General features: G+C 44.1%; 6 protein-coding genes across 16 annotated transcripts; 2 read left to right on the top strand and 4 right to left on the bottom strand.

The window, feature by feature from the left end:
- Window positions 1-7,871: 7,871 nt before the first annotated feature.
- On the bottom strand, window positions 7,872-29,085 carry CDPF1 (cysteine rich DPF motif domain containing 1). 8 transcript variants are annotated; one of them, XM_062007040.1, is made up of 5 exons: window positions 28,999-29,085; window positions 28,525-28,672; window positions 16,860-16,980; window positions 14,590-14,701; window positions 7,872-8,749 (listed from the first exon to the last, which is right to left on the bottom strand). In XM_062007040.1, exons 3-5 carry the CDS (start codon window positions 16,970-16,972, stop codon window positions 8,600-8,602), a joined length of 375 nt encoding a protein of 124 aa, XP_061863024.1. In that variant the 5' UTR covers window positions 16,973-16,980; window positions 28,525-28,672; window positions 28,999-29,085; the 3' UTR covers window positions 7,872-8,599. The 8 variants fall into 8 exon arrangements, with proteins under 8 accessions (XP_061863024.1, XP_061863068.1, XP_061863043.1 ...); XM_062007084.1 differs by having other exon boundaries at window positions 28,525-28,669; window positions 28,999-29,069; XM_062007059.1 differs by having other exon boundaries at window positions 28,525-28,716; window positions 28,999-29,053.
- Window positions 29,086-29,443: 358 nt separating this feature from the next.
- On the bottom strand, window positions 29,444-39,140 carry LOC104562786 (polycystin family receptor for egg jelly-like). Its single transcript, XM_062009718.1, is given in 2 exon segments — window positions 29,444-29,560; window positions 31,149-39,140. Coding segments are annotated over 2 exon segments (8,109 nt in total).
- Window positions 39,141-39,289: 149 nt separating this feature from the next.
- On the top strand, window positions 39,290-50,525 carry LOC133627024 (tetratricopeptide repeat protein 38-like). Its single transcript, XM_062009836.1, has 4 exons — window positions 39,290-39,336; window positions 49,384-49,461; window positions 49,915-49,996; window positions 50,350-50,525. Exons 1-4 carry the CDS (start codon window positions 39,313-39,315, stop codon window positions 50,523-50,525), a joined length of 360 nt encoding a protein of 119 aa, XP_061865820.1. The 5' UTR covers window positions 39,290-39,312.
- A 1,673-nt stretch (window positions 50,526-52,198) lies between these two features.
- LOC133627037 (polycystin family receptor for egg jelly-like) lies at window positions 52,199-60,638 on the bottom strand. Its single transcript, XM_062009961.1, is given in 4 exon segments — window positions 52,199-52,305; window positions 52,652-53,453; window positions 53,455-59,784; window positions 59,787-60,638. Coding segments are annotated over 4 exon segments (8,091 nt in total).
- A 137-nt stretch (window positions 60,639-60,775) lies between these two features.
- On the top strand, window positions 60,776-82,598 carry TTC38 (tetratricopeptide repeat domain 38). The gene is made up of 14 exons (XM_061988796.1): window positions 60,776-60,834; window positions 64,189-64,266; window positions 64,720-64,801; window positions 65,155-65,326; window positions 66,684-66,857; window positions 68,666-68,741; window positions 69,806-69,925; window positions 73,103-73,162; window positions 74,281-74,319; window positions 75,159-75,240; window positions 76,266-76,431; window positions 79,625-79,784; window positions 80,068-80,141; window positions 80,972-82,598. The coding sequence occupies exons 1-14, from the start codon at window positions 60,811-60,813 to the stop codon at window positions 81,063-81,065; spliced, it is 1,401 nt and encodes a 466-aa protein (XP_061844780.1). The 5' UTR covers window positions 60,776-60,810; the 3' UTR covers window positions 81,066-82,598.
- A 1,866-nt stretch (window positions 82,599-84,464) lies between these two features.
- On the bottom strand, window positions 84,465-116,846 carry LOC104550835 (zinc finger CCCH-type antiviral protein 1). 4 transcript variants are annotated; one of them, XM_062007098.1, is made up of 15 exons: window positions 116,482-116,843; window positions 112,192-112,324; window positions 104,226-104,478; window positions 104,000-104,119; window positions 103,883-103,903; window positions 103,577-103,651; window positions 100,995-101,093; window positions 98,626-98,749; window positions 97,251-97,416; window positions 94,859-94,979; window positions 94,284-94,380; window positions 93,827-93,905; window positions 89,605-89,735; window positions 87,233-87,384; window positions 84,465-86,636 (listed from the first exon to the last, which is right to left on the bottom strand). In XM_062007098.1, the coding sequence occupies exons 1-15, from the start codon at window positions 116,766-116,768 to the stop codon at window positions 86,353-86,355; spliced, it is 2,142 nt and encodes a 713-aa protein (XP_061863082.1). In that variant the 5' UTR covers window positions 116,769-116,843; the 3' UTR covers window positions 84,465-86,352. The 4 variants fall into 4 exon arrangements, with proteins under 4 accessions (XP_061863082.1, XP_061863091.1, XP_061863101.1 ...); XM_062007107.1 differs by lacking the exon at window positions 103,883-103,903 and having other exon boundaries at window positions 116,482-116,842; XM_062007117.1 differs by lacking the exons at window positions 84,465-86,636; window positions 89,605-89,735 and having other exon boundaries at window positions 87,261-87,384; window positions 116,482-116,846.
- Between the last annotated feature and the right edge of the window lie 4,738 nt (window positions 116,847-121,584).

Here is a 121,584-nt window from a genome sequence, read left to right on the forward strand (position 1 = left end):
GCAGCAATATGAACAACATGTTAACATAGCCTAAAATTCTGGATAGATTCCACTGCCCAGGCTGCTGCGCTGTGCAGTCTCTCCAAAGAATGATGCAGGGCAGACAGTTCACTTCCCGAGTGTTAATTAGGTGAAAGAAGTTCTTCATTTCTACATTGCACTTAACAAAGTACATTAGCCACTTCAGTAGGTAACTGCAGCAAGGCTTGTGCCAATCAGATTTCAAAATTACTCAATTTGTGTTTGTTTTTTTGGAGTCTCTAGTTTGAGGTGTGTTACTGAGGAGCCTTCGACATCTCCACCTCGTGCAGATCCTGTAGTATTTTTAAATACCCATTCTACGGAGGGAAATAAAGTGACCACATTTTAGAATTAAAAAAAAAGAAGATTAGACATTTACTGGCTTGTTAGGTATAGTTTTGATCTGATTCTTACCCACATAACTTATTTTACTGTTATAGCACTGAAGAACTCTGGTTAGCAACCAGGTACCCCCAAACAGCCTGAGACAAGACACAACAGATAGACAGAGAAAAATCCTAGGAAACAGTGGTATGACGTAAGTTTTCAAAAAATCTACAGCTTATTATATTTTGAGGATTGTTTGGGGTTTTTTTAATTTATCTATTGGGATGCCCTAGGTATTTTGACAAAGGGGAAGAAAAAAAAGAAAAGGTTTTTTGTTAGGGAAATCTGATGCTCATTTTTATCTTTCTCAAACATTTTCTTTAAAGAAACAGTCTTCAGTATAACAGCACGCAGCTCCCATTTAAAAAAAAACATCAGTTACTGTGAACCTTTTCAAGGTTTAGAATCCCACTTGTCTGTCATACTGCTTTTAAAAGAAAATAGGCAAGAATGTTTTCCACTTACTGAAACTGACTCTTTCTTTGCATTTAAAGAATTTATTTTTTTAAAAAATTATTATTTAATTGCCATTTCCACGTGCCTTTGTGCTTTGGTTCTAGCCAGCCGCTAGAAAGCTGAAGTGTTGCCAAAGAGCAGACTTTTGCATTACCTCTGGCTCGCACAGATTTAGGAAATAGCAGCAGTTGCACTAAGTCCGTTCTCATGAGAGAGCTAGCACATGTTTGCAAATCAAAGAGCTTATAGTAAGCATCTAAATGTTTGTTTGTTTGTTCAAACTGCTAAAACTTGGGGAAATTTATTAGTCACGAAAGCTGGGTCACAGACTATTAAATTTTAATTTCCTCCTTATTTCTAATGGAAAACCTGGACAACTCGGGCACCTTCTCAGACAAAGCAGTTGGAAAAGATTCCACTGTAGCTGCCTACACTGTGTCTGAAGAGGAACAATTACAGCTCTGTCTCCCTTAAAAGCCTCCCTGTAACTTAGTCAAAAATCTGAAACTACACTTACCAAACGCATTTGCAGCTGTTGTGACATTGCTTAAGCATAAGGTCTTACAGGTAATGGTCCTTCCTTGAAAACCCTAATTAATCCCTTAGTAAGTGTTGAAATGTAAGGTGTAGTGTGTATCTGGTGCTTGCTTGTATCTCAAGTGCTTTCTTGATAATCAGTTGCATATATATATTTTTTTTAATCTGAGTGTAATCAGCTTTATTATCCTTCTTTGACTAGAGATTTAAATTATATGTGATATGTAAGGTTATTGATATTGTTATGTATTGTGGGGTTTTTTAATTTAATATAATACCATTTCTTCATGTTTCAATTTGTAAAATACAAGAATATAATTGCAAGGTATAAAATTTCACTAAATTGTATTACAGAGGTGCTTTAAGAAAACTATGTAAATTATTTAATTTAAGTATTTGTTTCATACTATATCTTGTGAACCCTTTTGTACAGTGAGGAAAGATGAAAGGTTTGCTTTTGTGGGGCAAGGATGATGGGCCCCAAGGCAAAGACAAACTGCTATTTATTCCCCTCTGGTCTTTATTCCTGTATCATTTCTGAAGAAATAGCACAAGTTCTGCAAGCACCCAGTGTTTGGTATTGACAACAGTAACAAAATGTGAAAATATATTTTTACATAGAACACGGACTTCTTTTTATTTCATTCTAATAAAAATAAGTCTGGGCGAGGAAGAGCTGCATTCCCAAAATAACTACTATTTTACCATTTTTAACTCAAGTTCACCAAGAGGGAATATAAACCAGCACAGTAGTTCCTTTTCCTTAAAAGTCTGAAAAGAGAGCCAAAAAGAGTTAGTACTCCGTTACTGGTATAGCTGACTTTGGCTTACTAGAAATAATGACGTGTAATCAGGATTAACTCCTGCTACCTGCACTGCAGTTGATCTGCAGTTTTCATAGATTTATTTTAAAATAAGCAATTCTACAGGGCAAACCAAAACACTGAAATGCCATTATTGCTTCTTCTTTAGGAGTGTTCTGTTCATGACTTGAAGCAAAGATGAATTCAGATTCTTTTCGTAGGGATTCGGTGTCCTGTGATTCAGGTGTGACAATCTGTGCCTACAGCATTCCTGCTAACCAATCCTGATACAGGGACAAGGTTACCTTTTAAAGCTATACTTCTTACTTTGCTGTAGTCAAACTGTAGCATCTAGTACAAACACGGTGTATTACGTATGTTCCAGCAATGATTGATACTTACTGCATTTTGTTTGTTGATTTCACTTCCCTAAATGACTGCAACTTGAAATTTTCACTGATCACTGTCACCACGCAAGAGTATTGCCTGCTAAGATGTTTGTGTCGGATTTGTAAAAGCTTTCTTACGGTAACCTACAGTTACTTCTATTCTCACTGTGACAGGCAGCAATGAAAAAAGAAAACTGTAAAAAAGTACTAACAGATTTGTCACTTTATGCTGTAAATACCTGACACAAATTCGTTGTTAACTAAACCCATCCTCTCTTTTTCTCTCATGTGTTTACAGGCTGTTTGTTTTTTAATCTGAAGCCCTTTGGGGTTTGTTTTGTTGTGGGGCTGTTGGGGTTTTTTTTCTTGAATTCCTTTATTGTGTCAGTTATCTTGACAGATTCCATTGCAAGGGTGTCTAGAAACAGAATTCCTATTGCAAGGACTTCCACTTCAGTTGAGTTGCCTCTGCCCAAGGCACAGGCTACAGGTACAAAAGAGATTAATCTGGTTATAGGCTGGGCCTTAAATAAGGACTACAAGATCAAGTATAAAGTACTTAGAAATGTTTTTAAATACTTTGGTATATTTTCTCAGGTTAGATATGCAGGTACAGTAAAACCTATTGTGAAAAAGACAACAGCCTTAGGATCAATGCAAGAAGTTTCACGGCATTTTTTACACGTGAAAGAGAAAAAGTGGTATGGGAAAATACCAACCAACTGCATCCTGGCAGCAAGCAAGCATTGCCTTCTACTCCTACTGCCTAGGAGCGCAGCAGCAGCCTTCAAAATCTGTTCCTGATGTGTAACAGGAACTGCAAGAAGGTTCACAAATCTTCTGGTGGATGACTTGCGTGCCAACAGCCATGCAGAGTGTTGGGCACATCCATGCTTCACCCGCACTGTCACCTTCAGGTACTCCTGGTGCCTTTTGCCAGGCAGTAGTGCAGGGCTGCCTTCATGGGCCCACGCTGCCTTCGCCCTGCCACCTGGCACAGGTAGCCACACGTGGGCCCTGGCCTGCAACACCGTGGGCAACCCCTTCCCAAGCATGCTGCTCTGGCTCTTCTGTCTGCGCAGAGAGAGGGAGGGAGCTGCTGCTCCTATCAAACCATCCATCCCTCACCCTTGAGAAACGAATCCTGAGGGACAGCAGAAACCACAGCTGCATCACAGTAGCCACACATAACTGGTTTCAGAAGTGGAAGAACATTTATGGCTTTAGTTATTTCTCTAGTAATAACAAGTCTAATCAACATTTTAACCAGAACACACCTCCTACTGACAAATCCTGTTTGATCAGTTTTTATCTGCTGCTTCTATTTCACACCTTTTCACAAGCAACTGCTGGGAATTTGCTTTAGGAATGTAACACAACAGTTTAATTACATCATGATGTTAAAACCCTTTATCATGTCTTACATTGTCTATTATCTGGTATGACACCAAAAAAGCACATTGTTTTTCCTGCTCACAAACCCTAATCACTGGAGCTATCGAGGTTTTAATTAAATCAAGATATCAATGCTAAAGAGGACAAAGAAAATCCCCACATTATTGTTTCCAGTTGCCTGTGTTTTTGGGAGGTTTTGGGTACATCTTATTAGGGTAAATACAGAACTTACAAAGGGCAGACATTTCTTGTGAGGAGCAGTCAAACCTAATTCTCATGGAATGCATGTTTCCCAGTAAAATACCACTAATTCAAGCCAAGCTCCTGAGTTTCTTTCTCTCAGAACAATGCAAATGACATTTTCAAGAAGGAATGGAAGCCCCATCTCACAGGGATTTATAAGGAAAGACAAAGTCTCTTGCACTTACGAATGTAAAAATGACATATGTAGCTATATAAGATGATGCATTCTTAAATGTTACCAGCCTACTGATCTAGGATGAAAAAACTTGAACTAAACATTTTTTCTTCTTTTTTACATTCTGATTTTTTTTTTCCCCATCTCCTTTAGAAATAAGAGGTTGAATTCATAATAGTTTGTATAGAGACTGGTAGGAACTTACGTGCTTTAAAGAAGAAAAAACAAAGCCCCCCCCTAAGACTGACTGTAAACACTGTTAATTTGAAATATGGTTTTGCCTTAATGGTTTTAAAAAAAATAAACTATTTTTAAAAGTGAATTTAGTGACTTGTGCTGATCTTTTCTTTCCAGGAAAATTATCCATTGTAATGTCATGGTTTTGAGACAGGCTTGTTCCCCTCTACTGGCTGCCCCTTGTATGTTATCCAGAGCAGCTGCCAAGTCTTAACCGAGTCCCTCATTCAGTGAGGGCGCAAGCATGAGTAGCGTTCACAGCTGCGGGAGCGGTTCTGTCCTGTGCTCCTGCACAGCCACTTCTTAACTTAGGATCTCAACTGGTAGCCTGTGCAAATGTTTGCTGCAGCAGGACCCGGGGAAGGTGACACCCTGTGTTTCTTCTGCTGTGGTACCTGGGCGTGAACCTGTGATTTTTGCTGCTCTGAGCAGTTGAATGAGTTTGCCTTAACCTGACTTGCCTTAGTCTGGTATACACAGCCCTGCTTCAGAAAACACTTAGCTGCTTAACTTTCTACCAGGGAATAATTATGCTGATTTTTAGTAGTGAACAAGAACAGATAATCAAGTTTTGATGGGATTAGTGCCCAGATTTTTTTGGGTTGGCATCAAATACCTGTTAACGAATTACATTGTGTACTACACAATAAGATGCCTGTATTGCAAGGACATTTTAAAGGCAGAATGATATCTGAGGCATCTTTAAAGGCTTACAGATGCTTACAGATTTACTGTCAGAAACATCTTTTAAATTAGGAATGTATGTGTAACATATATATATATATATATACACATTGCACACACAATATATATTTTTGTATCTATCTTCTCGGTGATGTCTAATGTAGGACAAGGGGCAATGGGTACAAGCTGGAACACAAGAGATTCCAAAAAAATACAAGAGTTTCTTCAGTGTGAGGGTGATGGAGCATTGGAACAGGCTGCCCAGATGGGTTGTTGAGTCTCCTTCTCTGGGGACATTCAAAACCCACCTGGACAAGTTCCAGAGAGTAGTGACCTACTCTAGGTGGCCCTGCTCTGGCAGGGTGGTTGAACTGGATGATTTTTCGAGGTCCCTTCCAACCCTTGAAATTCTGTGATTTCATCTGTTTGTCTGCTGACCTACTATCCTGCTGTGTCCTTCCATTCTCATTGCCTGTGTGACCTCCTCGAGACCTCTGTTGAATTCAACAAGCACTGACTGCACTTCCATGTGAAGCATGGCATGCTAATTGAATGAGAATGGCTTCAATTAAATCAGCTGGGAAGATATGGCACAGAAAATAGCTTTCCTTCAAGAATCTGGGGATTTATTAAGCTGCTAAAAGAGTGCTGAAGCACAAAAATTACAGCAGAGGCGGAAGAACCACATTTCTTCAGCAGCTGTGCTCGGGAGCATCGAAGGCCTGACTGAGCAGCAGAGAGTGTTCCGAGAACATGATGAAACTAAACCCTAAGGGCTGTGCACATCTGGGAGAGTAGGCCACGTGGCCGCTACATTTGGGCATGATGGCATTGGATCTATGAAATCACAGAGGCGACAAAACATTATGATACAGAGACTATGGTGCTCATGTTCAGTGGCAATATGAGAGTGTGGAATAGATAAATTTTAACAGCTGGGCACAGACAACAATCCTTTGTCATTCCAGGAAATACTAAAATTGCAGGGAGGTCACCTGCCTTTCCCTAAAGCGTGGACTGCAGATGACAGAACAGCCTTGGGCTGCCGAACGACTTTGTGGTGCTTTCTGGAACAATGCTTTTCTTCACCTAAAAAGCTATGCATAGCCAGGTAACTGTGAAGCAGGGGTATCCTTAATTTGTCTCTTTCTGTTGTACCCCAGACAGATAAATGAGCTATACTGGGCCAGTTAAAAATCCTGTAGTTACAGATACTGCTTCCTTTTAACACCAAGTCTACTCCCCCTCTGGTTCAACTTAATGAGTACTTAAAGGTGGGATCATTTCTGAGGGCTTTAAATGATTCTTTTATCATATGATGATAAAGATAATGAGTATATGAGTTCACTGCCTTTTTCTTAAAGGGCACAGAGGAAACTGAACAGAAGGGAAAATAGCTCAGAGACACTAGATCCCTCCCAGCACATTAGTGGGTGCATGTCCCAGTCCCAAGACAGACGCGCTCATCATACAACAGAAAGGCACACTCTCATTTAGACGGGAACTGCACTAACAAGGCTTTAAAAACCTACTTTCAAGCTAAGAGTTAAGATACCACTGGTTGCAAATGTTGTGAAATGCAAGGAGTTGTTTCATAAATTTGCTGTTCTAAACATGTCATGTGGTCTCACATAACGTGCCTTTTGTCACTTTGTAAGACTACAATTTTAAGATGGAAAAGTGCCATGCTTCTCTTTCTAGCATCTCTCATTCTCCGTACAGTTGTGGTTTTAGCATAGGATATGTCTCTGTTATTTGTACAGAGCAGACAGATACAACTTTTAAAGTTGGTGTGTCTAACAACGTGAAACTGAAATCGAATACCACCCATTTTAAATAAGCTTAATATCACTTTCTTTGAAAGCATAGTCTCTAGTTACTGAAAAAAAAAAGCCTAAATGTTGACTTCTAACATGTATCTTTTTTCCACAATTAAAGATTTATATTTATTTTATGTCTTAGAGCACCTAGAGCTTGAAAATGGTACTAACAGGTCCATTATCGCTCCTCTAGTGACCACAAGAAATTCCAGTCCTCAACAGAGGACACTAATATGTTTGTTTTAGGAAAAATAACAAATTAGGACTCTCAAACATCCCAAAGAACTAAAAATAGCTCATTGATATAATACTCATTTCTTTTAACAGGCACACGGTTCATTCTACTAAAGTGATTTGAGTTTACATGTTGACATGTGACCAATGACATGGATGGAAGAGTTGAGAAAGAAGAGATGTTAACCACTAAGGCATTAACAGGTTCTGAACCAATGACCAACAAAAGCTTAAGTAAAGAACGTGACTTGGTGATTAGGGAGCATTCTATACATATCCTTAAGAGGTATGACTAAGTGGTTTTACATAAACGCTACCAAAATCTTCCTTCTAATTAAGACAAAGTCAGCACATATCATTGAGAAGTTAATTTTTGAGCTAAACAAACTGCTGTTTCCCTAACAATTTTCTACTTTTTGACTGAAACAATGTTTCTGAAATCCCTACTCTAGCAGCCCACTTTAATTGCCCACTTCAGGAAGAAATCGAGTTTACTTGCTAAACTCTTTTATTTCCAGATTAACTGATGCAGAAGTGAGGACATTTGCACTTGTAAAACATAAACTAGATAAACACAAACTAGTCCTCTCCTATTGCTGTGTTGACATAACTGGAAGAAGGAGTGGAAGTGCAAATGACATGTAAGTATCTTCTTTTTTTTTTAAATTATATCAGCATTTTATTATAAGAGCCTCCTCCTTCAGAAGTTTTAATGCTGTCATAGTATTCTCTGTGACATGTTCTCCTAAGTTTTATTTTAGACAAAGTTTTGAATCCTTTCCACTGTAATCTTAACCAGGACAGCACTGACAGGTTAACAAGTGATGTACACTGAATTAAACCAGATAAATCTGTCTCAGATTTTACAATACTGTAGGGCAGTCAAGGACCACAAAAAAGATTAATATAACAAATGAGAAAATTTGGACACAGTTCTTGTGTTATAAGCTGTTTAGTTTTTCAGTGCACGTGTTTTACATGGTGACAGCAGGCTTGTCTGCCTTTCTTCCTGGCTGTTAACACTTTCAGGGCCACACTGCTGGCACTGCAGTCACTGCATGGTGATGTCTGAAGCCAAACCAATTGTAAGGAAATGTGCTACTGTGCTCTGTAGTAGTGAGCCCATGAAGGTCATTTCTTTCAAGGGAGCAACATGATAGTCTCCAACAGGAGAGAGTAGAAACCTCAGCCACAGAGCTGTCTTGGATCCTTCAGCATTTATGTTCTTTTATCCCTTTTTTTACAGGAGAAGGATTTTTGCTGGGGCTTCCTTTTATTCATATCTTCTTGTATTTCCAAAGGAAAGGCCTTTAAGTTTTCTTTCACACAGGGGAGGCAAAACCTTTTGGAGTAGAACAGACTACATTCCTGTAAAGAAAACAAGATTATTAGCAGGATACACAAAATGGAATTACTTAAGTTCCAGTCTCATTAAACCACATCTATATTTAGAATTCTTCTAAATTAAATCCTTCTTCTAGGTTAAAATACTCCAGCAATTTTGCTTCTTCCTATCCAATAATTCTAACATCTGGTTAGAGCTAAATAAAAGCAGGGTCTGTAACAATCACTAATCAAACAGACTACCATGTTGCTCCTTTTAAAGAAGTGACCTTCATCAGCTCACTGCCACACAGAACAGTAACACATCTCCTTACAACTGGCGTGTCCTCCAAGCATCGTTCATGGTTCTCCTGGCATGATCGCTAAATTCCAAGCAGGATTTAACTGGTATACTGGGGCTGGTGTTGCCGATGGATTCCTGGGGAGTTAAACATGAATAAAGGCAATAGTACAGATGGATCAGAACATCTTTCTGAGGGTAATGGATTCCATGGGTTTTACCTGACTGGCAAAGCTTTTATCTAAAGCTAAATCTTAGCTTACGAAGATTTCTCACTCCTGGGAGGATCTTCCAAGTTCCTGCCCTGGTATGTGACACCTGAAGCCTCAGAACACCCTTTCTCACCAATCTCCACAAAAATGGCCTAAAGGGCCAACACAGGTACACAGAAAGTAAGGCAGGGACTGTAGACTCTCACAGACTTTACCTGCATCTTCTTCCAAAACTCCACCAAAACCTACCACTCTTTCCATTCATCTGTGTGCTTGTATTGCTCTACGCTAAAAGCACTAAAACTTATCAACTGATACAAATTTAATTACCCACCTTTACGTTAAAGAAAGGTACTTGCCGATTAAAAACTAAAAGCACACACGGTTCTATAACTTGAGCTGATGTCTCTTCTCTGAATTCTTGATGGCAAAGTACATAAAAGCTGTTGTGCTCAAGGAAGGTATTTTCCCTGCCCTTGAAACGGGATGACACTATGATCTGACATGTTTCATTCACAGTTGTTTTGGCTAGTGAGTGTTACAAACCCAGTACTTCTTTTTCAACCAGTTAGCTCTATCCAGATGTTAGTTATTGAACAGGAAGAAGCAAAACTGATGGAATATTTTAATCCATTTGCAGTACAGACTTTGGACAACTGGAAGAGATGCTTATTAATGTATTTATTATTTCTTTGCCCTGCAGCAAGACTGAAGTCCATGGTTCTCCTGACATGCTGATCACTAAATTCCAAATAGGATTTAATGGGTAAGCTGGAGCTAGTGTTGCTGATGGATTATTCCTGGGGATTTAAGCGTGAATAAAGACATCAGTTTAGATGGATCAGGACATCTTTTGGGGAGAAATGGATTCGGTGCATTTTTCCCAAATAGCAAAGTCTGCCTCTTGCCATGGTCATTTGTGACCTTTCTCTAAGGGCTTGGCTTGGGTACTTATGTCTTTCCCTTCTTGCTTTTGTTTCCCATGTCACTATCTGGACTTGCAGACTCAGCAGATGATTACATCAAAATCACAATCAGCCTGCTCCTGTGTGACTTTCAAGCCTGAGGAACAACTTCCCTTCATCTATTGTCCTTTCCTGCACTGACAGCCAGGTGCCTTCATATTCAGAGCCAGTGTGAGACCTTGGTCTCTGAAAAACCCTGAAACTGGATTTCAGTTGCACAACCTCCAGAGCCTATTGTTTTTTGTCTCTTGGTATCCTTAATACTTTAAGCTGCCAATTAAAAAGGGAAGATTAGAGTTTACGTTGGCCTTGCTGTTCTTGTTTGTATTGCAAAATGGCACACAGCTCCCCTCCACCTCCAGGTTAACTCACAGCTCCGCAGTGACGGACACTGCACCGCTGGGCAACGGCAAGAGAAGAAAGGCTCTTTCCCGCATTCTGCAGATGGAGGATTCTGATGTTAAGGCACAGCTCCTCCAAGACAGACAGGTACTCAATTTGCATTCTTTTAGCTGAAATGAATTGCCAGCTTTTGCTGATTTTGGCCAAGGAGACTTCGGCAAATCAGAAATGTGAACCACTGCACATCTGGGCACTCAGTCCACTTACCCTTAGTGTTCCTCTCTCAGCCATGGGATTTCAGCCTAGCTGTTGTTTTAGAGCCCTAGGAATTACACTTACTATGTACAATCAAGCCCCTGTTTGACCTTTACCCTGCCATGCTTCTGTGTTTAACTGGGTAATTCTTTAATATGTTTCTGACCAACACAGGAGGGAGCCATTTCAATTTCAAGTCCAATTCAGGCAAAACTGAGCTGCCAAAGCATGCTGCCAGAGTTTATTTCTGTTTTGACACAGACCATATCTGAAAGCAATATATAGAGGAACAGTATCTTCACCACACTTGTAAAGGAAACTCTGTGTAAAGGGAAGGTTCTGCTTAACCATGTCCAGGACTGACCCCACACAACTGGAAGTCAAGTGGAAAGTAGCTGCTGTATTACTTTTATCACTTAATACCTACAATGACGTCCAAGGTCAGTGTTTAGTCACCTTCTGCTAAGGTGAGCTATACAGGATGAAACTTGCTCCCCTTTCCTCCTTTCTTCTCCAAAAGCTACCTTTCTCCCTTCCCTACGTTGAGTAAGTGTTGCAATAAAAAAGAGATAAGAGTTTTAAATGACTAACATAGTTGGATTATATCATTTCCTCTCTCCTCTTCTGAAAGGGAAACAGGAAAAAGGGCACTCAACCTTCCTAAGAGCTTTTAAAAGCACTTTTATAATCTTCTTTTTTGTAAGGTTTCTATCATGTTTTAAGACATTACAGATAATCATCAGAGTTATTTCCAGTTGGAGTGGAAATAATGGCACTTACCAATAAACAGTGCTAAAGATCAGTTTGGTAGAGTGATGTACATTGCAAGCTGACTGCAGTAAATCGGCTGACACTGAAGAGAATATCTGAAGAAGTGAGTTTATCAGCATTAGAACAGTTGCTAAGTCTTGATTTTCACTGACACAGCAACTGTAAGGAAAGATGCTTCAGCTAGCATGGGTTGTCTCATAAAAAGCCTAAAATCTGATCTGTAAGCCTCCTTAGACACAAAAGCTAGAAAATTATGTCCAGTTCCTTTGCCAAATCTAAGGTCAGAAAACTTAATTTTGCCAGAGGTTAGTCTAGTACTATTTTAAATAAACATAAAAATGAAAGCTACCTGTCACTGAAAATTTTCCATCAAATTGGTCCAGCCTCTTTTCTAAAGAGGCCCAAAACAGCGTGATTTTCTTCAGCTTCAATTCTTACACGGCAACATTATGGAAACATTCAGTGCAGGGCTGTGTTGATCTACCTGGGTCAAGCAAACGCAGGAATCCATACTAGTCCAGAGAGATATTATCCTAACTTTGTCTCTCTCCGCTGCCTTGGATAAGTTTTTACTTCTTTGGACTTCTTTTAATTTTCCCTACATGAAGAGGAATAGTATGTGTTTACTTACTTTGTGGTGTGGGTGTTTAAAGCACTAATTATCATTTCTGCAGATGTCTTTCAATGTTACCTAAGCAGTATTGCTAAATACATTTTGAAATCATGGTCGTATGTGTGATTCACTTTCTGGCCTGGCCAGTTTGGTAAGAAATGTATTCTCCATTAGTTACAATCAAGGTTTTGCTTTGAGTGATACCATCAGGACAATCTTGAAGACACAGATAACGAGAAGCAAATGATTGACATTTTCCCACAATCGGAAGGAATGTCAAAAAGATTAGAAGACGCTTCTACTGGCTCACTGCTAATATCCTCTATACATTGCCATGCCCTAGATTAACTAAAACAATTAATAAAACTTTTAAAAGAAAAAGGCTCACCTTCATTCAGAAAGGCATGCTGTGCAGAAAGATACTGAGAGGCTGAGCTGGGTTTCTGATAGATTTAACTGCCAGACTTGGAAATACCCATTGAATACTTCATACATTCAAGTAATTTCATTTGGGAATGAAAATAGCTAAATGTGCTCAAGACTGCCCAAAATATGTCTGAGTTGCTAATCCTCTGCTATTAAAAATGAGGGATAAGCCTGACATGTCAGGGCAGGAATCGAGCTCATGAGCCCCAACTATCTGACTGGCTGCACTTGCTTCTTCCTCTGGTTGTGCATGGGAGTGAGTCAACTACCAGCCAAGACAGGGACATTGTCCCTAGGGAGACACGTGAGCTCTGCCTCCACAGGACTGCCTTGAGCTACTTGGCTCTGGAAAGTTGAGCCCAGCTATCAAAGGCACAACCAGAGAGTACTGGCACTTCATCTTACTCCTACACACCCCTCAGGTAGTTCCAGAAAGGAAAAAAAACTCCTCTCAGCTACAATCTCTAGTCGGACCTTCTGGTGGTTTTCATTCATTTGAATGACAGAAGAGATTTCAGAAGCAGGAAACAAACCTAATCTGGAGAAAGGTGCTATTGCACGATCCTCTTAGGACAGTGGACCATACCCATCTCTGGTACTAGCCCCACGCATGTCAGCATAGGAGCTAAACTTGTCCAACTATGATGATTTTCTTCTCTCTCTGTCTGTCCAGCCCTCTACATTTTGTCAGTGTAATCTGACCCTTTCCTTTGCTCCAGAGAAGTCCCAGCACAGAAACTCCCTGGCATTGGCATGTGAGCTGTCTCAGTTGCCCAGACTATTTCAGCTTATGCTCTGAGGAGGCCAGAGATGTTGCTTTGTCCCACCAGAATTCTAACTAGCCATCAAACGGGAAAAAGAAATTCTGCATCTTCACAAAATCTTTAGGATGTCTGTTCTAAAACTCCCCACTACTAGCTACAGGGAGTAAGGATCACGTCCCTGGAGCTGGCCCCTGACTACTGCCATTACAGAATGGGTTCTAATGGTTGAATTTGAACATTGCTACACCTGACATTAAGACCACAGTGTGCTCTTGCTAATAACTCATGCTATTAGCTGTGCCTTAGGTTTAAGCCATTTACTCTAGGAGAGCAAACTGAAAGAGAAGGCCAGGTTTTCGCTGCTGTTAGGGCAATGGTGTCTGGTGTAAGAAATACATGCCACTGTCTCTGTAAACAACCAGGTGGCGTTTCCTCACGGGTCAAGTCATGCATGAGTCCTGACTACTGCATGAGTCCTCACACTCCTTCAACCACAGAACTGGGCTTGTCAATAGAGGGAGTAGAACCTGAAGGGAGCGTTCATTCATTGTACTGCCTCAAAGAAGCTCAGCACAGCCTCCAGACACTTGTTTGTAATAACTTGTCTTCATTTTTGCTTTGAACTGACAGCAAACAAAGGGGCCCATTCTGCACTGAGGACAAGGAATTAAGACAACTGTAACTGCACTCAGACTTCATAGCTTTAAGGCTGCCTATGACCTGCTACTGAAATTTATTCTTCTTCAAAGAGCTATCATGGCATTGCACAACTCTCCTCTCTGCCTGCTTTTCTACATTAGTTGCAAATAGGACAGCAGCCCTGTGCTGTGGATGCAAACCCAACAATCCATGGACAGTCACATTCCTTACGTAACTACACATTGTATATGCACTATATGCACTACACACTGTTGGTATAGTACAACCTACTGAACCTTAAAGGTCTTGTAGTGGTACATGATCTCCCTTGCCTTTCCTTGTTCTAGGAAAGTGGAAAAGAGCCACCTTCTCCTTGACTTTTTGTAAGGCTGGACTGTGCTTACCTGTAAAAAGAACATTTAAAAGTTGCTGATCATTTAATACAAGGAGCTTTATCTGGGGGAATCCAGAACATACAATTAACTTGCTTTAAAAATAGGCCATTTGGGGTTTTGCTCTTTGGTTTTTCTCTTAACAGGTCAGCAGAACTAAAACAAAAAGAAATGACTGAAGAGTCTTGTTTTGCTTGTTACTTACTGCACCAACGCACACCGATCTGCTACACAAACTGCAGTGAGACCCAAGGATGAGGAATTTGTCCTTGTCAGGGGTGAAAGGATCCTTCATGACATAGGCGTCTTCCAAAAGCCTATGAAAGAGTAATTTCAGGCTTTTAAGGGTATATTTCTCAGTAAGGGAGAGTTGAAATGGGGGAACTGTGGAAGCTGAAAAGTTATCAGCCCTCTCTACTTGATTTGCTCAGCCTGGTGTTGTACATGAGGCAATGCAACAGCTATGCAACTCCCTTCCTCTTCAAAACCCAAAACTGTGGCTCCATTCAGTCCTTTCTATGTGTCTTACAAAATTAGGGCAATTGGTGATCCTCTCAACATTATGTTACTAGGTTTTCCTCAGTGCTCTACCTTAAAGTATATTTTTACCTTCCATTTTTATGACAGGCACTCCTTAGGCCTGGCCAACTTCAGTACTGAGTCAAGTTATTATTTCAATTGCACAGCTTTTCATTAGGAGTTCTCTTCCAAAGCTGTGTGCCTCTGAGTATAAAATAAAGTTTTTACTGCTCTTAGTTACATCACTGCTGTAAAAATAAGGTTTCCACCCCTTGAAAGCAGGAGCTACTGGCCCAGAGTATTGCAATGACCTGAAATACGATCACTTTTTTGTTACAGACTGTACTATTTGCACCCAAGTGTTAAGGGAGTGCATTTATTAATAATTTGGCAGGCTGCTTGGGAAAGACTAAGGCCTTATTCTTCCTGGGAGCTCCAGGCAAAACTACAGACGTAAGCTAGGTGTCTGTCTGCACAAGGCACCCTGCAAGGCTGGCTTATTCTTGGACTTAAATCAAACTTGGACTCTGTAGTAATATGGAGTATAGTATATATTTAAAAGGCATTTTTTAACTCACAACTGCCTTCTTCTTCACTATATACACACACGTGTGCACCTGTGAGCATATTCCTTTTTGCTTTTCCTCTCTGCTCAAACAAAAAAGGGTATGGCTCAAGTCTTCCACTGTTAGGAAAGATCAGGCTTGTCAACAAGTCTCCTAGTGTGCAAAGACTGGATTACTTTTGCAAAGCTCCCCTTGCAAGACTCGTAGTCTTAATGTAGTCATCATCAGTGCAGGGACCTGGCCATCATAAAAGCCTTCATGGCTGGCATATGTCTCCTGCAGCATTACATTTAGAACACGTGAGCAGGCCAGTAAACAAGGCAATAAAGACATGTAGAGCTATTTCTTATATCCACATACAGAAGTGTTATGCTTTAGCATTATTCTTTGCTTTCTGAATCTCTGTAATCCAAATAAAGTTGAGATGTTAACAATGAGTTTGCGTAACCTAAAGTTAAGGTTCATGTTCAGCTTTGACTCAGACTCTTTAGAAATGGATCTGATCAAAGGTGGGCCATTGCTCTGCTGAGCAGAAGAGGGGAAACTAGCAGCACCATGGGATTTGGAATGATAAAAATACAGCTGCCAAGGAAAACAGCCCAAGCAGGTGGTGATCAACAGCTGTTTCCATTTTACAAGAAACTGAGCAGTCTTAGTAGTGTGAAATGCTGAGTACATGCCTGGCTTTCAGTTTCAGTGAGTTCCTGACCACATTTGCCTGATGGGTTCCTTGATTGGGATAAACTCAACAGAGCTACCCACGCATTTGAACCTACGTGCTTTGTTTTATGGGGAGTTTAATGTCTGCAGACAAAGTCATACTGCATAGTTTCTGGTCAGGCTACCCCTAGTTAGCAGACATGGAAAAGGCTTTACTCTCCTAAAATGTAAATACCTACGAAATTTCCTCACATACTGTCATACAGTGTGATAAAGAATTGCCCAATCCATGCAAAAAAAGGCGTTGCTATTCAAAACTCCACATTATGTCAAACAGCTCTTAAAAAGTGGGTTTACTTCATGCTTTGTTTAAGTGTTGCCCAGTTGTGAGGAAAGGGCTATTTCCAGAAATGCTAGGCTGAAACTCAACATTATTGTAGTAAGAAAATAATGGTGCAGCTAAATACTAAGGTGGTCCATGGGGTTAGGAAATAGGTTAAATACAAAGCTTTGCAAGGTATTGAAGCAGGACAGGAAGGTTGATTTTTGTCTTTGCTATTAATGCTAACAATTTTCAACATTTCTTCCCTTTGGAAAAAGGTCACTTTAAGTACCAAAACTCATATTTGGGGGCAATGTGGCATGTTATTGGGTGCCCTTTGTTCCACAATATAAGGCTTCTAATGCTCAGAGCATAAATGAAGTCTGTAACATGAAAGACTGTACTTACACAATGGAACCTTTGTTGGGTGGCTTGTGCCCATAGTACGTGTATGGAGCTGTTAAGCCACACAGCTGACATGTGAAGTCTCCTGTAGGCTGAATTTCTTTGGGAGCATCCATCTAGCTACCTACAAGAAACAAAAATGTTTAGCTCCAAAATACAATACTGGCACACACCTGCAAGATGATGAAACTGATGTGGTACATGTGGCTATGCAAATTAAAATCCAATGGAAAACTTGACTATTGCAAACCTTGATTAGTAAATCTTTTCTCCTAAATCAAGTTGGTTTCTCATGTCCCAGCTGAATTTCCAAATTCCTTAGATAGGTTGAGAAATTGCAGCCTAGGAGCTGCAGTAACTTCACCTACAAACTATAAACTTCACCTACGAATATGGAATTTAGGTAATGAAGCACATAGCTGTGATCTGGAAAACCTTTTGCTCTACTGAGGCCTACACTCCCTAAGCGCTTCTTAGGAAGGATGTGACTCCCCACCTGCTGTGCAGAATCCCTGTCCAGTTCTGCAGTACCTGCCTCCTCCCACAAACTGTAAATGGAGCCATGAAAGGGTCTGGGACCCTGCTTGGGAGGCAGGTACCAGAAAGGCACGTGTTGCAATGATTTACTACATCTTTTTCTTTGCTTCTCGTTCACCTTCAAATAGAGTTTTGGAACCCAATCTCCCTGTTCTTATCTGGTTTCCTATGGAAATGAGGCTGATGTAATCACCCTGTGCCTAGACAAGTGTTGGCCCATTCAAGCCACACAAGACAAAGGAGGAGGCACCTTTAACAAAGTTTAGGTCCCATAACTTTTATGCAAATAGGCAGAAGGGGGAGACTATACCTTATCCTCATGGAGGATACCCATATATTTCTATATATCAGAGAATCAGCACATCGGAAGGCTACCGTCCACCTGTCTGAAAGACTTCAGACACCCATTACAAAGCCGTAGCTATTGGTCACGAGATGCAAAACACAGGAAGCCATGCTTCAGCAGCTTTGGTGCTCACAAGATGACTTGTTTAAAATCTTGACCATTGACTTACATTTGGGAGCTTTACCCTTCACTAATACCACTTTAGTCACACCCCGAGTTTCTCAAAAAGCACGGTGCAGCAAGTGTGCTTTTAGGGCCGATTTTGCCATGTGTGCACAATCAGATCAAATACAGCCAACCATGTACATTCCCCAAAATTGCACCAATCCATGAACGAAGTGTGAGCGCTTGTTTGCAAAATGAGCATCACCTGCACCGTCACCTTGAACAGACACATTCACCTTGCAGTTAGCAAGAAAACTCAAGCTTTTATCTAAAAGCCCTCACACTTTTGGTGGCATGCAGTTTTCTGCTATAAAAACCTGACAGGTTTTTTAAGTGAAGTGGAGCTGCCCTCGAGGTGTTAGGAAAGTAAGCACTAAGAACTTGGATTTGAGCAGTATCTCTGCAGTTAGGTTGCATGTGCTCACAGCAGAGAAGATACACAGCCTGCCAAAGGTTTCCCAGTCTTGCAGCTTTGCAGCCATACCCCTTCCCTGCAAAGATTCAGATCACTAAGGCCATGTCTCTATGTTTTAGCTCAGCTCAGGGGTTTTCTTTGGGAACAAATTGCCTGTCCCTGCTTACCACACTTGGCTTGCATCATGGGGCAGTCTTAAAGCACATAAACCAGACAGTTTCAGATGAAGCTAAACTGAATGATTTGCTCCAGAACACACCTAATACACTCCAACCTGAATGCCCAACAAAATGCCATGCAGTCTGCAGGCTGGGTCCAGAAGTAATCTAAAACATCCCAAAACACACATTGCACAGCTGGTAGCCAACATCAAACACCTTGGTCTATGGTTTTACTGCATCACACTAGTTATAAAGTAGTAACAAAAGAAATAACTAACTTTTTTTCTTTTTCCTTATAAAGTCTTGTTTTAGGGAGCTGAACTGGCTTGCAGAGGAATATAACAACTACCAGTAGAACAAGGTAAGAGACAAAACTGCACTGCCAAGTGAAAGGGAGGGCTGAGATGAAGGACCTGTATTTCCCTCTTTCAGTGACAGTAAGCTGCTATTTCTGCCCACTGTATGTGGTGAAACTGAATCCTTAGAGACATATGCTGCTGCTGCTGCTGCTGCTGCTGAGGTTAATCAGGGGCAAGGTGAAGCAGAATTGTGATGACTTGTCATCTAATGTTCCAGAAGAACAGAGAGCCCCAAAGTCCTCAGAAGTTATAGAGGAGTTACTCAGTTCAGAAAGCTCTAGACTGTCACATCCTGAAACTTAAGAATCTCCCTTAGCCCATCATTCCTTCACCACCATTCCTGCCATTCCTTCACCTTCTACTGCCATTCCTGCCATTTTGGTAGTACAGGGAGTTGTTCAAATATAACACAAATGGGGCTGGATACTGGTTTAATAAATAAATCCAATACCTTAGGCAATTACAGTTTTTTCCAAAGTGATGTAACCCTTGGATATCATGTATTTTCCCTACCCCACAGGGATGCTTGAGAGATTTCATTAACTGAAGTGCGTTCTAATTTTTCAGTTAGATACAAGGCATGTAACATTACCTATTTCTCTCTGTATAATAAACCTGAGATTCTTAAAACTATACTCAAACTTAACTAAGAAGTCTGCTTTTTGAACCCTGCATTTTAGGATTACCATGTAAGTCTCCCAATTGCACCTAAATTTACCTTTTCTGTCTTGTCTGAACAAGGTTCAGTCCAGAACATTGTATGTCTTTTTTTGTAATCAATTGTTATTTAAAAGAAGAAATAATTAACCCCACAAAAGTTGGGTACAGAAAGTCATTTGAATCAAACAGAGGAGACTATCATGATGATCTTTTCTTCAAAATAATGCAAAACACTAAGAACAACAACAACAAAAAGGAGTATTTATGGCAGTGAGGATCATAGACTTTGGAATGAATGCGTCCTGATTCCAAGTCAAAATAACAGCTCTGGGTTCAGAGCTGAAGTACGTTAGATATAGAAACACCTGCTCTCTTATGGACCATTGGCATGTAGAACAGAATCTGTTCAGTGACTACCACTGGGAAGGAATGATATCTATGTCCAAACAGATTTTTGGCCATGCCAGTTGAAAAGCATATGATCCTGACTGCAAGGCACAGATGAATTTATGTTTTCCATTTTACTCCCAGCTTACAAGTCACTGGTATCAGCTGTGCAAGTTTCATTTCACTAGGAACATCATTTGTCCTGAGAGCCGTCCCGAGAGCTGTCCTGCTGCTGCTTGTCTACGCAGCAGACCTTGGGGAAGTTAAGGTCACTAACTCAAGGTGTGAAGCTAATGAACATACAGATTTCAGAGCGAATGCTCCCGTTCAGAAGCAATTTTGCTATATAACCAAGTAAAAGCATTTTCCTCCTAAAGAAAGAAATTTAATGGCCAACACCATTTTAGTTTATGAATGTGTTTCACACCTTTGCTCTAAATCACCAAGCAGACAAGTCCCACGATGCCCTCTCTCACAAAGCTTCTACTACTTCCAAAAAGCCTGTATGCAACCGGACAAACTATAAGTTAGATAGCAAATGCAGACAAACAATTCTTGGATAAAACCAATACTGAGACAGACATTCATTTATCATAGAGCAAGCTCCCTGGTTTGGCCCTATACATCATCTTAGCAAGGTGTCTGACAGCTAGGACAAGGTATCTGCCCACCCTCCAAGCAGATATGTGAAGCTTAAGTGAGAACTCGTTTCTCTCTAGCATACCAACAACAGGATGAAGGATCTCTTGAAGAGATAAAAGTATAGGGCACTAATTCCCTCATAAAACATGACAGGCAAATTTATGACCTCAAGTGACTCAAAACATCACCAGTGCTACCACTGCCTTTTTTTTTTCTTTCTTTTCCTTGAAGATTTTTGAAGCAGCAGCACATCCCAGTAGTGTGTCAAATAGCTGGCTGGCTGCTGTGTACTGAAGAAGTCTTTCAGAACAGCTTGTTTAGAACCAAATTCTGCCCAAGTGTTCGGCATTCTGGCCACAAGCTGCAAGGTACTTAAATACAGCCTCACTTTGAGCACATGCAGCGCTCTTCTGAAAAGAACACGGCTACCCACACACGCTGGATTACCAAGCGGATGCTGAACTAGCACGCTCGGCAGGAACCTGCCAAGTCAAGCCCAGGCTGCTGCAGGACGTGTGTGAGGTTGGCCCACGTGTCACAGCACAGGGGAAAGCAGGCAGATTCCAATGCCACACTAAGGAAAGAATTGCAGCAAAAGAAAGGCACAGGTTAGATAGCACCAGAAAAGTATTTCTCCACGTTGCTTGTGATTGATAAGTGATATGGATGTGGGGAAATGGCCCTCCAGTGAAGTTCTCTAGGGACTCCTAAAAACTTCAGGGCAGTTCTGCTCACAGCATTCTGCTAACAGGCCTGCGAGGCATGCCAGAAACAATAAATCACCATTAAATTGTCAGGGTCAGTGGCAAAGCAGTGGCACAGATAAGTAATCTGATTTTCTTTGCTTCAAACCTCATTAGCACAAGTCTTTACAATGCATAGGTTAAGCCCCTCTTAATACTCCACAAGAGACTCATGTATTTGAGTCACTGATAAACTAGAGAAACCACACAAGAAACAAACTGCCTACAAATAGACTTTGATTTGAAAAGCTGTCAGATAAAACCAACACTGACACACCTTTAATACTTTCCAGTTGAATCCTTGTTTCTTTCAACTGCCAAGACTTTCCTGCAGTATCCACTGCTGATGACAATGAGCTACTAAAATAGTCACAGCTTGATTTTCTGCGGGAAGAAGTGCTCTCTAACAGAAGGGTAGGAGCCACTGAGTTCATAGCCTGGTAAATGCCAAGCTATTTAGCAGTGTATTTAAATACACTTTGGTACCAGGAATGCACTCACCTTCTTCAGAAATATGATCTGTTGCCTAATTGCTCAGGTAATAGATGAAATAGCAGAACCTTCTTACTTACTAGTTAATCCCCAGGTGAACAACTCTCTCCCTCCAGTTCCTTCATGTCATCGCCCTGAAGGCATGTTTAGGTCACCTGTTGGCTGCCTCTCTGCTCTTCCTTTGAGGTGACTTATGTGGGTTCAGCATAGCAAATTAGCCCAGAAATGCAGCTTCACTAAGTGTGGTCATTTGGAACTCTTTCCTTCATTATCTCTCCACAAGATGACTTGATTGAATTAAACCTTGCCTTGTGCAGCAACTTCTTCCTTCAGGTCAGGGGGATTGTGTTAGTGTTGCTATTCTCTCTCTGAGAGAAGGACTGCAATACACAGGCTTCCCTCTAGGTATGGGTCACATTGCAGGCCCCAAGTCCTGCTTTGTAACAACAGCTTATGCGGATTCCCCACGGCAGCAGGATAAACAGCCTAGCTGGCCACAGATGTGAAAGCAAGCATGTTTTCTGAACAGCTGTAGGCAATATTTGAACAGGGCATGTCAGAAGACAGAAAGGAGTAACACAGACAAACAAATCAAAACCCTTCCTTCAGCCAAGAGGCTTTATGAACACAAGACGAATCTCGAACAGGCGTCTGTTGGTAAGATACATGATTTAACAACGCTGAGAACACAACACTTCAAAAAAAATCGATCTCAGGTTCTCCTGACGTGAATACGGCAGCCGGCCACCTACGAATTAGACAGCATTTAACACAGAAGAATCTCAAATTAGGTGAGAATTTAACAGCCTGACGCAGGAATGCTGGAACAAGGCATTAACCGGTATTATACCACTGTCCTCTAGTGGACACACTGGACCTCTGCAGCCCCGCTAACTGGCAGCAGCACTGGCGCTGGCTGCAAGGAATTCTTTCAGCACCTCAGCTGCCTAGAGTGACCCAGTCGTAACAGCTCAGCTAAGTGCAACTCACCGTAAGAGTGAAGGACAGAATAAAATCAAAGCAAGCTGCTCAAGCGTGCCTGCTTGAAGCCATCTCCATGCCTGGCTGCAGAGGCACAGAAAACGCTGGACCTCTTTACTGTGTAACAGGCTTAACAGAGGAGGGAGAACTACAATGTCATTGATTCTTCCTTTCCTTCCTCCCCCAAATTAATATATGTTCATCTCTGGTTTTTGCTTGATCCCACTCATTCCACTTCCTCCTCCTTCTTAGCCTTTCCTAAGCAAAGTAAAAAGCTTATCATATCATCATCCATGATGCCATTCTAACATTCTATATGTAAAACAGCCTAGAAATTAACGGCGGAAGGCATTGCAAGCTCATTAAGAGTTCTTCTCACAGCACAGTTCTAAGGACTTACTGAAGAGAAGGAAACAAAGGAGATCCAAACACTGAAGTGAACACTGGATTGAATTTATTCCTTGACAAAACAGGGAAACCAGACCTGAGGTCTGATTTCATTAGACCTGCCCTCTAGTACAGCCCCAATAAATAAGCATGCTAAGCCACAGGTTACTCCCTGAACTCATCTTGTCTTCCGTCCAAACTGCAGCTCCCTGTTAAAGCTTTGACAGACTAATAAGCATAGTGGGGAAGAGTAAGATGGTGAGGCTCTATTAATACATAAGCGATGATGATACCTTTTAACTTGTCCTTTAAGAAAAGTTATGGAGGGCTACGCACAAACCATTGCAAGCATCAGCTTGGTTAAGCACAATCTAAACTTAGTGCAACACTTTCCAAGAGCCTAAAAATAGGAACACCGAGATTTTGTGGAAATACATGAGGAGAGGCTAATACAGTGCTTTGGGAAATAAGACACTGCAACCTCACATAATCCTGAAAGAAATAAATATAGCTTCAGTGATTTATCTCCCTACAGAAAGCAAAGTTGGTACTGTATGGAAATACTCAGCCTCCACTACATGGGGTTGCAGGTCACAATGTCCTTGCTGTGACAGCCAGTGCACACTTTCCCCTGTGACCAGAGAGATATTCAGCATTAGTATATTTGGGGAAGAGAATTTCTTCCAGGAAAATGCACCTGAGGCTCTCAGTTTGTTAGGACTGAGCTCCAGTTGAGGACTGTGTAACGAAGTAAAGCAAAACCTTCTAGAAGAAAACACAAAACTACTGGAGGTCTGGGATGTCTGGGGTAAAGAGCTTCTAGGAAGACTGAGAATAAAGAAAGACCTGCACCTACTGTATGTTTAGCTTTCTCATGCCCATAGCCACATACACACCTACCTATAGGCATGCCCCTTTCCTCTGAGAGACGTGTTCCTCAAGTTTTGTTATCCCAACTTCTGTGAACAGCAAGCATGAGAAAACATCAAGGAGAGAGATTTCCAGCATTCCTGACAAAAGTCCACTGTCACTCAACCCTTACAAAGTTTTCTTTTCCAAGGCACTTGCTGTCAGCTCTGTCATGAGAATTTACAGATAAGTGCCTTGTTTCACACTTTCACCCAGAGGTCATTCGGGTTTCATCCCTTTGATTACAGCTCACAGTGGAAATCAGTCCTTCAGGCAGGGGCCAGTGGCTCCTAGACTTCCTGACTTGCACATACAGTAAGTTGCTATTTTCTACCCATGTAGAAATATGAAATAACATTAATTCAGACAGGCACAAACACCGTGTCTTTTTAGCACGTTTTCAGGTTAGTCTGCTTACTCTTCTCAGAAAAACTTTGCTTCCCAACCAGTACTTAGATTACTTGTCCTGAAAAATATGCAGGTGCTAAGGCAGCACTTAGCTCTTTCAACACCTTAAGCTCTCATCAAATAGGCATCAAGGTACATACACAAGAACCAGTTCCATAAACTTCTGTAGGACACAGAGACGTGATACTTGTTCTTAGACTGCTGGAGACATATTTTACCACAGACAGCCAAGCCATTACTTTCATTCATGCTCTGAGGTTTGCACAGCTTGTTCTCCAGAGCATGTCCGCTTAGACTCCTTCCTTCCAGAAGTTCTTTCGACAAATGTACTGCTTTGTTCATCACAGGTAAAACAGGAGGAAGGTGGGTTTTTCAGATATGACAAATTTAACCATGGATGGAGAGGTGTGGATCCTGGAATTCACTATAACCGAAGTGAATTGCTCCTGTGCTAGGAGGGCTGACAGGTAAAATCAGTTTTGTCTTTCTGCCCAAGAAGCTCAAAAGCAATTAATTAACAGCATCCTCAATGTGTTGCAGATATTTAAGTAATCTTCCTTTGGCTTCAGATCTCCATCTGTTCAGCTAGCATAGATGGGTCTAAGATTTCACTGAGGTCTAAGAGGAAAGTATGAACAGGAGAATGGAGCTAATTAAGCAGCAGAGTTGACGGGATCTCGACAGAAATGTTATGTGCCGTGTGTTTACATTAAGAGATTTTAAATCTACTGGCTATAGTTGCAGATATACAAGCTTCAGAATGGTGTGATGCTTGTTACAGTTTTAAATGCATGCTTCCTTTTGGCACATATGCATACCTCTAAGTGTGGTTCATTGCTAACAACTTTACTCAGTGTTAGGAAAGTTATGACAAAATAAATGAACAGGTGGGAAAGAGAGCTTAGTAGGAAATTATTATAATATGTCATTAAAAAGGAGACTTTATAGGTGGCAGCACGGTTCATGTGTTAGCTGGCCAGTAAAAAATGAAACAGAAAAAGCAGTCACATAGATAACCAATTTCTTAATCCAAATCTCAAGTTTGTGCTTATCTATTGGGAATCTTGTAAGTTTACATCTTTTCTGGTTTATTGATTTTTGAGTCAGTAAAAGCACTGCTTTAGCAAAAAGGACAGTGGAAACATAAGGTACAGGACAGAAAGTTTAGCATCTCAACAAGCCTGGAGACTAAACCTTTATTCCAATTCTGGTTAACAGGGGAATCTAAATATTTTCCTACGATTATCATCAAAAAAACCCATTCTTTGGTCAGAACACCTCCAGGCAACTGCAGATTGCTGTACCTGCACAGAGTAAAACTTTCAGGGGATTCTTCAGTTTTTGATGTACCTTTGTTACGTTCGTGGAGGCCACAGATTTACTTCTTGACTGTACTTGAGGCAATACATAAAGTGAGAAAAGACACAAAGTAATATTCTTGTTATAAAAGCTGCTTTGTCTGGCAAATGTCTCCCTTTAGATGGGAAACTAACGCATGAGGAAAATACCCATGGCATGGGATCCAAAAGCATGAAGGTCTTAAATTTGTTTACACAAACCACACCACTTTAAGGATATAGTTAAATAGCCTAACATGTTCATGTTACAATTAGTTCTGATGACAAAAAGGAGCTGACATCAATACAACTTGTTAATTACACCAATTAAGCGAAATGAATGAGCCTATGGTACTTTTGCACTGGCATACTTCTAGAGGTCCCTCCAAGGTTGTATCTTGGTAACACTGCAGCACGGGAAAATCCTAACTGAAAAAAAACCCATGTAACCAATGCACAAAATCCTGAGTACTGGTGTAACTAACCACTAGTACATAAATCCTATTCATTGATTCATAGATGCCTAGAGTTGCAAGACAGCTCAAGTGATTATTTAGTCCCTCACAACCTGATTCTTTCAATGATACCTGAACAGGCTAGAGAGTTGGGTGAGAAGAAATCTAATGAAATTCAGCAAGGGCAAGTGCAGAGTCTTGCATCTGGGAAAGAATAACCCCATGTACCAGTACAGGCTGGGGAATGAACTTTTACAGAGTAGTGTAGGAGAAAAGGACCTGGAGGTGCTGGTGGACAGCAGGATGAGCATGAGCCAGAAACGCACCCTCGTGGCCAAGAAGGCCAATGGCATCCTGCGGTGTATTAGAAGGGCTGTGGGCAGTAGGTTTAGAGAGGTTCTCCTCCCCCTCTACTCTGCCCTTGTGAGACCACATCTGGAATATTGTGTCCAGTTCTGGGCTCCTCAGTTCAAGAAAGACAGGGAGCTTCTCGAGAGAGTTCAGCCACAAAGATGGTTAAGGGAGTGGAGCATCTCCCTTACGATGAAATGCTGAGGGAGCTAGGGCTCTTCAGCTTGGAGGAGACTGAGGGATGATCTCATTAATGTTTACAAAGATGAAAAGGAAAGGTGTCAGGAGGATGGAGCCAGGCTGTTCTCAATGATGTTCAATGACAGGACAAGGGGCAATGGGTATAGGCTGGAACATAAAGGGGTTCCAAAGAAACACAAGGAAGAATTTCTTCACTATGAGAGCGAGGGAGCACTGGAACAGGCTGCCCAGATGAGCTGTGGAGTCTCCTTCTCTGGGGACATTCAAAACCCACCTGGATGAGTTCCTGTGTGACCTACTCTAGGTGATCCTGCTCTGCCAGGGGGGTTGGCCTAGATGATCTTTTGAGGTCCCTTCCAGCCCTTGAGATGCTGTGATGCTATGGTCCTCTCAGTCCCAAACTGTAATCTCAATACCACCTTATGCAACCTCATATTTAAAATGTCTACATATGACAAAAAACAAGGGTTTCCCCTAATTCCCTGGACTCCTTAAAGCTCCTTCTTTGTGTACATCCAAAAGCAGCATCCTCAAACAGCTCTGAACTTTCCTGCAATCCTCTCTGTGATCTCCTTCAAGGCTGCATCCTCCTGTAGCTCCAACCTCAACTTGCAAAGCTCCTTAGAAAAAGCAAACTGTGGCCCTTACATTTGACTAATCAAAGACTGTAGTTTGTATTAAAACCCTTGCACAGAAAAAAACCTCAGAATCAAGCTTTGGCTCTAGAGCCAGAATCGTGAGTGTCTCCTGTTAAGCAAACATCCTGGTTAGCAGGCTGCTTTCGGGAGGTCCATATCTTGACCTAGATACTTCTCACACAAACCTGTTCAGGCTGAAGGGGAGCGTCCCACTGATAATGTAAAAGCCAACCTCAGTAAACTCTCTAATACTCAGTCTGGAGTCTTAGAAAGCAGACTTTTATTCAGTGCTGAAGCAATGGAGACACACAGGAGTATTTCCTCAGTGTGTCTGTTTTATCACACTGAGACAGCTATCTTTATGGTGATTTACATATTCATTGTATACACAGGCATGTATACATGCACTGTCATTTTAGTTCCCAGTAATTATTTACATACTGCCCACCCATTGGACATACTCCATGACTTGGGCCTTTGGGGGGTCTCTGGTGATTGGAGTATCTGCTGTTTGACCCTGAGATAATTTATCCACATGGTTCACCTTAAAAGGAGTTGTTTTTCAGGAAGACTTTGTTAGCTGCTGATATATATTTTTCCAAGTTATATATTATCTCCTGTCCTTATCTCCCCTTCCTTCTGTTGAGCTCTGGCACAGGCTGCCCAGGAAGGGTGTGGAGTCTCCTTCCTTGGAGGTCTTCAAGACCTGCCTGGACGTGTTCCTATGTGATCTGATCTAGGTGGCCCTGCTTCTGCAGGGGGGCTTGGACTAGATGATCTCTAAAGGTCCCTTCCAACCCCTACCATTCTATGATTTTATGATTCTGCCTTCTGGGTTTGCTTGGTAGTACTTATTTATGTCTTCCTATTGACGACAAGGTCTCTACCATCCACACCTGTGCACACTAGCTAAGTGTCTTGCCTCAGTTTCTCATAACTCCAGGCTTACATAACATTTTTTACTGTTTAATTCCTCCGTCACCTCCTTTCGGCTTAATGTGTTCTACTGAGTCAGGCACTCTGGGGCTGGGAAGTGCAGATTGCAAACCTTTCCACCTCAAAATGAAGCAAGGCTTTGAACACTACTCTCTCACCTCTGCTGCACGGCTTGGTCTGCTCGTGGTCTCCCGTGACGGAGAAACCCTGTGTTGTGTTCTGCTTCGGCAGCAACAGACGAGCCGGTCTGGGTCCTGTCCTAAGGAGGGCTGTCACCATCCGTCTTCCGGAGAGAGATCCCGGCTGCTATGAAGTAAAGCAGCAGCTTTTTCAGACCCCAGGAGGGCAGCCTGCTGAAGAGACACTGAAAAGCCATTCCTCCTCTGTCCTAACGACACTCCCGGTTAGCGGCCCCTGTTCTCGGGGAGCTCGGGTTTCCGGCGTAGCCTGGGCCCTGCGGCCCGGCTGCTGGAAAGGGCCGGGCCCCCCGGCGACGCGGGGAAAAGCCGCAGCCCGGCTCAGCCACGGCCGCCCCGGTTTCTGCCCACCCACCCTGTGCGGCACCCACCCGGGCTGCGACCCACGCGCGTGGCGAGCGGCGGGTGGCCACCGGGCGCCCCCAGGCCACTCACCCACGCTCACGCTGCGGCGCCACGGGCCAGGGCCGCAGGACGCCAGCGGCCGAGAGCCGCGCCGCGCGCCGCCAGCAGGTGGCGCTGTGCGCCCGCACGCCGCGTCGCGCCCGGCGCTGCGGCGAGGGAGGGGTCGGCTCGGCGGGCGCCGCTGGGCTGCTGAGGGGCCGTCCCGTTACGCCGCGAGCCCGCGCTGTGAGGGCTCGACCCGGTGGGGCTGCGATGCCAGGGCCTCCCCGGGCAGCTGCCTGTCACCGGGCCCGACTGGCTCGCCCCGCCTCGGCCCGCCTCGTCCCGCCCCGCACCGCCTTCCGCCCCCATCCCGAAAGCCCGCGGAGTTCAAGCAGGGGAAAGCGGTTGGGCTTTGGAGACGGCGGCCCGCGTCAGGCCGCGCTCGCTGCGGCGAGGAGCAAGTGAGTGTGGGCCGGTGAGCGATACCGTCCCGTCAGCCGTAACACTCCCCGTAAACTCGCTGCATTGCGAGCAGCATGTGAGATTTCGTTCTAAAAAGATATTCTGTGCTCTTGCCTTCAGAAGTGAACAGCCTGGAGGGGGCGCCCGGCTTTATTGAGAGGAAAAAGGGCTTTGGGCAGAGTTGGCCAGTCTTCCCAGTTGACTTAGGCCGCCTTCCCTTGCAGCAGGTTACACGGGGACCAGCGTGCAGGTACGGTTTTACAATGTGAAAATCTATGAAACCACACTGTCCCCATGGCTTTATAATGGAGTTTAGTAGTCCACGCTTATTGTCTTCCAAAGGCACACTGTAACTAAGACTTCAGCATGCAAAGGCAGTGCGGTGTATGGACGGTTTATTTTTAATTGCCAAATCATACTCTGCTAACTTGTTCTGTCTGTCTTTATTCCTTATGCTCTAAGCAGGATTCATCTGTGTTTTCAGATCATAGAATCATAGAGTGGTAGGTGTTGGAAGAGACCTTTAGAGATCATCTGGTCCAACCTCCCTGCAGAAGCAGTTCCACCTAGATTAGGTCCCATAGGAATGTGTCCAGGCGGGTCCTGAAGACCTCCAAGGAAGGAGACTCCACACCCTCCCTGGGCAGCCTGTGCCACTGCTCCCTCACCCTCACGGTAAAATAGCTTTTTCTTATGTTTAAATGGATTTTTTTGAGTTCCAGCTTCCTCCCACTACCTCTCGTCCTGTTGTTAGATACCATCAAAAAAAGGGATGTTCCAACCTCCTGACACCCACCATTTATATATTTGTAAATATTAATAAGATCCCCCCTCAGTCTCCTCTTTTCTACACTAAACAGCCCCAGTTCCCGCAGCCTTTCCTCATGTGGACACAGGACTCCAGATGAGGCCTCACCAGGGCTGAGTAGTGGGGGAGCAGAACCTCCCTTGACCTGGCCACACTCTTCTTGATGCATCCCAGGATGCCATTGGCCTTCTTGGCCACGAGGGCACACTGCTGGCACATGTTCAGTTTATTATCAACCAGGACTCCCAGGTGTCTCTCTGCATAGCTGCTCCCTAGCAGGTCAATCCCCAGCCTGTACTGGCCATTTTTGCTGTTACATGGGTGTGTGCTCAGACAGACAAGAGTCCTGTTCAGACTCCTGAGCCTACTGCTCAGTGAAACAGGTACCAGTTCCCATGTGTGCCAGCTCTGGCTGACATGGAGTTAGTAATGCCATGAGATATAAGTTCCTGCTTAGCAGGAAAACCGGGGTAAGGGAAGTTTTCTGAAAGTAACTTTTACTCAGAGACTGGCTGGGCATGTGTCTGCAGGTGGTGAGTGACTGCTTTTGCATCAACGTGTGCTTTTGATTTGTCACTCTCTTTTCTCCTTAAGCTGTCTTTATCTGAGGCCACAAGGGGGTTTTTTTATCCCTTTTTGCATTTTGATCCTCTGCCCATGGTACTGGGAGTGGAGTAAGTGAGCAGCTGGGTGGGGGCTTCGCTGACAGCTGGGGTCCACCCACCACAGTCAAGGCAAGCACCACCATGACAGTTGAGTACCACCACAATTGATGCACAGTGGAGAAAACCTGAGGACGCTCACTAGTAAGAAGATGAATGTTAAAAAGTTCTTAAAAGTAAATAATTTAATTTTGAACATATATTGTAATACAATACATATATTGCAAGATAAGACAATTACAGAATATTAAAATACAAAACATTACAAGACAGAGGTGGTCTTGAGTACAAATGCTTTCCTTGCTCATACGACTAGATAAACCCTTTTTTTTCCCATTTATGTTTCTGTTCTTGAGCCCTAAGTGTCAATGATGTCCTCTCTGAGGTTGCTAATAGAGTGCACTGTGACAAAGATCAGGCTCACCGTGTTGGGCTGTTTTACGGATTGGAAGATAAAATATCCTCCTGAGCCCCTGCAATATAAAAGCACCTACTTGTGCTTCATCAGATGGCTCTTCATGTGCGTGCTGTTTCATAGCTCTATGCGCAGACAGAAAAACAGTTTGGAAGAGATTAGTCAACACGCAGATCATCACCAACATGAAAGAGGCTAGAAAGAGGCCACCCAGCAACCTGTTGGATGCAAATGTGGTATCTCTGAAAGCTGATACACTGTAAGAGAGTATGGTTTGAGCTGAGTGAATCATGGTATTGTAATTCCATTCATGCTGCCCAAAGACAAGGTAGCCAAGAGCCATGAATGCAAAGAAGTGCACCACCACTATGAAGGCCACTGAGGAGAGTCCAGGAAGGGCTGCCAGGATGGCCCTTTGTGCCAGGCGCACCTCATAAAGGAATCGAGAATATTTTAGAGTTTTCAAATCTATGAAGAATGCTAAAACACCCATAGTAATCCTTAAAATCTTATCCAAGTGGGAAACTGTATGGAAAGGAGTGAAATCATTTGGGTGGAGTAAGTAAAACTTGACAATATCTTCTCCTACCTTAAACTTTATGACCTTTAAGAGAACAAAAAGAAAAAAGGATAATTTTAAGCAAAAGTTTGTTAGATCGGAAAAGTTTTTGATATAATCTTTTTTTTTTTGGGCTAGGATGCGAAGCTCACCTGTGACATAAGTGATCAGAAAGGCAACAACAACTACACAGACAAACATTTGTGTTTTGGTTTGCTGAAGAAAGATGGGGATTGCGAAAGAGTGGACTGACAGACTTGGTTTTATGACCCCCAAATGAGACATTTCGAATATGACCGAGATGGTGCAAAAGAGACCCGCATCTGAGCTAAATGTTGTGAGTTCAAAGATCACAGCCCATGTTTTTTCATCAAGCCAGTTGCTCTGCTGTAGAGCATCCAGCCTTGTAGTTGAATTAGATCTCCCTTCTTGGGGGAAAAAGTAAAACGTGTATCCTGCTGGTCCATATGTGTGCAGGTCTCCATAGGAGTAATATGTCCACGGAGTCTGGTTTGGCTGGTAGGTGAACCCACTGTAAGTGCTGGCGTCCTTGGAGACAGACTGGTTTGCCAACTTTGTCCAAGTGCCAGCATAGTCACCCTTCTCTAGGACGTCCCTGCCATACCTGTGAAGACAGTGGCTTTTGCTGATCACAAGGTTACTCACAAAGCTGTGAGGCCGGAAACATTTTTTCTCAGTACCTTTAGCTCGTACTTGCCTCATCCTGGGCAAGCCAATGATTTTGGACGAGCTCTCAGGAAGAAAGGTCGGGTGAACATCGTTGTGGATCAAAGGCAGGAACAAGTCTTTCGCCCACACGTAGATATGTTCCAGCTTATCTAAGCGGGAGAGTTGTGAAGAGAATTGGTTCTGGATGAATCGGTTATAGTGGAAACAGTTGGCTTTCTCGGTGGAGTAGGCAAAATGCAGTATCAGTGTTAAAAAGATAAGGTGACTGATGAAACCTGTTGTGAAAGTAAATGCCTTGGCTTTAAGTTTTTTCTTTTTCAGCATGTTTGCAATTTCGGCAGCTTCTAAAGGCCTATATTGCTTGGTGCTTCTGATTTTAATGAGTTGCAAGTGCCTCTCTCTCATCTCCTGAGCACTCGGCATTTCTCGAAATGGCTTCATCTCAGAATACTTCTCCTGAGCTAACCATGTGATGTTTTCACAGTACCTTGAAGGAATTGTACTCACGGCTGAGAAAAAGGCGATTTTCAGAATTGAAATAAGAAAGACGTTCTCAAGAAAGGAGGTTGCAGATGCTAAAAGCCACTCTAGTGAGGTCTGATAGCCGTAAGACAAACCGTATAACACAATGAAAAATGACGCTATGCTGGCAACAACTATAACCAGTGCCCATGAGACATAGACATACCACCAAGAGAGAACGATGTGTGGTCTTTTCCGAAAGGGCATGGTGATAGTGCTTCGTAGTTTCCTTTCTTTCTGAAAGGTGCCCCCTTCTTCGGCATTGTTACCTACACTGGAAGTTGACGGTGGCCTTCTCTGGCAGGCCTTAGCTGTTGTGAGGGAATCCAGGGTTATCATCTCTTGCTCTGTTACAATCAGATTTGCTTCTCTTTCAGAAACGATGCAGTTCCTCCAGCTTTGGGGAGCTCCCTCACTTCCTGTCCTCCTGAAACATGGTGGCCTCTGTGAGTTGCTGTGGCCAGGAAGGTTCTCCAGGGTACTAATACTCCTCGATTGTGCTGAAGTTTTTGAATGGAACAATTTTTGCAAAAGTTCCTTTGGGTTCGTAAGATTTCCAGACAGGAGAGATGTTCTTGCTTTTGGGTCCATCTGAGCCACAGCACAAGGAGAAGGTTCCTCCTGGGAGTACTTAAAGAAGGCAATTGTAATCATTTCCACAGGTACCGTAATCAAGGCGCATTGGATTCCCACCATTATTGATCTCAGATACCTCAAGTGTGCTGGAAATTCTTCATTCTTGCCCGCATTAAAGAACATAATGTTAACAAGTAAATTTAACAATAATATTGTTAAACATGACGACAACCTTTGGAGCCTAGTGAAAGGGCCAGTGAGAGCCTGAGCAAAAATGGAAAACCAGAGGTGGCCCTCTGTCAGCCTGCTGGCAAGCTGAATTAAAAAATAGTCAGTTCTAGGCAGAGGTGTCTTGGGGCTTGTGACAGGAAAGGTCCTCTCCAGTACCTGATCACCCTTGTTGAGGGAAAGCCACTTCCTGCACAGGAAGAACCAAGTCTTCCCGGTGGACATATTCTCAACTATGGCTCTGCTTAAGTACCAGCTTGGAGACGGGCCCTTATTATTGTGCCAGACTCTGAAGGCGCAAACATCTCCCAAGTCTGTCTTAGTGGTTAATAGAAAGCAGTCAATGCTTCCTCGTTGGAAAGATGGAATCTGTGGCTGCCGTAAACAATGGATGTCACTTGTGCCATTTTGGCCAATGAGCTGAAGGAAGACATCGGCTTTGGTCCCTGCTCCCCAGCGACTGCCTGTGTATAAAGTGACCAGAAAGCTCACTTTGTCAAAAGGGTCATTGTCTGACAGAACTATAATCTTTCCTTTGCTGTCCCTGTCAGACCTGTCTTTTCTTACAGCCCAGAAGGCCATAAGGAAGTAGGTGGCAAAAATAAAGAGCACTGCTAAGAGTGTCACGGGGTTTTTCGGGATATCTGCTATCAGGTCTTTCCTCAGATCAACTCTGTTGGGGGCAACTATTACTTTGGCTGCCAGGAACCTGATGTTGAAGGCGGTCACATTTGACACAGCACGAACCAACAGACTTCTGTGGCTCTGCTTTGTATTGCAGACACAGTGTACCCTCTGCCAGTCAGTCAGGGAGCCGAGTCTGCATGTGTCTTCTCTCCACAGGCTTTGAACCCCATCCAGAAATAAGCACTGGTCACTGAAAATGTGTATGCTCACCAGTCTTTGTGTTGGATACCTTACGACATGGGGTGTCAGCAAGACAATGGAGATGTTGTGAGTGTCTGTACTGTTTTCTTGAACCATGGCTGCCAGCAGTGACTCTGGGAGACAGATAACATAGGGAGCCTTGATGTTACAGTCAGTGCTGGCCATCTCGTTTTGCCTTCTGACAGTTGGCCGGTCGTGAAAAGCAGTGAACGAGGCTATGGGATCAGCATGAGTGATGTTGGTACCTGTAAATACCTGCACCTCGAAGGTCACTGTTAATTTTGTCAGAATCTGGATGTATGTACTCTTGGTGTTTCTGTTGACTTCAAAGCTGAATCCTCCAGTTGTGTAAGCTTGTGTTTTATGGGGTCCTATTGCTAATGGAAAAGCTGAGGATCCCTTATCTTTCCTGGCAATAGTAATTTCTGCTTCTTCAGGCACGATCTCTAGGAGCTCCCCATTAGGCTTGCTTTCTGCCATTTTGAACCCGAAGATGGCTGTTTCAATTTCTGATGTGTACCCTAACCAAGGGAAGGGGTTCTCCTTGAACTCAAAAAGGGCAGTGGAAATCACAGCATCCTGGGGCAGTCCTGAGTCATTTCCCCTTTTCAGTGATGGATAAAAGCAAGTCCTGCAGGCATTTCTGGCGGAGAAATCATTTGCAATGTTCCAGGTTTCATCTTTCGTCAGAGTGATGTTCCAGTGTTTTGTTTCCATCAGAGTTTCTGTTGCTCCCGGGACTTTGCCTTGGAAAATTATCTCCGTCAAATGTTCCATGATGGAGACGACTTGTTGAACTCCGTTTACATTGACATCGGTGTGGCGCAGAAGAGCAGCTCTCAGGATGTTGGACAAGCACTTTAGTATTCCGCTGGTCTGGATTTCCGCTTCCTCAGACCAGAGGCTCTCATTCCTCACTGTCTTCAGCGCTCCCGTGATTTCAGCCAGTTTCTTGACAGCGAGGTCCTGTGATGCGACATTCACTTCCTCAGCTTCCTCTGTGACTTGTGAAAGTGATGCAACTACTTGGTTGATTTCTGTTATGCTGTCAACTGAGATACTCAGGGCAGTGTTAATCAGGTGTGCCCGAAACTGAGCCTTAGGAAGCTGGAGAGTTGATGCAGCTTTAAAAAGGTTTAAAACTGAGGCCGAGAGATAGGCCAAGTAACCTGCATTCAAATAATCTCCAGACTGGAGATAAGATGTCATTGGTGCATTTAAGCCGCTCACGGAGGCCTGCAGTTCCTGGAACACAACAGCGAGTGGTCGACTGTTCAGTGGGTTCCGTACACGGACATATAAACTCAGCTGGGTGAAGGCCCCAAGGGAATTGCGGACCTGAACGTAAAGTGTCAAGGTGTACTTCTGAGACGGCACTCCGACTGGGAGAAAGGACGGAGGGGTTTTCGGCTGGTAACCAAAGTACAGAATTGGGCCGAAAGTATTTTCCTCCACAGAGGTTACTTGGATGGTCTGGGGTACGTTGGAAGCCACAATCACTTTGTATGTCAGAGGCAAATGGCTGTCAGAAAATCCACTGCACTGAACAACAAACTTTGTCAGAAAGGCTGTACCCCAGGGTGGGTCGATGGTACATTTGCCAGCCCTGGGCGGAGTATTGACGTTAAACGAGTGCCTGTAGATTGAGGACCTGTTATTCCAGGTAGTGACTTTTAACAGAAGGATATAGGACTGAAGTGCAGTCTTTGTAAAAGTCAGAGCATGGATAGACAGGTAAGCCCCGTGCCTTCCCGTTGAGGTTCTGGAAGCCCAGTCGAAGGCAATTTCTGTAGAGTTTTCTGAAAGAAGGGACCAGTAGTAGGCTGGCTGGCTGCTCGTTCTACAGTTTAGACATTTTCCAGACAAGCTGAATCTCTCTGTCGGTATTAGAGTGGTACCACAGTTTTCGAGGCACGTCACATGCAGAAGAGGTGGGGAGCCAGGCTGCACATTTACCGTCTGGTCGGCATAACCGGTCCTGCTGTCCTTCTGGATCACTAGACGGAAATAGTATACGGCGTTTCCTGGGAGGGATTCTGGTGTCACTGCGTGAACTGGACCAGAGGGTGTTAACCATTTCAAATCCCTCTGAGACGGGTGGCATTTCTTTCCCGAGCTCAGGCTCATGTTGGTATAGTCTGACACGTCTTTAGTGCAGTACCAGGTGAATGTGATTCCCGTTAGTCTGTCAGGCAAGTCAGGATCGTAGGATGCAGAGCCATCGAGAGTCCAACCATCATGAAAGCCCACTGTGCGGAACGTGCCTCCCGCAATATTTGCCACTAGATCGTCTCTCTCAATCAGAACGTAAACACTGTCTGAACCATTGAGGATGATTCTGGTCCCAATTGGGGTTATCTCAACAGTGAAATAAAAGAGATACAACCCATAATCCAAAGCAAAACTAGGAACAGTTAAGCGTATCATATCTACACCAAACATCATAGAAGAATTCATGGGGTTTCCCCAGTCTGGAGCAGTGGTTGTGTTGTGAACAGGGTATATTCGCCACAAGGGCTTGATAGAGATACCAACGTTGCACTCTACCAGCAACTTAACAAAGAAGAAAAAAGACATACCCCTTTTGTAGCGCAGGACAGAGGCTTGAGGAGGTCTCTGAATCCTCGTGCCTGCTATGTAGCAGGCTTCTTTCTGGCAAGACACTGGCACCTCTATGGCTTTTGCAGCGTAGTTGTTGACTCTGACTCTTAAAAGAGCTAGGGAACGCACTGTCCTAGTACAGTTCACTTTTGCCACAAACCCTGTGTATTTTTCTGGATCAAAGGGCAAAGCAGAGCGACGGACAAAGCGCGTGGCATTTCTTATGTGGTCATTGTACGTGTAGGTGGTGTTCAGGAGAAGGCCATCTTGTTGCGTTCCAAAAAGCTGCAGGTTGAAGGTCCACTCGCATTGTAGCATCGGATGTTGTGCGGGGATAAACCACACCAAGTAGGTAAAGTTCTGCAGAAAGGAAAGATGGCCGCTGCTGAAAACATGGACTTCGAGGTCTCTTTCTGCCAGAGGCCTGAGTAAAGCCCTGTTTTGATTCATGTAAAGGTACATATTGAACTTGTACCACCGGAGGGCCACAAACTCTATAGAGAATAAGTAGGTGAGCTCATCGTGTTGGTAGAACACTGTGTGTGTGTTAGGGCCACCTGTGGAAATAGGGCTGTTGTTTTCTTTGGTGGTGTAAAATGTTCCATGGCTGTACCTGAGCACATAAGTGCTACTGTTGCTTGTCCCTGGATGGAGGCTGATGTGGATTAGATTTTCTCTGCCCACAGTCAGGCTCAGGGTACCATTGAGTACATGTATTTCTCCCATCAGTTCCTTAAACTTCTTTCCATCAGTGTGAAAGTAAATACTGGCCACCACCATTTCACTCATGCTCTGAGGTGTGGGAACTGTGCAGAAGGTGCTCTGCAGGGCCAGGGAACTGTAGGAACGTATCCAGCCTCCCGTGGACTGTGTGTCCACCAGTCTGTAGGCCAGTGTGGTCAGAGTAAAGGGCTGAAGCCTCCAGGAGAGGCTGAGAGGCTGTTGGGGAACACTGAGGAGCTTGGACCTGACACTGAGGACATGCTGCAAGTCAGGCTCTACCTTGAGAGAGAGGCTGAGGCTTATCTGAGGCAACTGCACAATGCTGACTGAAGCGACATGGAGTCCGTGGTGCCCATAGCGCACGGTCACATGGTAGCTGTAGTAGGTGGCACAGGTGCGTTGCAGCTCAGTTGTTGGGTAGATGGCAGGCGAGGGCACATCTTGGTGCTCGCTGCTGGTAAGGAGGAGGGTCGAGGGGCTGCCTCCCTGGGTGCTGAAGCGGTACTGCCACCTGTCACTCTTGAGGCGTGCGCACCAGCCCAGCTGTACAGGCTGAAACACATGGATCAGTTGTGTCTGTGGCCAAAGCACAAACAGACGCACATCCTGCCCACGTATCTCAATACTCACGTTGTGGTACAAGCAGTCGGGTGCCACGCAGGAGGCAGATGAGCACTGCACCGTGAGGAGGCCAGAGGCTGCAGGTGGAGGCAGGAGGCCCGTCTGCAGCATCACCTGGCCCGACCAGCGCAAGGTGATCTTCACCCGGGCTGAGTTCAGGTACCAGCGGCAGCGAGGTGGGCTCGGTGCCCACCCCTCTGCCCTCCCCGCCTCTAGGTTTGCTCCTGGGGCGGGCTGGTAATGCAGGGTCACGGTGCTGTTCCACAGGCATGAGACCTGGCGCTCATTGTCCTGCCGTTGAGAGACTTGTCCGTGAGGGTCCGCGCAGGTGACCTGGAGCGGGGGTGGCAGGAGCCGGGGAGCAAGTGGGCTGCCCGAAGCGGCCGGCAGGCAGCAGCCGAGCAGCAGAAGGAGTAGAAAAGAGAGCGCTGCCATCGCGGCGTGAGGCGGCGGAGTGGAGACCGTGTAGCCTATGGCTCTAGCGGTGTAAAACACCGGCGGTTGACAGTTTTGGAGTTGCCGGTCCCGTGCCGCCCCCGGCTGCGGCTCCGCCTCCTGCGGGGGCGGGAGCTGCGGAGCCAGCGGCGGGTGGCAGCAGAGCTGCGTGATGGCGCCGCTGAGGGACTGCAAGGTGAGGGTGGGCTTAAGGAGGAGCGAGACGGCTCTCCTTGCGGCCCCTGCTTTTACCAGCTGCCCAGGGTCGGCAGGTGTGCGCCCGGAAGGCAGGTAATGTCGTCCAGTGCCGGTCTCGGGGAGGCCCCGGGAAGCACAGGGGAGAGCGGGGCTGCCGGCGGGCGCCGGGCTTTTGACGGGAGGGAAGCTGAGCTGGCCGTCGTCCGAGGGAAGCCGACGGACGAGGGGACGCGGACAGCCAGCTGTAGTGTGCCGAGGCCTGTGTTGATCTCGTCTCCTCTAGCAACCGGGGCGTGGTTCGGGTAGGGCGAGGCAGCCACGACACACGTGCGAACCACTTCGGGGTCTCAACATGCAGGTGTCTAACTGCACCCTTCCCTCCCAGGGGGGCAACAGACCCTGCCTGGACACCTCTGGGACTTGTTTGTCATGCAGCCGAGTCCTGCAGGCACTCACCTGCCCTTTCCGTGGGCCTTGAAAGCCTCCTCTTTTTCCCACTTGAAAGCAGCTTCGTGTCCAGGGGTTCAGAAGCTGTCTGCAGGAGCTAGTTAGCAATTGGTCATTTACTTGTTTTTTTCCTTACGAAGGGCACTCTCTGTCGCTCCTTTTGTTGTTTTTTTTTGTTTTGTTTAATTAGGCAGAGGAAGATAAGAAGTCTTGAAGATTTTATGAGTGTCATAGTATTGTAGCAGAGCTTTGAGAGCTGCTGCTTGAGTAATAGAATCATAGAATCATTATGGTTGGAAAAGACTTTCAAGGTTATTGAGTCCAACCACTAACTTCACACTGCCGATCCCATCACTAAACTAAACCACATCCCTCAGCACTTCATCTAGGTGTCTTTTGAATATCTCTAGGGCTGGTGACACTACCACCTCCTTGGGCATAGTGGATGTGCTAACAGCAACTGGCAAAGCAGGTTTCTCAGAAGCAGCTGGGAGTCTAGCAGGGAGAAAAACAGAAATATAGTCACTAGATGCTATAACTAAACTCTTATCATAAGCAGGAGAAAAGGCGAGGCTTTGGTCTCTCCAAGAAGCAGTAAGAATTGCTAAGGCCATTTGTGGTAGTTTGAGCCTGGCTGGATGCCAGGTGCCCACCTCACCGCTTTATCCCCCACCTCCTCAGCAAGCCAGGGAAGGGGAGAAAATAAGATGGGAGTCTCGTGGGTTGAGATAAAAGCAGTTTAATAAATAAGCAGCAAAGCCGCACGCGCGGGAAGCAAAGCAAAAGGAGATAAGCTGTTACTCTCTACTTCCCATCAGCAGCGATGTCCGGCCACCTCCCGAGAAGCAGGGCTGCAGTACGCGTAGCGGTTGCTTTGGGAAGGCCAGAAATGAATCTCGCCTCCCCTTCCTGCTCCTCTCCCCCAGTTTATATTACTGAGCTGACGTCATATGGTATGGAATATCTCCTTGGTCAGCCTGGGTCAGCTGTCCTGGCCATAGTCCCTCCCAAGATCATGCCCACCCACAGCTATTGGTGAAGGTGGGGAAAGGAATGCTGGAGGGACAGCCCCGATGTTGTGCAAGCGGTAGTCATAATATTGATATCAACAGTAAGCACAGCACTGCAGGAGCTGCTGTGGAAAATCACTACCATCCCAGACCCACTACAGTCTCCACCCCTTATTCCATACCATTTATGTCATGCTCAGACAAACCATCTTAACAACACATATACATTCTTATATACTCTCATTAACCAGTCCCCCCAGTCTTCAACAGACAAACATCATTCTTGTATTCCCTCTTGCATCTTGCATCAAACAAACAAACAACATTCTTGTATCTTTCATCCTCTGTAGATGTTCACTGGAGCAGGCCATAACTTCTGTCTCATCCGTCAAGATGGATATCCAGGCCAGGGGAAACAGTATGTTCAGTGTTGGGCACCAGCACCGGCTTGGTTTGTCCACTTGTCCGGTTTTTCTTGCAAAGTTCATCTACAACAGATAACTCACATAACAGGTTATTTTTCCCCCAAGGTTAAGTCTCCTTGAGGTACACATTGAGTTTCCCCATCCTTTCTCATCACCCACCAAGTACACCCAGGCCCTTGAGCAAAGACAATCCCACGAATGGGTTTGCCCTTTCCCATGGGAGGTGCAACCCATACTGCCTTCCCCAGCCATTTCCCTGGGTGCACTACAGGGACCTTATCTCCTCCCACAGTATGTAGTGGTTTTGTTTGGGCAGGACCAGGACGGTTAGTTGAACCTCTGCTATTGACCAGCCAAGTGGCTTCTGCTAAATTTTTATCCCACTGCTTCCATGCCCCATTGCCCAGTGCTCTCAACATGGTCTTTAGTAATCCATTATATCTCTCAATCTTTCCAGAGGCTTGTGGGTGATAGGGGATGTGGTATATCCACTCAATGCCATGTTTCTTTGCCCAGGAGTTTATGAGATTATTTCGAAAATGAGTTCCATTATCTGATTCAATTCTTTCTGGAGTGCCGTGTCGCCACAAAACTTGCCTTTCAAGGCCCAAGACGGTATTTCGGGCATTGGCGTGGTTTACAGGGTATGTTTCCAACCAACCGGTAGTTGCTTCCACCATGGTGAGTATATAACGCTTGCCTTGATGTGTTCGTGGTAGTGGTCCAACATAGTCAATTTGCCAGGCCTCACCATATTGAAAACCCAGCCATCGGCCTCTGTTCCAGGGAGACTTGATTCGTGTGGCTCGCTTGATTGCGGCACACGTTTCACATTCATGGGTGACCTGTGTAATGGCTTCCATGGTCAAGTCCACCCCTCGATCACGAGCCCATCTATATGTTGCATCTCTTCCCAGATGTCCTGATGTTTCATGGGCCCATCGAGCTATAAGTAGCTCACCTTTACGCTCCCAGTCTAGATCTACCTGAGCTACTTCAATTTTGGCAGCTTTATCTACCTGTTGGTTGTTCCATTGTTCTTCATTGGCACGGCTTTTTGGCACGTGAGCATCTACATGGCGTACTTTCAGAGTCATATTTTCCACCCGAGCAGCAATGTCTTGCCATAATGCAGCAGCCCAGATGGGTTTACCCTTGCGCTGCCAGTTGGTCTTCTTCCATTGCTGTAGCCATCCCCATAGAGCGTTAGCCACCATCCAGGAGTCAGTATAAAGATAGAGTACTGGCCACTTCTCTCGTTCTGCAATCTTTAGAGCTAGTTGGATAGCCTTCACTTCAGCAAACTGACTTGACTCACCTTCTCCTTCAGTGGCCTCAACAACTCGTCGTGTGGGACTCCACACAGCAGCTTTCCACTTACGATGATTTCCTACCACGCGGCAGGATCCATCAGTAAACAAAGCATAATGCCTCTCATCTTCTGACAATTCATTATATGGTGGTGCCTCTTGGGCGCGAGCTACTTCCTCAGGCAATGCTCCAAAATCTCTGCCTTCTGGCCAGTCCATGATTTCTTCCAGGATTCCTGGGCTATTAGATTTCCCCAGCCGAGATCGTTGTGTAATCAACGCCATCCACTTACTCCATGTAGCGCTGGTTGCATGATGTATAGAAGGGGTTTTCCCTTTGAACATCCAGTGTAACACAGGCAGACGTGGTGCCAAGAGGAGATGAGCTTCTGTGCCAATGACTTCTGAAGCAGCTCGAAGTCCCTCATATGCTGCTAGTATTTCTTTTTCAGTTGGGGTGTAGTGGGCTTCCGATCCTCGATATCCTCGGCTCCAAAACCCTAATGGTGGACCTCAGGTTTCTCCAGATGTTTTCTGCCAGAGGCTCCAGGTGAGACCATGCTCTCCAGCGGCAGTGTAGAGGATATTCTGCACATCTGATCCTGTACGGATGGGCCCAAGGGCGACTGCACGAGCTCTTTGCTGTTTAATTTGTTGAAAAGCTTGTTGTTGCTCAAGGCCCCACTCAAAACAGTTCTTCTTTCTGGTTACTCTAAAGAGAGGGCTCACAAGCTGACTATAACCTGGGATATGCATCCTCCAGAATCCCACAAGGCCCAGGAAAGCTTGTGTTTCTTTCTTTTTAGTCGGTTGAGACATAGTTGCTATTTTATTCACAACATCCATAGGCACATGCCGACGCCCATCTTGCCATTTTATGCCCAAAACCTGTATCTCTTGTGCAGGTCCCTTTACTTTGCTTCTTTTTATAGCAAAACCAGCTTTTAGGAGAATCTGTATTATTCTTTTCCCTTTCTCAAACACTTCTTCTGCCTTGTTGCCCCATACAATTATGTCATCAATGTACTGTAAATGTTCAGGGGCATCACCCATTTCCAGCACAGTTTGGATTAGACCATGGCAAATAGTAGGACTATGTTTCCACCCCTGGGGCAATCGATTCCAGGTATATTGGACATCTCTCCATGTGAAGGCAAATTGTGGCCTGCACTCTGCTGCCAATGGAATTGAGAAGAATGCATTAGCGATGTCAATCGTAGCATACCACTTGGCTGCTTTTGACTCCAGTTCATACTGGAGCTCTAACATATCTGGTACACCAGCACTCAGTGGTGGTGTCACTTCGTTCAGGCCACAATAGTCTACTGTTAACCTCCACCCTCCATCAGATTTTTTCACAGGCCATATGGGACTATTAAATGAGGAATGAGTTTTGCTAATTACTCCTTGAGCCTCCAGTTGATGAATCAACTCACGGATGGGAGTCAGGGAGTCTCGGTTCGTGCGATGTTGCCTCCGGTGCACTGTCCTGGTAGCAATTGGTACCTGTTGCTCTTGAACTTGCAGCAATCCCACAACAAAAGGGTCTTCTGAGAGGCCAGGTAAATTAGAGAGTTGTTTGATTTTCTCTGTATCTACAGTGGCTATACCAAAAGCCCATCGATACCCCTTGGGGTCTTTGAAGTACCCTCTCCTGAGGTAATCTATGCCAAGAATACAAGGGGCCTCTGGACCAGTCACAATGGGGTGTTTTTTCCATTTGTCCCCTGTTAAGCTCACTTCAGCCCCTAATACAGATAATTCTTCACATCCCCCTGTCACTCCAGAGATCCAGACAGAATCTGTGCCTCTATACCTTGATGGCATCAATGTACACTGTGCCCCTGTGTCTACTAAGGCTTTATACCTTTGTGGGTTTGATATGCCAGGCCATCGAACCCACACAGTCCAGTAGATTCGGTCATCCCTTTCCTCCTCCTGGCTGGAGGCAGGGACCCTCTATTTCTGTTCTTCATCAGAGTATTCGCTATCTGATCCTTGCAATTTTAGACCTGAAGTCTCCTCATTGGCATCGAAGGAAGTAGTTGCAGTTCTTCTATGTCTTGGAGATTGTTGATTGTCCTCTTTTGTTTTGGCAGCCACTATGCTGACAGCCTTCTTGGGTGGTCCTTTTCTAACAGCTGTCTTCCCCCTTAGTTCACGTACACGCGCTTCCAGCTTAAAAGTGGGTTCACCATCCCACTTCCTCATATTCTCTCCTTGGCCACGCAAAAAGAGCCAGAGTTCATTTTGCGGTGTACTCCTGCGTCTGGGACTTCCTTTTCCCCTGGTCGGGACAGTGGATGACTGAATTCTTGAGGCAGATCTGACAGTCAGGCCATCATCCCACACTGATGAGGAGGTGCAGAGGCTCTCTTCATAGTTCTGTAACCAAGAAGATACCCTCTCCACTGTTGGTATGTCCATGTCTGGATGATACACCATTGCCAGGATATTACAATATGTAGCTGGGGCACTCTGAATCACTTTTCTCAACATGGCCCGTGTACACTGGACATCGTCTGGATCTGTGGAGGCCTCGGCATTATCTAGATCACCATAGATGACTTCCAACACAGCTAATTCCCTTAGATATTGGATCCCTTCATCAGCTCTAGTCCACTTTCCTCGGGCATTTACAAGGTCTTCCTTGAATGGGTATCTTGCCCGTACACTTGAGAGGAGTCGTTTCCAGAGACTACAAACTGAGGTTTTCTTTCCAATGCCTCTATCAATTCCCCGGTCCCTAGCAAGAGATCCCAGCTGTTGGGCTTCTCTGCCTTCCAATTGCTGACTGTCAGCCCCGTTATCCCAACATCAGAGCAGCCAGGCACCAATCCGCTCACCTGGCTAGCGACTGTAATCTTTTCGCATATCTCTAAGTTCTGTCGAGGTGAGGGACTGAGTAGTTTCCATTTCCTTTTCGATTTCTTTCACTCCTTCTCCTGATCTCCTTACCGAAGGACCAGTTTCTTCTTCTAGCCTTTCCTCTTCCTCCTCTTCTGCCCTTACTAATCGATGATATGGACTTGACCTCCTTATCCACTGCTTCTTTTTCACTACTGGGGCAACCACTGTGGTTGTTGTTTGGTTCCCTGACTCAACCATGGTAGTCTCAGGTATAGTTTGAATTTCCACCTCGGCCATAGTTCTCTGAGAGGACTGGACTGCGACTGACTCAACTATGTTGGCCTCAGGTACCGTTTGAGTTTCCACTTCAATCATAGTTCTCTGAGAGGACTGGAATGCAGCTCGGTAGGCAGAGGCTAGGCCCCAGTATAGTGCCTGAACCTGATGGGCCTCATTAGGGTAGGTAAGACACCCTTCTATCAGGTAGCGTGTCAGTAAAGCAGGGTTTTTTATCTGTTCAGATGTAAAATCCCAGGTTACAGGAGGTGATAACCGTCCTAGGAATTTGCCTAAATTCATCCACACACCCTGCCACCCAGGGACTGGCCGCTTCAGGGGGCATTTTAGCATGTTTCCATCGCAAATTTGTCCTCTCTGATACCCAGATGAGTCCAGATTCCACAAGATATATAATATACCAACCATGTTAATTAGTAATATTAAAACTCTCGTATAAGGGTGACTAAGGACCTGGGAAGTCTGTATAACAAAATTGTCTAGATCAGTCCGAGCTGAGGAGAAAGAGGTGCTTTGCCCCATGGCCTCCACAAGATAGCTCCCACAGCACACTAAATTCATCAGTAACAGAATGAGACTTGCTATTATTATTTGGGCCATCATGTTCCCAGGCCCTTTCATCCTTTTCACAAAATTATATAGCCAGCTTAGCAAAGCTATTAAGGTTAAAGCACAGAAGAGAGTCAATGTTAGTAGCATCATGTTCCCAAACATTAGAAAGTGTAAGATAAGCTGCATAACAGCAAGGCTCCGTGACCAGCACAGGAACTTTGCACTCATTGGCCTACTGTAATTGCAATGGAGTTAATGTAAATCTGCTATTATCTCGCCCCACGTTGGGCGCCAAAAGGGCTGTGGTAGTTTGAGCCTGGCTGGATGCCAGGTGCCCACCACACCGCTTTATCCCCCACCTCCTCAGCAAGCCAGGGAAGGGGAGAAAATAAGATGGGAGTCTCGTGGGTTGAGATAAAAGCAGTTTAATAAATAAGCAGCAAAGCCGCGCGCGCGGGAAGCAAAGCAAAAGCAGATAAAGCTGTTACTCTCTACTTCCCATCAGCAGCAATGTCCGGCCACCTCCCGAGAAGCAGGGCTTCAGTACGCGTAGCGGTTGCTTTGGGAAGGCCAGAAATGAATCTCGCCTCCCCTTCCTGCTCCTCTCCCCCAGTTTATATTACTGAGCTGACATCATATGGTATGGAATATCTCCTTGGTCAGCCTGGGTCAGCTGTCCTGGCCATAGTCCCTCCCAAGATCATGCCCACCCACAGCTATTGGTGAAGGTGGGGAAAGGAATGCTGGAGGGACAGCCCTGATGTTGTGCAAGCGGTAGTCATAATATTGATATCAACAGTAAGCACAGCACTGCAAGAGCTGCTGTGGAAAATCACTACCGTCCCAGACCCACTACACCATTTCACTCTTATCCAAGAGACATTGTAGGGAAGAGTCTCTTCTGGAGTTTGAGAGGAAGATTGTGGGAAATTAGTGTAAGTACATCCAAAGCCCCTGTGGGAAGGGAAGGTGATAGTTGTTTGACAGAATCTCCAACCTGATTTTTACCCACTTGCACTCCTTCTCTCATGGATTTCTTCAGTCACAGTCTGATACCTGAGTATAGACAAGCTCCGAGATGTGAGTGTTGTAAGTAGGCTGGACAGGGCCACTTGTGTATGACCCAGAAGACAAGGGGTGCGGGCTCTTCTGTGCTCCCACTGGCTTCTTGCTCGACAACAGCAGATTAGGTTTGGAGCAGATCTTTTCTGTTGCTTAGGAGTCAGCAGCTGTTACAAGGTGATTCTTCCCTGCAGCCCATTGCCCTGGTGCATTAACAGGAAGGGTAGTGGCACACGTCATGCGATGCAGCCTTGCTGCCATCCTCCTGCTGCTGGAGTGGAAGTCTTCCACTGAGGGCCGAATTGTGTGATCTGTAGTGTTAGCAGAGCAGAGGCTTTCTAGAGTGGATAGACATAGCATGTACCTCAGCTAGATCAGCAATGTCCTTGGTGATGGATGCAGGCCATACTACCCCTTGTTCTGCTTGGTTTTCTGCTGCTTAGGCACAGATGTTTTCTTTCCTGTGGATCTTAGCTTTCACAGATCTTCTCAAAATGAGATGATATTTTCTACTTGGCAAGTACCTCGAGCTGTTGTGCAAAATGGACAGTGGCAAAGAGCCTCTTCAAACAGAGCTGGTGATGAAAGTGGTGTCTGGCCTATTTTGCAGGGCACCTTGAAAGGCAGCCTGTAAGTGGCAGGCCTAACCTTGCTACCTTCTTGACTTTTCTCTTTACACTGTTTCTGGATATTGTATGAATTGTAAAGAAAATTTGTGATTTTATATTCAAGTCTAGTCTTTCAGGCTTGTAATTTGATCACTCACATGCTTGAGCTTTGCAGTGTGAGCCTTTAATCCAATCACAGTGGGAAAGCTTTAGGATATATTAGCAAAGATGTCTTTGCCTAGTTACGTAAAGTTTTTTACTTTAGAGCCTGGAAGTACATTAAAGTGTGAAATAAGACAAGCTGAGTTCCATGAGGATTAATCCTCTGTTAGGATGAGTCTGGATTGGCTTGCCCCAGGTCCATTTTTATGTCTATCTGCATCCTGCCTACTGGAATACAAGCCATGCTCAAGTGATGGGAGCAACTTCTGAAAAGTCTGTATGCTTAAAGAGGAACGTATATGGTCTGCTGAAGCTAAGTCTGTGCTTGAGAAGCTTACAGTCTCAGAGGCAATGATGGGTACAATATAGTAATTCTGAATAGCAGAAATAAACTCAAATGTTATTAAAAAGCTCTGAATAGGTTTCCAAGGGAAGCAAGTCAGCTTGTGAGCTGACAGGCTTTGTGGCTGCGTGGCCATCCCCTGTGGGAAAAGAGGCCCACAGGCAACTAGCAATTACGTGCCTATTTGCTGTAGACATTCACATGAAGAAGTTAGACATTTTGAAATGGGCACTGGATTTTTCATTTTGTTGCCTGAGTTTCTGAAGAGAGCAGTCATTTTGACGACTGTGAAACACAGTGCTGCAGGTTAATTCTACCATCGAGTCAATTGCACATCTGCCTGATGAGCTCTTTTCCTTCTCCAGCACTTAGCCAGGAGATGTTAATAGCTCAGTCAGTGTTACACAGGAAAAAGTTGTTAGGAAACTATAGCAGCCCAATTCTGTTTTGAGTTTTAGCTTTATTGAGTGCCCACGTTCCTCTTTTTTGTCCGTGGTCCAAATTCTTTGCAGGTTTAACTCCAGGGACTTGGTGGATTTGCTCTCCCAGGCTGTTTGGCTTGCAAGTTGCTTAAGGTGTCAATTTCAATTGTAAAAGAACTGAGGTTTATTTTACTATATCTCAACACAAGGTGTGTTTGCAGCAGAAAGACCAGCCAAAAGATGAGTTGCAACAAATTCAGAATGTGTCATCTCATTATGAGTTGTGTAACCTATCAAGATCTTCTGTTATGCTGTGTAATTTGTTATCTCCTTATTCCCACTGCTAGCCCCAACTAATTTGAGTCTTCAGATGTAACTATGACTGAACAAAAGGTTTGTGTATCTGCTCACAATGTCCTTCCATCTTTTCTTTCTTCTTCTTCAAAAAAGCATAGTTGACAAAAATATTAGAATGCCATCACTTTGAAAATCTGTTGACATAGTCTAGAAGATGAGCATGTAAAATGAGCAAGTTTGTATTTGTGTTTTGTGTGCAGGCCTGGCAGGATACTGGACTTGCCCTGTCCACAACTAGCAATGAAGCCTGTAAGCTATTTGATGCTGTGCTGACACAGGTATGACCAAGAAGTGTAAGAATGTGGTTTGAAGGGACTCATGTATGAAACCATCTTTGCTGTAGTTGATATTTAAATTTCTTGTCAGCTGGGAGAGCCTCAAAATGGGGCTGCCATGGGAGTTCAGCCATTAGCAGGGAGCAGAAAACCCTTGTAGCAGGGAGCTATGGTGGGTGCTGCAGCTGTGAGGAAAATCACAGCTGGCTTGCTCATCTTACTTGACAATGGAGAATCGACCACATAGAAGTCCAGGGTTGTTTGTTCTCGTGGCCCAGATATCTTAAAGAAAACAGTTTTTGTGTTTTCCTACTATGCTAACCCTAGCTGAATGCAATGTTTTTCTTTTAGTCATTTTGCTTGCTTACTTTTAAATTTTAAATGCCTGGGAGAATGAAAGGAAGCCAAATATCTTCAGGGATTCCTCGGTGCTCTCTCTCTGTGTGTCTCTTACAGTATGCAACCTGGTCTGATAATGAGAGCCTTGGAGGTATTGAGGGATGTCTCTCCAAGTTAAAAGAAGCAGATCCAAATTTCAGTGAGTATAACTTTTAATTCTTAGCATGGGAAGTGCTGGATAGTAGCTGGTGTCTTGGTGTTTACCTTACTTTGGTACACAAGGGGAAGGTGGTGGCTTGTAGAATTCTGTAAAGCTTCTTCAGAATCTAGGGCAAGCTAGGATGGTTTTGTGTGATTTGTTTCTTTCCATTTTGAGTCATTTTTAATGGCTCTCATGAAAAGCCTCTAAGGACTTTAGACTCTCAAGATTCTCTAGACCTCTATGACTACAAGTCAGTTTTGTTTAAAACAAACAATGTCCCCTTGTGTGTATGTTTGAGATGAAGGAAACGCTGTAGCACAATTCAGGTTGCAATCTCCTGTTTCCTCTAGCAATGGGACATGTCATTGCAAATGGCTTGGAGCTGATTGGCACTGGAAGTTCAGTGAGGCTCAACAAAAAGCTGGAGGGTGCAATGAGAACGATGCTGATGCTTTCAAAGTCACAGCCACTGACTGAGAGGGAGAAGCTTCATGTGTTAGCGCTGGAGGTGTTTGCCAGGGGGTAAGTCCATTGTCATCCTGTTTAAAGGACTGTGAAGGGTTTTAGCTAAGTTGGTAGTAGTGTTCTCTGACATTAGCTGACATCTCACAAAGGATCAAGATGAGAGGTCAGTGGTTGTTCTTGAATGCATCTCTCCAAACGTTAAGTGCCATGACCAGTTAGTGAGCAGTACTGTAGAAGGGGAAGTGCTTTATTGCTACCAGTTTGTATCATGAAGCACTCCATGTTTAAAATCTGTCATAGGACAATGAGTGGAATTTCTGGTTTAGAACTATTAAACTGTTTGACTACAATAAGATCCAATTTAATATAGCACAGACTTGGATCCACAGCAGAAAAGCTGCAAATAGACTTCTCTGTCGTCTCCCTGTGTCAAAACCTGTCCTATATAAAAGAAGGAGACAGCAGTGTGTCAGAAGTTCCATAGAGGGCCTCACTGTTCCATTCAGTACGATTAATTTCTGCGCACTGCAGAAAGAACGGGCTAATGATTCACCTTGATTGCTTGTTTGTCAGATGACCAGGTGACCATGAATTTCCCTCCCATGCTTCTTAGCACAGGTAAAGGGGAAGCTACTGAGGCCTTTTTTACTATGGGTTTGATTCCTGCTAGGGGAGAGGGAAGATGTCTTTGTGCAGGTGATTTTAGATTAATTATGGTCGGGCTCAGTAAAAACTATTCAGCACTGTAGGAAAATCTTTAGATTTATGGTTGTCGTGGTTTGACATGATAGCCTTTTCTGTTAAAGGGGAAGGGGCTGTAAAGATGGCTCCTGTAAGAAGCATACGCTGCTAACTTGTTCTGTCTGTCTTTATTCCTTATGCTCTAAGCAGGATTCATCTGTGTTTTCAGATCATAGAATCATAGAGTGGTAGGGGTTGGAAGAGACCTTTAGAGATCATCTGGTCCAACTCCCCTGTAGAAGCAGTTCCACTTAGATTAGGTCCCATAGGAATGCATCCAGGCGGGTCCTGAAGACCTCCAAGGAAGGAGACTCCACACCCTCCCTGGGCAGCCTGTGCCACTGCTCCCTCACCCTCACGGTAAAATAGCTTTTTCTTATGTTTAAATGGATTTTTTTGAGTTCCAGCTTCCTCCCACTACCTCTTGTCCTGTTGTTAGATACCATCAAAAAAAGGGATGTTCCAACCTCCTGACACCCACCATTTATATATTTGTAAATATTAATAAGATCCCCCCTCAGTCTCCTCTTTTCTACACTAAACAGCCCCAGTTCCCGCAGCCTTTCCTCATGTGGACACAGGACTCCAGATGAGGCCTCACCAGGGCTGAGTAGAGGGGGAGCAGAACCTCCCTTGACCTGCTGGCCACACTCTTCTTGATGCATCCCAGGATGCCATTGGCCTTCTTGGCCACGAGGGCACACTGCTGGCACATGTTCAGTTTATTATCAACCAGGACTCCCAGGTGTCTCTCTGCATAGCTGCTCCCTAGCAGGTCAATCCCCAGCCTGTACTGGCCATTTTTGCTGTTACATGGGTGTGTGCTCAGACAGACAAGAGTCCTGTTCAGACTCCTGAGCCTACTGCTCAGTGAAACAGGTACCAGTTCCCATGTGTGCCAGCTCTGGCTGACATGGAGTTAGTAATACCATGAGATATAAGTTCCTGCTTAGCAGGAAAACCGGGGTAAGGGAAGTTTTCTGAAAGTAACTTTTACTCAGAGACTGGCTGGGCATGTGTCTGCAGGTGGTGAGTGACTGCTTTTGCATCAACGTGTGCTTTTGGTTTGTCACTCTCTTTTCTCCTTAAGCTGTCTTTATCTGAGGCCACAAGGGGTTTTTTTATCCCTTTTTGCATTTTGATCCTCTACCCATGGTACTGGGAGTGGAGTAAGTGAGCAGCTGGGTGGGGGCTTCGCTGACAGCTGGGGTCCACCCACCACAGTCAAGGCAAGCACCACCATGACAGTTGAGTACCACCACAATTGATGCACAGTGGAGAAAACCTGAGGACGCTCACTAGTAAGAAGATGAATGTTAAAAAGTTCTTAAAAGTAAATAATTTAATTTTGAACATATATTGTAATACAATACATATATTGCAAGATAAGACAATTACAGAATATTAAAATACAAAACATTACAAGACAGAGGTGGTCTTGAGTACAAATGCTTTCCTTGCTCATACGACTAGATAAACCCTTTTTTTTTCCATTTATGTTTCTGTTCTTGAGCCCTAAGTGTCAATGATGTCCTCTCTGAGGTTGCTAATAGAGTGCACTGTGACAAAGATCAGGCTCACCGTGTTGGGCTGTTTTACGGATTGGAAGATAAAATATCCTCCTGAGCCCCTGCAATATAAAAGCACCTACTTGTGCTTCATCAGATGGCTCTTCATGTGCGTGCTGTTTCATAGCTCTATGCGCAGACAGAAAAACAGTTTGGAAGAGATTAGTCAACACGCAGATCATCACCAACATGAAAGAGGCTAGAAAGAGGCCACCCAGCAACCTGTTGGATGCAAATGTGGTATCTCTGAAAGCTGATACACTGTAAGAGAGTATGGTTTGAGCTGAGTGAATCATGGTATTGTAATTCCATTCATGCTGCCCAAAGACAAGGTAGCCAAGAGCCATGAATGCAAAGAAGTGCACCACCACTATGAAGGCCACTGAGGAGAGTCCAGGAAGGGCTGCCAGGATGGCCCTTTGTGCCAGGCGCACCTCATAAAGGAATCGAGAATATTTTAGAGTTTTCAAATCTATGAAGAATGCTAAAACACCCATAGTAATCCTTAAAATCTTATCCAAGTGGGAAACTGTATGGAAAGGAGTGAAATCATTTGGGTGGAGTAAGTAAAACTTGACAATATCTTCTCCTACCTTAAACTTTATGACCTTTAAGAGAACAAAAAGAAAAAAGGATAATTTTAAGCAAAAGTTTGTTAGATTGGAAAAGTTTTTGATATAATCTTTTGTTTTTTTGGGCTAGGATGCGAAGCTCACCTGTGACATAAGTGATCAGAAAGGCAACAACAACTACACAGACAAACATTTGTGTTTTGGTTTGCTGAAGAAAGATGGGGATTGCGAAAGAGTGGACTGACAGACTTGGTTTTATGACCCCCAAATGAGACATTTCGAATATGACCGAGATGGTGCAAAAGAGACCCGCATCTGAGCTAAATGTTGTGAGTTCAAAGATCACAGCCCATGTTTTTTCATCAAGCCAGTTGCTCTGCTGTAGAGCATCCAGCCTTGTAGTTGAATTAGATCTCCCTTCTTGGGGGAAAAAGTAAAACGTGTATCCTGCTGGTCCATATGTGTGCAGGTCTCCATAGGAGTAATATGTCCACGGAGTCTGGTTTGGCTGGTAGGTGAACCCACTGTAAGTGCTGGCGTCCTTGGAGACAGACTGGTTTGCCAACTTTGTCCAAGTGCCAGCATAGTCACCCTTCTCTAGGACGTCCCTGCCATACCTGTGAAGACAGTGGCTTTTGCTGATCACAAGGTTACTCACAAAGCTGTGAGGCCGGAAACATTTTTTCTCAGTACCTTTAGCTCGTACTTGCCTCATCCTGGGCAAGCCAATGATTTTGGACGAGCTCTCAGGAAGAAAGGTCGGGTGAACATCGTTGTGGATCAAAGGCAGGAACAAGTCTTTCGCCCACACGTAGATATGTTCCAGCTTATCTAAGCGGGAGAGTTGTGAAGAGAATTGGTTCTGGATGAATCGGTTATAGTGGAAACAGTTGGCTTTCTCGGTGGAGTAGGCAAAATGCAGTATCAGTGTTAAAAAGATAAGGTGACTGATGAAACCTTTTGTGAAAGTAAATGCCTTGGCTTTAAGTTTTTTCTTTTTCAGCATGTTTGCAATTTCGGCAGCTTCTAAAGGCCTATATTGCTTGGTGCTTCTGATTTTAATGAGTTGCAAGTGCCTCTCTCTCATCTCCTGAGCACTCGGCATTTCTCGAAATGGCTTCATCTCAGAATACTTCTCCTGAGCTAACCATGTGATGTTTTCACAGTACCTTGAAGGAATTGTACTCACGGCTGAGAAAAAGGCGATTTTCAGAATTGAAATAAGAAAGACGTCCTCAAGAAAGGAGGTTGCAGATGCTAAAAGCCACTCTAGTGAGGTCTGATAGCCGTAAGACAAACCGTATAACACAATGAAAAATGACGCTATGCTGGCAACAACTATAACCAGTGCCCATGAGACATAGACATACCACCAAGAGAGAACGATGTGTGGTCTTTTCCGAAAGGGCATGGTGATAGTGCTTCGTAGTTTCCTTTCTTTCTGAAAGGTGCCCCCTTCTTCGGCATTGTTACCTACACTGGAAGTTGACGGTGGCCTTCTCTGGCAGGCCTTAGCTGTTGTGAGGGAATCCAGGGTTATCATCTCTTGCTCTGTTACAATCAGATTTGCTTCTCTTCCAGAAACGATGCAGTTCCTCCAGCTTTGGGGAGCTCCCTCACTTCCTGTCCTCCTGAAACATGGTGGCCTCTGTGAGTTGCTGTGGCCAGGAAGGTTCTCCAGGGTACTAATACTCCTCGATTGTGCTGAAGTTTTTGAATGGAACAATTTTTGCAAAAGTTCCTTTGGGTTCGTAAGATTTCCAGACAGGAGAGATGTTCTTGCTTTTGGGTCCATCTGAGCCACAGCACAAGGAGAAGGTTCCTCCTGGGAGTACTTAAAGAAGGCAATTGTAATCATTTCCACAGGTACCGTAATCAAGGCGCATTGGATTCCCACCATTATTGATCTCAGATACCTCAAGTGTGCTGGAAATTCTTCATTCTTGCCCGCATTAAAGAACATAATGTTAACAAGTAAATCTAACAATAATATTGTTAAACATGACGACAACCTTTGGAGCCTAGTGAAAGGGCCAGTGAGAGCCTGAGCAAAAATGGAAAACCAGAGGTGGCCCTCTGTCAGCCTGCTGGCAAGCTGAATTAAAAAATAGTCAGTTCTAGGCAGAGGTGTCTTGGGGCTTGTGACAGGAAAGGTCCTCTCCAGTACCTGATCACCCTTGTTGAGGGAAAGCCACTTCCTGCACAGGAAGAACCAAGTCTTCCCGGTGGACATATTCTCAACTATGGCTCTGCTTAAGTACCAGCTTGGAGACGGGCCCTTATTATTGTGCCAGACTCTGAAGGCGCAAACATCTCCCAAGTCTGTCTTAGTGGTTAATAGAAAGCAGTCAATGCTTCCTCGTTGGAAAGATGGAATCTGTGGCTGCCGTAAACAATGGATGTCACTTGTGCCATTTTGGCCAATGAGCTGAAGGAAGACATCGGCTTTGGTCCCTGCTCCCCAGCGACTGCCTGTGTATAAAGTGACCAGAAAGCTCACTTTGTCAAAAGGGTCATTGTCTGACAGAACTATAATCTTTCCTTTGCTGTCCCTGTCAGACCTGTCTTTTCTTACAGCCCAGAAGGCCATAAGGAAGTAGGTGGCAAAAATAAAGAGCACTGCTAAGAGTGTCACGGGGTTTTTCGGGATATCTGCTATCAGGTCTTTCCTCAGATCAACTCTGTTGGGGGCAACTATTACTTTGGCTGCCAGGAACCTGATGTTGAAGGCGGTCACATTTGACACAGCACGAACCAACAGACTTCTGTGGCTCTGCTTTGTATTGCAGACACAGTGTACCCTCTGCCAGTCAGTCAGGGAGCCAAGCCTGCATGTGTCTTCTCTCCACAGGCTTTGAACCCCATCCAGAAATAAGCACTGGTCACTGAAAATGTGTATGCTCACCAGTCTTTGTGTTGGATACCTTACGACATGGGGTGTCAGCAAGACAGTGGAGATGTTGTGAGTGTCTGTACTGTTTTCTTGAACCATGGCTGCCAGCAGTGACTCTGGGAGACAGATAACATAGGGAGCCTTGATGTTACAGTCAGTGCTGGCCATCTCGTTTTGCCTTCTGACAGTTGGCCGGTCGTGAAAAGCAGTGAACGAGGCTATGGGATCAGCATGAGTGATGTTGGTACCTGTAAATACCTGCACCTCGAAGGTCACTGTTAATTTTGTCAGAATCTGGATGTATGTACTCTTGGTGTTTCTGTTGACTTCAAAGCTGAATCCTCCAGTTGTGTAAGCTTGTGTTTTATGGGGTCCTATTGCTAATGGAAAAGCTGAGGATCCCTTATCTTTCCTGGCAATAGTAATTTCTGCTTCTTCAGGCACGATCTCTAGGAGCTCCCCATTAGGCTTGCTTTCTGCCATTTTGAACCCGAAGATGGCTGTTTCAATTTCTGATGTGTACCCTAACCAAGGGAAGGGGTTCTCCTTGAACTCAAAAAGGGCAGTGGAAATCACAGCATCCTGGGGCAGTCCTGAGTCATTTCCCCTTTTCAGTGATGGATAAAAGCAAGTCCTGCAGGCATTTCTGGCGGAGAAATCATTTGCAATGTTCCAGGTTTCATCTTTCGTCAGAGTGATGTTCCAGTGTTTTGTTTCCATCAGAGTTTCTGTTGCTCCCGGGACTTTGCCTTGGAAAATTATCTCCGTCAAATGTTCCATGATGGAGACGACTTGTTGAACTCCGTTTACATTGACATCGGTGTGGCGCAGAAGAGCAGCTCTCAGGATGTTGGACAAGCACTTTAGTATTCCGCTGGTCTGGATTTCCGCTTCCTCAGACCAGAGGCTCTCATTCCTCACTGTCTTCAGCGCTCCCGTGATTTCAGCCAGTTTCTTGACAGCGAGGTCCTGTGATGCGACATTCACTTCCTCAGCTTCCTCTGTGACTTGTGAAAGTGATGCAACTACTTGGTTGATTTCTGTTATGCTGTCAACTGAGATACTCAGGGCAGTGTTAATCAGGTGTGCCCGAAACTGAGCCTTAGGAAGCTGGAGAGTTGATGCAGCTTTAAAAAGGTTTAAAACTGAGGCCGAGAGATAGGCCAAGTAACCTGCATTCAAATAATCTCCAGACTGGAGATAAGATGTCATTGGTGCATTTAAGCCGCTCACGGAGGCCTGCAGTTCCTGGAACACAACAGCGAGTGGTCGACTGTTCAGTGGGTTCCGTACACGGACATATAAACTCAGCTGGGTGAAGGCCCCAAGGGAATTGCGGACCTGAACGTAAAGTGTCAAGGTGTACTTCTGAGACGGCACTCCGACTGGGAGAAAGGACGGAGGGGTTTTCGGCTGGTAACCAAAGTACAGAATTGGGCCGAAAGTATTTTCCTCCACAGAGGTTACTTGGATGGTCTGGGGTACGTTGGAAGCCACAATCACTTTGTATGTCAGAGGCAAATGGCTGTCAGAAAATCCACTGCACTGAACAACAAACTTTGTCAGAAAGGCTGTACCCCAGGGTGGGTCGATGGTACATTTGCCAGCCCTGGGCGGAGTATTGACGTTAAACGAGTGCCTGTAGATTGAGGACCTGTTATTCCAGGTAGTGACTTTTAACAGAAGGATATAGGACTGAAGTGCAGTCTTTGTAAAAGTCAGAGCATGGATAGACAGGTAAGCCCCGTGCCTTCCCGTTGAGGTTCTGGAAGCCCAGTCGAAGGCAATTTCTGTAGAGTTTTCTGAAAGAAGGGACCAGTAGTAGGCTGGCTGGCTGCTCGTTCTACAGTTTAGACATTTTCCAGACAAGCTGAATCTCTCTGTCGGTATTAGAGTGGTACCACAGTTTTCGAGGCACGTCACATGCAGAAGAGGTGGGGAGCCAGGCTGCACATTTACCGTCTGGTCGGCATAACCGGTCCTGCTGTCCTTCTGGATCACTAGACGGAAATAGTATACGGCGTTTCCTGGGAGGGATTCTGGTGTCACTGCGTGAACTGGACCAGAGGGTGTTAACCATTTCAAATCCCTCTGAGACGGGTGGCATTTCTTTCCCGAGCTCAGGCTCATGTTGGTATAGTCTGACACGTCTTTAGTGCAGTACCAGGTGAATGTGATTCCCGTTAGTCTGTCAGGCAAGTCAGGATCGTAGGATGCAGAGCCATCGAGAGTCCAACCATCATGAAAGCCCACTGTGCGGAACGTGCCTCCCGCAATATTTGCCACTAGATCGTCTCTCTCAATCAGAACGTAAACACTGTCTGAACCATTGAGGATGATTCTGGTCCCAATTGGGGTTATCTCAACAGTGAAATAAAAGAGATACAACCCATAATCCAAAGCAAAACTAGGAACAGTTAAGCGTATCATATCTACACCAAACATCATAGAAGAATTCATGGGGTTTCCCCAGTCTGGAGCAGTGGTTGTGTTGTGAACAGGGTATATTCGCCACAAGGGCTTGATAGAGATACCAACGTTGCACTCTACCAGCAACTTAACAAAGAAGAAAAAAGACATACCCCTTTTGTAGCGCAGGACAGAGGCTTGAGGAGGTCTCTGAATCCTCGTGCCTGCTATGTAGCAGGCTTCTTTCTGGCAAGACACTGGCACCTCTATGGCTTTTGCAGCGTAGTTGTTGACTCTGACTCTTAAAAGAGCTAGGGAACACACTGTCCTAGTACAGTTCACTTTTGCCACAAACCCTGTGTATTTTTCTGGATCAAAGGGCAAAGCAGAGCGACGGACAAAGCGCGTGGCATTTCTTATGTGGTCATTGTACGTGTAGGTGGTGTTCAGGAGAAGGCCATCTTGTTGCGTTCCAAAAAGCTGCAGGTTGAAGGTCCACTCGCATTGTAGCATCGGATGTTGTGCGGGGATAAACCACACCAAGTAGGTAAAGTTCTGCAGAAAGGAAAGATGGCCGCTGCTGAAAACATGGACTTCGAGGTCTCTTTCTGCCAGAGGCCTGAGTAAAGCCCTGTTTTGATTCATGTAAAGGTACATATTGAACTTGTACCACCGGAGGGCCACAAACTCTATAGAGAATAAGTAGGTGAGCTCATCGTGTTGGTAGAACACTGTGTGTGTGTTAGGGCCACCTGTGGAAATAGGGCTGTTGTTTTCTTTGGTGGTGTAAAATGTTCCATGGCTGTACCTGAGCACATAAGTGCTACTGTTGCTTGTCCCTGGATGGAGGCTGATGTGGATTAGATTTTCTCTGCCCACAGTCAGGCTCAGGGTACCATTGAGTACATGTATTTCTCCCATCAGTTCCTTAAACTTCTTTCCATCAGTGTGAAAGTAAATACTGGCCACCACCATTTCACTCATGCTCTGAGGTGTGGGAACTGTGCAGAAGGTGCTCTGCAGGGCCAGGGAACTGTAGGAACGTATCCAGCCTCCCGTGGACTGTGTGTCCACCAGTCTGTAGGCCAGTGTGGTCAGGGTAAAGGGCTGAAGCCTCCAGGAGAGGCTGAGAGGCTGGAGAGGCTGAGAAGCTGTTGGGGAACACTGAGGAGCTTGGACCTGACACTGAGGACATGCTGCAAGTCAGGCTCTACCTTGAGAGAGAGGCTGAGGCTTATCTGAGGCAACTGCACAATGCTGACTGAAGCGACATGGAGTCCGTGGTGCCCATAGCGCACGGTCACATGGTAGCTGTAGTAGGTGGCACAGGTGCGTTGCAGCTCAGTTGTTGGGTAGATGGCAGGCGAGGGCACATCTTGGTGCTCGCTGCTGGTAAGGAGGAGGGTCGAGGGGCTGCCTCCCTGGGTGCTGAAGCGGTACTGCCACCTGTCACTCTTGAGGCGTGCGCACCAGCCCAGCTGTACAGGCTGAAACACATGGATCAGTTGTGTCTGTGGCCAAAGCACAAACAGACGCACATCCTGCCCACGTATCTCAATACTCACGTTGTGGTACAAGCAGTCGGGTGCCACGCAGGAGGCAGATGAGCACTGCACCGTGAGGAGGCCAGAGGCTGCAGGTGGAGGCAGGAGGCCCGTCTGCAGCATCACCTGGCCCGACCAGCGCAAGGTGATCTTCACCCGGGCTGAGTTCAGGTACCAGCGGCAGCGAGGTGGGCTCGGTGCCCACCCCTCTGCCCTCCCCGCCTCTAGGTTTGCTCCTGGGGCGGGCTGGTAATGCAGGGTCACGGTGCTGTTCCACAGGCATGAGACCTGGCGCTCATTGTCCTGCCGTTGAGAGACTTGTCCGTGAGGGTCCGCGCAGGTGACCTGGAGCGGGGGTGGCAGGAGCCGGGGAGCAAGTGGGCTGCCCGAAGCGGCCGGCAGGCAGCAGCCGAGCAGCAGAAGGAGTAGAAAAGAGAGCGCTGCCATCGCGGCGTGAGGCGGCGGAGTGGAGACCGTGTAGCCTATGGCTCTAGCGGTGTAAAACACCGGCGGTTGACAGTTTTGGAGTTGCCGGTCCCGTGCCGCCCCCGGCTGCGGCTCCGCCTCCTGCGGGGGCGGGAGCTGCGGAGCCAGCGGCGGGTGGCAGCAGAGCTGCGTGATGGCGCCGCTGAGGGACTGCAAGGTGAGGGTGGGCTTAAGGAGGAGCGAGACGGCTCTCCTTGCGGCCCCTGCTTTTACCAGCTGCCCAGGGTCGGCAGGTGTGCGCCCGGAAGGCAGGTAATGTCGTCCAGTGCCGGTCTCGGGGAGGCCCCGGGAAGCACAGGGGAGAGCGGGGCTGCCGGCGGGCGCCGGGCTTTTGACGGGAGGGAAGCTGAGCTGGCCGTCGTCCGAGGGAAGCCGACGGACGAGGGGACGCGGACAGCCAGCTGTAGTGTGCCGAGGCCTGTGTTGATCTCGTCTCCTCTAGCAACCGGGGCGTGGTTCGGGTAGGGCGAGGCAGCCACGTCACACGTGCGAACCACTTCGGGGTCTCAACATGCAGGTGTCTAACTGCACCCTTCCCTCCCAGGGGGGCAACAGACCCTGCCTGGACACCTCTGGGACTTGTTTGTCATGCAGCCAAGTCCTGCAGGCACTCACCTGCCCTTTCCGTGGGCCTTGAAAGCCTCCTCTTTTTCCCACTTGAAAGCAGCTTCGTGTCCAGGGGTTCAGAAGCTGTCTGCAGGAGCTAGTTAGCAATTGGTCATTTACTTGTTTTTTTCCTTACGAAGGGCACTCTCTGTCGCTCCTTTTGTTGTTTTTTTTTTGTTTTGTTTAATTAGGCAGAGGAAGATAAGAAGTCTTGAAGATTTTATGAGTGTCATAGTATTGTAGCAGAGCTTTGAGAGCTGCTGCTTGAGTAATAGAATCATAGAATCATTATGGTTGGAAAAGACTTTTAAGGTTATTGAGTCCAACCACTAACTTCACACTGCCGATCCCATCACTAAACTAAACCACATCCCTCAGCACTTCATCTAGGTGTCTTTTGAATATCTCTAGGGCTGGTGACACTACCACCTCCTTGGGCATAGTGGATGTGCTAACAGCAACTGGCAAAGCAGGTTTCTCAGAAGCAGCTGGGAGTCTAGCAGGGAGAAAAACAGAAATATAGTCACTAGATGCTATAACTAAACTCTTATCATAAGCAGGAGAAAAGGCGAGGCTTTGGTCTCTCCAAGAAGCAGTAAGAATTGCTAAGGCCATTTCACTCTTATCCAAGAGACATTGTAGGGAAGAGTCTCTTCTGGAGTTTGAGAGGAAGATTGTGGGAACTTAGTGTAAGTACATCCAAAGCCTCTGTGGGAAGGGAAGGTGATAGTTTGACAGAATCTCCAACCTGATTTTTACCCACTTGCACTCCTTCTCTCATGGATTTCTTCAGTCACAGTCTGATACCTGAGTATAGACAAGCTCCGAGATGTGAGTGTTGTAAGTAGGCTGGACAGGGCCACTTGTGTATGACCCAGAAGACAAGGGGTGCGGGCTCTTCTGTGCTCCCACTGGCTTCTTGCTCGACAACAGCAGATTAGGTTTGGAGCAGATCTTTTCTGTTGCTTAGGAGTCAGCAGCTGTTACAAGGTGATTCTTCCCTGCAGCCCATTGCCCTGGTGCATTAACAGGAAGGGTAGTGGCACACGTCATGCGATGCAGCCTTGCTGCCATCCTCCTGCTGCTGGAGTGGAAGTCTTCCACTGAGGGCCGAATTGTGTGATCTGTAGTGTTAGCAGAGCAGAGGCTTTCTAGAGTGGATAGACATAGCATGTACCTCAGCTAGATCAGCAATGTCCTTGGTGATGGATGCAGGCCATACTACCCCTTGTTCTGCTTGGTTTTCTGCTGCTTAGGCACAGATGTTTTCTTTCCTGTGGATCTTAGCTTTCACAGATCTTCTCAAAATGAGATGATATTTTCTACTTGGCAAGTACCTCGAGCTGTTGTGCAAAATGGACAGTGGCAAAGAGCCTCTTCAAACAGAGCTGGTGATGAAAGTGGTGTCTGGCCTATTTTGCAGGGCACCTTGAAAGGCAGCCTGTAAGTGGCAGGCCTAACCTTGCTACCTTCTTGACTTTTCTCTTTACACTGTTTCTGGATATTGTATGAATTGTAAAGAAAATTTGTGATTTTATATTCAAGTCTAGTCTTTCAGGCTTGTAATTTGATCACTCACATGCTTGAGCTTTGCAGTGTGAGCCTTTAATCCAATCACAGTGGGAAAGCTTTAGGATATATTAGCAAAGATGTCTTTGCCTAGTTACGTAAAGTTTTTTACTTTAGAGCCTGGAAGTACATTAAAGTGTGAAATAAGACAAGCTGAGTTCCATGAGGATTAATCCTCTGTTAGGATGAGTCTGGATTGGCTTGCCCCAGGTCCATTTTTATGTCTATCTGCATCCTGCCTACTGGAATACAAGCCATGCTCAAGTGATGGGAGCAACTTCTGAAAAGTCTGTATGCTTAAAGAGGAACGTATATGGTCTGCTGAAGCTAAGTCTGTGCTTGAGAAGCTTACAGTCTCAGAGGCAATGATGGGTACAATATAGTAATTCTGAATAGCAGAAATAAACTCAAATGTTATTAAAAAGCTCTGAATAGGTTTCCAAGGGAAGCAAGTCAGCTTGTGAGCTGACAGGCTTTGTGGCTGCGTGGCCATCCCCTGTGGGAAAAGAGGCCCACAGGCAACTAGCAATTACGTGCCTATTTGCTGTAGACATTCACATGAAGAAGTTAGACATTTTGAAATGGGCACTGGATTTTTCATTTTGTTGCCTGAGTTTCTGAAGAGAGCAGTCATTTTGACGACTGTGAAACACAGTGCTGCAGGTTAATTCTACCATCGAGTCAATTGCACATCTGCCTGATGAGCTCTTTTCCTTCTCCAGCACTTAGCCAGGAGATGTTAATAGCTCAGTCAGTGTTACACAGGAAAAAGTTGTTAGGAAACTATAGCAGCCCAATTCTGTTTTGAGTTTTAGCTTTATTGAGTGCCCACGTTCCTCTTTTTTGTCCGTGGTCCAAATTCTTTGCAGGTTTAACTCCAGGGACTTGGTGGATTTGCTCTCCCAGGCTGTTTGGCTTGCAAGTTGCTTAAGGTGTCAATTTCAATTGTAAAAGAACTGAGGTTTATTTTACTATATCTCAACACAAGGTGTGTTTGCAGCAGAAAGACCAGCCAAAAGATGAGTTGCAACAAATTCAGAATGTGTCATCTCATTATGAGTTGTGTAACCTATCAAGATCTTCTGTTATGCTGTGTAATTTGTTATCTCCTTATTCCCACTGCTAGCCCCAACTAATTTGAGTCTTCAGATGTAACTATGACTGAACAAAAGGTTTGTGTATCTGCTCACAATGTCCTTCCATCTTTTCTTTCTTCTTCTTCAAAAAAGCATAGTTGACAAAAATATTAGAATGCCATCACTTTGAAAATCTGTTGACATAGTCTAGAAGATGAGCATGTAAAATGAGCAAGTTTGTATTTGTGTTTTGTGTGCAGGCCTGGCAGGATACTGGACTTGCCCTGTCCACAACTAGCAATGAAGCCTGTAAGCTATTTGATGCTGTGCTGACACAGGTATGACCAAGAAGTGTAAGAATGTGGTTTGAAGGGACTCATGTATGAAACCATCTTTGCTGTAGTTGATATTTAAATTTCTTGTCAGCTGGGAGAGCCTCAAAATGGGGCTGCCATGGGAGTTCAGCCATTAGCAGGGAGCAGAAAACCCTTGTAGCAGGGAGCTATGGTGGGTGCTGCAGCTGTGAGGAAAATCACAGCTGGCTTGCTCATCTTACTTGACAATGGAGAATCGACCACATAGAAGTCCAGGGTTGTTTGTTCTCGTGGCCCAGATATCTTAAAGAAAACAGTTTTTGTGTTTTCCTACTATGCTAACCCTAGCTGAATGCAATGTTTTTCTTTTAGTCATTTTGCTTGCTTACTTTTAAATTTTAAATGCCTGGGAGAATGAAAGGAAGCCAAATATCTTCAGGGATTCCTCGGTGCTCTCTCTCTGTGTGTCTCTTACAGTATGCAACCTGGTCTGATAATGAGAGCCTTGGAGGTATTGAGGGATGTCTCTCCAAGTTAAAAGAAGCAGATCCAAATTTCAGTGAGTATAACTTTTAATTCTTAGCATGGGAAGTGCTGGATAGTAGCTGGTGTCTTGGTGTTTACCTTACTTTGGTACACAAGGGGAAGGTGGTGGCTTGTAGAATTCTGTAAAGCTTCTTCAGAATCTAGGGCAAGCTAGGATGGTTTTGTGTGATTTGTTTCTTTCCATTTTGAGTCATTTTTAATGGCTCTCATGAAAAGCCTCTAAGGACTTTAGACTCTCAAGATTCTCTAGACCTCTATGACTACAAGTCAGTTTTGTTTAAAACAAACAATGTCCCCTTGTGTGTATGTTTGAGATGAAGGAAACGCTGTAGCACAATTCAGGTTGCAATCTCCTGTTTCCTCTAGCAATGGGACATGTCATTGCAAATGGCTTGGAGCTGATTGGCACTGGAAGTTCAGTGAGGCTCAACAAAAAGCTGGAGGGTGCAATGAGAACGATGCTGATGCTTTCAAAGTCACAGCCACTGACTGAGAGGGAGAAGCTTCATGTGTTAGCGCTGGAGGTGTTTGCCAGGGGGTAAGTCCATTGTCATCCTGTTTAAAGGACTGTGAAGGGTTTTAGCTAAGTTGGTAGTAGTGTTCTCTGACATTAGCTGACATCTCACAAAGGATCAAGATGAGAGGTCAGTGGTTGTTCTTGAATGCATCTCTCCAAACGTTAAGTGCCATGACCAGTTAGTGAGCAGTACTGTAGAAGGGGAAGTGCTTTATTGCTACCAGTTTGTATCATGAAGCACTCCATGTTTAAAATCTGTCATAGGACAATGAGTGGAATTTCTGGTTTAGAACTATTAAACTGTTTGACTACAATAAGATCCAATTTAATATAGCACAGACTTGGATCCACAGCAGAAAAGCTGCAAATAGACTTCTCTGTCGTCTCCCTGTGTCAAAACCTGTCCTATATAAAAGAAGGAGACAGCAGTGTGTCAGAAGTTCCATAGAGGGCCTCACTGTTCCATTCAGTACGATTAATTTCTGCGCACTGCAGAAAGAACGGGCTAATGATTCACCTTGATTGCTTGTTTGTCAGATGACCAGGTGACCATGAATTTCCCTCCCATGCTTCTTAGCACAGGTAAAGGGGAAGCTACTGAGGCCTTTTTTACTATGGGTTTGATTCCTGCTAGGGGAGAGGGAAGATGTCTTTGTGCAGGTGATTTTAGATTAATTATGGTCGGGCTCAGTAAAAACTATTCAGCACTGTAGGAAAATCTTTAGATTTATGGTTGTCGTGGTTTGACATGATAGCCTTTTCTGTTAAAGGGGAAGGGGCTGTAAAGATGGCTCCTGTAAGAAGTTGCTTGCAACTCTCCCCAGCTCAGAGCCAGACCCACTTCTGGGGCTGTGCCAATTAGACGCTTCCACGATCACTTTTTTAAGAAGAAGCCAGAAGGGGAGGTTTTTTTCCTCTATCTTCTTTCTTTCTTCTGCCCCACGTTGGGCGCCAATAATGTTGTCATTTGGCCCAGCTAGCACAGCAGCACCACGACAGTCCCATTTCGCTGGGTCCTCCGCCATCCTAACGAGGGTGAGGGTGAATGGGGGCACCGAGCGAGAGACTGTCGTGGTGCTGCTGTGCTAGCTGGGCCAAACCACGACAATGGTTTAAGCTTGTTTCATTTTCCTTGTGTATTACAGTGACTTGTGATAGCCCAGGAACATATTTTTCAAAAGATTTCTCAGAAGGTGCTCAGTGAAGATAATGCCATTATTATTATTTTAAAAAAGACTAAGTAGTTCCTTCAATGAAAAAAAAAGTAGTATTTTGATGTTGAGTTTTCTATTTTTCAGAATAGTATGAGTGTAGAACTGACTGTAGAGACAGATACGTGTGCCTTCATTCAGCAATCAAAAGAGTTTTTTATTTCTAGCCAACTTCCAAAAGCTTGTGATCTGTGGGAGCAGATTCTGCAGAACCACCCAACTGACCTGATGGCCCTCAAATTTTCCCATGACACTTATTTCTACCTGGGATATCCTATCCAGATGCGAGATTCTGTTGCCCGGGTTTATCCTTTCTGGACACCTGATATTCCACTAAGCAGGTGGGTCATGCTTTGTTTTGAAAGTCTCTCTTTATCTGGTTTGCATGGACTTTGTGCCCTAAATAATAGGCTCTGTTGGAAGCAGACACGTAGAGAAAACCAAGGGGTTAGAAGTGAATCAAACTTGACTACAGCTAGAACTTTTCTTCTCTACCTCTGTTGATACTGTAGTTCAGGGCTTTTTCTTAAGGGAGCTGTGGCTCAGTAAATTGTGCTGCCAAATACAGCACATGGCACGTAGTGCATGGGATAAAGTCACATCCTCACTGAGGGCACTGGCAAGCTCCTTTGGGTATTTATTTCACTTGGGGTTCACATTGTGGATGGTAGAGCACATTAGTGGAAGGAAGAAAGGAGTTGTAACTTGGAATATGTAGATGTAGTTCTGAACAAGAGCTTTAGAGATATCCCATAAAAGCTGGTGCAGAAAGGCTGACAGGAGGGCAGAATATTAAAAAATGTCTTCAATCCTGGAAGTTTTGGTTTCCCAAAGTTAGATTAGGATAATGTAAACGTGTTGATAAGTGAATCGTTGATAAAAGCTACCTTGGGATATTTTTTAACATGATATTTAAGAAAGGTTAAATTATTTGAAAGCTTTTAACTTTATGTTAAAATTAATGCTAAAGTATAAGTCAAGATCTGTATCTTCATATCCAGCACAGTCTTATCTCCTTTTCTTCTTCCACAAAGAGTGTGGAGAAGAATCAAGACTGATTACTAATGTAATAGTGAAGCTCACTGTGGTACTCCGTGATTTCATGGCACAGAGGGTAGTGTCAAGAATCTCATTTTTCAGGCGGTGTTACCTCAGCTCAGAAAATCTGAAACCTCCTATTTCTTTTTTACTACAGTATGCTGGTTTAATTTGTTGGGAAAGTGAGACCACTTAGCAGTTTTGACTGCATTGTTGTAAACTTTTCTAGCCACAATGCTGCAGAAGTTGTAAAGCAACAGGAAATACTTGTATGCCAAGCATTTCTTGAAGAATAAAAACCTGACAAATACTCCTTGTCCTCAGACTTTTACAGGCATGTAGAGTTACATGTGAATTGATAGGTTGGCAGAACAAAAGGTCAACATTTTTTCATCTTGATCTGTGAAATAAATCAGTTCCAACATACCCCACATGTTTTCGTAGTTCCTTTGCCATAGGAGTTTAAAACCAAAAACCCCCAGCAGATATTTTGAGAAGAAGAAGCCCACCCTATTGTATTTTGCAATCTACAAATATAATAGCAGTGAAATATTTCTTAAAACATCTTCATCGGGTGTGTGCATAAGAGCATGTAACATCCCCAATGTTCATTTATGTTGGGCCTTTATGGCTTACTGGAGATGTTTTACAATCAGTTTGAAAGGGCCACTTCATGTAGAAGTACTTTCCTATAGTTTAGTGGGCGCTGGAGAAGGTGCAGAAGGCCACGCTCATGTGTTGCCTTTGAGACGCTCAGATAACTTTGGTGACAGTACTGTCTTTTGCTTCCAGTCTTCTAATTCTGCATCTTGCAACTGTTAGCAATCAGCAGATTGTTCTGTGCAGCTCTTGATCCAGCTTATCAGAAGATGTAAACGTCCGTTCTCAAAGTGCTGGTGATGTACATCTTGTTGCTGTTTCCTATGCTGGTGTCTCTGGGGCTCTCATTGAGAGATAGCTAGTTGTTCTGTATATCGCAAGGTGAACCCCCACTGTGACTTACATTGTAAAGGCTGTTGTGAGTTAAATGCTATTTCAAATACATTTTTCAGTCCTAGATTAAATCTGGTTCTAAATGGATGATGTGCTGTTATTTTCCCTTTTTGCTTAGCTACGTGAAGGGCTACTACTCTTTTGGACTTGTGGAAACAAACTTTTTTGATCGTGCCGAGGAGCTTGCCCGTGAGGTAAACTGCCTGCTAAAAGGTGTTGGAATTCTTAAACCTGGTCTTATCTCTGGGTGGTGGTTTTTGCCAATGCCATGAACTGACTCCATCATCCCAGTTGTTAGTAGAAGTAGCAAAAAGATGGTGGAAATGCTCACGGAGTTTCATAAGACACTATTGATAATTATTCCTTAGAAAGATTCCCAGAAAAATGCCATACCATGGTGGTTTCATTGTGACTGTATTTCCTTCACTTGCTAGTCAGATGATATCAGAACACTTCTATAAAATCCATATATTATCCCATCTGATGTTTCCCCCATGTATAATTGGTGGTTTACTCCTATTAAGGAGTGTTGGATTGGTTTGATGTAATTTGCTCTCGACCCTCCAGCCTGTTTGAGTTCTCTCTCTGTTTTTTCATGGATGTGTGTTCCTGGATTATTGAAAAATTAACTGTGCAATGTTCCTGGGGATCAATATGAGCTGCCTTGTTTTATTTTCATGAAGGTAGTAATGATACTTGACTTTCTTTAGTCCTTGGGATGATTGTCCCATGTCCTCAGATACAGTAAATTTTAATGGGTGTTTCTGCCAAACTTCTGTTTCAACCAAGTACCAAAAATCACAACAAAGACTAGATGTTAACATTTGCTAGGTAAACAACTAATCTCGCAGAGTGCCTAAAACCTGGCAGGTGTTATTGGAGCAAGAAAGAGGGAGTGTGCTGAATACTCAGGGCTGGCCATGTTCTTGAAGAAGAAATGATTGCCTGCAAGGCACTACATCATGGAATATATTGATGCAGTGTCATTTGAGAATCTTTATCAAAGCTTGTGTTTCCAGGTAATTGGCAGATGTTCATATTTCTGTGTACTAGGAACTGGGAAGTGAAGTCAGCCAATAAACTTTCTTCCTTTTCTGTCCAAATCAAACTTCCTGGCTGTGGTTAGTTGAAATGATACAGGGATGTGCTTAAAATGCAGCAAGGAAAAAATAGTCTCTTGTTTGTATATCAGCAGCAATACGTGCTGTTTTGTACAAGCTTGTAAACTTCGTCACATTTTCCTTTTTCTCACTCATAGGCTTTGGCTATAAACCAGACAGATGCATGGTCTGTTCATACTGTAGCCCATGTAAAGGAAATGAAAGCAGAGGTGAATAAAGGGTTGGAATTTATGAAGGAAACGGAAACCAACTGGAAGGTAAACTTTCTAATGGCATCTCTGAAAAAGATCCTTCTGCGTCTTTGTCTCCTCCCAGACAAGTTCTTGATTCTTCTGCCTGTGATTCCTTCCTACCTGCAGACATATTATAAACAATGCAAAGCTCATGTGTTAACCACTTGAGATGCTGTTACTGTCCTTGATGCTTTTGAAGCAAGAGGCAGGAAAAAACAGCATATTTTGAGGGACACCTACTGTGGACCACCTCAAGTTGGTGTTACTACAATTGCCAAGCTTACCAAAAAGGAGAGAATGTCCCCTCACGCTGCCTTACTTCAGATAGGGATGTTGTGATAACTACTTCTCTTCAACAGTAGTTTGTAGGTGTGTGTGGTTTCTTTTTCCTGGTGGAGCTGATGAGGTATCTCACGTTTCATAAAGGCAGGGCCATTGCGGACAGATGAAACATCAGACATGATTTATTGATATGTGCTTTACATAGATGTAATTTGTTGTGTGGTTGTAAAAGTAAAATGACCACTGATATTTTCAGAGACTCATCGCTTAGGCTGAGATGAGCACTGGGAGTCAGTTGAGGAACGTGGCTAATTCACTTCATGGGAACTTAAGATGAGGTGTGAAATGACACAGTCAAATCACATGTTTTAGAAGACTCATAAAATACTTCTTTGCTTCTGGATAGGGAAGGATTTTTTTAATAAAAGCTCAGTTATACAGAAAAGATAAATTTGTCTCTCTTCTGGTGTACTGAAATTGCTTTATGTAGCCAACATATTTGAATGTCTCTGAGTATTGAGCAGGTTACTTTGTCATATGCTCCTTTGCACTAAGTGAAGTTTACATTTTATGTGTTGGACAGCGTGTGTTTTCCCAGTGATTAAGGGTGTTCCGTTCAGAGCAGAAGGCTGTGAGGTTTGAATCTGTCAGAACCCACAGGAGACTATTTTAGAGTCACCTGAGCTGCCCATTCCACTTCACTTAAAGAGCAGGGGCTAGATAACGAGACCAGAAGAACTGTTTCTTTTGCACTTGTTTTTTTTTCTTTAAGTTTACCAAGCTTGGAAGTGCGGGCAGGAAGCCATTGCCTGAGACTCATATCTGTCATTTCCCAGGAAGCTTATTGCCCTTCAATATCTCAGTTTTAATGAAACAGTGATGAAAGGGACTGATGGATTGGATGATGCCTTAAAACCCCCTATCAATGACTTTTTGGATCCATTTTTGGACTCTGTTTCTTAAATCACAGAGGCATTCAGCTGTTTTATAAGCTTTATCCAAATAAAATAAAGTGCAAGATGAGTAAGTAGAATTGTCTTAACATACCTCTGTGCCTGACCCAAGATGTGTAACAGCTGGTGCTCTTGTGCAATATTTTCATCTTAAACATCATGAACACAGAGCACTAAACTGTGGGCGTGTGAGAAAATGCATGTCTCTCTAAGGACTTTATTAAAGTTGTTTGATTTTGGCTTTTAATTTATTTTTTCTTACTCTCTTTTTTGATATCATTTGTTGTTTTAGTGACCGGAGCCATCTGTCTGTAGTGCCATGGTATTCAGGCTCTTTTTGTTGCTTTTAATTAATCTTCCTCCTCTGCAGTAAGAGGGTCAGGGATTGTGTACAGGTTTTCTTTACTGAGTACTTTATTTTGTTTGCTCCTCCACCACCCAAAAAAATCAGATACCATTTGTTTTTAATCTGTATTTCTGCTCAAAATCAAAGGGGCAAATTATCCTACCAGAGAGGACCTCTCTGCCAGTGCTGTTTATTATTAAATGGAAATGTTTTTTCTCCTGAGCTGTTGTGGTGAGTTTCTGTAACCTGCTTTTATTTATTTATTTTAGTTACCTACAAGCCCACTGCTCTTTTAGCAATTTAATTTCATTCAGAACTCAAAATTAGCAGCAGTAAAAAGGTTTTGGTTTATTTAGTGACATAATCGCATATTCCTGTTTGTATGACTTTTGGAATGATATTATGATCTTAAAGTTGATATTGGCAAGTTTGTGCCAAGCACTTAACTACCTCAGTTGCTCAGGTTTGGTTTGGGATTTGATATTAAATGAGTAAAGATTACCAGGATATTCATCTTTACGCTGTAAAGCTCTGACATTCACTGGGAACCTTTGTGCTTCCTGAGGATGTTGTCACCGTGAAAATGAAGGTGTTTTTTTCCACTTGTGAAAACATCAACTACAGCACTGGGAAAGAATGGGAGGAGAGGGACTAACCTTTCTGGTATTTCATTTCCACCAAAGGACTGTGGAATTATATTCCTGTTTTTCTATTGTCAGTGCACTCACAAAAATGAACTGCAATGACCAGATTGATCTTGAAGTGCAGGCTGTCAAGTTCTAGTGCCAGCTGAAAAGGACAGTACAAAGTTGGTACAGTCCAACAAATATTCATTTCCTCTGATGAACTGCTGATGTGTTTGGTATCTAGTGCAGCTTTTGTAGTCTTAAAATATGTTTAAGAAGGGATTCCTCTCTGTCTGAGACAGGTGTCTAGATGAGTGTGATCAATGGCTTTGCTTGGGTGGGTATCTCCACTACAGGTTACTTTAGACAACACACTTAAATTGCAGATAAGACAAATATAACAAGTATTATGAATGTGGAGTTTTTTTTCCAAGTAAAAAAAGTGCTGCAGAGGGTGAATTCTGAGACATCCAAGTGAAATTCTTCTCTAGAAAAATAACATGGGGGAAACCTTGGTTTTGAGGTGTCACCTCAAAAAATGCATCAAATGAATCATAGAATGGTAGGGGTTGGAAGGGGCCTTTAGAGATCATCTAGTCCAGCCCCTCTGCAGAAGCAGGTTCACCTAGATCAGGTCACATAAAAACATGCCCAGACAGGTCTTGAAGATCTCCAGAGAAGGAGACTCTACACCTTCCCTGGGCAGCCTGTGCCAGGGCTCCCTCACCCTCACAGTGACATAGTTTTTTCTTATATTTAAGTGGAACTTGTTATGTTCCAGCTTTATCCCATTACCCCTTGTCCCGTTGCTAGCTACTGTAGAAAAAAGGGATGTCCCAACCTGCTGACACCATGAGAAGGTATCCTGGCCTGCTGATTTCTATCTTATGGAATATTCAGATTTGCTGAAGAAGGAAACAGAAATCTGAGTAGATACACGTAAATGTGAATTTATTTTGTAAATAATATTTTCTCATCTTTTTTTTTTTTCCAGAACAGTGATATGCTTGCTTGCCATAATTACTGGCACTGGGCTTTGTATTATATCGAAAAGGTAGGAGATACTTTCATAGAAATGTTTTTTGGTCACAGAGGTTATTCATCTGATGCTATTTAAAAGGCAGACTTAGCATTTATATGTTGGTTGTTGTTTTTTTCAGCTGTTTAAAAGGATGTTTTTATAAAATAGCAGAATGCAATTTTTACAAGCTAGGCCTTTATCTGAGCTAATTAAGAAGTTTTAATTACATTGGTCAAAGTTCCAGGATGTCTGTTATAACATTGAAAAATTGCTGTGAGGTTATTGCAAGTCTGAAGATTGTAGAGTCTCACCGATTACACTTGGCACAGTTACTTAATAGAAAGATGATGAACTTGGATCTCTGATTTTCAGAATAAAAATAGACAAAGTTATCTTCAAATTCCATACTAATTTGCTGGCCCAAAAAATTGCTGACTACAAGAAAAAGGCAGTAAACTCTAAATTTGGTCACAAATGGCATTAATTATTAATGTTATTAATTCCTATTATTGAAACCCTTTACAAAATGGTTGCAGTTTTACCCAACCTGTCACATTGCAATGCAGAATCTCCTTGAGTGTAATAATGCTTAGTGCTGCTGGGTTTTGGTTCCACTGTGACATCCTTGAGAAGGCAGTGTACTCTGGTCAGAAAACAGAGTAACTTGGTCATGTTCAGTAGAAACACAGAAGGGACACTATTCTCAATAGTAGTCTAATAGATTGTTTATTTTGCCACCTTCTAGCTTTACAACTTTTTTTGTAGCCTGCTTAAAATTATTTTTCTTCTTACCTCTTTGCATACACTATGAGATGCACTCATTTTTGCCAAAATGCCTGAGGAGAACATTAGACTGAGAGGTAATACCTTGTCATTCTCCTTCACGAGTAGCTCCTACCAAGTATGGTTACCAACTATTAAATGAAACATAAATACACTGATTATTTTGCCTAGTAAATCCAGGTTTACCTTAGACTCCATTATTTCTTTTGTTACCTCAAGGTTTCTATGACTCTGTTTTGATCAAGCCATGAGGCAGTTGTGTAGTAGTATTATGATATCTATTAGTTGTAGTTATGTCTCGTTACTACCAGTTGCTTTTGATTACTGTATCTGCATGGTAATCATGCAGTCATTGTTTGCTTTTACAGGGTGAATATGAGGCTGCTTTGACAATTTATGACAATCATGTGAGTAGGGCCCTTTTTTCTTTAGTGAGAAAGTGCTGAAGACCATCATATGTGCTTTCTTCTATATGAGGTTGAAACCTATTACAATGTGCTGTATATGTGTGTGTATGTATAAATTATTGACATCTGATGTTACAGTTTAAAGAGACTGTTTCTCAACCATTTTGGGTAAATTGCCCAAAAGACTAACACGTTATGTAGTCCAAGTGTTTCTTACACATGTGCTTGAAAGAGCTACAGTGGCACTGTTGAGACTGTTTTCCACTCATCCCGTGTTTATTATTCCTGCTTTTTAAAAGGGTGTAGAATAATTTCCCTATAAAGTCAGGTTACCTTTACAAAGAACTGATTTGGCATGTTAGATACTAAGTAACAGAAACATGCCTTTTCACTCCTAGTGAATTTATTATAGTTGTTTACTGTCTGGATTTCAAAACAGTCTTTATAAAAAAAACAATATCAAATTAGGTAGGAGAGTATATCTTTGTAAGGTTTATAAAAAGAGTACAAGCATTAAGAAAGCTGCTGGGCAGACTTCTGTCTACAACCTTAGCAAAGTGAAGTAATATTTATTGCATCCTTTTAGAAAAAATAGAATACGTTGGTGACTCTCCATACTCACCGAGTTTGACTTTATAACAGGAAAAACACCACAAAGGAAGCAAAATCAGTGTTTGTTGTTGCAAACTGCTACTTTCAGGAAGGATGCAGATAGGACTGTTGCAACAGAATGATTAAAGAGTTAAAATTAATTCTGTACTGTGAAAATAAGTTTGATTATCTGAATAAGTTCCCACTGGCACATCAGTTAGGCAGCTTATGAGTACCTGTGATTACAGATTGCTCCTCGGTGTCTGTCAAGTGGAAGCATGCTGGATATAGTAGATAACTGCTCGATGCTGTACCGGCTTCATCTGGAAGGTAGGGTATCCACTTGACATTCTTTTGTAAAACTAAAGGGAACAGTTTTCTTTTTGTCTCTGCCCTTTACTCTACCTTACATGTTAGAGAAGCATTTAAATATACTTACAAAGCAAGCTTGGTCAGTGTTACAGAAGTCTTCTGATACAGTAGAAAATTTTGTTATTGAGAAAAGCCTCAAGAGAATTTGTAATAAAGTCCATACCCTTTATTCTTCCCAAGAGCTTTTTAATTTTTTTTTCCCATGGCAGTATGGCATTTCATTCAGGTCAGGCTGGCATTGGTCATAGAATCATAGAATTGTTTCAGCTGGAAGAGACCTTTAAGATCAAGTCCAGCCTTTGCTCCAGCCCTATCAACCACTAGACCATTTCCCTAAGTGCAGCATCCAACCGTCTCTAAAACACCTTTAGGGATGGTGACTCCAGCACCTCCCTGGGCAGCCCGTTCCAATGCCTGACAACCATTTCAGTAAAGAGATTCCTCCTGTCCTTGGAGATTCGAGGCTGAACAACCACATACAGCCTCCAAAAAGCTGTAGAACTTCCTTGAAGTAAATTTCAAGTTAGATAGTTAACTCCCTATTTTGATACTGATTGAAATAGCTAGTACATGTATAATAGGCTCTAGCTTTTTTGTACTCTCCTAACGTGGTGGCATTTCTCCTTTTTTAAGCTTGTGTTTATAGGCTGCAGTTCATGGAAGGGCAACCATTTTTGCACTCTGTTTTTTGGTTGTTACAGAGAGTTCATTGTGAGCATCATCTCCAAGAAAACAGGATAATAAAGCCAGAATGTCACATAGTGCACTCTGGAATATTATTGGTAAATTACAGTCAATAAATTCTTTGCCCAAACACAGCAGGCTGCAGCTGAGCATTACTGTATAAATTTTGCCACATCAGGGAATGTTTTCTGAAGTTTGGCAGAAGTGCTGTTTACACTGGGTGACTGAGAGTGCATTGCAAAGCCACACTTCTGCATGTGGTATTTTTATTGAGAAAATTGGGGTTTTTTTACTCCTAGGTGTGAAGCTTGGAGACAGGTGGAACAGTGTTCTCAAGCTTACAAAGAAGCATACCAAAGATCATGTTCTTCTGTTCAACGATGTCCACATCTTGATGTCCTCACTGGGAGCCAAAGACCACAAAGCTACTGATGAGCTTTTAACAACTCTTCAGGAGCTTGCCAAGTAAGCAAGTGAATCGAGGTATTGCATTCAATAAATATTGTGTCCTCTGAAGTTCAGGGTGATAACATCTCTGGCTTGCTGAAGCACTACCACGTGCTCTTTTCTGCTTTAGCGTGTTCCTGGGATGTGTCTGGTGTTAATGGGCTAATCTCCAGTTAGGAGTTCCCCCAAATCATTTATTTATTTATTGAGTTAGTGAATAAATTTCCAGTCATGTCAAGCAGAAATCTCTTATCTTTGAGGTCATGGCCACTAGCTGACCAGTTGCTGTAGATTTCCTTTCAGTGTCTTCACTGTGTAAGCTGAGTTAACGTACAGTGAATAAAGGATTTCACCTATACAATGGCAATTCTAACAATAATTCTACAATATATGTCATCTGTCTCTGGTGGTTCTTTTGTGCTCTGGTTTAGAAGGTTCTTTATTAACGGAACATTAGTTGTTGGTGGTATTCTAATAGCTACTGTTTGATGTGTTGTGAAGTACCTCTGCACAGGAAAATGGATTTAAAGTGCTGCTAAAATCATAATAGAGAATATTTTGCTTTCAAATTGAAGCATTTGAAAAATCTGAATATTTAAGTATTTCATCTAAACAGTACTTTTTCATCTTCCCTTATGTGTTAAATAACTGTAAATTGCCCCAATTTGATATACAGCTGTTTGAAGTGCAGTCCCCCCTGTTCTTCCTGCGTTTCAGCATCTATGTGCTTCCTTTGCCTTAAAAAAGAAGGGAGAACCTGATACTGTCATTATCTTTTCCTGATGATAATACCCATCATTTTTTTTTTAAAGTCATTTTTTTAAGTATTCTTAAAAATAAGTAACTTTCAAATCAAACCCAGGTATGTCTGATCTGCTTAAGGTAGAAAATGGCAAATCTCTTTTATAGAAGTATACGCATCTATCAGGTCTATAAAACTGCACATGCGCACCTCTTTAGGGAAGCTTATGTTGAAAGGCTGAGGGAGCTGGGTCTCTTTAGCTTGGAGGAGACTGAGGAGATGATCTCATTAATGTTTATACATATGTAAAGAGTGGGTGTCAGAAGGATGAAGCCAGGCTCTTCTCAGTAATGTCCAATGGTAGGACAAGGGACAATAGGTACAAGCTGAAAAACAAGAGGTTCCAAAGAAATACAAGGAAGCATTTCTTCACTATGAGGGTGAGGGAGCACTGTAATGGGCTGCCCAGATGGGTTGTTGAGTCTCCTTCTTTGAGGACATTCAAACCCACCTGAATGAGTTCCAATGTGACCTACTCTAGGTGATCCTGCTCTGGCAGGGGGTTGGGACTAAATGATCTTTCGAGGTCCCTTCTGACCCTTAAGATTCTACTATTCTGTGAAGCTTAAACAGACATCTCCTGCCCATCACTTCACCCAGTGGCTCCATTTGCCTCTGTGTTCAGCTTTTTGCTGTAACACAGCTGTACATTTTAACCTATAGTTTGAAGTATCCTAAAGCTTCATTTTATTGTTTGAGAAAACAGACGGTGAGAGGAAGGGATTATATTAATGATTGGATTAATGGATTCATTTCTGTGTATCCTAAATACGTAATAGCTAAATGATACCCCTGTTGTGTTTTGTAAAATGTGTTAAAAAAAACAGGTGTAAAACTTTGGCACAAACAGGAGTCATGCTTGTATTTTCGGGAATATTTTCCCCTAGCAATTTGAAGTTGCAATTTGCACTTTAAAAGTTGACAGTAGTGTTTTCGGTAAAGTGTTCAGGGCGCTCTCTGGTGGTTGGTATCACAGGCTTGTTTTGATGGGATAAAAGTGTTGGTTAATTCGGGGGGATGCTGTCCTTCAAGAATTTATACTTCAGAACAGTTGCAAGAGAAAGGAAAGAAAAGAAAAATCAGTCTTCCATCTCCGTGCTTTTTTCTGTGAGAGCTGGAACAAATACTTAATCATTCTCATTATTAACTATCTGGTCTGTTCCAGCTGAAATGATTCTATGATTCTGTGATCTCTAGCCGCTTGCTTAAAATGCAGCTCTGTTGTGCACTCCTGACTTTCCAGGATGCTATATTTTGTTTAAGGAATCACAGACACATGGGACAGCACTGAATACTGAAAAATCAGCATTGACCTACTCGAAGAAGTGGAAAATCTGTAATAGTGCCTCAGGGAGAGGCACAGAGTGTGGCCTGTGTTTGGTAAATTGAAGGTACTGGTGTGGGAGTGTGAGACTCGGCTCCCGTTGCAAGCGGCCAAACCAGAAACTACTGACTAAGGTTCCTCAATTTTAAAAGTTTAATTGGAAAATTTACAGAAAAACCCATTCTAAGCAATGGATGGAATTTATAGCATTGAACTGTGCACTGTATTCTCAAGAATAGTTTATATTGCTCAGGATAGAAAGCCCTCCTTCTCTCATATTGCCAACCAACCCTTTGGCACTGAAACGATACTGCCTCCAAAGCCTGACTGCTGACAGCTGCTTCTGTAGCAGTGGAAAAACACAATTCCTCCTTGTCTCATGTAGATGTTGCCTACAGGCCAAAGAGTTACACTTTGGTTACTTACATTTTTACTTTTTTTCTTTAATACTTGCAAGGATGCCTGCTAAGGTGTACATGTTCTTCTGCAGGTACATTGCTGTGTGCTGTGCCTCTGCCACTCCTGGTTGGGTTAGGGGTGCAAGCATTAAAATATGAAAGGAAAAAAAACAACAATAAAGAAACTGAAGAGCTATCTAAAGCCCAGTGCTGTTTGTGGGCCTAAAAGCAGCCTGTCCTCATTGGGCAAATCCAGCAGACTCTGAGAGCTCTCACTGGGAACACAGTTGATACTACAGGGACTGTGAGGCACTGGGCTGTGTGGTGAGCTGGTCTGCAAGTGACTGGTTGTCGCTTTTGGTGGAGGTGAAGACAGTCAAAGAACCATCAGTAGGATGCTCTGGAGAGATCAGCAGCAGAGAAACTGTTCAATTTTCTCACCTTTCCAGTAAAAACTGTTTATTGCAAAGGCAGGAGGGGCTGGGCTTATGGCTTTTGCAGATCTGTTCAGAAGAATGAAAACTATTGATGAGTAACAGAAGATATTAGCTAAATGAAGTATCTGAAACATCAGGCTTTGTACAGTAAGAAAAAAAAAAATCAGTCTGCAGGCTTTGACAGATTGGCACTGAAATAGGCACATTTGTAATGTGACTTCTGGAAGTGAATCGCTTTCTCATTCTACAGAGCACCCTGTGAAGACCATCAGCTTTCCCTGGCACCCAGTCTGGGATTGCCACTGTGCCAGGCTTTTGTGGAGTTCGAAAATGGAAATTGTGACAAAGCTGTTGACTTGCTGTACCCAATCCGTTACCAACTAATCCAAGTGGGAGGCAGCAATGCTCAGGTAAAGGAACTCAATAAAAGGCTTCTTGGTGGGACTTAATCCTCTTTCAGTAGCCTCCATTAGGCACTTAACGTTATTAACAACGCTTCAGTCTTAGCAAGTGAAAAGCTAAACTGTGCTTGTGACTGACTCCTGTTTGCAAACACTTAGTAGCAGTGTAAGCTATTTAGTTTTTCTTGTTGATATTTCCTTTATCAGTGGTTTTAATAATTTGGGAAACATGACATTGTAACGAGCAACGCCTCATAAGTTACTTTGTGTTCTCACTGACTTCTTTTTTCAGAGAGATGTTTTCAACCTGTTATTGATTCATGCTGCTTTAAATTCTAAATCACAAGCCAAAAAAAACCTTGCAAGGTGAGTACCTTTTTTGTGAAAAATATGTGGAATATTGAACATAGTTGTGGAAGTAGTACTGTTAACTAAAGTAAGAAGTAGCAAGTATATGCAAACCATCTATACAATGAATACATCAATAAATTAAGACTAAAATTACATGCAAACATTTATGTTAAAGGTACCAACACTTAACTGATTACAAAAAAAAAGTAAAATAGCTTCTGTTTCGAAAGTTGACTCTTGCAGTCTGGATGAATGATCTGTGTTTGTACAAGGGCAGTTGGTTTTGGAAGGGTTGTGACTAAAATTGTGGCCTCCTGCTTGTTGATCAGTGGACTGCTAAACTTACCACCTGCCGAAAATGGAATCTAACAATGACATCTGCTTTATTGGGAAATAAGATTTGCAGAGTAGGATGTGTGAGCTTGCCTTAGGTACAAATGGCAAGAGCCTTGCTTGGTAAAAATCATAGATGCAGCAGCATCACCCATCTTGAGTTCTGTTGAAATGTGATTGACTGAGTCTGCCTGTGCACTTAATGGATCCTCAGGGCAATACAGCACCTTGCCTGTTCCTGAGCTCTCTTTGAAGCACAAAAAATAGATGCAATGTCAAAATGATTCTTCTGTGTGCTCTGATTGTTGAGTGCTCATTTTCAGCCCCTGTCAGGTGTGAAGGCAATGGTCCTCTGCATAAACTTACTGCCAAGGCCAAATGTTTCCAGTGAGGGAAATCTGCACCTCAAGAACAGGTCATGCCCTGTTCCTCTTACCAAGATACTGCTGGTGATCTTACAGGAAGCCTGGTGTTGTCCTCATGACCTCCCCGTTTCTCTTCTCCCTTCTCAGGTGCCTCCTGAGAGAACGTGATGGGATGAGACCCAATTCACCAATGACGGAGCGACTGATTCGGAAGGCAGCAGCCGTCCATTCTGTGGCTTAAGTCTCCCCTCTGCTTCAGCTGCAATAGCAATAAGCTTTTCCAATCAAAGTCTGGGTGCAGGGAGGGGAGAGGTGCTGTGCTGTAAATTGTGCTAGAGCTTCACAGGAGGTGAGTGAGAGAACCCCAAGGCGCAGATCTGACAATGATTTCCTTAAAAACAAACATAGAGCTGCTGTGTTTCGGGAGGTTGTAGCTCAGGTGATTCCATAAGGAAAGAAGATAAGGTGCTGCTGATGCACAGCTTTCTGAAGCGTCCCGAGACAAATCTTTTTCTGGTATGTTTTCCTGAAAGTTCTCTCTGACCCTGATTATATACAGCACAATCATTCAGTGGACTCCTGTCATTCCAGACGAGTTTGTTTCTTTGATTATTTTACATATTATCAATAAACTGTTCAGGGATTTCAAATGGACCTTTTAAACACAGCTAATAGGAAAGGGTGGAGTCAAAGCCAATACAGGCATAAACTGAATTCCAGATCAAGCTTCCAGTTCATTTTGGGATGAGTCACAAAGACTGGCATTACAGATCTGTCTTCATTCAGCACCTCTTTCCAGATACAGATTTTTAAACTCCCACTGATAAAATGTTAAACTTTTCTCTTTCAATGTAGCACCTCAGAGCTTTCTGAAGTTACTTTGTGAATGAAACTGGACAAGAGGGCTAATAGCTGACTGGCTATTCTAACCCAGATACTCCCTTGGCAATTTTTTTCCAGAAAAAAAAGAGAAAACCGCTGCCTTTTGGCTAAAACACTGCCATCTCTGAATGCTAGTTTGGACTGGTATTTTCATGCTTACCTGAGCTTTTGGATAGTCCTTACTACCATCACAGTAGCATGAGTCCCTGCATGTTAGCAAAGTCAAGCTAAAAACCAATGTTAAAGCACATGCTTTATGGAGGTATCTCAGAGCAGGTAAAGACTGGAAGGGAGCTTCTGCCATTGAAAGAGAGCTAAGGGGAACTGCCACAAAGATTTGTCCTGACAAGAGTGATGTGACATAAAGAAAGCACTTGCACCGCTGGCTGGGCTGTGCACCCAGAGTCTCTGCCTAGAGGTATAAATCATAGAAGTGCCTTGCAGCCACCTCAGCCCTCACCTTCTTCCATAGCCCTCACCTGAAAAAAAAAGTTTATTTTTAAACAATGATTACTTGTGAAACCAGACAAGGGTGTTGCATTATTGCCTGCAGCCTTTTGAGTCCTGGGGACAGTCATAGTTCTTTAGCTTTATGTCACCTTTCTCTGTCCAGCCCTGTCTGGGCTTAGCACAGAGTGAGCTTAAGTTGTGCTAGATTTTTACCATTGTTTTTAATCAGTGCAATTTTAAGGAATGACTTCAGACAGATACATTGGTACCTGAGGAATATAACCCATCTTACTTAGGAATAAAAGTCTGAAACATCCGTCTGCTGCTGGTGAAGTGGGTGGTTTGTGATCCATTGCTACAGAAATTGAAGAGGGACAGTTGTAGTCCTTTTCATACAATGTGATTGAGAATTTTGTCTGCTTTACATCAATAAATTCAAGGATGTGCTCAGCTGAGCAGCAAGTGTATGACTTCTTTGCATGTATGGATGAAGTTTTATATGTTATTTGCCTTGATTTCATAATCCTGCACCAGAACACCTCCACTTTGCTTCCATAGCTAGAAGCTTTGTCTTTAACTAGTACTATACCTTTTGCCCATAAATGAGGCCACCTGTTTTTCTACCTTCGCTTTCTTTTTATCTAAAACACTTGAACCGTTCTGTCTTGCTTCTCCACACCATGCTGAATCCTTTTCCATTACCATTATGGAAAGTAACTAACAAGCAGGTAGCTGTGTGGGAGGAACACGTGAAAGCTCACCTCTTTCTATCTAAGCAGAGCTGTTGAAAAGCAGTTGATAGAAACTTTAAACATCTGCCACTTACAGAAGAGATACTGGTTCTGCAAATACAAATCCATCCTTGCTTCTGGCCTCTCTTTGCCACACCTGTTAGAAGTACATTTCAATGAAACATATACAGTGGTGCTGCTCAAAACCTATATCCTGTGGTGCTGTTCTCTAAACTGTCAGTCTTCAAACGTAAGAAGTAGCTACTCCCTCGGTTTAAAGACAGTAACTAAAAGAAGGCAACCAGCAGCCAAGAGCTGCAGTATCTATGCTCACAAGCAGCCTCTAGAATGCTGTGCCTACAAAAAGGTGAAGTTACTGGACTAAACACAGAATGTGTCCTTACCAAATGCATTTTTATCCCTTTCTGAACAAGCTTGTCCTGTGGCTACTGAATTGCCTCAAAAGTTGGCAATCAGATTGTAGTATCAGGCTAGTGAACCAGGCAGAGACACCAGGGCAGCCGATGGCCTGCTTTAAGCCAATCCAGAAAGCCACAGAAAGCATCAGCAATGACAAATCCACATGACTGCTGTTATCACACATAGGCAGCTATTTCAGAAAAAACCCTGGCCCACAGGTGGCACTCTCAATAGGCAGAAAAAAAAGCAAATATGGTTTCTGGTCAGAGTCACAAGGAATGAAAAACAATTACTTCCAAAATTCTGTTGATTATCATGAAAACACGCTTCAGTTTGGTCTTACCTTGAAGCTGGCTCGTTGCAGCAATAAGTGGAATGGTAATTCATGCCCATGGCTGCACAGCCACCATACAGGCAGTTAACTTCTTTCCTCTCATATGCTCTGCCTTTTACCAAGCAGAAAGGGCAAAGGATTCCTGCCAGCCTGTGGCAAGCAAGGCATTTTCCTTCCTCCTGGTGGCATTTCTTTCCAGACTCGTGGAAGTGCAGTTCTGACGATGTGAAGCTCAGCACTGGAGTTCACATTTCTTCCCTTGTTCTTCCCCTAGATTTTATAACTGGAGTTGACTTTGTCAGCATTGCACTAGCCTTCTCCATATACCTGCCTGTATTGTAGCTTACAGGGATGGGGGGGAAGTGGAGCGCTGTGTCTTAGAAGTACTTAGCATCTTTAAAGTTACACATCTAGGTATTCAAAAAACATGCAGCCTCAGAATAAGTCAATACCTGGCTACTTCTACATATTAAAGCCTCTGCGACTACTTCACCTTACTCTTTCTCCTTCATTTTGTTTTTTTTTAGGGCTGTAACAGCTGCTCAGAGCAGCTGTTCAATCACACAGAATCCAACCAAGATGCCACAGCACTTTACATTTCTTAGTTTGGAAGTTCATTTACAGAGATATTCCTCCCGCAACCAGCCTGTATTCTGTCCTTCCTACTTAGCTCAGCTTCTGCACTGACGTGCAAAACTACATCCACGCTGCTCCCCGCTTTAGAAACACGGGTGAAAGGAAGACACTGAGCACATGTGTTAAGTGGCCTATTCACTGGGTCCGTTTACATATGGAGACAAATGGCACACTAACAAGCAAAAAGTGAGTGAAACTACATTTTATTTGTAAATATGGCAAAAGTGTGACTCAGGAACTCTACAGGCACATAAAAGAGATCTTAAAAAAGCACTTAAAAACCCCTCTTAATGCACTACTGACATGTTTTCATTCAGTTCTAAGATGGTCATTTTAGTAAGATCACCTAGTTTTATGTATTTCCCCACCCTCTTGGTAACTTGCAAAATCTGATTAGTACATGTGATTGACAGATCTGTATTGAAGATGCAAAGAACTGGGAGGCTATTTGTATTACTGTAAAGCTTACCTAAAAGCAAAAATTACTGTTCTTCTGTCTTCAACAGCAGTTTCTTTCTGAGCTGGTTTTGGCTGGGATAGAGTTAACCTTCGCCCCAGCAGCTGGTACAGGGCTGTTCTTTGGCCTGAGAATAATCCTGATAACACAGTAATGTTCTGGCCATTGCTAAGTAGCACTTCTCCTAAAATGCAGGACTTTTCAGTTTTCCCTGCCCTGCCAGCAAGTGGACTGAGCTTGCACGAGGAGCTGGAGGGGAACCACAGCCAGGGCAGCTGACTGCAACTAGCCAAAGGGCTGTTCCATACCACAGGACATCACGGCCAGTATATAAACTGGGGGGGTTGGTAGGCTTGCAGGGATGGCTGCTCAGGCAGCATGTGGTAAGCAGTTTAATTGTGCAACTGCTAACTCCGTTAGCAGGGTTGTACATCGCTGACAAGGATAAAACAAGGGTATCAGAAAACAGACTGGGGAAGCAGCATCCCAGGATGACTCAACCATGACCTCAAAACACAAAGAGGAACCCCACTTGTCAGCAAGTTCTCAGCAAGTTGCCCAATGCAACATGGGCAACAACACACCTACAAAGAGTCTTAGGACAGTGGTTCTACCACTGGCCTCGAGAGAACAAAACTGGTTTCTTCCAGTCATGTCCTATTTCTGGAAAACCGAAAAATTAACGTATAGGAACAGGACAGAAAATACCAATGTTCCTTAAGGTGCTTCTCCTGCCCTATAGTGCTTGCCAAGCAAACGCTCATATGGAGAAACCGCAAGGCTGCATTCACATGGAAGCCTGGCTCATGGTGACACAGCCTTTAGGCACTCACGGTAGTTAGCTGCAGCCAAACCACCACATTCCAGTACCTGCTTACTCATCAACCATTCTGGCATTCACACACTTTCCCCTCGAGCTCTGTTTTTGAGTAGGTCATGAAGCAAGTTACTGCAGATCTGCAGAGACAATCTGATCCAACAACTTCCTCGTCCAAACAGTGGCTGCCACCGTACAGATGAAACTTCTCCGCTTGAGAACTTACAATATGAATTTTGAATAAAGATTCTGTTACATTGTTGTTGTTCTACCATTTTAAACTTGTATCAGCGTTAACAAGGCAGTACTTTGAAAACTAAGCCAAGTCGTTCTTACGTACACTTGTTCAGAATCGTGATAGAGGGATCAAGAACAGACACATTCTACACTGAAAAGAACCTTTGACTACTAAAAACCTGAGGCTTTGCTTAAAAATTACTGAACTGTTGATTTCTCTCTTAACTGAATTGTTAGCAAAGAGGAACCCTCTCTGTTTCTAAGAAAACTTTCTCTGTTTCTTACACTTATTGACTCAGAGAAGCTGTAATTTTCAATCCTGTAATTTATGTTTTTCTGCTACAGTTATCCAAATGGCTACGCTTCACTTAAGAGAGGAAGAGAAGACAAGACAAGGCACTTGTTCTCAACAAACGTAGCATCTGTTTTGCCAGCCCTCCCCAGTGCAGAAGTTCTTTGGATTTACATCCCAAAGGATTGCATTAAAAAGAAAGAAGTCACCAAGTATGAGAATACCTGCAATACGGTAAATAAGATGAAGGGGTACAAGCAGCTCTGATCCCTCTAAGATAAAAGGCATTTTAATTCTTCCTCCTTATACTCTATAATATACTCTGGGTAAATCTGGTATTTTTCAAAGATGACAAAAATGGAGGGATTTAGCACGTTGTCCACACAGCTGTCGTAAAACCGAAGCCCGTCCACAGACTTTGCCGGGGGGCGAACGTAGGCCGTGTTGCCTCTGATGTAATCCCCAACCAACACACGGGCCACGAACATGACGTTGGTTTTCACCACGGGCTGGCAGTATCGGTGGGAATAGGATGCGTCGCGAGCGAAGTAACTGCCTGGAAGAGAACATTGACAACAGGGTTGGAAGGAACACATATAAAGCAACTGTCCCCTTGTTTTTCAAGAAGTACCTGACCCAACTTTCAGGTCTCCTCTTACTCAGTTTTCGTAACGCCACAGAAGTGGATTTCACCACATCGTTTCCATTCAGAATTTGCTATTTTGGGAATGTTTTCCTTTCAACCAAAACATATAAAAACCCTACGGGTACAGGTGTTACGATGAGAGGGATAGGCAAGAAAACATGAGGACCCTCCACGATCACACTGAGGGAATGCACACCCTTCTTGCTCCCCGACATGAAGGTCAGTGGCCATTTCTCTGCCAAGCTCCACTTACAACCTTGACCTTTGGGAAGATCCCATCTATAGCAACAGAGGCTTTTTCAAATCCTTACATTAATTCTCTTAACACCTTGTGAAAAGACTTGGCCCTGCACAAAGCAAATTCCTGTCATTTCCAGAAGATTGTAAGAGCAATTCCCATCTCTTTTTTTCCCCACTCTCTCTAATTAAAGGCTTCAAAACTTTGACTGCTCTAGTATCAGGGGAGTCTAAGCAGACATCTAACACACAGAGACACTTCTACGTACCCTTTCCGTAGCTGGTTCCATTGCTTCCACAAATTCTCCAGTCAAAGTTATGAAGGCAGATAGCTTCTATGAAGGAAGTCTTGGTTCCGTGAAACAGGAGCCTTTCATCTACTTCATTCCCTTTATTTTCTCTCTTCATCTGCTCCTTTTGCCTAACGGGAAAATGCAGGGGAGGAGAACATGAGCCATGGAAGAAAAGGGAGAAAGGATATTTTTAAAAAACAAAGTATATAATATACACATAAGGATCAGCTGGATGAGATTTCCAGTCTGCCTTCTCCTCTCGGCTTGGAATGCAAGGCAGACCAGCAGTACGATGAAGAATTACAAGACGAGCAATATACTGGTACCACTGCCCAGCCACCACTCTAGGTTCTTCTGTCTGCCTTCAGTGGATTTAAGTACTAACACCACTACAGTCCCCACTGAACCAACCTTTCGCTCCTTTGTGGTGTTCTACTTGTTCTGCCTTAGTGTCTTGTCTCTTCCCACCCCCAAACTCTCTGCAGAGTGGCGGCTGCACTAACTGCCACTGAGCCTTCCTCTGCCACTGAAGGCCTTGCTGATTTAGGCCAGAATCAGATGGAGCTATGACCAGTATCAGAAGAGGAATCACAACAGAAGGTTGAATGAGTAACTCCACAAACACTTAGAGGACAGGTATCAAGGAGATGGGGTGAGTCTTCTGTAGCTCCCAGTGACAGGACAAGGGGTTGGTAATGGGCACAAGCTGGAACCCAGGACCTTCTGCTTGAACATGAAGAGAAACTTCTTTCCTGTGAGGGTGAGGGAGCCCAGGCACAGGCTGCCCACAGAGAGTGTGGAGTCTCCTTCTCTGGAGGTTTTCAGAATCTGCCTGGATGAGTTCCTGTGTGACCTGATCAAGGTGGACCTGCTTTAGCAGGGAGGATGGACTGCATGACCCCTAGAGGTCCTTTCCAACCCCTACCCTACCATTCTGTGATTTCACAGCATCCAGACATCCCACAGGTTTTCAGAAGCTGTTGAGGCAGACAGGACAGTACTGTTCTTCAGGAAGTGATCAGCTGCAAAGTAAACAGAGCCAGGGAGAGGGGAGAACCCTTCCAACTTATCAGTGGAATAAATGAAAAGTTAAGCTCTGACTGGCTAGTTTATTTCTGTTGGAGGAGAATAAAAAGTATGCAGTTACATGTTTTGAAGTGTCTTAAGTTCTGCTAGATAAAAAGACTTTACAAAATTATTAGCTGATAACTTCCTGGGCTCGGTCACTTTTCAAGGTGAAAGTATTCATTTGAGCAGTATTTTTCTTCTCCATTACCATTTCATACACTCCTTGACTACTTCCATTGAGTATCTGTGCTTTTGTTTTAAACTGTTCTACGCAACAGTTTAACCTGCTACCAAATGAACTTGAACATGGCCATTTACTGTCAGTAGCACCAGCTCGAATCTGTTCATGGAATCATAGAATGGTAGGGGTTGGAAGGGATCATCTAGTCCAACCTCACTGCAGATGCAGGTCCACCTAGATCAGGTCACACAGGAATGTATCCAGGTGGGTTTTGAAGACCTCCAGAGAAGGAGACTCCACACCCTCCCTGGGCAGCCTGTGCCAGGGCTCCCTCACCCTCACAGTAAAATAGTTTTTCCGTATGTTTAAATGGAACTTATTGTGTTCCAGCTTCATCCCAGATTACCCCTTGTCCTGTTGCTAGATACAACAGAAAAAAAGGGATGTCCCAACCTCAGGACATCCACCATTTATATATTTGCAAATATTAATGAGATCCCCTGTTGGTACCTGAAATTCAGTAACCCTGATGGAGGTGGTGTAAACCAAAAAGGAGCTCTGGAACTCAGAGACTAAAGGTAAAGCACTGGGATTCCTTCTCAGTAAATACTGACTTCATTCAGCAAAAAGTTCTCAAACTCTCGAGAAAGCCCTAAATAAATCTGACTAGGAAAAACACAAGCCAGACCCAGGCACCTTCTACTGTCACCCACTTCTTTTGTAGCAAGTATTTCATACACTCTTAACAGGTGAACATCTGTAGCAGACAGAGCACAGGTGCAACGGGCGGTTTCTGTTCAGTCCCTGAGACAATACACTACTCCACATCACCGTGGGTATCCACAGCCTGATTTTGTGTCATTGCCTGTATGACTGCCTCTGTCTTCCAAGAAGCCATGCAAAAGGAACCTCCCCTGGAAGCATGGCATTCTCTGGAAGGCCACAGCCACTTCATTTCACTCCCAAAGCTGCTCCCAAGAAATAAATACCAGTCATGTTACAGCATAGGTGGTAAAGTTTTTTCTTTCCTAGGAAGCAGAGAGAAGACATGAGCTTTTGAGGCCTCCCCCCCACAGAGGATAAGGAAACAGATACTAACCACTGAAAGACCTTCCAGAGGGATGGATTCTGAATCCTCTCTATTTTAAGGACATTGTAGTTTTTCATAGTCTCGCAAAACAGCTGCTTTATTCTGTTGAATTCAGCACTTGTACTACTGATCTCCACTTTCTACAAGATAGAAACCAAAGCAAAAGACGACATGAGGCTTCAGTTAGCCCAAACTATACTTCTGAAGGTTAATTTAATGCTTTACATGGTGACTATGCAACTAATTAGGGAGGATGCTTAAAGGTAAATCAGTATGTCACTCCTGCTTTGCAAGGATATCATCTCATCTTGCTTCAGGAATGAAGCGAAAGGATTAATTAAATGTTTACCATCTCCAAGTAGGAGCTGACACTTGGAACTTTAAATCTCAACAAATCAAAAATTTCAGTAAGAACACTTGATTCATTATTCCAAGTAAGATCGGTTTTGTTTACAAAGCTAATTAAGAACAAAAGATGTCAAGTAACAGTGTCATTTTTAACCAGACATTTAAAGGAGCTTCAGCTGTTAAAAAAGGAAACAAACGAAATACATACAATTTCCTAGTATCCTTAACTTTCCAAAGTTAAGACCTGGAAAGCTGCACTTAAATATAAACTTAAGAAAAAAAAGCTACATTCCTAAACATGAGAACAGTTACAATTTTAATATGAACGTTACACTAAATACCTGCCTAAGCAAATACACCTCCTCCTTTCCTAGGGGAAACAAAGTCTATTTATCCACTTTTGGTGTTTAAAAATCCATCAGGAAATACACACTTTTCCCCATTAACATGTTAATGCAAACCATAACTAAAACACGATTCAAGGTCTTCTGCTTGCTCAGGTCATGCAAAAATTTCCCATTCTTTTTTCCCTAAAATAATCTGTGTCTTCAATCTTCTAAAATAAACACTTCTCCATAAACTGACTGCAAATGCATGATGCTGGCAGACTGATGCCACTTGGTGGTAACTTCCCATTTTCCTGCTGCCTAAACCAAGCGGGAACTTGGGATGACTTCAAGTGAAATGCTCAGCATGCCCATGCACCAAAGCTGTGTTTTAAACAGGAAAGCTGCTATTATCCTAGGAGGTAACACAAAATCAACAGCTTAAACTGTCAGGCGAAAGCTCCATGTTTTAGAAGGTTGAGTGTAGAGAGGAGATAAAACAGGACTTGTATTTCACAGCTGCATATGAATAAGGAAGTGTTTTTCTGGACACCATGTCCATCTTGCACATCAAGTATTTAACTGACAATGAGACCTACCACAGGACAGTCTTCTAAGGACTAAGAATAAAGTTAGCTGCACAAGGAAGAGTATTTCCTTGAATTTACTAAAAAGCTCTTACAAGGTCAAATGAAATTTCCCGGTCTCAACACAAGAGTATTTCCCAGAGCTTCTTCACAACACATAAAACAGTTTGGATGGGTGAGCTAGTTATTATCCGCATGCTCTGTGACACCACGGCTCAAGTTGCTCACCATCACCTAAAACACGAGACTTATGTCACTATATCTCAGGTCTGCATCTGTCATTTGTACATACACAATTCTACAAATACTCTTTTGCTGTGTTGCATCCTTTACTGAGGAGCTGTAACCTTTGTGAATAAAATCCCTGCCCTGACAATAGGTTCTCTTAGCATCTGTCTGTACCAGAATGATGCTCTGTGACACTAAACCTCCATCTCTGGTTAACTTGGGTTTTGAGAGCAGCAAACTTTGCATTATTGACAGTCACTCAGCTAGAACTGATGTCTATGAAGTACCCAGGGGGAGAGCCCACGGTGCACTAACTCCCATTCCTGTTACACCACAGCAATCTTTGGCACACCTGTCAGGATTCAGTAACAGAGCAGCCCCACAAAGACTAAAGCCTCACATTTCTTACACACATTTCTCATCTGCACATTAAAGATACAGTTTAAAACCCAGCACCAAGTTCCAAGACAAGATATTATTTCTTTTTTTCTTTCTTTTTTTACCTTTCAAAGGCTTGATTTCAGTTACTGATTCCACCAAGTCTGTTAAAGACAGAAGTTCACACCAACTTTCCCATTGGTGTTACCAAATTCCATTGTGCACTTCACACACTCTACCTTCTACAGAACTAGGCTTCTAAATGACTTCAGACACTGCAACACTCAAAAAATAAACAAAGTTACCAAAAGAGAGCTGCTGTTTTAAAGCAAAGATGACTTTCTTCCTATCTCATACAGGTGTTTCTTCTTAAAATGGATCACTTTCAGCATAGCAAATTTTGCCAGGATTATTTGTCAATGTCTGAGGCGAAGGGAATTCATCAAGCCACAACTGTCAGACCTCACGACGGTCACCACGTGCATGCAGTCCAAGTAGTACCTACTGCAAAACCCACAAGCTTAGGATCCCACAGAAATAATGAATTTAGCCCAGGCTTTCACTTTTAGAACCAATAGGCACCATGGTCTTTGTCACTTTGTCACAGAATTAACTTTTCCTCTCCTACAAAAGACATTCAGTTTACAAGATGGTTTTGTTAGGTGCTGATCCAGTGAGCAAACTGAGCTCTGGGGAACAAGATGATCCTTCTAGTCCACACATCCCCACAAGTACCACAGTGGATCTGCACATGGCATTCCAGAACTTCTCCCACTCACCTCAGCAACTCAGAAAACACCCCAATGAACGGACTCGGCCAAAATCCATTTTTTTGAGAAAGGGAAGGAAGCAGTTAAGTACGTAAAACCTGGAGGCCTAAGATCAACTGAACATTCCCTTGAAACACTTAAGCTGGTGTTAATGAGTTAAGCAGCTGACAAGCCAAGGGAAGTGCTGATATCACAGGCCCACAGCTCAAAAGGCCTGGCTGCCAGATTCCCCTACAAACTCACCCTTAGTTCATTAAGTAGGTGCTGGACACCTGACACTTTTACAACCTTGAACAATTAGGATGTTTTGCTAATGGCAAAAATCAGCTGTGTGAAGTCAGCTAATGTGCAAAGCAGTTGACTTAAATGTTACCCATTGATTTTTCATCAGCACTGAATTTAGATGAATTTGCTATATACAATTTGCTATATTTGCTATATACATTTGCTATATATATTTGCTATATACAGTATATTGCCAGATACTGGTGTTTGTTACACTGAGTAAGGTGTAAGCCAGCGCCAGAGGGCAGTGAGGGGAAAATGAAACAGTCAGCACAACAGAGTAAAGAAGCCATCCCACAAAAGCTTAGAAACATGTTTCTGGTTCTTACGCCGAAGTAGCTATACTAGAGAAAAGAAAACATGAAGAGAGAGAAGAGCAATGGAGCTCTCAGTCAATGGAAACTATCCAGAAAGAATTCCCGGTCTGGAAATATGATGGGAATTCTGTCTTGTCTCAAGATATCTCTGGCAATACAACTTCGTCAGCATCATAAAGGGTTCTGTGACACAATCATCAAGGAAAACCTCTTAAGCTCCGCATTATGCATTGTTCCTCAACCAGGATCAAAATCACTATAAAAAAGGACAAGTATAACACTGAAAAGCCTGTAGTACTTCCACAGTCTGTGCTGCTCTCCGAGGACTGCTTCTTAATACCATTTGACCTAGTAATTTAAAAGACATCTACACATGTCCACGGACACAGACTCTGTGCTGACAAGGGTTGGGTTGGGTTTGCTGAAGAGATCACTGCAAATGGTTTTTTTATATTATTGGCCGTAACTCTTTTATTTCTGCAGTTTCTTGAGGCCATGATCCGTGCTTAGATTTGTGATGTATGTGCCATTACTGGGTGACTTGAAAGAGCATACAGAGATTTCCTTTCCTACATCTCCAATCCAAACATCAACAGCCATGACTGTATTATTCTGGAGGGCTTTTTAATGGCCTCAGCCCAGCTTCTAGTGAAGTATACACTTCCTAGAAACCTCTTACTTAACTGTTCCACTTGAGTCCCCAAAGTAAGCCTTTTTTTTTCATTTTTAACAGTGAATCTTTTTGTCTTGAATTTGGTGAGTTTTGGTCTTGAATGTAGATGCCTAAAACACAGATGAAGTTCACGGGAACTTGGCACCTTTTTTAGGAGCTCTTGGGAGATCACCTAGATCTTTATCCCACCCACACAAGAAATCATTCCTGTCCCTTTATAACACCTACCAGGTTACAATGCTTCAGTTAAGCCATGTCTTACTATGCCTTTCTATAGAAACTACAAGATGGGGGGGAAAAAAAAAAAAATCAAAGATACCTTGTATCCCAAGTCAGGAAGTGCAGACTGATCCCAATGGGCAGGACAGGCTTGATTTGGAATAGAAGAATCCTTCTGACTGTTTGAAAACAGATTGAAAATGAGATGTTAGTGATCCCAGTATCCTCTGAACATTGAAATTGACAGCATTCCCTTTAGCCGATTCCAACATTCAAACCAAAACAAAATAACCCCCGAAGAAACTGGGAAATGGTCTCAGGCTGTGCACCAGTCTCTACATGCAGCCTTTCAACTGTCACCTTTCAGGAATGACTGTCATCACCGTTCCTGTGGATGTGGCACCTGGGGTCACGTGTACCCCAGAAACCCAGGGATGCACCAGTTCAGTCAAATGGATATGAACCCTCCTAGAAACAGCTGCCTTCTTTGCACAGCTACTGCCAGTGCTGGCAGCCACTTCTGAAAAACCCCAGCAACTTAAAAGAGCATCATTTACCCTTTCTTTATCTTCTGCACATCTTCAGAAGACACAAACTTTGGTCGCCTGCGGACTGGTCTTCGAGTTCTAAAAGCGATGTTTGTCTGGATCATTTCTTCAGGAGGAAGGAGAAGGAAAAAGTCATCACTAAGTCTACAAATATGTATTCCCTGTCAATTCCATCTGCTGAAGAATAGTTGCACAAAGCTTATGTAAGCTTCTTATCCTTCCTTTAATTGTTCTTTAACATATACCTGTCTTGCTTGCTCCCTTAAGTCCTTCATGCTCTTTAAGTGCTGCTCTGGCAGCACAGAAAGATGCTCGATTTTTTACTATCAACTCCTTTTACTTAAGGTTTACTACATCCAGTAACAAGGTTTTCTGGTCCAACATGAGTCTGGATAGTGTCAAGGAACAAAAGGGAAGGCTGCATTTCTAAGGAATTTCTTCTGGACCATCATCACCTCTTGTCCCCTTCCTATGGGCAAATCTGATAGTGTTAGTAAAAAAAGCTTCTAAAAGCTGAGATAGCTTGCCAGTTAGTCTTTGTAAAGCACTGCAGAGCTGTAAAGGAGAACCTTAAAAATGAGTACCTTTAAAATTGAGCTCGTAATGGTGCACACCAGCCTGGAAAGTTACGGTGGCATCTGGATCTGCCAGATACAAATTCTCAATCACAGCAGAAGATGGTGAGTTCACACTACTCCCTTCTCCCTTTGGGAGAAAGAAGAAAAAAGAAGAAAAAGAGAAGAGTAATGAGTCAAAACAGTCAGGACTAAACCCTGGCTAACTCATTTGGGTAGAGGGAAAGAAGTAAGATGAAGAGGAACCTACTCAGAGCTATCGTGGCCTTAAGTGCAACTACCTAACACTCATAACACACACCCAGATACATAATTAGTAATGATGGACACATATGTGGCCCATTTCAGTTTCTGTAACAAGCTGTACTGGTTTTGGCTGGGATACAGCTGAAGTTGTTCCAAGTAGGTAGCGTGGTGCTGTGTTTCAGTTCTGTGCTGGAAACAGCATTGATAACACAGGGATGTTTTGATTATTGCCCAGCAGGGCTTACACAGCATCAAGGTGTCTCCTGCTTGTCCCCCTGCCCTGCCTGTAAGTGGGCTAGGGGTGCACAAGGAGCTCAGACGGGCCACAGCCAGGACAGCTGACCCCAAGTGCCCAGAGAGACGTCGCATCCCATAGGACATCATGCTCAGCCTATCAAGCTGGGGGAAGAAGGGAGAGGTGGGACGTTCAGAGTGATGGTGTTTGCCTTCCCAAGTAACCGTTCCATGCAACGGAGCCCTGCTGTCCTGGAGATGGCTGAACACCTGCCTGCCCATGGGAAACAGTGAACTGAGTGCCTCACTTAGCTTGCATGCATAGCTTTTGCTTCACTTATTAAACTGTCTTTATCTCAACCCACGAGTTAATCTCACTTTCACTCTTCCAATTCTGCCCCTCATCCCCCAGCAGGAAGTGAGCGAGCAGCTGCATGGTGCTTAGTTTCCAGTTGGGTGTGATGGATGCAATTGAGTCCTTGACCAAACTAGGTGGCAGTTTGGTTCAGGCTCCAAAGGAAGTAAAGGCCTAGGCCATTTTTTTTCTTCTGAAAACCCCCAGGGGAAAAGGTGACACAGTGAGCAATGATTGGTATGAGCTTGGAAACCAGAAGACCGATGATGTGATCAACACATGAACAGGTGCTAGCTCTTCCAAGACTAATTTCTCAGGGGAAAACAAAAGTTGTGGGTACAAGGAGTCTTGTGCTTACTTCTCCCATCACATGTAATTTAACTATGAGCCAACTATTATATTCTATAAATCTGATAGCTAGAGTCAACTTTTTAACAGCTCTCCTGGCTAACCAGTGTGGCTGCACAGCAGTGATCTCCCCTTGAGCCAGGACACCTCTCAGGGTTACTCCTTGAGGCCAAGAGACCCCTCACCAACTGCAGATCTTTGGTAAGTGACTGATAAACTTGTATAATAGTGTACTAAGGTTTTGCATTGGTAACTTTGAATTATTATTATGTCCTCTATGCAATAAGTGAGTGAACCTTGCCATTGGACTTTGTTAAGTCTCACTTTTACAATATCTTACTTCATTAAAACTACTTTTGCTGCAATCTTTGGTGGCAGCTCTTTAAACAGCTTAAGATCTCCCTCACAATAAACTGGTCCGGTCAGGAGGTGCTAAACTTTCTCTAACATACAAAACATCATCAAACATGAAGGTATGCTGATGGAGACACTTTCCATTTAAGCTGCTTACTGAAATCAAGGCCCACCACTGCCAGAGCCATTACATCATCTTTCCCTCCATACTCTGTCATATCCCTGAGTCACCTTTGTGACCCACCATTTGTGCAGTTACACTGTAAACCAGATGGAGAAAACTCCCATGCCTTGGGGGGAAGGAGACATTCCTTATTCACTTCTTTTAGCGCATTTTTCAGATAGATCACTCTGTCATCAAAGCAAAGAGGATTTGACCAGTCAAGGAAAAAGGTAACATTTGATTTGAGAGGGCAGAGCAATCCTTTCAGGTCCAAGGAAGCAGGACAATGGTCAGAGAGAGGCAAGGCTACTTCCTCAAGCATTTAAAAGGCAATGTGTATACGCAGATAGCATGTATAGGCGTTAAATCTGTGCAGAAGCCACGGACTCCCAGAGGGAATGTGACTGGAGCAGCCAGTCCCATCAACACAAGCCGAAAACAAGAACCTTTGCCAGCAAGGTCTTTGTTGGGAAAGCAGAACAAAACGTCTGGACAAAAGGACAGTCATTTGTACTGAACTGCAGCACAAGGACATAAGGTGTGTTCCCTGCCCTCCAGCATGTCAGCATTTTATCACATCTGTTACCAACACCTGCAGCCTCTCAGCCTTATCTGACACTGTAAAACTGATGCACAAGCATTTGCTCAGTGAACTCTGCCGAGCAGAGGGGAGTGAACTGAAGCTGCGGTCATGGACTCACCCGCTCCACATATTCCACCCACTGGCCTTGGTCGTTCCTCCAGTACCAAGCCCACTGCGTGGTCAGCATGAAGCCGGGCTTGGTGACTGATGATGGTGTGGAGAGGCGCCGCAATGCGGAGCCGTCGCAGGTCATTGTCTGGAAATCAATGTTCTTCTCTGTTATGCTGCAAGGACAAATTCAAGTTCATTACAGTTAACAGTACATAGGTTTAGCCTCTAACCCACCCACCCTCACGTGCCCCCATTTAAGCTGGCACAGTTTTCTTTAATACAATGTGACTGCCCGAACTCAATTGGGCCTGAAACAAGAGTATTTCCCCCAGCATGCATGACAGCCCTAAAAATTGTCTGAAACTTACAGAGGCCAACTAAAGTCTGCGAGGCCTCAGTCACCAGCCAGATGTCGTGCTGCCAGCTTGACAGACAGGCTGGGGCTCCATGTACACAGGTAGCAAACGGTGTTTGTGCAATAAATTAAGCATGGTTACAGTTTTGCTCAGTACAAATCCAGAAGGTGGTTAAGTAGGTGACTGAGGCTGCCAGCAAACACGGGCAACTTATCAACTTTGTTCTTTTTCTGGGGTTACGGAGGATGCAATCACAGCTGTGAGCTCTGTAAATACCATTCATCACTGGAGCCACCTGGGCCAGAGAGGCTTGAAAATTTCACTTTCAGATAGAAAGTCTTCAAAAGCAGACATCTTTATCTCTCAGGAATCCTGCTTGTGATTTACACCATTCAGCAGCCTAGTCAAGCTGTAAACCAAAATCAGCTGCTATCTGAAGAGTCATGGGCCAAAATGCATATATCATTTCAATTGAGGCCAAAGCTGGGGTCCCCTACAAATCCAGGTGGCTTACAGTGGAGCTTTCAGACAGGAATTAAAGGGAAAATTCCCTCTCAGGAAGAAAAAAAAAAAGAAAATGAAAAAATGATGAGCTGCTTATACAAGGGGCATTTAATAAACTTTCTCTAAGCACAAGGTATCCTCTTATTATAGATACTAGCCACAGAGAAAGACCAGCTCTGACCTGTTGTTGAAAAGCCCAACTTACAGTTTATTAACAAATTATAATGAATTGTCTGAAAGACTAATATTATACACACTAAACTCCAGCCACCTCTCGTTACCCTGTGTAGAGCTATAAATGCAAAATATTGTTGTGTTATTTTTACGAGACAAAACCGGGGTGAAATTTCCACACAATCACTTTCACTTTACTTTTTAAAACAAAAAATTGTCCTTTGTACATCCTTTCAGATTCTGAGAAGCTCAGTAATCAGAAATCAGGCATCTTTTTGAAGATAACAAGAGTTTTCCCTTAGGCACTCAACCATTGAACTCTAAACAAGCAGTGCAGCACCATTATACCTGCGGATTTCTGGGTTGCAATAGGCCTTCTCAATTTCCTCCATCATGGAAAGGTCTTTCCAGTAGACTGTCTGATATACTTGCCATCGATACGGCAAATGGTAATGAACAGATCTGCATCTACCTATAATAAGATAAAACATAGTCAAGAGCTCTGCAATCTTAACACAGAGAGCAAGGCAAGAAAAAAAAAAGAGAGGAAACAGCTCTGGTTTGGGTTTTTTTCAAACTCTGGCTTTATCTCCTGAGCTTTGGTGTGAGCAAGGAGTGTGTGCTGAAAATAGAAATATGTTTGAACAATGGAGGGGTGTGTTTTCTTCATCTTTATCTGGAAAAGCAGTACAAGCACCCATACTGCCAAATATATTTCCAAGGAAGCACAAGCTTCCCTTTGCTGAGACATGATACTGCAGCAGGGAGAGCAGTACCCCACGGGAGTGTGTGTCTATGTGTCATGCCACCACGTTTCTCAGTTGTAAACAATTTAGACTTTGTATCACATAATCTCTCTTACACATTTGCTTCTCTTTCCCTTAGTCCCTTAGAGATTACAGGGTGGTTACCAAGGCCTAAATGGGGTGGGGGGTGGTTTCAGGCCCAGCCCAACAAATAAAACAGCATAAAGGACTGCAATACTCCACAGAACATCTCCCAGGAGGGACTCTACACTCACCCCTGATCAGGTAGCACACTGCCCTCCCAATGAGACTGTTAAGCACTGCTGGAATTGTTGCTTCTCTTCTCAGAAAATGGAAAGCAGCAATTTTTAACTGCTTTGCATGCAAGACCTGCAGCAGTGCTCTGCACCCTTCACAGAGGAGGAGGAGGAAGACTTTTGAGTTTCTTCCAAATCCTCTATGTAATGCATGCACGTTTTCATCTTTGAGTTCAGAACTGCTTAACACCCCTGTGTGAGTGTCTGCTGCTGGAAACGGGCAAAGGCTGACCTCCCTCCCTGTACACTCCATATCCAAGCATGGACCAAACCTTTCAATTTATAACTTCTGAGCCAAACGTGGCATGGCAAAGCACATTAACTGACCTATCGTTATTTCAGTTTAGCTGTTTGGTGGCTTTGAGCCTGACCACCACAGCTAGCATACAGGTACACCATTCACATTATGCAGGTCCAAAAGTTCATAAACTTAAGCTTCAAGCCTGGTCTTAAAGAAACAGTCTAAGAAACATGATACAAGGCTGGAGTCGCTGCTGTACAGAGCCAAAGGTTTTGCCATTCCTGATGTATCTGGCCACAGAACATAGAAATTAAGTTATTATGGAGACCATAGTGCATTTCTGATCTTGCTTCTTTTTGTTAACAGGACTGGAGTGCACTCTGTCTTGACCAAGCTGTACTTAAATTTGCTTGAAAAGCTGCAGACAAAGTCACCTTTGGTCTCTCTTGGTCAGATCTCATTTCTATGGTCCATAAAATGCGCATAAAAGACAGAATTTACTTCTCATAGTACCATCTGTCTTCAAAGTAACGGTGAAGAAGAGGTATTAAAGTAACTTACTCATCTGCCTCTCAAGAAAGCTTCCGAAGGAAAAACTGCATCTTCACTAGAACAAAAACTCACTACAGAAATGCTAAATACACACCAACACATCAAACCACACACTTATCAGGCAACTTATTGTCCACATGCTAAGCAAAAGCAAACATAGCCTGCTCTAATTTAGGTGGACCTTTTATCAAGACCACGTTGCCAGAAAAGGAGATGACCTTTCACTAGAAGAAAATCTCATGGGATCTCCTTATAACCAAGGAAGAGCCTAACTTGGGGGTTAAGTGACTGTGAGAGATTCCGCCCCCCAAATACAATTGTATTTTCCCCCCTAGACTTCTGTTATTTTCCACTGCCAGACAGACAATGGACTACATTTATCTCTAGCTTAGCTGTGTTTTCTTAAGACATCTTAACACCCTGGATCACTCTTTAAATGAGGGAGAATATGGCTGTTATCTGATGTACATAGGATACTGCAGGAATACAGGATGACACATTGTTATAAGCTGTCAATGATGACAGCATAAGGCTGGCTCTTAAAGTGGTCCAATAGCTGCAGAAAACGTGTTTAACACATGAAGGGTTTTCAGCACAGAAACGTAACCAAAGCTTGGCCTTATCAACAGGTCTGAAACAGGCCACAGATGGATGGTCTAGAGAACAGGTTTAAGCATATCCACTGGACTTTCCTCTGATTATGTTTGTAATTCTGACAGTGTTTATTAGTGACTTGGAAACGTGGCAAATGAATGTGAAGGCAGAGATTGCCACTTCACTTGCCATCTCTAGTCTGAGTTACTGTGCACAGAGTGCCTCCTCAGACATTCTTCTCCAAACATTACTTTTTGTAAAGCTTACTTCTATGTTTGCAGTACTTCCAGACATAGAACACACATATCTCATCAGACTCTTCTTCCTTGTCCTGTGAAGCTTTAGCAGAGGAATCATCTTTTTTACCTACAAAAAAAGAACACATCAGTCCTTATTTGCCCATCAAAACACAACACTAAGAGAAGCACATTGCATTTGGTATCACATCCCAGAAAGAACAAGTAGTTGACTGCAGTTGCCAAGTCAAGCACTTTCAGGATATGATTATGCTCCTTAGAGCATAAGCTAGTGCTCTGTGACTAACCAATAAACCCCTACAACAGGAGAAGGCTCAGAGAAGATGGCAAAGCTGGCCATTAGTGAAGATGTGCATGGTGGCATGGATCACAGCTGTAGGAAAGAGACTGGCTTTGTCTCAACACAAAGGGGACAAGAGGGTGGCCTTTGCTGCAGAGAACTGGCTGTGCCAGATGAATGGATCAGCTGCTGGTGAAAATGTTTCTTTCCAGGGTCATTAAAAGCCTGGGAATGTCTCCCTGAGTCAGCCAGACCAGCATGGAGGGAGTGACCACAAGGCTCAGCCCAACACAAGGGTATAAAACTGAAACAACTAACAAAGAATTTTGAAGAGAGCAACGGACTTGAGCTGGCTTCAGCCCACACATTGCTGCTGGTGACTGGGGACACCCAGTGTTGTGCCAGTAAGCACCTTATACAGGCCCGTAATGGGAGTCACACTGGTACGTGATTGAGCTGTGCACTGCAACTACCGTGTTTTGCTAGGTGTAACTTAAACTTTGTATTGTTTTCAGTGCATTTTGCATCACTTCATTACATCAGAAATCTCATTGTACTGCCCCTGCCTAGGACAATTAATTTTCTTCATCACAGTTCTCACAGGATGCTGTGCTTTAGATTTTTGACCAAAGCAATGCTGGTAACACAGGGACACCCTAGATTTTGCTGAACAGTGCTTGCACAGCATCAAGGTCTTCCCCGACTCTTACACTGCCCCCACAGTGAATAGACTAGGGAGTGCACAATAAGTTGGGAGGGGACACAAGCAGGCTGAGGACCCAAACGAATCAAAGCACTACTGTATGCCATGTAACATTATGCTAAGCAATACAAGGGAAAAGATTTAAGTTTTAGGAAGGTTAGCTATCCTTTGCTTGGAGACTGGCTGGGCACCAGCCTGTCTCTGGGAGGGGGTGAGTGATTACTTTTGCATTACTTGTTTTGTTTTCTTCTTTCTCCTTCCACTCACCCTTGGCTTCTCCCCCCTACCCATCTTTACCCTCTAGTTTTCTTGCTTTTATTCTCTTTCCTCTTCTTCTCTCTCTTAGGGGATGGTGCGCAAATGAGCAAGTGGCTGTGCAGTGCCTAGATGCCCACTAGAGTTAATCCACAACACCCCTGTAACATCAGCTATGTTCAAGTAAGTACATTTGATATTAAGCATTACACATCATGCATGGATATCTAGAACTGCCCATTCAGAGAGTATTGGACTTTGACAGGCTTTAAAGCCAAAGCTTTAAAGGATCACCACGCACACGAGGATCAGAGGTTTACAAGTTCCTATTCACTCACTGGAAGGTGTATCAAGGCAACTGCACTGCTCAAAGCTATATCCAGTCCCTGGGTACAGAAGTCAAGGAAAGATATCAGGCACACAGATACGACTCTGTCTCCTTCCCAGAAAAGGAAGTGCCATGTCCAGAACTGTAAAGAGATTGGTGTATTAAACCACAGCCATGAACATGAGCCAGCAGTGCGCCCAGGTGGTCAAGAAGGCCAATGGCATCCTGGCTTGTATCGGCACTTGTGTGACCAGCAGGACCAGGGAAGCGATTGTCCCCCTGTACTCAGCACCGGTGAGGCCATACCTCAAATACTGTGTTCAGTTTTGGGCCCCTCACTACAAGGTCACTGAGGTGCTGGAGTGTGTCCAGAAATGGGTAAGGAAGCTGGTGAAGGGCCTGCAGAACAGGTCTTATGAGGAACAGCTGAGGGAGATGGAGTTGCTCAGTCTGGAGAAGACTGAGAAGAGACGTGATCACTCTCTACAACTACCTGACAGGAGGTTGTAGTGAAGTGGGGGTCAGTGTGTTCTCCAAAATAACAAGTGATAGGATGAAAGTAAATGGTCTCAAGTTGTGCCAGGGGAGGTTTAGATTGAAAATTAGGAAGAACTTTTTCACAAAGAGGGTTGTTAGACACTGGCACAGGCTGCCCAGGGAGGTGGTGGAGTCACCATCCCTGGTGATATTTAAAAGACACGTAGATGAGGTGCTGAGAGACACAGTTTAGTGGTGAGCTTAACAGTGTTAGGTTAGTGGTTGGACTTCGTGATCTTAAAAGTCTTTTCCAACCAAAATGATTGTATGCTCAGTCCCAGAATAATCCCCACTGAGCTGCACAATGTTTGGGCAGAAAGCTCATCTATCCTCCACAGGTCGCACGATACTGTGGCTTCCAGCACAGGGTAGGGTACACACACAGACTGCACACAGACTACTGTGGGGAGCCACAGAGCTGTGTGAAACCAAACCCCAACGAGAATCACCGAGAGAGCTGAAGACTGCAGGGTTAGAAACCATCCATACCTTCGTCTTTGCCTCCAGCTCCTGTTGGCAACTGCAACTGCTGTTGGCTCTTACCAGGTACATCATTACTGGGACCTGCACAAGAACACTGAATGAATCGTGCTGCTGGACCAGCACCTCAGCTCGCTGGCAACACCCCAACTTGTGTGTTGAGGATCAAGTCCATCACACATAAGCGTTTACACATCGGAGGGGATAGTTAAAAATCCCAGCTAGTCACAGTGACTAGCAGCCACTTGACAGCAATTTGGCATGCAGTATTTTAGGCAACAGTAATGCAGCTCTCCCTCCCACGTGACTACTTACTCCATTCCTGAAAGTGGATCACTGTCAAGAAAAGAAGAAAATATGTACACGTTGTAAGAGGGGAAAGAAGAAAGCTGATTCCACATGGAAGCAGTTAGTATTTATTTAGATATTTACTTTCTGGAAGCAGCACATGCAGTGTGGAGCCCTGTGGATCTTGTAAAGGTGTCCCAGGTTCTTTACTCCTTATAACTGCCGGCTCTTTGAACAGTTTTTCTCTTGGTTTGTAGTTGTGTACTAAAAGCACAGAAAGGACAATTGGGTTTAGCTCTAAGGCAAGGCAAGAACAGCTTCTGTCTCTATCAAACTCAGAGTCCTATTTAAACCAGTGTTTAAAACTTACCTCTCCCTTTCTTCAGTTCCTTGTTGAATTCCACATGCTTGTGATCATATATAGTCTGGATGTTTGAAGCTGTGTTCCTATCAATACCTGCATTTTCCAGCACTCTCAATGCGTGGTCACTCAAGAGGCTATGGATCCTCTTGCATGGAAGAAATCTACATTCTCCATGGAGAAAGTGTCGACAAATATGAAGTTTGTTACAGTCACTTTGCTGGCTGCAGACACCATCTTTTCTGTTGTAAAACTGGCAGACCTAGAAGTGAGGAGGACGGATACAACGTAAAATGGAACAGTCCATTAAGAGTTAGTAATTTTTTTCTTTGTTCTACAGGCACACAGATTAACAGTAGAAAAAAAAATCGTGACCAAGAGGCTTGTGTTCACTGTGACTTCTTTAATGCAGACAGACTTGCACAGAAAAGCATTTTCAGTTTTGAAGTGGTGCATAGGTGGGGTTTTTTTCAAGAAAAAGAAAAAAAAGCAATACAACAAGCATTCATTTTTGGCTCTCCTAAGCAAGACAGCTTCATAACAACTGACTATTCTACAGTTATTCTATTAAACAAATAAATCTCCACAAACCTGAACCAAAATTGTTGCAAAGAACAAGGATCAAGTGTCTCCATAAAGAGACATCTACCGTGTCAAATGAGGCATTACGTCAAGGAGCTGAAACTGCATTTCAACTTCCTATTTGTAATGCTTACTCTGCACAGAAGATTTGGGCATCTAAAAATGGTAAGAAAAATGCTTTGAAATTAAGAGTACATATGGAAAAAGCAACATCTTTCTTTAATCCTCTGCTCACCAAAAAGTTATGCAGTGAATTAGACCCAGGGAACAAATTACACTCCAAAAATTCCTTAATGCTGCCCACCAAGCACTTCCACTCTTGTAGCACAGAGGAGTAGGCCACAAGAAGGAAGCTGCTTTAAGAAGGACACATCATCTGTCTGGCAGATGGCCCTAATATCACATCAGAGCTGTCACAGATCCCATCCCAACCTTACCCCAAGCAACAGTTTTTATGCTGTGTGGCAACTGAATATATATAGATTTATATAACTAGAGACTAGCTGACTGGCTACTACTACTACTTCTAACTAGATAACAACTAGATGACTAGGTCCTCTATCACTATCATTCAGTATCTTGTGCAGAACAATTAGCCTTCATAAGCTTACTCTAAGTTAGGTGGGAACACATGGTGCCACAGAACTGATGGAGTTTCAGTGAGTGCTGATGGCTGCTATCACTGACAATTCTTAGTGAAGCAGAAACCAAAGGGGGTTGTCTTCTTTCTTGCCCATCTTCCCTGTGTCATCACGGATGCTTCAATGTTTTCCTACCCCAAACACCCCAATGAATACTCTCATTTGCTTTTGACATCTTATTTTTAGAATCTGGACTTGTTCTGGTTTTGCTTGTTCTACGGGATTATTCTGTTTCCATTGCACATCCTGCCTGTCTGCTCTGCAGGACTTTATTCTTAGCAGATATCTTGAGGATTTTACTTCTACATGCTTTCCTGCAGCCTGTTTGTACACCTATCTTACTACTTTCCATTTACCCTCCTCACAATTATGGCTATTATTTACACATTTATGCTTGGCTGCATCACAGCATGCTATCAGTGATGTTTCAATGCATTGGGTGCCCATGAAATGTGCTGGAAGCAGAGGTGGCCCACGCAAGAAGCAGCCAGGGCCTGCCCCACGCCAGACATAGCTGACTCCAACAGACCCGCTACAGAACCCACTTGAGCCCATCAGCCAAACTGGTGTCACCCCTGGGAAAACCTATTTAGCAAAAAGCCAAACACTGCATGGCAATGAGGTGGACAGTGGGGGAAGTGTGAGAAACAGCTCTGCAGACACCAAGGTGAGAAGAAGGAAGGGGAGGAGGCACTTTAGGTGCCTTAGCAGAGCTTCCCCTGCAGGGCCGCCTACAACTGGTTGCCCAGGACTGTATTCAGAGAGCTTTCAAATACTTCCCATGGGAGAGACTCCACAACCGTTTGGGCAACCTGTGCTCAGTCATTCTCACAGTACAATAGCATTTCCTGATGTTTAGAGGGAACCTCCTGTGTTTCAGTTTGTGCCAATCACCTCTGAAGCCTGGCTCTGTCCTCTCTACACCCTCCCCTCTTCAGGTACTTATAAACACTGATGATGTTCCCCTGAGCCTTCACTTCTCCAGGCTAAACAGACCCAGCTCTCATAGCCTGTCCTCGTGGGAGAGACACTCAGCAGCACTTCACTCAACACCTCTTCCAGTAGCTTCACCCTCTTGTACTGGGAAAATAAATTAATGACATTATAGTGATAGCAGCTTCTAGCAAATTTAGGCAGTTTACCTATAGGATTTGGTTGCAGAGGCCCATACACTATTATTAGTGACAGCCACCTAATGACAGCACATATTGGCATGGACTGCCTTTTAACAGCAGAATCTGTATATACTACTTTTAAGAGCTTGTTCCTGGAGAGATGCATAAGAGTGTGATGGTCTCACTGAGCCTCTATGTACCATCTAGAACACTCATTTTTATATGGATAAGGATTTATATATATAAGGATTGCTGCTCAGGGACAGTCAGGGCATCAGGCAGCAAGCAACTACACCATGTTTCACTTATCCTTGGTTGTATTTATCTGTCCTTGTTATATTGGTTTTCGTTACCATAATTATTATATACTTTAGTTCATTTTAGCTATAAAATTGTTCTGATCTCAACCCACGAGTTTTTAACTATTGTTTTTTTCTGATTACCCTCCCTATGGCAGTGGGAGCAGGAGGAGTGAGGGAGCAGCTGTGTGGTACTCAGTGGCTGGCTGGGGTTAAACCATGACAATCAGGTTGAAAGTGATTTTGTAGATCTAGAAGATGCATTATAAGATCACATTAGTATGAGAGATTAAATTTTTACATGAGGAGCATCAAAATAAGCTATCAAACCAGAACAATAGTGCTGCCCCAGCTAAATAGGGAACCCACTTGTCCTGGTTTAACCCCAGCCAACAATGGAGCACCACGCAGCTGCTCACTCCTTGCCCCCACCCCCATGGGGATGGGGAGGAGAATCAGAAGTGGGGAAGTAAAACTCATGAGTTGAGACAAGAACAAAATTAAATAAAATATAAAAGTAAAATACATAATATGAACTGTAATGAAAATAACAAAAAAAAGGAGAAAGAAATAAAACCCAAGGAAAACAAAGAAAACTACCCCAAACCAAGTCACGCACAACTCAATTGCTCACCCATCTGCTGTCCAAGCAGCCATCTGCCCCTCCCCGCCAGCTCCCCCCAGTTTATATCCTGGTCATGATGTTCTGTGGTATGGGAAATCCCTGTGACTAGTTTCAGTCAGGTGTCCTGGTTATGCTGCCTCCCAGCTTCTTCTGCACCTGCAGCCCACTTGTTTGCAGGGCAGGGGGAGAAGCAGAAATAGCCTTGACTGTGCAAGCACTGCTCAGCAATAACCAAAACATGCCTATGTTATGGAAGCTGTTTGCTGCATAAACTCAGAACGCAGCACCATAACAGCTACCCAGAATAAATTTAACACTATTCCAGCCACAATCAGGCCACCACTATTTAGCTACATCAAGAAAGCACACTGCCCCTTGCATTTGCCAAGAAACAGAAGGGGAGCTAGAGGGAAGGTGAGGAAAACTGTAAAAATGCCTGAATTTGGGGTGCTGTTGTGTTTTTCTTACTCTGCACCCTAGTTCACATCACAGAAGACTAAAGTTTCCTCTTGCTTGAGAGCTTCATATGTGCCATTTGTTAGCACACACCCAGCCAATCAGCATTTCTAAGCAAGAAACACACAAGCTGGCTTTCACATCACCCCTCCCAGCTCTCTGGTTTATGAATGGCCTGCATCAAACACTGTTTTCTGGGTTTTTTCTGCTATTTTACTCCATAATAGGAGTTAAGGTGCTCAATTAGAGGTAATTAACAATGCCTGCTACTGATGAGAGTTGAACAGATCTATACATAAGAATTTAAGAGTAGTATCAAGCAATGGCTCCTACTACCTGTCCATTACTGGAAGTAGTTAAACAAGAAACGTGGTTAAATTAAACGGAGACATGGTGGGACAGCTGCCATGACTGGAGCACAGCCATGGAGGGTTACGCATTGTTCAGGAAAGACAGACTGACAAGGCATGGAGGTGGAGTTGGTCTCTATGTGAGAGAGCAATTAATGTGTACTGAACTGTGCCTGGGTGGGGATGAGGAGCAGGTAGAGTGCTTATGGGTAAAAATTAATGGGCAGGGCAAGGCAGGTGATATTGTTGTAGGAGTTTGCTACAGGCCACCTGATCAGGAGGAGGATGTGGATGAGGCCTTCTACGTACAGCTGAGAGCTGCCTCACGATCACAGTCCCTGGTCCTCATGAGGGACTTCAACCGCCCTGACATTTGCTGGGACAGCCACACAGCCAAGCACACACAGTCCAGGAGGTTCCTACAGATTGTTGATGACAACTTCCTGTCACAGGTGATGGAGGAACCAATGAGGAGGGATGTGCTGCTGGGCCTGGTACTGACAAATAAGGAGGGCCTGACTGGGGATGTGAAGGTTGGAGGCAACCTCGGCTGCAGTGAACATAAGATGGTAGAGTTCGAGATCCTGTGTGGAAGAGGCAGAACACAAAGCAGAACCGTGACCCTGGATTTCAAGTGAGCTGACTTTGGCCTCTTCAAAGATCTACTTGGACGGATCTCATGGGATGTGATTCTAGAAGACAGAAGTGCCAATGAGAGCTGGTCAAGCTTCAAGCACCACTGATCCAAGCCCAGGATCAGTGTGTCCCAATGAGCAAGAAAGGAGGAAAAGGAGGTGGGAGGCCTCCATGGATGAGCAAGGATCTGCTGGGACAACTCAGGCAGAAAACAGCCATCTATGAGAGGTGGAAACAGGGGCTGGCTTCTTGGGAAGAGTATAGGGACATTGCCAGGGCATGCAGGGGTGCAGCTAGGAAGGCTAGAGCCCTTCTAGAATTAAATTTAGCAGGGAAGTTAAGGACAGTAATGAGGCATGTTTCAAGTACATCAGCAGTAGAAGGATGGTGAGGGGTAATGTGGGCCCACTGCTAAACACAGAGGGTGCCCTGGTGTCTGAGGATGCAGAGAAGGCCGAAGTACTAAATGCCTTCTTTGTTTCAGTCCTTACGGCCAAGGCTGACCCTTGGGAAGCCCAGTACAGCAAGGATAAGAGGATGGCCAGGACAGCAGAGGACTTGCCCTGGGTGGAAGAGGAAGAGGTTAAAGACTTGGTGGCCAAGTTTAAGGCTCATAAGTCAATGGGTCCTGATGGGATGCATCCTAGAGTGCTGAGGGAGCTGGCTGATGTGATTGCTAAGCCTCTCTCCATCATTTTTGAACAATCATGGAGGACAAGCGAGGTGCCTGAGGACTGGAGAAAGGCCAATGTCACTCCAGTCTTCAAAAAGGGCAGGAAGGACGACCCAGGAAACTACAGGACAGTCAGCCTCACCTCCATCCCTGGAAAAGTGATGGAACAACTCATCCTGAATGTTATCACTGAACATATGAAGGATAAGACGGTTATCAGGGGGAGTTCAACATTGATTCACCAAGCGGAAATCCTGTTTGACCAACCTGATAACCTTCTATGAGTGCATAACCGGCTGGCTAGATGAGGGGAGAGCAGCGGATGTCATCTACCTTGACTTCAGCAAGGCTTTTGACACTGTCTCCCATAACATCCTCATCAGAAAGCTCAAGCAGTGTGGCTTGGATGAGTGGACAGTGAGGTGGATCGAGAGCTGGCTGAATGACAGAGCCCAGATGGTGGTGATCAATGGCACAGAATCGAGTTGGAGACCTGTGGCCAGTGGAGTTCCACAGGGATTGGTTCTGGGACCAGTCGTGTTCAACATCTCCATCAACAACCTGGATGATGGGACACAGTGTACCCTCAGCAAGTTCGCTGATGACACTAAACTGGGAGGACTGGCTGATTCCCCAGATGGTTGTGCTGCCATTCAGCAGGAACTCAACCAGCTTGAGAGTTGGGCAGAGAGGACTCTCATGAGGTTCAACAAGAACAAGTAGAGTCCTGTAGCTGGGAAGGAACAACCCCATGCAACAGTACAGGCTTGGGGTCGAACTGCTGAAGAGCAGCTCTGCAGAGAGAGACCCGGGAGTCCTGATTGGTAATAAGCTAAACATGAGCAATGTGCCCTCGTGGCCAAGATGGCCAATGGCATCCTGGGATGCATCAAGAAGAGTGTGGCCAGCAAGTCAAGGGAGGTTCTTCTCCCTCTCTATTCTGCCCTGGTGAGGCCTCATCTGGAGTCCTGTGTCCAGTTCTGGGCTCCCCAGCTCAAGAGGGACAGAGAACTTCTGGAGAGAGTCCAGCGCAGGGCCACCAAGATGATCAGGGGATTGGAACATCTTTCATATGAGGAAAGGCTGCAGGAACTGGGGCTGTTTAGTCTGGAGAAGAGGAGACTGATAGGAGATCTTATTAACATTTATAAATATCTAAATGGTGGGTGTCAGGAGGTTGGGACATCCCTCTTTTCTGTAGTAGCTAGAACAGGACAAGGGGTAATGAGATGAAGCTGGAACACAAAAAGTTCCACTTAAATGTAAGAAAAAACTATTTCACTGTGAGGGTGAGGGAGCAGTGGCACAGGCTGCCCAGAGGGGTTGTGGAGTCTCCTTCCTTGGAGGTCTTCAAGACCCGCCTGGACATGTTCCTATGCGACCTGATCTAGGTGGACCCGCTTCTGCAGGGTGGTTGGACTAGATGATCTCTAAAGGTCCCTTCCAACCCCTACCATTCTGTGATTCTATGAAGAAACACAAACAGATGCTGTTGAGTGGGACAAAGACATTAATCCTCCTTGCTCATCACCACCATGCTCCTTGAATCTCCCTGCACAATGTATTTTAAAACACTGTCAAAAATAAAAATCTATTTTGTCATAGTGCAGAATACAAAGTAAACAACAGAACCATTAGAGATCTTAACTTCCAAAAGGGTAACAGGCAGTACCTTGGTAATTTCTTAACCAGGCCAGAGCAAGATTTTTCTCAGCTCTGAAAGACCCATATCTTGAAGAGTGTTGCCCTTACACACATATACAGAACCAGAATGGATCGTTCAGTTAAGTTTCACAAAATCAGTGACTTGCACGCAACCCCAACAAAGGTTACTCTATAGAAAAGTAGTGCACAAAAACTCAGTGCGTTTTGGCAGGGGTAGATTTTACACAAAACTGACTGCAGTCATTTGGTCATTTTCTGATAGGTTTTTCTCACTCTCCCATATCCTCAAGCACTAAAATGTGAGGGCCTGCGTAGGCTGGAAAAGGAAAGGGGCCCTCGCTTCCTTGTCTCCATCACCTCTTGGAGAAGAGCCAACAATCTGCTTTTTGGTAAGGCCTGTCATCCCGCAAACATATACAACTATCATGATCTTTCGACTCCGTCTTGCTCAGCTCACCCATCTGTAAGTCTCTGGTGAAGCTGTTGACTTTTTTTGTTTGCTTGTTTCAAGTAAGTTTATGGCCACCCTGTTAGGATAACAAGAACAGCACGCAAAACAGGCTGTAGCCCCACTGTCCACTTCCTGCTGTCAGATGGCAGGTTTTCTGCTGACAAGTCATTGAGGACAGGGCCTTATCCAGGGGCAAGTCTTCTGGTGTTTACATAAGCCACAAACCTCACAGCATTTAACAGTTTTACTGCTGTTAAAGTTTTTTGGTTATAAGCACACAGCACTTTCAAAAGCCTGGCTCTGTAGTGCTTCTTCTGGTGCTTCCACACGGCCATTCCCCTTCATACTTCTTTCAGACCAATCTTAATACTACTGTTACGCATCTTAACAGCTTGAAACCAAGATCAGACTTCCACATTCTCTCTTGCCCTCTCTCATTCCTAATAAACAAAAGCTTCTCTTAAGAAATCAGTGCAACTCACATCAGGGAGGAGGAAAGGGTCATTTTGGAGAAGCAGGACTCGCAGCTCGTTCTCACTGAAGCCAGACAAGCCATGGGTCTTCAGAACTTTTTTGTTCTCATCATTGATGATGTCATGTGAGTACTTACAAGTTCTGCAAGAAAATACACCATTTATTTCTTCAGTTAAGTCAATAACAAGTAACTTGTGAGGAGCCATGGAGAGAAAGGTAGCTTCGCAAAAGTATCTGTGAACATTTAGATTGTCTCTGTAATTAACTAGAGAATGGACCAAACATGACTGTGAAATACAGTAGCCTTATTATACCCACTTTAAACACTGATATGGTCAAACTACTTTTGAGAAAGCCAGCAGCAGAGATTTGAAGCCAAGTTTGCCTGCCCCACACTTTCTTCCCCTTCAGTAAGCAGCAAGTTGAGTCACAAGACTTGAGCAGTTAGAGGAAAAGCTAATTTTGGAGGAATGTATCAACAACAGTGGAAGTTGAAACATCCTTGATTTTGTGAGGGTAAAAGGTTGTTTTCCCGTGGATGGCATGTAAAGAAAGATGCAAGAGTCTGAGAGTGCAAAACAAGGAGATAATCGAGCTTCAAACACTACTGAGAACACTTTGCTGTCTGGGACAGTCGAAATCACACAAACAAACCTCTAAAAACTCAAGAAAGTTCATTAACTTCTGAGTTTTGGATAAAGAAGCAATTAAACAACAGAGATGCTGGTGCCACTTACTAACCCAAGAGAAATGTCTGAAGTGAGTATGAATTAGAAAGAGAGAGACTGTAAATTTTTTTTGCATCTAATTGAAAAGATACTGCAAATCAACAAGAGAAACACAGTCAACTGGTGCATTAATTCAATGCAGTAAAATACAGCTTGCTTCCTTCCTCTTCAAAAGCATGATTTGATTACACTATTAGGATTAGACACACCCAACAAAGTACCTATTAATCTATCAGACTCAAGTCTCTGTTCTCTTTATGCTTTCAGTCTCTAGTCAACTCCCAAAACTCTCCTCATGAAAGCTTTTTTATCTCATGCTGTGTCTGATCCAATCCTTCTGTACAGACTCTTATGCAGACATTTTGCCTCTGACCCCTAATAGCTGCTGGACACATTGATTTGTAAGCAAACAAACAGGAATGCAAAGTCTAAAGGGCAGAAGTGTGCCATTTGGAGTCCTGGAGAAACGAACTTCTAATGGTACTAGATTCTGTAGGCACTTCAATAATAGCTGTGACAGTAGGTGAGCTACAGCGTATTTCAGGCAGAAGCTACCACCAGCATGCTGCCACAGTTAACTTCAGAGTTCACTGACAGTCACATGGTGATATACATCATTTGATTACATATTTCCAAGTTAAAGGTTGAAACAGCCTCCAAACACAATAACTAATCATCTGAGTTTAGTAACACATTTAGAAGGGAAAAAAAAAAAAAAGCAGTGAAAGGGTACTACCCAGACACAAGTTAAAAATGGGTTTAACTGGACTAAAATCCCAAGTCCACTAAATAGAAAGACTCACATATCTTGCGCAGACATTTTTCTTGCCAGAGATTCTAAACAAAAAAGAATGGAAGATCTGAAAAAAAGGCTAGATTTTACCCTCCCACTGTCAGGGTTTAGGCCTAGATAGCACTAAGCACCACATGGCTGCTTGCTCACTTTCCCCCACCTTGCAGAACAGGGAGAATCAGAAGAACAAGGTAAAAACTTGTGGGTTGAGATATGGACAGTTTAACAGAATAACACAAGGAGAGAAAAAATAGTAACAACTATACTAATACTAAAAGAGATTACAAAGTGAGTGTTGCACAGTATAATTGCTGCCCAGAACGCAATGCTCAGCCTGTTACCAAATCGTGGTCCCTCCTATCCTTCCTCAGCCACTCCTGGTTTATATACTGGGCTTGCCATTCTGTGCTATTGAACATCCCTTTGGCTAATTTAGGTCAGCTGTCCAGACTATGCTCCTTTCCAGCTTCTTGTGCACCTCCTCGCCAGTAGAGCATGGGAAGTTGAAAAATCCTCTCCTTTTAGGATAAGCGCTACTTAAAAACAACTAAAACATCAGTGTGTTATCTCACACAGAGTCCAAAACACAGCCCTGTGCCAGCTAATAGCAAGAAAATTAACCCTGTCCCAGACGAAACCAAGACAAGTTGTGTTGTGTTAAAGGGTAAAGAAAATAAACCCCCTTGCCTTCCAGTTTATCCTCAGATACTGGAGGGGCTGGGGGCAGCAGGGCTCTGACTCTGAGTGACACCCAATTGAGCGCTGTAAGTCCAGTCGCACTTAGTAAATCCAACTCTCAGGATTACAGATGCTCAAACAGCACAATGCACCTTTAGTCCAGTTCAATGAACTACCACTGCCAAACTTAAGGAGTTTGGTCATATTCAATAAGAACTCTGGTGGCTAGATTCATTAATAGCATGGTTGATTGAAGCAACAGGAGTGCAAGTTGTTTTGGATGGCCGGTGATAAATACACTGTCAGCAACAGCACGTGCAAGTACCAAGAATATGAATAACAGAGCCAGTAACAGACGTGTTAAATCATGACACAATGCTATAGAGATTTCCAAGTTTCCCGGGCAAGTGCTTGGTACAGCCAAGCATTTGAATCTCACCCTACAGGTGTCCCTGAGGGGAGGGAGGAGAGGATCACTCTGAGGACTGATCCCAGAAGGCAGCAGTGACATCCTCCTGACTTGTCTGTGATGGTGTCTTTCCCTAATACCACTCCTCTCTTAAGCCATATTAACATCATTTGTTTATTTTCAGGTGGAGTTTGAATGAATCTAGTCATACAAACCTTTATTATAGTTGGCGTAAAACTTCCTCTCTTTGCTTTTGGAGGTACAGAGTAGAAGAAATTCAGAATACACACTCAGTGAGGGGTGATCAGACCTTGAAAGCAGGTAGCTTTTGGGATGGAGGTGTGTTTTGTTATTATAATGAGATGATAACGAGAAAAGTTCAACCACAGGACATGGTTGTGACAAAAAGAAATGAGCAACTGTTGGCTCAGAGTAGCAAGTATGCAGGTTGCATAGTTACTGTGGAAGGGATACCTTCCACAGTACAGACAAGTTCCAACGCCTGTGGTGGTATCACAGAGCCTGGCTCCAGTGTCTTCACTGTGCTTCACCCTCCTGCTTTTAAGAGTCAGCATACCAAGCTCCCCAGGTGTTGCTAACATCCAAGGCTGCAGGTTATGTTGCTTGGGGAACTACCATGGAATAGAACAGGGAGTGGAGCATCTGCCTTATGATGAAAGGCTGAGGGAGCTGGGGCTCTTCAGCTTGGAGGAGACTGAGGGGTGACCTTATTAATGTTTACAAATACATAAAGGGTGGGTGTCAGAAGGATGAAGCCAGGCTCTTCTCAGTGATGTCCAATAACAGTACAAGGGACAATGGGTACAAGCTGGAACATAATAGGTTCCAAAAAAAAACATGGAAGAATTTCTTCACTGTGAGGGTGGTGGGGCACTGGAACAGGCTGCACAGGTGGGTTGTTGAGTCTTCTTCTCTGGGGACATTCAAAACCTCCCTGAAACGAGTTCCTGTGTGACCTACCCTAGGTGGTCTTGCTCTGGCAGGGGGCTGGACTAGATGATCTTTAAAGGTCCCTTCCAACCCTAAGATCTGTGAACAGATGCCTTGCACATCAGCCACTTTCCACCCTGCAAGTTTCCTCAATCTTATGCCTTCTCTTGAAATGTGGATATAACTTTAGTCTCAACAAGTCAAACCATTCCACGGGCTGTAAGCTGAGCAGCGATTTACAGCAAAATCAGACGTTTATAACTTTCTAGATTAAAACCAGAGAGCATGCTAGCACTTTGCTTTTTTCTTACTAGAGAAATATTTGTTAAAACGATTTCATCCAGATGCCGTGGGGCTGAGGGATGAGTGTGGCAGGCAAACGGCTTCGTCAAAAAAAAATATCGTTAATACTGACAAAGCAAACCAGGCTCTAGGAAACTGCAACCTACCGCGGTCACTTCGGGTTATTACCGAGACAGAACAGAAAATGAGTCCTTCGCGGTCACGTAACGAGCGGTCCGACGGTGGGGATGGGGCCTCCCCTCCCGCCGGCAGCCGGAGCCGAAAGGGCCGGGGCAGGAGCGGCACTCCCGCCGCAGTCCAGGGCCCGGAGCGGCCGCGGGGTGCCGCCGAGCCGCCCCGGGCCAGTCCCGACGGCAGACGGAACCGGGGAGAAGCCCGGAGAGTGCGTGGGGGAGTGTGAGGGGGAAGCCACGTCCCGCCGCCCCCCGGCGCTCACCTGGACCTCAGGTTGCACTTGCCCATGAGATACGACTTGCAGAGGTGCAGCCGCTCGCAGCCCACGCACTCCTTCCGAACGCAGATCCGAACAGCCGACAGCGCCAGGACGTCCTCGCTGTCGCCCAACCGCAGCACCAGAAACCGCTGGGGACCTGCCGCCACCAGCGTCTCCTTCAGCTGCTGCGCCGAGAGACCGATATGCTGCTGGAGCTCCGGCAGCCCCAACCGCCCGCCATGGGCGCAGAGGGTCCTGGTGAGGAAGCTGCACACCGTCGGGTCGTTCATTGTTCCCCTCTCTCCTCAGCCGGGTCGACGAAACCGGACAAAACGGGAAAGGGGGCGGAGCGAGGCGGAACTCGGCGGACGGCCTCGGGAGGAAACGAAACCGAAGGCGCGGGGCGGGCTCCGCGGCGGGCGGGGGCGGCGGCTGAGGGAGCCGTGAGGGGAGAGGCTGAGGTGGGTGGGACGCGGCGCTGGCGGCGGCAGCGGGGCTCGGGCGCCGGCAGGGGAGCGCGCAAGTGTCCTCGGCTGAAACCCGCCGAGGCGACAAACGACGTCAGAAAGGATCGGAGTGGGTGTGGGGTTTCTCCTTTTTCTTTTATCTTTTTTTGTTTTCCTTTCTGCCTTTTCTGATGTTTGGGTTGGGCGATGAGCTGCCTCCTGGATGGAATTCCACGTGTAGTAGTGTTATTGGTCCCTATATATCAAATAGGGATCGCAGATAGTGTACATAGAACAGGGCACTGGTGCCCACTGAAGGATTCCCTCACCTCCGTGCTGACTTCATAACATAACACAGATGTAGTACAGACCATTAAACCTATAGTGTAGGAGGAAAGCATAGTTACAAGCAATAGGGCAAAAGGAAATGTCCTAAAGACGTGCCAGGGGAAGTTTAGATTGGAAAGGAAAAATGTCTTCCTAGAAAAGGTTGCCAAGCTCGGGGAAGCGGTTGAGTCATCAGCCCTAGAGATATATAAAAGATGTAAATGTAGTGCTTAGGTGCAGATTTTGTGATGGATGTGGCAATGCCTGGTTAATGATTAGACTTGATGATCTTAAAGGTCTTTCCCAACCTAAACAATTCTATGGTTCTAATAATTCTAGTATTTATGTAGCAATGTCATTACTTTTCTTGCTTCCACACTGGCAGTCAGCTGCTGCTTAAGACTGTTTGCAGCAGAGGATGTCCTAGCAGGGGGAGTGAAACAGAGAAGTGTTGATGCTGAAGTAGGGCTAGGGGGAGTCTGTGGGATTGGGGAGATGCAAGGCAAATACCGAATCAGAAAGACGGGGCTGAGTACTAAATCCATTTGAGATGAGCAAACTCGAAGAACAGTATCAACTGCTCCCTCTGGATGAGGAAGTTAACCTTGAAAATAAAGCGGATGCCAGCCTGTATTGTCTGATGTTAATGCCTGATTTGAAAGGCATGTGAAACTATGCAGTCACAGTCAGAATTGCTGTTCAGATATTAGGAAGAGAACCACTTCAAAGAATGGGATCAAGGTGATACAGTCTGTCATTTTTTTCTTCCTTTGTTGAAGGGAAGGTTACGGAAGGATCTTTTCACTGAGCATGTTTCTCCATATTTGCCCTTTTGCTATGATGCTTGAGCAAATGAAGTAATTTTAGAAAAGCAATATAAAAGGAGGTGTAGAAGGAGGAGTTTACCATGTCAGTTCTAGCTTTAGAAAATCAAATTGATAGTTCTGGGCTGGATTATATTCTAGGTGTGCATACATGAATTCTCAGGTTGTCAACAGGTCGATGAGGGTTGTAAAGCCCAGATCCACACTCGACGTAGTTTTAAGACTGATAGATAAGGTAGAAAATGATTGAAACCGTGAGTCAGAAATGTATTGCCAACTCCAAACAGTATGTAATAATCATGAATCACACAAACCTATCAGTCATTTGCTTATATTTATTTGTTCTGTTTTTCATCTAGTTCCAGTGACAACGTGCATTTGTGCATTAACCCACTGAGAAATCTGAACTGTGTGCACAGAAGTACTTTACTGGATACTTCTTTGGAACTATGGTAACAGCATGGAGCAGGGAAGTGAAGCACTGCAAGCAGAAAGAAGTTGCAAATACAGTCTTGGCAAGTGTGTTCTACTCTACACTCAAATACACTTAAGAAGGGGTTTGGATCCATCCTGAGTGAAAGTGAACAAAGAAACATTATTGGATTTATTCTGTTTGTTGGTATAATACTTGACTTCTTTACCAACTGCAAACAGAACTGGTTTAAGTGAAACAACAGAACTGGGTGAGGCAGGATCACTGTATCAAGGAGTCCCAAATAAGTATTATTTTCACAGAGCAGTGAGTAGTTCCAGCCTTAAATTTTAAACCATTTGCTTAAAGTTAGAAACCACTGAAAAAGTAGTTGAGTTGGTTTAACATTTCACTGGCCCTAAAAATGTAATCCCTGTACATCTTTGCCGTCCTCTACTTTCAGCTCCTTATTTGCCCTTACTCTGGTATTCACCTGACTCCTTAGTAAGCCAAATCAGCTTTTATATACTTGAAACTGAAACTGATTGGTATGCATGAAGTGTGAATGGAAAGGGGTGTGTGGAAGCACTAGAATTAATGTCAGAACAAAGGTTAAAAGAAAGGCCTGTGTTGATGACCAAAGGCACAGTCTAAGGCAGTAAAATTGAGAAATATATTCTCTCAAACTAGGAAGACCTGCACTCTGTAGTATAGAGAACCTGTCTGCAGAAGGCCCCATCGTCTGCCAGCTGGACATAGCAGGAAGATACAGCACGTCACAGATGCTGTATCTTTTCCTTTTAGTCCCACTAAAGCAGACCATAGCCTCAGATACTCGATACGAAGAAACACAGAAAAGAGCCAAACAAATTGCCTCAACTGTGAAGCACGAGGATGCCACCCTAGTATCTGCTGGATCCCACTATCTTTCATACCTGTTCTTGAGCATACAAGACCCTTCCAAGGCAGTTTGCCAGTGAAGAATAACTCAAGAAATGCCATAAAGGTGGGATAATTGGCCCCCAGCTTCCATTGCATTGCATGCAAGCATGGGTCCTGGGCAGGCCTGCTGGGCACATGCACCTCAGGGCTTGAGATTGTGAGGTTTGGCAGTGTGAATGAAATTGCATCAATTGAATGAGTGTGAATGAAGTTGCATCAATTCAATGTGAATGAAGTTGCATCAATTGAGTGCAGGTGAATGGAAGCAACAGGACTGAGTGAAATAAGTGCAGACAAAAACGTAACTTCTGCAGCTTCACTAGGTGCAGATGGATTTTGAAAAATTGTCGCCTTGCTTGATGTATCTGCACTCCGAACATGCAGGATGTTACTCTCAGTCCTGTGGAACGGCTCTGCTGTGTATGAAGAAGAGGCTGATGTAAATGGCCTGCACAGCCTGGCTGGCCTACTGCCTCTGGCCACACTGGCAGTTCTGTTCCTCTGTGGAGGGCTGAAGTGTGTGGGAGCGCCCTGGGAAGGATGCTGCTGAACCAACTTCCCCTCTTGGTATGTGGCTAGCTCAGTTTCATTGTCAGTCCCCTTCTACTTCTTGAGACCGCTCTTTAAGGTCTCAGCTTTGGCTCACTTTATGGTTATTCTTTCCCACACAACCATTTTTCTGTTTTCCCCAGACGTTTTCAAATGGCATTTTGCAGAATATACCGAGGCCTTTGCTTCCTTGTGTCTCCCTCCCCCAGTCCCGTAGTGTCTGCTTAATTATCTGATGGCTAGGTATACATTTGCCTCAGTGTCTTGGATTTGTGTGGTAGGGATTTTGGTAGCCAGGTAGGGGTTGCAGAAAAGGCCTCTTTAAGAAGCTGCTAGAAGCTTCTTTGGCTCCAAGTCAGGCTTGCCTCTGGACAAGCCAATCAGGCGCTGCCTGCAGCAGAAAGAGGGATGAGAGAGAAACAGCTGTGCAGACCCCAGGGTCAGTGAGAGAAGAGAGGAAGTGGTGTGCCGGAGCAGAGACTCCCCTGCATCCTGTGGTGAGATGGCAGGTTGTACCCCTGCAACCCATGGAGTACAATGGTAGAGCTGAGATCTGCCTGCAGCTCATGGAGGACCCCATGCCAGAGCAGGCAGTGATGTCTGAAGAAGGCCATGACACCGTGGGAAGGCAGTGCTGTTCCTGAAGGAAGGGGCCCATGGTGGAGCAGTTCAGGAGAAGCTGCAACCTGTGGGAGTGACTCATGCCAGAAAGGTTCATGGAGGGCTGTCTCCCACAGGAAGGTCCCCATGCTTGAGCAGGGGAAGAGTTTGAGGAGTTGTCCCCCTGAGGAATAAGCAATGTCAGAGACCACGTGTAATGAGAGAGAAGCGACCTTGTGGACCTCAAGCTCAGTGAGGGAAAAGAGGAGGTGTGCTGGAGCAGAGACTCCCCTGCATCCTGTGGAGAAGACTGGTGAAACTGAGATTTGTTTGCACTTCATAAAAGACCCTGTGCCAGGGGCAGTGACTATACCCTGAGGAGGCCATGTCCCATGGGAGGGACCCTGTATCAACAGAAGCTGCAGCTGCTGGGAAGAACCCACACCAGAGATGTTCATTAAGGATTGTGTCCCGTGGGAGGAGCCCTGTATCAGAGCAAGGGAAGAATGCCAGGAGTTGTCCTTCTCTGAGAAAACAGAAGCAGCAGAGCCCATCTGTGAGAGACTGACCACATCCCCCACTCCCTGCCCCCCTGAGCCGTTGAGGAGGGAGGAGGTAGAGACATCGGGAGCAGTGAGCTGGGCCCGGGAAGAAAGGAGGGATGGGGGAGGGAGATCTTAAAGTGCTGGTTGTAATTTTCTTATCATCCTACTCCCTTTTTGCTTTTTGTTCTGTTCTGTTTCTTGTAGAATAAACTTTCCTACTTTCCTCTCTAAGTCGAGTACTGGAGTCTGTTTTGCCCAGAACTGTAACTGGCAGCGAGCCCTCCCTGTCCTTGTCTCAATCCACAACAACCTTGCTCATCTTTTTCCTCCTATTTTGCTGGGGCCTCTGCTTTCCTAAGGAGGGTGGGGGTGGATGGAGAGCAGTGAGCAAGAGACTGTTGTGGTGCTCCATTGCTGGCTGGGCAAAAAACACAACATATGCTTAAATTGGTAAAGGTGGT

Source organism: Colius striatus, chromosome 1, assembly GCF_028858725.1.
Source record: "Colius striatus isolate bColStr4 chromosome 1, bColStr4.1.hap1, whole genome shotgun sequence".
Taxonomy (NCBI): domain Eukaryota; kingdom Metazoa; phylum Chordata; class Aves; order Coliiformes; family Coliidae; genus Colius; species Colius striatus.

Excerpts from the sequence above, each read along its gene's own strand:
- CDPF1 (XM_062007040.1), bottom strand. The coding sequence starts at position 16,972 with ATGGATGCTCCCAAAGAAATTCAGCCTACAGGAGACTTCACATGTCAG. Across the intron at positions 14,702-16,859 it reads CCCAACAAAGGTTCCATTGT|GCTTTTGGAAGACGCCTATG; the intron begins GTAAGTACAGTC and ends ACTCTTTCATAG. Across the intron at positions 8,750-14,589 it reads GATCGGTGTGCGTTGGTGCA|GAATGTAGTCTGTTCTACTC; the intron begins GTAAGTAACAAG and ends TTTTCTTTACAG.
- LOC133627024 (XM_062009836.1), top strand. The coding sequence starts at position 39,313 with ATGGCGCCGCTGAGGGACTGCAAG. Across the intron at positions 39,337-49,383 it reads CGCCGCTGAGGGACTGCAAG|GCCTGGCAGGATACTGGACT; the intron begins GTGAGGGTGGGC and ends TTTTGTGTGCAG. Across the intron at positions 49,462-49,914 it reads TTGATGCTGTGCTGACACAG|TATGCAACCTGGTCTGATAA; the intron begins GTATGACCAAGA and ends TGTCTCTTACAG.
- TTC38 (XM_061988796.1), top strand. The coding sequence starts at position 60,811 with ATGGCGCCGCTGAGGGACTGCAAG. Across the intron at positions 64,267-64,719 it reads TTGATGCTGTGCTGACACAG|TATGCAACCTGGTCTGATAA; the intron begins GTATGACCAAGA and ends TGTCTCTTACAG. Across the intron at positions 68,742-69,805 it reads CCGAGGAGCTTGCCCGTGAG|GCTTTGGCTATAAACCAGAC; the intron begins GTAAACTGCCTG and ends TCTCACTCATAG.
- LOC104550835 (XM_062007098.1), bottom strand. The coding sequence starts at position 116,768 with ATGAACGACCCGACGGTGTGCAGCTTCCTCACCAGGACCCTCTGCGCC. Across the intron at positions 104,120-104,225 it reads GGAACTGAAGAAAGGGAGAG|TACACAACTACAAACCAAGA; the intron begins GTAAGTTTTAAA and ends CTGTGCTTTTAG. Across the intron at positions 94,980-97,250 it reads GGGTGGAATATGTGGAGCGG|GGAGAAGGGAGTAGTGTGAA; the intron begins GTGAGTCCATGA and ends TTTCTCCCAAAG.